At 52.8% G+C, this 139887-nt stretch overlaps 3 protein-coding genes and 1 long non-coding RNA gene across 4 annotated transcripts in view; 2 read left to right on the forward strand and 2 right to left on the reverse strand.

Moving 5' to 3' along the window:
* The first annotated feature begins 20384 nt into the window (after nucleotides 1–20384).
* On the forward strand, nucleotides 20385–97618 carry ITPR3 (inositol 1,4,5-trisphosphate receptor type 3). Its single transcript, XM_033216821.1, has 59 exons — nucleotides 20385–20537; nucleotides 20717–21812; nucleotides 40432–40502; nucleotides 55965–56086; nucleotides 58142–58228; nucleotides 58872–59030; nucleotides 59223–59321; nucleotides 59668–59751; nucleotides 62724–62870; nucleotides 63107–63202; nucleotides 63697–63747; nucleotides 63931–64073; nucleotides 65063–65162; nucleotides 65247–65407; nucleotides 66041–66182; nucleotides 67665–67826; nucleotides 68325–68497; nucleotides 69037–69156; nucleotides 69506–69688; nucleotides 70846–71097; nucleotides 71192–71336; nucleotides 71991–72132; nucleotides 72859–73058; nucleotides 74684–74813; nucleotides 75301–75358; nucleotides 76792–76957; nucleotides 77875–78039; nucleotides 78122–78196; nucleotides 78611–78736; nucleotides 79521–79643; nucleotides 79740–79940; nucleotides 80994–81245; nucleotides 81441–81566; nucleotides 81668–81793; nucleotides 83628–83748; nucleotides 84308–84498; nucleotides 85109–85257; nucleotides 85444–85552; nucleotides 85685–85775; nucleotides 85860–86029; nucleotides 86452–86626; nucleotides 86736–86920; nucleotides 87146–87346; nucleotides 87502–87612; nucleotides 88127–88222; nucleotides 88335–88436; nucleotides 89096–89182; nucleotides 89679–89789; nucleotides 89861–90053; nucleotides 90277–90402; nucleotides 90860–91032; nucleotides 91655–91819; nucleotides 92537–92729; nucleotides 93234–93338; nucleotides 93417–93544; nucleotides 94336–94501; nucleotides 95150–95310; nucleotides 96511–96672; nucleotides 97256–97618. Exons 2-59 carry the CDS (start codon nucleotides 21724–21726, stop codon nucleotides 97322–97324), a joined length of 8016 nt encoding a protein of 2671 aa, XP_033072712.1. The 5' UTR covers nucleotides 20385–20537; nucleotides 20717–21723; the 3' UTR covers nucleotides 97325–97618.
* Nucleotides 29981–32188, forward strand: LOC117087058. The gene is made up of 2 exons (XR_004438658.1): nucleotides 29981–30800; nucleotides 31122–32188. It is a non-coding gene; the product is annotated as an uncharacterized LOC117087058 (long non-coding RNA).
* A 1918-nt stretch (nucleotides 97619–99536) lies between the features above and the next one.
* LOC117087059 (ubiquinol-cytochrome-c reductase complex assembly factor 2) lies at nucleotides 99537–113577 on the reverse strand. Its single transcript, XM_033216822.1, has 4 exons — nucleotides 113380–113577; nucleotides 103335–103409; nucleotides 102430–102499; nucleotides 99537–99719 (listed from the first exon to the last, which is right to left on the reverse strand). The coding sequence occupies exons 1-4, from the start codon at nucleotides 113515–113517 to the stop codon at nucleotides 99622–99624; spliced, it is 381 nt and encodes a 126-aa protein (XP_033072713.1). The 5' UTR covers nucleotides 113518–113577; the 3' UTR covers nucleotides 99537–99621.
* A 10153-nt stretch (nucleotides 113578–123730) lies between these two features.
* IP6K3 (inositol hexakisphosphate kinase 3) overlaps nucleotides 123731–139887 on the reverse strand; it is a 23792-nt gene continuing 7635 nt past the window's right edge. The window contains exons 2-6 of the mRNA XM_033216823.1: nucleotides 136180–136559; nucleotides 130152–130365; nucleotides 128798–128973; nucleotides 127518–127693; nucleotides 123731–125255 (exon numbers count right to left, since the gene is read on the reverse strand). Coding sequence (XP_033072714.1) covers nucleotides 124788–125255; nucleotides 127518–127693; nucleotides 128798–128973; nucleotides 130152–130365; nucleotides 136180–136378 — 1233 coding nt within the window. The 5' untranslated portion in view covers nucleotides 136379–136559 and the 3' untranslated portion in view covers nucleotides 123731–124787. The remainder of the gene's footprint in view (nucleotides 125256–127517; nucleotides 127694–128797; nucleotides 128974–130151; nucleotides 130366–136179; nucleotides 136560–139887) is intronic.

The raw sequence follows: 139887 nt of genomic DNA on the forward strand, positions 1-139887 counted from the left end.
CTGGGGCTGATGGAAGGAGATGTTTTTCTGTCTACCTTTTTTTTTTCTTGAGATGGAGTCTCGCTCTGTCGCCCAGGCTGGAGTGCAGTGGCCGGATCTCAGCTCACTGCAAGCTCTGCCTCCTGGGTTCCCGCCATTCTCCCGCCTCAGCCTCCGAGTAGCTGGGACTACAGGCGCCCGCCACCTCGCCCGGCTAGTTTTTTTTTTTTTGTATTTTTAGTAGAGACGGGGTTTCACCGTGTTAGCCAGGAGGGTCTCGATCTCCTGACCTCGTGATCCGCCCGCCTCAGCCTCCCAAAGTGCTGGATTACAGGCTTGAGCCACCGTGCCCGGCCTGTTGTTGTTTTTTGAGACAAAGTCTTTCTCTGTCGCTAGGCAGGAGTGCAGTGGCACGATCTTGGCTCACTGCAACCTCTGCCTCCTGGCTTCAAGCGATTCTCCTGCCTCAGCCTCCTGAGTACCTGGGACTACAGGCATGTGCCACCACGCCCAGCTAATTTTCTTATTTTTAGTAGAGACGAGGTTTCACCGTGTTGGCCAGGATGGTCTCGATCTCTTGACCTCGTGATCCACCTGCTTCAGCCTCCCAAAGTGCTGGGATTTACAGGCGTGAGCCACTGCGCCCGGCACCCTGTCTGCCTTTTTACCGCTTGAACATTCCTTGTGACTGTGAAACCCGGTCCAAATACACACATACATGCTCGCGTGAACACATGGATAGATGACAGCTGGGAGAAAGCTGCAGCAGTGGCCCTGGATGCCCTGCCTGCATCCCTCAGCTTTCCTCTCCACCTATGAAGGCTGTTTACTGAGATCTTTGGCAACTCTCTGCCTGACGGTCGTTTTTCTGTCTGTGGGAAGATGGCTGGTCATGGCCACATGGCAGGCTGGAGGTGCCAGGAGTCAAGGCCCCAGAAGCAGACTTCCAGTAATGACCCACCAGCAGTTGATGAAAAACCCTGCTGGGCACAGTGGCATTCCGCTGTAATCCTAGTGACCCAGGAGGCTGAGGTGGGAGGATCACTTGTGCCTAGGAGTCCAAGGATGCAGTGAGCTATGATCCTGCCACTGCACTCAGGCCTGGACAACAGAGCAAGACCTTTTTTTTTTTTTTGACTTGGAGTCTCACTCTTTTTTCTTTTTTATTGAGACAGAGTTTCACTCTTGTTACCCAGGCTGGAGTGAAATGGCGCGATCCTGACTCACTGCAACCTCTGTCTCCCAGGTTTAAGCGATTCTCCTGCCTCAGCCTCCCTAGTAGCTGGGAGTACAGGCATGCGCCACCACACCCGGCTAATTTTGTATTTTTAGTAGAGACGAGTTTCTCCATGTTGGTCAGGCTAGTCTTGAACTCCTCACCTCAGGTGATCTGCCTGCTTTGGCCTCCCAAAGTGCTGGGATTACAGGTGTGAGCCATCAGGCCCAGCCAATTTTGTGTTTTTAGTAGAGACAGGGTTTCTCCATGTTGGTCAGGCTAGTCTTGAACTCCTGACCTCAGGTGATCTGCCTGCCTTGGCCTTCCAAAGTGCTGGGATTACAAGTGTGAGCCATCGCGCCCAGGCTAGAGTGCAGTGGCATTACTTGGCTCACTGCAACCTCCACCTTCCAGGTTCAAGTGATTATCCTGCATCAGCCTCCCAAGTAGCTGGGATTACAAGTGCGTGCCACCACACCCAACTGATTTTTATATTTGTTTAGTAGATACAGGGTTTCACCACGTTGGCCAGGCTGGTCTCAAACTCCTGACCTCAGGTGATCCACCTGCCTTGGCCTCCCAAAGTGCTGGGATTATAGGCATGAGCCACTGTGCCTGGCCAAAAGATCTTATCTCTAAAAAAAAGAGGCTGGGTGCAGGGTGGCTCATTGCCATAATCCCAGCACTTTGGGAGGCTGAGGCAGGAGGATTGCTTATGCCCAAGAGTTTGAGACCAGCCTGAGAAACATAATGAGATCACGTCTCTACAAAAAGTAAAAAATTATCTGGATGTGGTGGCATGCACCTATAGTCCCAGCTACTTGGGAGGCTGAGGCAGGAGGATCATTTGAGATCCAGGAGCTTGAGACTGCAATAAGCCATGATTGTGCCACTGCACTGCAGCCTGGATGACAGAGCAAGACCCTGTCTCAAAATAATTAATTAAACAAGAAATCCCCTGCTGCCAGGCAGCTCGCTTGGGTCAACTCTGAGGCATAGTCTGGCCTGGGCTCCCCGAGCTCCCCAGAGGGCTGTAACTGCCCACAGTGGTAACTGGTTCGATGACACCTCCATTGGCATCCTTCCCTCCCCTGCCTCACTTCTTCACTCCTCTGCTGGTGTTTGCCGTGGCCACCTCCATTCATGTGTGTGTCCTCTGACCTTTATCTCAGGGTCTGCATTCTGGGACCCCAAACCAAGACAGAGATACCAAGATGAGTCTTCAACAAACTTATAATCAGGTTGAGAGGTGAAATCCACAGTTAGGTTAATGAAGTACTATTAATAATAAGAGAGCATATATAATCAATTTAGCCACGATGACCTGCCTCTTTTAAGCACCGACTCTGTGCCAGGGACTGATCATTGGGCTCAATGTCTGTTATCTTGTTGAATAGTCACCAGACTCCTTGTGTCACTCCATTTGCATTGCTCTAAAGAAATACCTGAGACTGGCTAATTTATAAAGAAAAGAAATTTCATTGGCTCATGGTTCTGCAGGCTGTATAGGAAGTATGACACTAGCATCTGTTCCTGGTGAGGGCCTCAGGAAGCTTCCAATCATGGCAGAAGGCAAAGGGGAGCAGGTGTCTCACTTGGTAAGAGAGAGAGTGAGGGAGAGAAAGCAGCGGTAGGTGCCACACTTTTTTTTTTTGAGATGGAGTCTCGCTCTTGTCACCCAGACTACAGGCGCCCGCCACCACCGCCACTAATTTTTGTATTTTTAGTAGAGACAGAGTTTCACCTTGTTGGTCAGGCTGGTCTCGAACTCCTGACCTCAGGTGATCCACCACCCTCGGCCTCCCAAAGTGCTGGGATTATAGGCATGAGCCCAAACCCAGCCCAGTCATTAAATCTTAAAGCTCTGAAGTAATCTCCTTTGACTCCATGTCCCACATCCTGGGTAGCTCTGCCCTTGTAGCTTTGGAGGGTGCAGCCCCTGTGGGTGCTCTTGGTTGAAGTTGAGTGCCTGCAGCTTTTCCAGGCTCAGTATGCAAGCTGCCTGTGGCTTTGCCATTCTGAGGTCTGGAGCATGGCAGCCTCCTTCCCACAGCTCCACTAGGCAGTGCCCTGATGGGGACTTTGTGGGGATTCCAATTCCACATCTCTCCTCCCCTGTGACAGGCTGTACCCCTGTGGCAGCCTTCTGCCTGGGCACCCAGTCATTCTCATATATTCTCTGACATCTAGGGTGAAGCTGTCAAGCCTCCTTGATGCTTGCACTCTGTTCACATGCAGACTTAACACCACATGGAAGCTGCCAAGGCTGATGGCTTGCACCCTCCAGAATGGCAGCCCAAGTCATACCTGGTGCCCTTTGAGCCACAGCTGGACATGGAGCAACTGGGATGTGGGCAGCACTGTCTCAAAGCTGGGCAGGGCAGCAGGACCCTGGGCCTGGCCCAGGAAACCAGTCTTTCCTCCTAGGCTTCTGGGTCTGTGATGGGAGGGGCTGCCTCTAATGATTTCTGAAATGCCTTCAAGGCCTTTTTTCCCCATTGTCTTGGATATTAGCACTTGGCTTCCTTTTAATCTTGAAATGTTCTCTAGCAAGTGATTGCTCCACGGCCTGCTTGTATTCCTCTTCTGAAAATGCCTTTTTCATGAGCCGGGCACAGTGGCTCACACCTGTGATCCCAGAACTTTGGGAGGCTGAGGTGGGTGGATTGCCTGAGGTCAGGAGTTTGAGACCAACCTGGCCAACTTAGTGAAACCTTGTGTCTACTAAAAATACAAAAAGTTAGCCGGCTGTTGTGGTGGGCACCTGTAATCCCAGCTACTAGGGAGGCTGAAGCAGGAGAATCCCTTGAACCCAGGAGGCGGAGGTTGCCGTGAGCCGGGATCATGCTATTGCACTCCAGCCTGGGCAATAAGAGCAAAACTCCATCTCAAGAAAAGAAAAGAAAATGCATTTTTCTTTCTCTGCCACATGGTCAGGCTGCAAAGTTTTCAAACTTTCAAGCTCTGCTTCCCTTTTAAATGTAAGTTCCAACTTTAAGTCATTTATTTGCTCCCATATCTGATTATAGGTTGTTAAAAGCAGTCAGGCCACATCTTGAATGCATTATTGCTTAAAAATTTATTCCACCAGATGCCTCAGTCATCACTCTTATGTTCAAACTTCCACAAATCCCTAGAGCTTGGAGACAATGCGGCCAAGTTCTTTGCGAGGACATAACACGGGTGACCTTTGCTCCAGTTCCCAGTAAGTTCCTCATTTCCATCTGACACCTCATCAGCTTGGCATTCATTATCCATCTCACTATCAGCATTTTGGTCACAACCATTTGACCAGTTTCTAAGAAGTTCCAAACTTTCCCTCAACTTCCTGTGTTCCTCTTAGCTCTCCAAACTCTTCCAACCTCTACCCATTATCTAATTCCAAAGCCACTTTCACATCTTCACATATCCTTATAGCAATGCCCCACTCTTGGTACCAATTTTCTGTGTTGGTCCATTCTTGCATTGCTATAAAAAAAAAAAACCTAAGACCATGGAATTTATACAGAAAAGAGGTTTAATCGGCTCACAGTTCTGCAGGCTGTACAGGGAGCATGGCACCAGCATCTGCTCCTGATGAGGGTCTCAGGAAGCTTCCAATCATGGTGGAAGGCAGAGGGGAAGGAGGCACACCACATGGTGAAAGAGGAAGCAAGAGAGAGAGCAAGGAGAGAGGTGCCACATTTTCTTTTTTTTTTTTAAACAACCAGATATTGTATCCAACCCAGAGTAACAACTCACTCATTATCATGAGGAGGGCACCAGTCATTCAAGAGGGATCCACCCCCTTAACCCAAACACCTCCTACCAGGCCCCACCTCCAACATCCAACATTGAGGAGGAGGATTTCCTTCCTTCCTTCCTTCCTTCCTTCCTTCCTTCCTTCCTTTCTTTTTGAGATGGAGTCTCACTCTGTTACCCAGGCTGGAGTGCAGTGGCATGATCTCGGCTCACTGCAACCTCTGCCTCCCAGGTTCAAGTGATTCTCCTGCCTCAGCCTCCCGAGTAGCTGGGGCTACAGGAGCATGCCATCACACCTGGCTAATTTTTGCATTTTTGGTAGAGACAGGGTTTCACCATGTTGGCCAGGCTGGTCTCGAACTCCTGACCTTGTGATCCACCCGCCTCAGACTCCGAAAGTGCTGGGATTACAGGCATGAGCCACCGCACCTGGTGAGGATTACATTTCAACATGAGATTTGGAGGGGACAAATATCCAAATCATATCAGTCCTCTACAGTTGTTACTTCATAATCCCCATTTGACAGGTAAGAAAGCTGAGGTTTAGAGAAGGCTTTTGTTCAAGGTTAGGAGCTATGCTGGCCGGGTGTGGTGGCTCACACCTGTAATCCCAGCACTTTGGGAGGCCGAGGCAGGTGGATCACAAGGTCAGGAGTTCGAGACCAGCCGGCCAAGATGGTGAAACCCCATCTCTACTAAAAATACAAAAATTAGCCGGGCACAGTAGTGGGCGCCTGTAATCCCAGCTACTCAGGAGGCTGAGGCAGGAGAATCACTTGAACCTGGGAGGTGGAGGTTGCATTGAGCCAAGATCATGCCACTGCACTCCAGCCTGAGTGACAGAGCAAGACTCTGTCTCTTTTTTTTTTTTTTTTTTGAGACGGAGTCTCGCTCTGTCGCCCAGGATGGAGTGCGGTGGCGCGATCTCGGCTCACTGCAAGCTCCACCTCCCGGGTTTACGCCATTCTCCTGCCTCAGCCTCCCGAGTAGCTGGGACTACAGGCGCCTGCCATCTCGCCCGGCTAGTTTTTTGTATTTTGTAGTAGAGACGGGGTTTCACCGTGTAGACCAGGATGGTCTCGATCTCCTGACCTCGTGATCCACCCGTCTCGGCCTCCCAAAGTGCTGGGATTACAGGCTTGAGCCACCGCGCCCGGCAAGACTCTGTCTCAAAAAAAAAAAAGAGTTAGGCAGTGGCAGATTGGCCTGAAGAGCCTAGGCCCACAACAGGGGTGATCCCTATGCACTGACTGCATTGTGGAGAGCAGAAAAGAGAGAGGCTAGAGGTCCTTGGCATGGCCTTTCAGGAAGGGAGACATTTAAGCTGAGCCTTGAAGGATGGGCAGATGTTGGGAAGATGAAGAGTCCTGTGGAGGGCCTTGGGCCTCAGTTTTCTCATCTGTCAAGTAGGCCTAATAATAGTACCCCTCACATAGGGCCATTTAGGGATTAAGTGAGTTGATATAGACATAAAGAGCCTGTAGTAAGTGTTCACTAAATGGTAATTCTTATTGACTATGAATGGGAACAATGTGAGCTGTCGGGTGTGGTCCTGGTTGGAGGTCTGAACAGGTTCCAAAGGCAGCCTTCCAGTTCCCGATCCCAGCACCCAGGCCCTGAAGGGAGAGAGCTGGAAAAGCCAAAAAAAAAAAAAAAAAAAAAAAGGTTAATGAGTCTGGAGTCCCTGAACTTGGGATTTTAGTCAGGCAGGCTGCATTCCTGCATTTTCCTTTTTCAAAGAACATCACAACCTCTGTCACCCAATCTTCACATCTCCATTCCCGACAACCTGGAAGTCCTTCCTGCTGTCTAACCTCTTAGCTTCCTGCTGTGCATTTTGTCTGTGGGGCAAAGAGAAAGCTAATGAATCTCAGTGATTGGCACTGGAGCTGGCTGGAAGCAGGGCAGGTAGAGCCTGTGTGTGGTCCACAGACTGTGGTGCCAGTGAAAACTCACCCTGAGTTCAAAGGCGTGTCTGGCTCAGGTTGGAGGCAGTGGGCCAGGGGCCCCCACTGGAAGGTGGAATCAGAGAAGATCTTGGAGGCAGCTGCAGGTGGAGGCTGGAGACAGGCCTTGGTGAAGTCCCTATCCCAACTTCGAGGCTCCTCCCAGCTACTGCTGGAGAAGTGTTCAGGGCAGCGTCTGTGAGGCTGCTCTGCCTTTGTCTGGGCATAACTCCTCAATGAAAAGAGATTCTCCTCTCAGATTCCTCAGCTGTGGCCCTTCTGTAGCATGGAGTTGACGCCTACAGGCCTTGGCAACAAGTAGACCCAAGTTTAAGTCGCAGCTCCGTCACTTATTAGCTTGTGACATTCAGCAAACCCCTTCACCTCCCTGAGCTTTCCTTATGTGAAAAATGAGGATGCCTTGCTGGCTGTACAGACTTCACCAACCTGTTAAACAGCTGAGTTTCCATTCCCCATCTGGAGCATGGGAATGATCCATTAGCTGTTTGATCGGCAGCAAGACCCAACAGCTTGGTAAGCCTCAGTTTCCTCATCTGTAAAATGGGGACTAGAACGAGTTAAGACTAAGCACCAACACACCCAAGCACCATGGCGCCACCTAGGGGTGGGCTTCGGGTGTTGGCGATGGTTGGTTATTTGTTCCTCCTTTCTGAGACTTCCTCATGTGCCTTGCCCTGGGTAGTTTTCCTCTCAGCTCTCCCAGCCAACTCTGGACAAACACAGAGAGCTGCTGGTGTGCTGGGGTCACTCTTGGAGTGGCTACATTTTGAAATAGAGCGTAGAATGACAGCAGTGCCGACCACAGGAAGGAGCTGCTGATGCTCAGCTTGGCCCAATCCATGTCTATCACAGGTTTGCAGGGAGTCAGGAGCTGGGTTGCAACTGGGGGTCATGGCAACCAGGGGCACCAAGGCCCTTGGGGAGTCCTCCCCACCATGACCCTGCTTTGGCTGGGAGGGGAGAGGAGACTGCTGGCGCAATGGCTCTTCAGGGTTGGTTCACCCAGGGACCCAGGCTGAGTGGGCACAGTGCTTGGCAGGAATCCATCTCTGTCTTCTGGGAACCACCCTTTGGAGCTCAAGGAGACTGATCACAGGCCCTTCCATCCCTGGGGACCCCCTTGCAGGGACCCTGAGATTCTACACTTTGCTGCTTCCCACAACAAAGTGACAGGGATCCCAATGTTTCCTGTGAAATGAGCCCTGCACAGGGCTGGCATGCTGCAGGCACCCACTGAGGGTCTATAGGATGAATGAGTGATTGGAGATGCGCAGGAAAAAGCAGAGGACCTAGGTTGGCCTTCAGCGCCCTCCGAGTCCTTCCACGGGCTCTGCTAAGCTGCTTCTCTGTCCTGGGCTTCCTCCCTTTCCACAGGGACATGGGAAGGCTGGGATTAATGTCCCCAGTACTACCCTCAACCAAGAAGCACAGGAGTTAGTGGGTAAACAACCTGCTCCTCACCTTGGCTCTCCCGCCCCTTGGTGGGACAACCTGAAGCTGCAGGGCACAGGCCCTGAGAATGTCGCCAGAAGGCTAGAGCCCCCGTGCCAACCAGACTTGTGCTACCCAGGATCTTCTCCCAAGTAAGCCACTATTCCCAAGTCCTGGCCTCAGGGTCGGCTTTAGAGGAACACAAATGAACCCAGGGTCCCAAGCTTTGCTACTACCGGCTGTGTGACCATGAACGAATGAAATAACATCTCTGAGCCTCAATTTCCTCACTCATCTGGTGTCTCCATGATGGCTGCTCTCCACCGTGGTGAGGGTAGCAGGGTAGCGTTGCCTGGGAGGGTGGGGTGCAGTCTATGGACTGAGAGTACCTGGCTGGTTTCCTCTGGAATTGCTCTCCTGGGGTGGTGAAGCTGTCTGCATACTGTAACAATGGATGCATGACGTTGCACATTTTTCAGAAGCCATGGAACTGCACAAAATGAAAAATGAGCCCTCATGCAAACTGTGGCGTTTAGTTAATGATAATGTATCAATATGGGTTCCATAGTTGTAACACACATATCACACCAGAGCACCAGGGTAATCATAGGGGAATCTGTGAGAGGGTGAGGGGGATATATGACAACTCTGTATTATCTGCTCAATTTTTCTGTAAACCTAACACTGTTCTGCAAAAGTAAAGTCTCTTAATTAAAAAGAAAAAGAGCAATCTGTGGGCAGCCAGCGCAGGGCTTTCTTCAGAGTTGCTCTCCCAGGAGTCCCACCCACCCTGGATGAGGGTCAGAAGGGAGGAGGATGCTGGCTGGCTGGCCACGTGCACCAGCTAATCAGCAGGATGATTCGGCCACTGGACTCCTTCCCTGCCCGGGATTCCAGGAGGGTCTGGCCTGGTCACAATGTGGACTCAGGAGGTTAGAATCTTCCTGTGAACCAGGCGGATGCCCTGCCCATCCCAAGGCCCTTGGGAGGTTGGGGAGGGGAAGCAGGTGTGGAGAGAGAATGAAAGCCACCTCCCCAAGCATGACAGCCTGTCTGGTTCTGTCAGTTCCTACACTGTGACATGCCCCATCACCTCCTCAGTCTAGGGGCCCCAGGGGGCAGAAAAGTCACCCTCACCCTCCATATCCTGTCATCTTCAAGGACCGCTGTAATTTGCTCTTGAATCCCTTGAATCTGTCCACTTCTCTCCCTTCCTGTTTCCCCCAGCCCCGGCACCTGCCGCCTGGACCCTGTGGCAGCCCCTCCCAGCAGTGCTGCACTCAGACACTGGGAGTGGGCTTCAAAACCCAGCTACAAGCCAGTCCTCCCAGGCAAAAGCCCTCCATGGCTTCTCATTGCTTAAGACAAAGACCAATCCCTTCCTGTGATTCCAAGTCCTGCCTGACCTCGGCCCCATCTCTTGCTGGGGCCCCTCCTGCTCCATTACAGCTGCGCTGCTTGCTCCTTCCTGGAGCATATTCACTGTGTTCCTTCCTGCCACTGTGCCTTTGCACTTTCCATTCCTCAATGCTTGGAATGTCAGTTCAAGTGTCACTTCCTCAGGGAATCCCTCCTGCCTCTCCCTGCCTCCCCACTCATCCCCTACTGCTCTAGCCTTGCTTGGGAGAGCTCCAGTCTTACATCACCACACCCCACTCTCTCACAGCACATGGCAAAGTTCAGTATAATTTAGGTAAGTGATTCAGACCTGTACCCAAGCTTGAATTCCACAAGGGCAGGGCTGTGTCTACTTGGGGTCATTATAGTACCCCAGCATCCTGTACAGCAGTTGGCACACAGCACAGACTCAATAAATATTTGTCAAGTGGCTGAATGCAGCCCTCCACACCAGACTGCTTGCCTCGAAAGTTAGAGGCTGGGTTTGGTCAACCACAAACTGGAGAGCCCCTTCCAGAGAAAACCTGCCCAACTTTGAAGGCCAGACTCTGAGGATTTTTGCAGCGCCAGGGCCTCAGGGAGGCAGCACTACATTCAGCGCCTGGGGATGCTTCTGAGCGCCCTGGTTGTCTCGGCATTCTGGTGCCTGGCGAGGGGTTGGGGGCTGCACTCCTGCAGACCTCAGTCAGGTCTCCTCTGTTCTCAGGCTGGCCCAGCAGCTGGTGGGGCTGTGGGAGGAAGAGGCCGATTGCTCAGGCCAGGCCTGCTCTACATCTGGCCAGCAGCCTCCCCCGCTGCGCCAGGACAAGGGCCCCAGTGTCTGCTCAGCTCCTGCAAACAGCAGGCCTTTCTCTCCCTCTCCACTCTGGAGCCTCCGCTGTGACCCCTCCCTGCCCCCTCGGAAGGCACAGCCCTGGATGCATGACCTTTTCCTTCTGAATGATTCGGAAACAGAGGCTGACAAACCCGGCGCGGGAGCAGGTCCTGTAAAGTGGATGAACCCCTCTATTTCATCCTTTCCCAGCTTTGGCTGGGCAGCCAGGGCGAGGACTGGCTGGGAGGGCCTTAGTCCTGCCAAGGTGGGGTGGGGTGTGGCTAGAGGCCAGGACTAGCCCAGGTGGACTTGACGTCATGCTTTTCACCTCTATCTCTTTCAGACAAAGCCTGCTCCTTCCTGCCTGGCCCTGCCCCCGGGGAAGTTTTCCATGCTGCTCTCCTTTCCCAACAGGATCACAGGGCTGATGCTTCCCCTCCCAACCCACCTTTCTTGTTGGCAGGTGAGGTGCCAAGGCCTGGGCACATTCACAGAGACCTGCACTGCTTCTCTCCTGGTGCAGGGTCCCCCTCCAGAGTCTGGAGACAGGAGGAATGGCCAGAGGCCACCCCCTCTCCTTGGGAGCTCCTGCCAGATGCCAACCTGGGCTTCAGGATGGGATGACCTCAGAGGGCAACTCGGAACTGTAATTAGCCTCCACTGTAATCCCCGCCACTCCCAACTCAGACTCAGAACGCAGGGTGCTTGGCAGCTCAGCCCAGCCCCCCAGCTTCCTCCTCCTAGCCAGCGGGTGTAACAGGCACTCAAAAACTGATTACTAAACAGGGAAGGGGACTTGAAGTCTTGATTTGTGGAGATCTTGATAAAATCTTGCCTTATACACGTCCTGTTCTTGGTCATCCATACAAAACAAAATTCTACCGTTAGATGGTCATTCCTTTAGATCTACACGCACTTGTCTTTTTTTTTAGAATCCGCAGGTCTAGGCAAATAATGACAATTACAGATCGTATTTGTTGACTGAGCTAGGTGTTTTACAAAGCAGTTACTTATGCTAGATATTTCCATTTGCCCCTCCAGCTGCTCTGCCCACTCTTCTGCCCTGCCTGTGTGCCCCAAGAGGCTGACCTTTGTGGCCTGAATCACCCAGCTCCCTTGCCCTCTGGTTTCCCATTAAGCTGTGCCAATGGAAGGCATTGGTAAGAGACTGGAGGGTGGAGGAGAGAGAGGTGGGTGTATCTGTTCCATCAGGTCCCCACTTCCCCCCAGGCTGGCAGTGTCTGGGCCTTGCCCTCCGGAAGGCTGTATTTCCCTCCTTGGCCTTTTCAGGCCTGAGTGGTAACAGCTTCCTGCAGTTGCCTACTCCAGGGTGCTGCACTACCCTTGGTGCCCACACCTCTGCAAGTCCATGCATTCACCAACCTTTTTTTTTTTTTGAGACAGAGTCTCACTCTGTCACCCAGGCTGCAGTGCAGTGGTACGATCTTGGCTCACTGCAACCTCTGCCTCCCGGGTTCACACGATTCTTGTGCCTCAGCATCCCTAGTAGCTGGGACTACAGGCATGCGCCACCACACCTGGCTGATTTGTGTATTTTTAGTTAGAGACAGGTTTTCACTATGTTGGTCAGGCTGGTCTCGAACTCCTGACCTCAAGTGATCCACCTGCTTTGGCCTCCCAAAGTGCTGGGATCACAGGTGTGAGTCACCGTGCCAGTCCACTAACCTCTCTTTAATCACCTATTGGGGGTGTGTTGCCAACTTCCTGCCAGGACCTGGCAGATACAGGTCTACATTTTTATTTTACATAGAAGGAAATGGAGACCCAGAGAGGCTGGGAGCTTCTCTACCCAGTTAGTGGCTGGAGCTAGGACTCCAGAAATTTTGCTCCAGAACTTGTCTTTTTTTTTTTTTTTTTTTTTTTTTTGAGACGGAGTCTTGCTCTGCCGCCCAGGCTGGAGTGCAGTGGCTGGCTCTCAGCTCACTGCAAGCTCCGCCTCCCGGGTTCACGCCATTCTCCTGTCTCAACCTCCCGAGTAGCTGGGACTACAGGCGCCCGCCTCGTCGCCCGGCTAGTTTTTTTGTATTTTTTAGTAGAGACGGGGTTTCACTGTGTTAGCCAGGATGGTCTCGATCTCCTGACCTCGTGATCCGCCCGTCTCGGCCTCCCAAAGTGCTGGGATTACAGGCTTGAGCCACCGCGCCCGGCCCGAGAACTTGTCTTATCTTTCTTTCTTTTCTTTCTTTCCTTCCTTCCTTCCTTCCTTCCTTCTTCCTTCCTTCCTTCCTTTCTTTCCTTCTTTCTTTCTCCTTCCTTCCTTCTTTTCTTTCTTTTCCTTCCTTCCTTCCTTCCTCCCTCCCTTTCCTTCCCTTCTCCATCCTTCCTTCCTTCTTTCTTTCCTTCCTTCCTTCCTTCCCTTTCCTTCCCTTCTCCTTCCTTCTTTCCCTCCTTCCTTCCTTCCTTCCCTCCCTCCCTCCCTCCTTCGTTCCTTCCTTCCTTCCTTCTCTCCTCTCTCTCTCTTTCTTTCTTTCTCTTTTTTTTTTTTTTTGACGGAATCTCGCTCTGTTGCCCAGACTGGAGTGCAGTGGAGCAATCTTGGCTCACTGCAACCTCTGCCTCCTGGGTTCAAACAATTCTCTGCCTCAGCCTCCTGAGTAGATGGGATTACAGGCTCCCGCCACCACACCTGGCTAATTTTTGTATTTTTAGTAGAGATGGGGCTGTTGGCCATGGCTGGTCTTGAACTCCTGACCTTGTGATCCACCCACCTCAGCCTCCCAAAGTGCTGGGATTACAGGTGTGAGCCACCACACCCAGCCCAGGACTTGTTTTTCACTGTAACTGTGAAGTTGCCCTGGGAGATGTCACAGGTTACCTACCCTATGACCTATCCTCTCAGGGGAGAGGAGGAGGGGGCACCTAGTAATTGAGTGTCAGCCTGGGGAAGACCTGGAGTAGAGGCCCCTTGGTTTCAGGACTCCAGCACCAGCGGGCTTATTCCAAGGCCAACACCAGAAGAGGGCAGGTGGCAGGCTTTCTTCTGTGGCTGGTGGGAATCTCGGCAGCGGCTGGCTTTCATCTTTAGTTTCACCAGGCTAGGACCACATGTTGGAGTTAGCTGGCTGCATTCCTCCAGTCCCTTGCATGTGGTAGGTGGTTAGCAAATATCTGAAAGAAATAGATGTGGCATTGATGACTGGGGCATGGGGGTGGGGGTGAGGAAAACAGAACAAGTTCTGTCTCCTTTCTAGCCTTCCCAAGAAGTCGGGTGTGCCAGAGTGTCTGAATATGTGGATGAGAGTATGTGAGTGAAAGTGTTGGTGTATGAGTGTGAAAGTGTATGAGGGGGTGTGTGTGTGCGCGAGTGTAGGCTCCTGGGGCAGGAAGCCCTGTACACTGTCCCTGGCTGTGGCTAAATGGTGACTCTGGGCTGGGGTTCCTGCCCAGGGCAGCTTATGGCATGGGGAAGGAATTCTCTGGGAACCCCAGCGGGCCTGGATTGGCACCCCACCCGTGGCGGGTGACCCAGCCGGATGGCTGCTACACTGAGTCAGCCCTTCTGGCCCGGCCTCGCCCCACCCCACTTGGCCCTGCTGTCAAATCAGCACTGAGGGTCAGAGGAGCCCTTGACAACTCCCTGTTATCTGCCCCCAAGCACGAGACTATCTGTCTGCACAGCTAGCTGCCATAAAGCACAGCTAGCTGCTCTCCTATGCCTCCCTATTACAGTCAGAGAGGGCCAGTCAGAGCTTAAAGAACAGTCAGAGCCAAGGGTGGAATCTGGGAAGGTGATATGAATGCTGTTTACAATGAGGCAGACACTGAGACTTAGAGAGGTCTGATCCTTGTGCAAAGCCACACAGCAGAGCTGAGAGCAAGTCTCTAGAAGGTGGAAGGGAAAGAAGGACATTGGTGGAGGACACCTAGGTTCAGAGCTGCTTGCCCCTCCCCAGATCCCGGTCCCCTTCCTCGGCCCCAGTGTCCTCTTCTGAGTCAGGGAGAAGGTCTGGGCACTGCCCGCCTTCCTTTCCTTGCCTTCTCAGGCCCAGGGTGGATGCAGAGTGTAGGAGGAGAGTTTCCTGGGGGTGTTCTGCTGACACTTGGAACTTGGGGGTAATGCTTTGAACATTTTTATTTGTATCTATTTTTGGTTATAGGTTATGCAGCCACATAGTCTGAAATGTAAAAGTTTTAAAGGCGGGCGCGGTGGCTCACACCTGTAATCCCAGCACTTTGGGAGGCTGAAGCAGGTGGATCACCTGAGGTCAGGAGTTCGAGACCAGCCTGGCCAACATGATGAAACCTCATCTCTGCTAAAAATACAAAAAATTAGCTGGGCTTGGTGGTGCATGCCTGTAATCCCAGCTACTTGGGAGGCTGAGGTAGGAGAATTGCTTAAACCCAGCAGGCAGGGGTTGCAGTGAGCCGAAATCATGCCGTTGCACTCCAGCCTGGGCAACAAGAGTGAAATTCCGTCTCAAAAGAAAAAAAAAAAAGTTTTAAAAAGAGATAGGGTAAAAAGTGATCCTTTCACCAGTCTCTGGCCCCCAGACCTCCCACGCAGAGACCCCTAAAATCACTGGCTTCCTGGGAATCCTGATCAGATCTTCTTATTCCCTTTGGGAGGTGGGGCTAGTAGGAGCTAGGAGATACCCAGCCATTGAGGTTGGGGCCTGGGCCGGGCAGATTGGTCATGAAGGGGATGACGGTGACCTGAAGTTGGCCCCAGCTTAACAGCATTCCACTCAAGCCACTCAGAAGAGGTGCAGCCCATCAGTTCTTCCCAATTCCTTAGACCATCTCTGGAAGGTCTGTGTGCCCCACCCAGGGGACCCAGGCACGTGACACCCCAGGCCGGGGCTCCCACCGCCTCCTTGTGTATGTATCTCCTGGTATAGTGTATACACTTTCCCCACCTCTCTGTCCTTGACAGTTCAATTCCACACAGATTTATTAAGCACTTACTCTTTTCTTTTTCTTTTTTTTTTTTGAGACGGAATTTTGCTCTTGTGCCCAGGCTGGAGTGCAATGGCATGATCTTGGCTCACTGCAACCTCTGCTTCCCGGGTTCAAGTGATTCTCCTGCTTCAGCCTCCTGAGTAGCTGGGACTACAGGCACCCGTCACCACGCCCAGCTAATTTTTGTATTTTTAGTAGAGACAGGGTTTCACCATGTTGGCCAGATTGGTCTCAAACTCTTGACCTCAAGTGATCCACCCGCCTCAGCCTCCCAAAGTGCTGGGATTTCAGGCGTGAGCCACCACACCCAGCCTACTTTTTGTATTTTATTTTTATTTATTTATTTATTTATTTATTTATTTGAGACAGAGTCTTGCTCTGTCCGCCCAGGCTGGAGTGCAGTGGCTTGATCTGGGCTCACTGCAAGCTCCGCCTCCTGAGTTCATGCCATTCTCCTGCCTCAGCCTCCAGAGTAGCTGGGACTACAGGCGCCCACCACCATGCCTGGCTAATTTTTTGTATTTTTAGTAGAGATAGGGTTTCACCATGTTAGCCAGGATGGTCTCCATCTCCTGACCTCAGGTGATCCACCTGCCTCGGCCTCCCAAAGTGCTATGATTACAGGCGTGAGCCACCCCGCCAGCCAATTTTTGTATTTTTAGTAGAGACGGGGTTTCACCATGTTTGCCAGGTTGATCTTGAACTCCTGACCTCAAGTGATCCACCCACCTCGGCCTCCCAAAGTGCTGGGATTACAGGTGTGAGCCACTGCACCCTGCCAAGCAAGCACTTACTATTTTCCTGACTTGGTCTGGAGACACAAAGTGAAATGGACACAGCTTCCTTCATCTAGCTCACAGTTGGCTCAGGGAGCCCAGAAAGAACAGAATGTTTCAATCCAAGACGGCCCATGATATGTTCTCTGATAGTGGGGGAATAAAGAAATCTCATGTTAAAAAGTCTATTGGTGGGGATACGGTTCAGTGGGCACATTCCCATGTAGCTGGCAAGAGGGTAAATTAGAACATCCAAGTTGGAGAATAATTTGGCAACTCCTTGGAGGTTGACAGTGCACCTTCCCTGTAATCCAGCAATTGTACTAAATTTTTACTCTAGAGCAGGGCTTTTCAGGCTTTTTGACAGGTATCCTCAATAAGAAATATATCATGACCCACAGCACACATGCCACACAACAGACAACTTTCACCTTACTAGTTACCCTGATGATGTGTTACAAACATTGATATTTCCTAGTCAGTTTTGAGTTTTAAAAATGCTGATCTTGGCCGGGCACGGTGGCTCACGCCTGTAATCCCAGCACTTTGGGAGGGCAAGGCAGGCGTATCACGACGGCAGGAGATGGAGACCATCCTGGCTAACATGGTGAAACCCTGTCTCTACTAAAAATAAAAAAATTAGCCAGGCATGGTGGTGGGCGCCTGTAGTCCCAGCTACTCGGGAGGCTGAGGCAGGAGAATGGCGTGAACCCGGGAGGCGGAACTTGCAGTGAGCCGAGATCAAGCCACTGTGCTCCAGCCTGGGCGACAGAGCTAGACTCTGTCTAAAAAAAAAAAAAAATGCTGATCTTCACCCACTAAGTTGATTTCCTAACATATTAATGGGCCTCAATCCATAGTTTGAACAACACTGTCCTACAGACATGCATGTCTGTGCATAAGGAGACAAGAATGTTTATTGCAATGTTGCTGCAATAGCAAAACCTTGATAAGTCTTTATCTGAGACCTGTCACCAGCAAAATGGATAAAGTAATTGTGATGTGGTCAGGAAGTAGACTATCATACAGTAGTTATGTATCAAAGGATGCACACAGGGTGATAACATTTATACAAAATATAAGACCTTGCAAAGTGATATCATACATTGTTTATGGATACATTGAAATGTGATACAAACATAAAAACCTGCATGAAATGAAACCCACCCAAATCAGGTTAGCGGTTGTCTCTGGAGGGAGAGAATGTACTTGGAGAAGGGTGCATAAGGAACTTCAACAGATTTTTTTTTTTTTTTAAGACAGGATCTCACTCTGTTGCCCAGACTGGAGTGCAGTGGCATAATCATGCTCACTGCAGCCTCCTCAATCTCCCTGGCCTCAGGTGATTCTCCCACCTCAGCTTCCCAAGTAGCTGGGACTACAGGTGCACACCATCATGCCTGGCTAATTTTGTTTTTTGTTTTGTTTTTGTTTGTTTGTTTGTTTTAGAGACAGGGTTTTGCCATGTTGCCCAGGCTGGTCTTGAACTCCTGGGCAAAAGTGATCCTCCAGACTCAGCCTCCCAAAGTGCTGGGATTAGATGTGAGCCACCTTGCCTGGACACAACTGAATTTTGTTAAGTTTTAATTCTTTTTTTTTTTTTAATAGATAGAATTGTGCTCTGTCGCCGAGGCTGCAGTGCAGTGGCATGATCTCGGCTCACTGCAACCTCCACCTCCTGGGTTCAAATGATTCTCTTGCCTCAGCCTCCTGAGTAGCTGGGACTATTGGCACGTGCCACCATGCCTGGCTAATTTTTGTATTTTTGGTAGAGATGGAGTTTCACTATGTAGGCCAGGCTGGCTGTGAACTACTGACCTCAGGCGATCTGCCTGCCTTGGCTTCCCAAAGTGCTGGGATTACAGGCATGAGCCACTGTGCCTGGCCTAAGTTTTAATTCTTAAAAAAAAAAAAAAGGAACCAAATTTGGTAAAATACAAAGATTTGACAAAGCTAGAGGAAAGATACAGGGCACTCACTGTATTTTTATTTATTACTTCTGAAAGTATTTCATAATGGTACTTAAAAGATTGGTGCTCCAGTATTTTAGGGAAGAAGACTTTATTTTGACCCTGGGAAACTGAAAAGGGGAAGTGCTAGAGGGAGCCACAGGAGCCCAGGCACAGCGGTATGAGTGGATGAGGTCCTGGGGAAATGAGAAGGGACACACTGAATCCTTCCTGCCTGGGATGCTGTGCTGATGGCTCACACTTCCCTCACATGTTAGTATGGTACTTTCTCCATTTAACAGATGAGCAAACAGGCTGAGAGAATGCCTGCTAGAAAGTGGCAGGGCTGGGACTCTAATCCAGGCCTGTAAGAGTCAGAGTCCGGGTTGGGCGTGGTGGCTCACACCTGTAATCCCATTACTTCGGGAGGCCGAGATAGACGGATTACGAGGTCAGGAGATTGAGAGCATCCTGGCCAACTTGGTGAAAACCTGTCTCTACTAAAAATACAAAAAAATAGCCGGGTATGGTGGTGGGCACCAGCTATACAGGATGCCAAAGCAGGAGAATCATTTGAACCTGGGAGGCGGAGGTTGCAGTGAGCTCAGATCGCACCACTGCACTCCAACCTGGGCGACAGAATGAGACTCTGTCTCAAAAAAAAAAAAAAAAAAAAAAAAAAAAAAAAGGAAGCCAGAGCCTGCACTCTTGGCCAGTCCACAGCATGGATCCTCCTTTAGGAGCAATCCTGTTGTCTGCAGAGGGTGGGAGGACAGCAAGACTTGAGGGGCCGGTGTGCTGGGCTCGGGTCTGTAGACTATTCTGTGGGCAGTGAGGAGGCATAGGAAGGCTTCACCCAGGAAGCAGGGGAGGGAACTCACTGGAGCTGTACCATCTGTTTCTTAAACTTTGGTTTTCATTGTTGTTGTTTAACCAACAGAACCTTTCTTGAAACAAATTCTAACTCAGAACCTAGGTGTATAAAAGAGCTTACAGTGGAGCTGATTTGGAAGAAGCAGGTGACAGGGGCCCAGAGCCCTCACCTCTGAGACCTCCTGGTTGGTGGAGAGACAGAGGCTCCAAGTACTCCTAGGATGGGGAGGGGTGGGGAGAACCAAGGCCATGTGCTTTAGTCCAGAGAGACCCGAAGTGGAGTGACCTCCATTCCTGGCTGCTACACCTTGGCTGAGTTATGGAACCTCTATATGGATGTCAGGGGAGGAAGGAGGTGGATTCCTGGGTGTGGCTGTGGCACAAGTTCTGAGTGCAGCCACTGGAGGCAAGTTTTCAACTTGTCCCTCTTCATCCTCATGGTCTGGGGAGGGGAAAAAAGCAATTGGGCCCAGGCTGACAGCTTCATCAGAGCCTGGTGCCCAGCAGAGGCCTGACATAAGAAGCCTTCGATCAATGCTTATGGAATGAAGGCATATTTTTCCCTTCTAACTTTTGGGGAAGATACAGGAGGCCTGACTCCTGGGAGCAAGTGAAACTGTCCCAGGGCTGTCCCTTCTCAGTGAGGTTTCAGGGACCCATGGCTGTGGCTCAGTTGGTGTGGGGTAATAGGAGAATACCGGGCTAAAAATCAGAGGCTTGGTTGGCTTCTGCCTCCAGTTGCCAGGAATCTGCTGTGTGCCCTTGATGGGTGGTGTTCCTTCTCTGGGCTTTGGCCATCTCTTTTTGGCACAGTGGACTGGATGAGGTTTTTCAAACTGCAGTTTGCAACCCATTTGGGACATTAAAAAAAAATCAATTCAGTGGGTAACAATCAGCATTAAAGCAACAACAAGAACACAACTGAAATAGAATAGAAAATAGCGTGCATCAAAGGTCATAAGAGTAAGTATTGTTTGGTGAACTATTGTTTTGCTTATATATAGATGAAGGTGTGGACTGGTCTGCTGTAAAACTTGTTACCGTTTGCCCTGGTGAAAAAAAAAAACAAAACAAAACTGTAAAACACGGTACTTAGCGATCTTGGAGGTGTCTTTCCCTCCCACATCGTTCCTGGGGCCTTCGTAAAACAAACAAACAAACAAACAAACAAAACAAAACAACAACAACAAAAAACCACTGCCTGGGGCTCTTCTCCTCGCAGGGTCAGCAGCTGTCTCTTTGCTTTTAGCTGTCTCCACCCCTCCCCTAGCCTCTCTTCTTCCTGCTTCAGTCACCGAGTCCCCTCCTCCTTTTATCACAGGGACAAACGCCCCCCACAACTCAGGAAGTGGGGGTGGAAGGTCCGAAGGGAGCAAAAGTGATCAAATGGCGGTGGCAATGGGCACCCTATCTTAGGCGTTTAAATAAAGGACTAGGAAGCAAACACCCAAGCACCGGGGAACAGAACAGAAAGTAAGCGAGCCAGGGACGCGAATTTGAGGGCAGGACTTCGGGAGCCAGAGCCTGGGGGCGCCGCCGCAGCGGGTCAATCCAAGGGGGCCGGCACCCAGACTTGGCATCGTTAGCCTTTGGGTGTGCTATCAACTAGCGAAGGTAATTTTCATCTCTGCTTTTTTTTTTTTTTTTGAAAGGAAGACGGAAGGAGCCAAGAGAGTTTTGGAGCCAACTCCTGGAGAGGGAGCGGCTGAACTGATTCGGAAGTTGGATCTGTGTACACAGGAATGCGGAGAGAAAAAAAACAAAACCCACCCCCATTGCTTCATTTCCCCTCCAAGTCTGAGCACTTTCTATTGTGCAATGAAAAGACTTTACACGTTGAGAAAAATTAATCCCGAATTTGCTCTGCAAAGGGATGAGCGCGCCTCTGGGCGCTAGCCTGCTCTCAGCTGGGCGCGGAGACCGCGCGGTGGCCGCAGGGCGGCCGCGGCCAGGGCGCTCCAGGGCGCGTCCTCCACGAGCGGCTCGGGGGTGGCGCCCGCCGGAGAGATCTGGACTCCCCCTTCCGCGGGCGCCTGCACTGGCTCTTAGCCAGCCGAGGGCCCGGGTGCAGATAGTCCGGGAACCCCGAGGGCGGAGAACTCCCCACTATGCCTGGGCCTCACGTGGATGGCAGTTCCGCGAGCCCCCTAGACTCGGGGGCTCCCCGTTTCCGTGCAGGACGCCTTTGGGGATCAGGAGGGCTGGCGGCGCATTCGGCGTCCGGGAGGCCGGGCCCAGGACGCGCGAGGAGCGCGAGGCGCCGGGAGGCGGGCGGGTGCACATGGGTGCCGGCGGGCGGGCTGCCGGGCGGCGGGGGGGGCTGCCGGGGTGTGGCCTTCCCGCCTCCCGGGCGGGATTTGCATGTGTGTGGTGGCCCCAGACTTCCTGCTCCTTCTACGCTGCAGGTACGCGCTGGCCGGGCGGGGCGGGCGGGCGGCGGGCGCGCCAAGACGCGGGCACCTCCTCACCCGGACCCCGGGCCCCGCCGCGCAGCCTCCTGGCTCCCGTGGCCGCCAGCCCGCCCCGGCCGCACCGAGCGTCGGGCTCCGAGGTGGGGGCGCGCCCCTCGCCGCCCCCCGGACGCCTCAGTCCTCCGCACTGAGCTTGGCCACGCGCCCCTAGGCGCCCCTCACACTCCGGGCCCCGGAGGGCCGCAGCCATGAGTGAAATGTCCAGCTTTCTTCATATCGGGGACATCGTCTCCCTGTACGCCGAGGGCTCCGTCAATGGCTTCATCAGCACTTTGGGGTGAGTGAGCCTAGCTCCAGAGGGGCGCGGGCAAAGAGGGGGCACCGTGGACCCTGGTGCCAGCTGCATGCGTCCAGCCGCCACCGCCCCCTGACAGAGGGCCTGGACGTCCCCCTAGTCTCAAGGAGCGGGGAACGGCTCGCCTCCTTCTTTTAGAGAAAGGAAGTGAAGTGTTTGCTCAGGTAGGACTCGGGCGCCCTACTCGAGTTGGCAGGAGACGTCCCCCTCGGCGCAGCCTCTACCCTCCCGGTGCACTCCTTTGGAGGGGGCGGAGGGGCCGAGGCTTCCTTTGCAGGTGGTCGCGGGGGCGGGCAGGTGGGTGGCTGGAGGCTGAGTTGGGGGAGGGCAGCCGACCCGGGACGTGCCCGGCTCTGAGGGTAGGGCGAAGCTGTGGGGGGTGGGCAGGCTCAGCTTGGAGCCCGTAATCCTCTATTACCGATCCCGTGGTGCGTTTGAGGGGTCGCACCTTCTCCTCACAGCTCTCTCCCTGTTCTTCCCAGCTTCAGTAGGAGTGTCTTCTCAGCCCTCCCCTTCCAGGCTCCAAGGTCCTGGCCAGCTGCCCCTTCTCCCCGCCTCTCCCATTCAATTTCCTGCGCGGGTCATCTGGCGCCCTTGGGTCCTTGGTTCTAGCTTCTCTCCAGCACTTCACAAACATTAATTAATTCTGGCCGCCACCTCCCAGGGTCTGGGCTAGATGAACAGGGAATCAATTCATGTCCCTGGAGAGAGCCAGGCCTGTAGCAGGGATAGGGCAGCAGAGAAATTAGGTAGAGAGGAAGGGTTTATCTTCAGAGGAGCAGCTGGGTGATTCGCGGGATGGGAGCCTACAGTGGTTTCTCCAGCCAGGCCCCAGGGCAGGGTCTGCTACCTTTGTCCTGTTTTCAGTCCGGGTGCCTGGGTTAAATTGTATCATCCTCCCAACCACACATGGCTGTCCTCTAGGGTACACCCACCCTCCTCTGCTGACCCACTCAGTGGGACCAGCCAGCCGTGTGGTGCCTTCTCTCTGGTGGCCTTGGAGGACAACCTGGCACCCTCAGCTCAGGACTGACGCTGAACAGGGCCCGGCTCACCCCAAGCCTGGGAGGTGAGGGGTCACCGGTCTCTCCCAGGGTTGCTGGGAGTTTAGCTTTCATCTTGGTGTAAAGGGAATGGATTATGGGATTGGAGGGCTGGCTCTGCCAGCAGGGAGTTCTCACCTGGGATTCCAGCGTGCCCTGGTTGCCTTCTCGCAGAACCATCCAGGTCCCTCCTGGTGCCCTCCTTTTCACATGGGAATCCCTGGCTGTTTGTCCCCACTTCCACTAGATCTGACTTCTTCCCAGCTCTCTAGAGGATGGGGGTGGAGCCACATCTGGGGGAGCATCTGTGCAGGCCTCCTCCAGAGAGCAGTGACTAGGGCTAGTGACGTCAGGGCTGCCCACAGTAGGTACAGAGTAAACACCTCTGATAAAGCTGAGGGAAGGAGGAGAGGGTGTGGGGGCTGAGAGGGACATAGGGAAATATCATGGAAGTCCCCTCTTGGTGTCTGAAGAGCACCAGGGACTTTTGGGAAACGACCACCTCTGTTGCTTAGTGCCTGGCTTGGGGCTAAACACGTGATGATTTTCAAGCGTCTGTGAGTTTTTTTTTGTTTTTTTTTTTTTTTAGACAAGCTCTCACTTTGTCACCAGGCTAGAATGCAGTGATGCAATCTCGGCTTACTGCAACTTCGACCTCTGAGGTTCAAGCAATCCTCCTGCCTCAGCCCCCAAAACTAGCTGGGACTGTAGGCAATCACCACACCCGGCTAATTTTTGTATTTTTTTTGTAGAGACTGGGTTACACCATGTTGCCCAGGCTGGTCTCCAACTCCGCAGCTCAAGCAATCCGCCCACTCCAGCCTTCCAAAGTGCTGGGATTATAGGCGTGAACCACCGTGCCCTGCCTAGCACCTGTGAGATTTAACAGAATCAGGGAAGACATCTTATTGCTACTTCCCCTACCCTCATGCAGGCCTCACTCCCTCACAAAGGATTCCCTCTGTTACCTCCATAACTTCCTCCCACCTTGGCCCTTCCCTCCCCAGGAACTGCTTCTTCCAGTCTACCTTGATCCTGGGACAGATCCTGGTGACCTCTAGAAAGCCCTTCTACGCCAGGGTGCCCTCCCCCTGCAAACACCTCCAACATCTCCTGATGTTCCACCAGCGGGCGTCCACCCTCCTAGCATGACTTTCTAGCATCGGCCTGTGCAGGTCTGCATCATACTTTTCTGGGGCTTTTTCACCTTCCCACACCTGGAACTCCAGGTGCACCGCACTGCAACCTGTCCCGTGCTCTCAGTCTCTTTACCTTTGCTCTTGGGTTGTTCCCGCCCTTCAGCAAGTCTCCACCTGGGTAAATCTGTCCCACCCTCTAAGGCTTAATACAAAGTGGCCTCTTTTGAGAAATCCGGCTTCCCTTACCCCTAGGGCAGAATTAACCCTTTGTCCTCTATGCTTTTGAACTGCTTTGTCTGCTTTGTACAAACCACTCTCTGGTGTTCCTCACATTGGAGGCTTCCCTGTAGGCCCATCTAATGCTGGGCACCTTGCCAGGATTAACACCATTCATATATTTAGCAGGTCCACAAGCACTGTACTGGGTGCTGGGAACTTGGTAGTGATTAAGGGAGCTGTGCTTCCTGCTTCCTTGGAACTTAAGAGTCAAAGAAGGAATGATTTATAAGTGCTGTAAGTGATCAGTCCAGCAGCTTCAGCGTCACCAGGAAGCTTGTCAGAAATGCAGAATCTTAGACCCCGTGCCCAGTCCTACTGAATGAGAATCTGCATTGTATTAAGATCCCCGGGGACTGGTGCATTAAAGTGTGAGGGGTGTTGCTCTAAGTGATTTTCTCTCTGCCTCATCCACCTCAGAATCCTTCTGCCTCCTTTCTTAACTCTGGTCCCCTCTGCTTTTCCCGAGGCCGTTGGTGCCCATGTCTGTGAACCCGTAGGCTGATTTGACTGAATTCCGGGGCTAACCCAGTGCCCAGTGTGTAGGCCTCAGGAGGTACCCAGTAAGGGCTGGATAAAAATGAATGTGTTGAAGGCAGGGGTGGCCTTGGTGGGCGGATTGGCCAGGTCACCTGGGAGATGGGAAGGGGCCATTGGTTAGGGAGGGAGGCAGAGGCAATCTTCAGATTCTGGCCAGAGTTCTTCAGTGCAAAGTGGAGGAGGCCAATTAGAGCCTCCTGGCGAATAAGAGGTCCTGGTGAAGATTGTACATTAACTCTGGGTAAGAAGGACGGGAGGGGTCTGGGGAGTGGATCCAGGAGCGGTTGAGACTGCCGGCCGGCAAGGGAAAGCAGGCCCACGCCTGTTTTTGGCAGGAGAGCGAGGCCAATGCCACTGCTTTATCCTTCACCACAGGTGGGAGCAGCAGAGGCCAGGGCTGGAGTAGCTGATCAGGGCTAACAAAAAGTGGAGGATTTAATATGGCCTTAGGCCAGTGGCTAGGGAGAACTCGCCTTAGGTACACAGGGTGAACCCATCAGGATCTCAAGTCATCTCTTGAAGACCTCTTTTTTTTTTTTTTGAGACAGAGTTTCGCTGTTGTTGTCCAGGCTGGAGTGCAATGGGGCAATCTTGGTTCTCCGCAACCTCCGCCTCGTGAGTTCAAGCGATTCTCCTGCCTCAGCCTCCCGAGTATCTGGGATTACATGCATGTGCCACAACGCCCAGCTCATTTTGTATTTTTAGTAGAGACGGGGTTTCTCCATGTTGGTCAGGCTGGTCTCAAACTCCTGACCTCAGGTGATCCGCCCGCCTCGGCCTCCTAAAGTGTTGGGATTACAGGCGTGAGCCACTGTGCCTGGCGAAGATCTCTTTTGAGTACCTGGAGAGGTGGCCCCAGACCCACAGACAGTAAACTGGGGGAGTGCAGGTGAACTGAGTCTTGGAGCTAAGCTTTCAACATTTGTCAAAGTGCCTCTGCCCACCCATGGCTCAGCCTTGGAGCCCCATTTGGAGCTCTCAGGGCCTCTGGACCTGGATCACCCAGGGCTGGGTAATCATAGTGAGTAGGGGACGCTGCCTCTTACCCGTGGGGTTCCCTGTCTACCTGCTAGCCTGACCTACTTCCCTGGAGGTCAGGACCCAAAAAGTATGGGAGTAAATATAGAGGAAGCCCTAGGTCTCCAGGCTCAGGATCCCTAGGTCAGAAACCTCAGAGGCACAGCTCTCAGGAAGGGTGTCTGTCTCATGTTCCGTCACCAACTTTTTGGGTGGTTTCCGTTTTGTTTTGTTTGAGATAGGGTCTTTGTCACCCAGGCTGGAATGCAGTAGTGCTATCTGGGCTCACTGCAGCCTTAACCTCCTAGGCTCAAACAATCCTTCCACCTCAGCCGCCCGAGTAGCTGGGACTACAGGCATGTGCTACCACATCTGGCTAGTTCTTGTATTTTCTGTAGAGACAGGGTCTCCCTCTGCTGCCCAAGCTAATCTCAAACTTCTGGGCTCAAGTGATCCTCTCTCCTCGGCCTCCCAAAGTGCTGGGATTACAGTCATGAGCCGCCGTGCCTGGCCGTTGTTGGGTGTTTTGAACAAGGCCCTGCCTTCTCAGAGTGAGTTTCTGTCAGCCTGCATTATCCTCTAAGGGGCTCTGGGTGTAGCTGAGAATCGCCTGGGGATTAAAAAAAAAGCAATTTCAGCTCTGAGTCCCATGCCAGAACAATTGAATCACCATCTCTAGGGCTGGGGTCTGGGTGTTGGAGTTTGAAAAGGTTCTCCAGGTGGTTTTAATAAGTACCTAGGGCCTGGATCCCTGATCTTGGGGCCCTCCCAGCCTGACAGGCTGTGAGGAAGCCTGCCTGCTAGGTCTACCTGCCCCTCAGCCCAGAAGGCCCATCTCTTTGCCCTCATCAGACTTCATAATGTCATTCAACAAACGTTTATTAAGCATCTACCATGTGCTAGGCAAGGCACTGTTTTAGGCACTGGAGAATCAGTGGTAATCAAGGCACAGGTCCAGCTTGTTCCATTCTGTGCAGTGGGGCCCTTTGAGCCTTAAGTCTCGGAGACACATGTAATTCCAGGAGTGGGGGACTGCCCTTCCCTTGCTGACAGCATTCCCTGGGTGGATTTCAGACCTGCCTTGTCTTTTTTTTTTTTTTTTTTTTTTGGAGAGAGTTTTACTCTTGTTGTCCAGGCTAGAGTGCAATGGCACAATCTCAGCTTACCACAACCTCCTCCTCCCGGGTTCAAGCGATTCTCCCGCCTCAGCCTCCTGAGTAGCTGGGATTACAGGCACGTGCCACCACACTTGGCTAATTTTTTTGTATTTTTAGTAGAGATGGGGTTTCTCCATGTTGGTCAAGCTGGTCTTGAACTCCTGACCTCAGGTGATCTGCCTGCCTTGGCCTCCCAAAGTGCTGAGATTACAGGCATGAGCCACTGCGCCCAGCTTGGCTTTCATTTAATTGTGATTTCACTGGAATGAGATGTTAGACTTCTGTTCTGTACCCCAAGGCAGAGTCTTGGTCTTAGCCTAATCCATGCAACTCAGTTTTTGAAAATATATATATTTTTCAGATTAAAAAAAATATACATTCCTTGGAGAAAATGTGAAAAACTCAAAAAAATGATCTGTCATACCACTATGGCTTACATGAACATTCTCTGTGACCTTCTAGCCTTTTATATTCATAAATGAACATTTACAAACACTATCAAACTGCACGTATGGCTTTGTACCCCGTCCGTTTTTGGATATATGTAGAGTGAGCTGTATTTTCCTATGCCAACACACCATTGTTACGGCTGCACAGCCATGGTATGCTGTACCTTAATTTATTTAAGCAGCTCTAGTATTCAGCATTCAGGCTCTTTGTAAATTTTTGCTGTTAAGAACAATTTGCCCTGAACATCCTAGTGCACACATGCCTGAACACTTGTCTAGTTATAGTTATCCTCTCAGGTAATACGTTTCCAGAAATGGAGATCAAAGACAAGGTACACCTTTAACTCTTAGGCTCCCTGACTTTTTGTGTTTCTGTGGTGGTGGAGGGGTATGGGAACAGAACTCGGTGCCACAGAGGATCAGGCCCGATTCATGTCATGTGTGAGTGTTGCACTAGCATGTGGGGAGTAAGACCAGCCTCTGCCCTTAAGATTAGGTGTCAGGCACTTCCCAGGCAGTGTGAGGATGTGATGGAGAAGGGATGAAGTGCAGAGGGGGTGGCGCAGGGTTGGCTCAGCCTAGAACCAGTGCCACACGTCCACCTTGGGACTCCAGGTCCTCAGGCTGCATCCAGCTCCTTGGCCTGAATCCTGCCGGCCTGAAAGAATCCTGCTGGAGCCACTTGCTCATACTCTGCCCTGCCCTACATTCCTGACCCCACATCCCCTCCCTAGCTTGGCCCATTGGGGTGGTGGCTTGGGTTGGGGGTGGGGACACATGCTGAGTTTTAGGTGGGGCCACACCAGCTTTCTGCTTTCAGCTTGTGGGGAGGTTTCTGGGTTTGGATGACCTCTGCACACATGCCTGGGTCCCTGCATGTCCACCCCCAGCCCTGCTCTCTAGACTTCACCCCATGTGGGCCTGGGGCACCCCTCTCTAGGAGTGAGGACTGTGTGAGTGGAGGGGAGGAAACCTGGGGCTGGGAAAGGAGGAAAGCAGAACCCAGATCTCTACTAAGTTCATCACAGGCCTCTGAATGGGAGCTCTGAGCCCCTTGGGGATGTCAGGCTGGACATGCGAAAGGTGCCAGCGGCACCCGCATTTGTACCTGCAGTCACAATTCCCTGCAGTCAGGACCCCTGGCTTAGAGAGCTTGGAGTCACGCGGCAGGGGACTGAGGAGAGAAGGTTACAGGGCCTTTCAGGCTAGGGACTGTGAGAAAAATCGTGGGTGCAGAAATAAGGCTGGGCGTTCACAACACAGTGAGTTCAAGGTGTGGGCTGGGGATGGAACTGGGTGGAGCCACGTTACAGAGGGATTTCCACTTGGGGAGGCAGTCAGGAGAAACTCACTGCAGAGGCTTCAGTGAGAAAGTAAAATGATAGAGTGGTATGTTTTTTTTTGGCCAGCAGGTGGGCAGAGCCAGAAGGGGTTAACACAAATCTCAGTCCAGGAGCAGCTGCAGGTGCTTGAGGCAGACACCTGTGCATATTTGGTTAACAAATTGCTCTTCCCGTCACTCAGCCAGCCAGCCATTAGCCCTTCCTGCACAGTGCAGGAGAGCCCTCTTCTCCAGCATGAGTCTAGAAATAGATGATGGGGGTGATATAGGTAATGGGAGGGAGAATTAAGTCTGTGTCTCAAAGATGATGATGATGATGATGGCAGTGGGTAGACTTTGCAAGTCACTTACTTATGGTGGCTCTGGCCTTTACGTATGATCTCACAGCCTGAGGCATAAATATAATTCAGGAAAAGTAGCGAGAACCATTTAGAACACTCATTTGCTTACCACCTAGACTTAATCATTGTTTATAGTGGTCACATTTGATACATGTATTTTTTGCTGAAGGATTTTGTGATAAATTACATACATTGCATCTTTTTCACCTCTAAATATTTTATTATACATTCCTATGTAACTACAGTGCTGTGATCACACGAATTAATAGTTTCCTAATAGCATTCAAGACCCAATCCATAGTCAGATGTGCCCATTGTCCTCAGTGGTATGATCAGAGTTCACTGTAACCTTGAACTCCTGAGCTCAAGCTCAAGCTGAGACCACAGGCACGCACCACCACGCCCAGCTAATTCTTGTATTTTTAGTAGAGATGGAGTTTCACCATGTTGGCCAGGATGGTCTCGATTTCTTGACCTCGTGTTCCGCCTGCCTCGGCCTCCCAAAGAGCTGGGATTACAGGCATGGGATTACACTGCACCCGGCCTAGGATCCTGATTTAAAGAAACCAGTGGTCAGGCCCGGCGTGGTGGCTCACGCCTGTAATCCCAACACTTTGGGAGGCTGAGGCCGGTGGATCACCTGAGGTCAGGAGTTCAAGACCAGCCTGCCCAACATGGTGAAACCCGTCTCTATTAAAAATACAAAAATTAGCCGGGTGTGGTGGCTGGCACTGGTAATCCCAGCTACTCTGGAGGCTGAAGCAGGAGAATCACTAGAACCCAGAAGGCAGAAGCTGCAGTGAGCCGAGATCGCACCACTGTACTCCAGCCTGGCAACAGAGTGAGACTCCATCTAAAAAAAAAAAAACCACGGAGATCCTGTCAAGGTCCTCGTATTACATTTTCTTATGCCTCTTCAGTTTCCTTTAATCTAAAACAGCACCCTGCCCCCATCTCCTTTTCCACCATGAACACCAATTTTCTGGCAAGGCGGGGTTGTGGTGTAGGCTGCTTCACTTTCTGGATTGATTTGTCAGAGCTGCCTTTGTTGCTTTGTGTCCCAGAGAGCTCTGCGGAGGTTTGGAGGCAGGGCGAGCTGGCCTGAAGGTCTGCCCTGCTGAGGGTCCTACAGCCTCAGTCACTCTGTCAAGTGAGAAACACTGAGAATCCAGTTCTGGGTTATGGACAGTGGGAGACAAGCCTGGGGTTGGCAGGCCAAACATATGAGGCAAGGGCTGGCTGGCGGCCCATGGTTGCACCTTTTCTCCCTCTCTTCCCAGCTTTCCCTTTGGTCTCCTGATCCCTGTCTTTCTTCTCCTTGGCCTTACTGATATGTCCTCCCATGCACCCAGCACCGCTGTAGAGACCCCAGGACTTGTCAGAGAGCCTGCCTGACCCTGACAGCCAGAAACCCAGGCCTGTGGCAGAGGCAGGCTGGGACACTGGCCTCAACCTTCATTTCTACTGGGCCAAGTTTAGTTGTTCTTGCTATCTCCATTCTTCCTGGAGAGACTATTGGGGTTCTCTGCGTGTATGGCTTATGTCCTTTCTAGACTTTAAGCTTTCTGAAGGCTTTAGCTGTACTTGTTTTTAAATTCCATATATTCCATATACTGCCTGGTCCCTTGGTTGGCACAGGGTGGATTCTTGGTAAAGATATGTAGAGGTAGGCCGGGCGCGGTGGCTCAAGCCTGTAATCCCAGCACTTTGGGAGGCCGAGACGGGTGGATCATGAGGTCAGGAGATCGAGACCATCCTGGCTAACACAGTGAAACCCTGTCTCTACTAAAAATATAAAAAACTAGCCGGGCTAGGTGGCGGGCGCCTGTAGTCCCAGCTACTCGGGAGGCTGAGGCAGGAGAATGGCGGGAACCTGGGAGGCGGAGCTTGCAGTGAGCTGAGATCGCGCCACTGCACTCCAGCCCGGGCGACAGAGCGAGACTCCGTCTCAAAAAAAAAAAAAAAAAAAAAAAAAAGGTATGTAGAGGCAAAGGAAATGGTTGCTTTTGCAGGGATGCAGGAGTTAATTTCTTTTCTCTGATGAGCCAGGAACCCCAACCAGTGAATCCGGGTTCCTCTCTTAACATTACGCCTAGTAGGTGTGACTTTGGCTATCTGGAGAAAGGGCCTCCCCAGGCTTTCCACCCACCACCAGCCCATCCCAGTGTTCTGACAGTGCCTGCTGTTGGAGTGGCCTCCTTGGGGCTGGCCTGCATCTGTGGAGTGGTGGCCAGTTGTAGAGTCCAGCCCTACGGGGCTTAGCCAGTGTTCTCCCCGTGTGTGCGGAGACAAGAGACTGTAATAAATAAAGGAACAAGACAAAGAGATAAAGAGAAAACAGCTGGGCCGGGGGGACCACTACCATCAAGACGCGGAGACCAGTAGTGGCCCCGAATGACTGAGCTCGCTGATATTTATTGTATACAAGACAAGGTGGCAGGGTAAGGAGGGTGAATCTTCTAAGTGATTGACAAGGTGAAGCAAGTCATGAGATTACAGGATAGGAGGCCCTTTCCTTTTAGGTAGCCGAAGCATAGAGGGAAGGCAGCATACGTCAGCGTTTTCTTCTCTGCACTTATAAGAAAGATTAAAGACTTTAAGACTTTCACTATTTCTTCTGCTGCTATCTACTACGATCTTCAAAGAGGAACCAGGAGTACGGGAGGAGCATGAAAGTGGACAAGGAGTGTGACTACTGAAGCACAGCACCACAGGGAGGTGTTTAGGCCTCCGGATGACTGTGGGCAGGCCTGGATAATATCCAGCCTTCCACAAGAAGCTGGTGGAGCAGAGTGTTCCCTGACTCCTCCAAAGAAAGGAGACTCCCTTTCATGGTCTGCTAAGTAACGGGTGTCTTCCCAGACACTGGCGTTAATGCTTGACCAAGGAGCCCTCAAGCGGCCCTTATGCAGACGTGTCAGAAGGCTCACCTCTTGCCTTCTAGATCACTTCTCACAATGTCCCTTCAGCACCTGACCCTATACCCACTGGTTATTCCTAGGTTATATGAGTAATGCAACAAAGAGTAATATTAAAAGCTAAAGATTAATAATGTTTATAATAATAATTGCTAATTGTCCATGATCATCTCTATATCTAACTTGTCTTATGACTATTCTTATTCTAACTCTTTTCCTTATTATACTGAAACAGTTTGTGCCTTCAATTTCTTGCCTCGCACCGGGTAATCCTCCGCCTACAGCCAGTGTCTGGGGCTGGAAGCCAGAAGACCTGGGATCTGGAACTTGCTGTTCCTTAACTTAATGTGACCTGGGCTGATCAGTTTCTCCTCCATGCCCCAGGGACAGTTTTCTCATCCACAGCTGAATGCGGGAGGGGGGTTGTTCACGGTCCTGTGGGGATTTCCCCAGTCTGTCATTCCCCCTCCCATGGTGCTCTGATGGTGGCCAAGCTGGTAGGTGCAGGTTTTGAGTCAGGCTCCTTGACAGTCACCTGCCCCACTTCTATCTAGCTCCCTTCCTCCTCCTTATCTAATCTTTCCAGACAGCACTGACCCGCCCTGCTGCCTTTCCCATGGCGCCCACCAGGATTTCAAAGTCCACGCTGGGTGGAATGGGGTAGAATGGGATGCAGCTGTGTTCCTCTCCTACCTCAGATCAAGGTCTTGGGGTGTAGACCCTGTGGGCATTTCAGGGACTATGCACTCCTGCAACCCTAGAGCAAGCTGTCAACCAGCTCCTCTCCAGAGGGCCCAGAACAGCCCTGCCTGCCCACAGGCCTCCAGCCAGGACCCTTTCCTTATAGCCCCATCCTCTGGCTCCTTCTGCTGTTCAGACTGGTCTTGTGCCTCCCAGTGGATGGAAGGCGCACTGTAGGGACTGTCCTCTGGGCTCCTGAGCCTCTGCTGGGCTGGTCCTGAATGGAGGGGAGAAGGGGACACACAGGTGTAGACAGGGCTCCTGTCCTCCGCACTCAGCATGGTCGCAGGAGATCCCGGAGGGTGGGGACCACACCCAGCACATAGTAGGCTTGTAGTGAGGTTTGTTGAGTAGATGGAGACCTGGGTTGTGTCTGTGCCATTCTCTGACCAGCTGTGTGGCTCAGGGGTTCCATCCACTCTGGGGGCCTCACACTGGACTGTGGTAAGAACGCAATGAGATACTGGATGTAAAAACGATTGATAAACTATAGAGTCGCGCGATAGAGGGGCAGTTTTTCTGTGATCTTGGCTGGGGTACCACCGGCCTCTAGATGAGGAGCGATGTCGGTGGTGGGCGTAGGTGGGCGTGGGCAGGGAACCACCCGGGAGCCTCAGCTTGGCCTTGAGATGGCAGGAGTGGGATGGGGTGTCATCCTAGTAGAGTCTGGACAGTGAGATCGGTGGGCTGGTAGAGGGTAGAAACAGGCCTTTTCCGGGGCCTGTGGGTGGAGGGACCTTGTGGGGAGGCGTTGGGGACAGGGGTGAAGCGACACGGCCACTTCCCCTGTAGAGCGCGGGCTTTGGTTTCAGCGCCAGATGCGCACTCAGCAGGGCACCTGTGGTCCGGCTAGTTTGATAAACACAGGTGCCCGCCATAAGGAAGAGTCGGGGTGGGGCGCTAAGGCCAGCGACGTCGGTGCCAGCAGGTGGGGAGGGGTCCCCCGGGGGCCGCCCTCCGCGGGCAGACGAGCCGGGGAGAACAGGAAAGCGCGGGCGCAACTGCATATCACCTGCCCCGCCCCCGGGCGCGTCTGGCGGAGGCGCGGGGTCCTGGCAGCGGCCCACAGTCGGAGGCAGGCCGGGGCGAGGCCGCGCTGGCCCTCCCTTGGCAGCTGCGGCGCGTCGGGGGAGACGGCTGCACGTGGGGCGGCGAGTTTCGCTTCGCCGCGGGGGCGGGGGCGGGGCCGGGGCCGGACGCCCGGAGCTCGCGGGCAGGGCCAGGCTGGGGGCGGGGCCAGAGCGCCGGGGGGCGGGGCGGGCGCGGGCGCGGGGCGGGGCCAGGGCGGCCAGACCGAAGCTCTCCCGAGCCGCGCGGACTCAGAACCGCCCCCACCAGGCAGCGATGGAGAGGTCTTGGCCTCGCCCGGTGAAGCTCCCTCTCCATCCAAACTTACCTAACTTGTGTCGCGGCCCTCGGGCCTCCCTCTGGCCCCAGGTCTCCCGACAGCTCATCTGATAAAAGTTTTCTTGCTTGTCTGTTAATGACTTCACTCGACGCTCCCTCCCGTCCCCTCTCGCCCCCCTCTCGCCGGAGATCACCTTCATGAGATCCCTCAGGCCTAATAAGTATGCACAGAGACACGGGTGAGGGGCGCTTGGGGGCACGGTGGGACCCTGCAAACATCTGCCCAGGGCCAGCTTCTTTATTTACACACACCAGGTGGGGGCTGCGCTAAACACTAGCTGGAGAATAAAACAAGGAAGGCAAGGTGGCAAGGTGCCACCCTTTGGAGGTTCTTGAGGGACACAGAAAGGTGCCTAGCATTCCCAGATGATGCCTGTTTTGCTGGTCCTGGCGGACCCAGGAGAAAATGCCCAAGGTCCCATCTCCTGCTTCCCAAGTCCTCACTCCTGACCAACCCGCCCTGCTTTCCCTAGCCCTGCCCAGGGCTTGCTTCTCTGCTCCAGTCCCTTCCACAGACAATTCTCGTCTGCTCAGCTGCACATCTGGGATGTTTTCTTTCCCAGCCTTGTTTGAATTCCCCTCCGGAGTCCGTGCTCCCCTCCTGACCGGTCCCTGCCTTCTCTAAGTGGCTTTTGTTTGCACTCCTTGCTTTGTGGACTGCCAGGCCCTGGGATGGGGAGGGGCCGAGTTGGAGAAGCGGGGCTTCAGAAGCCATGTCTCAGAAGCTGTGCCAGCGTAGGCTCGGACAGATGGACATCCACCTAATGACCAGGTGGGCTTGCCCAGAGGGGTGAGGAAAAACACTTTGGCCCCCAAATTTGCGTGTCTTTCCTGCATGTGTGACCCAGACAAGGAGTTCCCAGGAGAGGCGTGGAGGGGTCAGGGATGAGGATGGGTTGTTTTCCTCAGACAGGGACCCTCTGAGGAGGGGGACTCTGCGGCCTCTTCCTCTTCCCCCCTCTACAAGGCCCTGTGTGCTGGTCAAGATGGAGGCGGTGGGGACTGCCGCCAGCCTCTCTTCAGCTGCACAACTTCGATGCTGCCCTGTGGCTCCATCACCCTTGGTCAATGCTTTCTTCCTCTCACCATCAAAATTCCCCTCCCTTCAGGGCTTTGCTAAGAGACAACCAGCAAATCTGATTCACTAATATCTCACAGGAAATTCTATGAATTATTCAAGGCTCTGAGCAGCTCCTGCTTCTCCGACACCTTCTCTGATTGGCGAAGCAGTGACTTCTCACTTCCCTGAATTCAGACAAAACCCACGACTGGTACCACCAGTTGGCTCTAATACATATTCTTTTTATTATTTATCTTCTGAGTATGTGATTTGTCTTCCCAATGAGATTTTAAACTCCCTGAGGCAGGGACCTTGTCTTTTGCTTCTTGTGTACTTTACTGCACAGCTCATAAAATGAATTAATTAACTCGGTATGCATTTTGTGTGTGCCCTCTCTGCACCAGGCAGTGGTCTGGGTGCTGAGGATATGGCAGGGAGCAAAACAGACATGTCTGTGCCCTCACAGAACTTACATTCCATGGGGTCAGGGTAAGGGATAGTAAACATAATAAGTAAACTAGCTAGCCATCCAGGTGGTGATAAAGTCTGTGGATAACAATTACATAGGGAGGGGCATACCGAGTGTGGCAGGAAGCAGTTGGCAATTTTTAATAAAAATGGGAGCGAGGGTCTCCATGGGAACAGGCTTGTTTGAACCCAGATCTGAAGGAGGTGAGGATCCTGGAGGTAGAGTGTTCTGGGCAGAGGAAAAAGCCAGTGCCCAGTCCCCTCAGGGCTTTGAGGAGCCTGGAGGGGGCTCCAGGGCTGGAGCAGAGGGGTGAGGGGAAGGGGGATGGGGAGGAGATGCAATCAGAGAGGTGAGGGGGTGAACCATGTGGGTCTTTCAGGCCATGTAAGTTATTTGGTTTTATTCTGAGATGGGTGGTTCTGGAGTGTTCTGAGTGGAGTGCTGGCCTGATTTGACTTATGTTTTAAAGGGATCCCTTGGCTGGGGGCGGTGGCTCATGCCTGAAATCCCAGCAGTTTGGGAGGCCAATGCAGGCGGATCACCTGAGGTCGGGATTTTGAGACCAGCCTGGCCAAGATGGCGAAACCCCATCTCTATGAAAAAAAAAAAAAAAAATTTGCTGGGCATGGTGGCAGGCGCCTATAATCCCAGCTACTTGGGAAGCTGAGGCAGGAGAACTGCTTGAACCTTGGAGGCAGAGGTTGCAGTGAGCCAAGATCACGCCACTGCACTCCAGCCTGGGTGACAGAGTAAGACTCCGTCTCAAAAAAATAAAAAATTAAAGAGATCCCCCTGCTTCTGTGTGGGAAATACGCTGAAGGGAGTGAAGGGGGAACCCAGGAGACCAATGAGGAGGTAGTTACTGAAATCCAGGTGAGAGCTGGGGGGAGCCTGGATAATGTGGTGGTAAAAGTGATAAGAAGAGGTCCAATTCTGTACCTGATTGTGTATTTTGAAGATGCAGCCCACAGGATTTCCTGACAGGTTAGGTGTGAGGTGTGAGTGGAAGGGAGGAGCCAAGGAAAGGTCCAAGGTTTTTGGACCAAGCAGTTGGAAGGATGGAGTTGCCATCAACTGAGATGGGGAGGACCTCTGGAGGAGCATGTTCCATTGGGAGGCCAGGAGCTCAGCTTGCATAGACTGCGTTTGCGATGCCTGTGGACATCCAAGTAGAGATGTCGACTAGGCAGTTAGATCTCCGAGGCTGGAGTTTGTGGGAGGCGAATGCGGGAGTTCTCAGTGAATGTATTGGAGGTGCTTTTAAGTTCATGAGTGTGGTCAAGATGCCCAACGATGCGAGTGCAGATGGAGAAGGGAAGAGGGCCAGAGACTAAGCAGGTGCTGGAGGCAGGGAGAGGAAAGGAGACAGACTCTCGGGATACCACCTGGATGTCCTCCAGTTCAATTCAATCCTGACACTATCTACCTGGAGTCAGTGTCAGATTCCACAGGTGGAAAACTCAGTCTCCCAAGACTAACGTCATCTCAGGCACCAGTCACAAGTCTGGGCCTCTGGTGCTTCTGACCAAACAGCCGTAAATCAGGGGTTACCACAGCCTCCTCTTTATGTTTAATAATTTGCTAGAATGGCTCACAGAACTCAGAAAGACAACCAGATGGAAGAGTTTAATATGGAGCAGGAGATACAGAGCTTCCAGGCTCTCTCCAGGGGTGACCGCCTCCCAATACCCCCTTGTGTTCACCAGCCTAGCTCTCTGAACCTGGTTTTTTGTTTGTTTGTTTGTTTTAATGGAGTTTTGCTCTGTTGCCCAGGCTGGAGTGCAGTGGCTCGATCTCAGCTCACTGCAACCTCTGCCTCCCGGGTTTAAGCAATTCTCCTGCATCAGCCTCCTGAGTAGCTGGGGTTAGAGGCGTGTGCCACCACACCCAGCTAATTTTTTTTTTTTTTTTAGACGGAGTTTTGCTCTGTTGCCCAGGCTGGAGTGTAGTGGCTTGATCTCAGCTCACTGCAACCTCTGCCTCCCAGGTTCAAGTGATTCTCTTGCCTCAGCCTCCCGAGTAGCTGGGGTTACAGGCGTGCACCACCACACCCAGCTAATTTTTATTTATTCATTTATTTATTTTTAGAAGAGACAGGGTTTCGCCATGTTGGCCAGGTTGGTCTTGAACTCCTGACCTCAGGTCATTAACCTGCCTCGGCCTCTCAAAGTGCTAGGATTACAGGTGTGAGCCACTGGTGCCTGGCTCCTTTTGGGTTTTTACAGAGGCTGCCTTACATGGGCATGTTTTCTGTTTTGTTCTGTTTTGTTTTGTTTTTGTTGAGACGGAGTCTTGCTTTTTCACCCAGGCTGAAGTGCAAGCGTGTTTTCGGGTCACTGCAACCTCTGTCTCCCGGGTTCAAGTGATTCTCCTGCCTCAGCCTCCTGTGTAGCTGGGATTATAGGCATGCGCCACCATGCCCAGCTAATTTTTGTATTTTTAGTAGAGATGGGGTTTCACCATGTTGGTCAGGCTGGTCTTGGACTCCTGACTTCATGATCCACGGCCTCGGCCTCCCAAAGTGCTGGGATTACAGGCATGAGCCACTGTGCCCGGCCACATAGGCATGATTGATTAAACCATTGGCCATTGGTGGTTAACCTAACCTTCAGCGGCTCTCTCCTTCCAGGGGGAGGTTGTGATGGGGGTGGGGCTGAAAATGGGAACCCTCAAATTACGTGGTTATTCCCCTGGCAGCCCCATCCTCAGGGGCTTTCCAAGAATCACCTCATTAACATAAAACCAGGTGTGGTTGAAAGAGGCTTGGAATGAACAAAATTCATGCCATTTCATCTTTATTGCTTCCGATCTATTTCAGGAACTAGAAACAAAAATCTCAACGTTGTAACTCTTCTTGCCCTTATCACTTAGGAAGTTACAAGAGCTTTAGGAGCTCTAGCCAGGAACTGGGATGAAGACCAAATATATATTTCTTATTGTATCATAACACTTTGCATTGTGCGAGGTGCTAATCATTCCAAAGAAAACACATAGGGGCTCCATTCTGAAGGAACTCACACATAGACACAGCAAGTCAAGAAGTGGGGAGAGACACTGCCAGGACCAGGTGCCGGAACATGAAGGAGGGAGGCCCACGGGCACTGGCCAAGGAAGGCTTTGCAGAGTAGGAGAGCAGAGCTGAGGGTGGAAGGATGGAGTTTTGCTAGGCCTGTGGCTTCAGGGTGCAATGAATATTAAGGGTGCAATGAATATTAAGGCATTGCAGGCTGCCAGGACTGCCTCTGGAGAGATGAGAGCTCCGGGGACCTTGGGATCAACTGGAGGTTTAGTACAGTTGGGGCAAGGAAATAGTGAGGCTAGCTAGGGAGTAAGTAGAGGTCAGATCACAAAAGACCTTGCCAGGCTGGGTGTGGTGGCTCACACCTGTAACCCCAGCACTTGGGAGGCTGTGGTGGGTGGATCACAAGGTCAGGAGTTTGAGACCAGCCTGGCCAAGATGGTGAAACCCTGTCTCTACTAAAAATACAAAAATTAGCCAGGCGTGGTGGTGGGTGCCTGTAATCCAAGCTACTCATTAGACTGAGGCAGGAGAATCGCTTGAACCCGGGGGGCAGAGGTTGCAGTGAGCCAAGATCACGCCACCACACTCCAGCCTGGTCGACAGAGTGAGACTGCGTCTCGAAAAAGAAAACAGAAAAGACCTTCTTAACCAACCCAGGGAGGGGAGGTACAGAAGGAGCATGGGCTTTGAAATCAGCTGTGTGAGTTTAGGCAAGTTATTTAATGTTCAGATTTGATTTTCTTCTCAGTAAAATGGCACTAAAAACAAGCCCCTTGCTGGAAAGTTGGTGAGAATTCAGAGGTAACAGGCATGGGGGTGTTGAGACAGAGTTGTCCTTTGACATGGTGGGTGAGCAGCATCACTTTATCTTAGAGGCTGGAGTGGCATTGACAAAGTTTAAATGCAGGAAGGGTGGCTGGATGGGTAGATGGGTGGATGGGTGGATGGATGGGTGCATGGGTGGATGGATGAATAGATGGATGATGGGGGACTGGGTAGATGGATGGGTGGAGGGATGAGTGGATGGGTGGATAGATGAATGAGTAAATGAATGCCCTCAGGAAATGCGAGATTAATGCCAGCATGGCTATAAGAAGGAAATTGTCCTAGAGTGAACCAAAGGGGAGACTATGAAATGAGGCCTGACAGACTGGGAAGGCGTGAGACTCATCATCCTTCCTTGGAGACCTAAAGACTCATGCCGCCAGTTTGGTGTCTCCTATGCTTCTCTCATCTGTCTGTCTCTGGTCTCTCTCTAGCTTCTGTTTCTCATCCATTTTATCTTTCTGACTCTCTTTGTCTCTCTCCCTTCCACTCCTCTATGCTGTTGTTTTTCTCCTCCTCTCCTGCCCCCTTCACCCACTGCCCGTTCCCATCAGGGCAGCATGTGACAGTCCTGACTGGCGGCAGAGTACCCCCAGGACAGCTGCAGCTCCAGTCAGGGGGTTGGGGTGGGCTGGGTGTGCTTCTGTGTTCTTCCTGGGGTTCTCCCCACCCCCAAGAGACACCTTGCCTTTCAACAGTGATGCCAGGAAAGAATGACTTGATGGTGGGGAGCTTGTTAGAGATGGAGGAATTATCTTAGGGGCTCACTGGTGCCTGGCATGCCCTGCTCTAAGGGAGGGATGCTGTGGGAGATAGTCTCTTCTCTCCTGCTGACCGAGCTGCCTTGTCCCCCAGGCTGGTGGATGACCGCTGTGTGGTGGAGCCTGCGGCCGGGGACCTGGACAACCCTCCTAAGAAGTTCCGAGGTAAGACCTCCGCTTCCTCGGCCCCCGCCCCTCCCAGGCTGCAGAGTCCTGGACCTACGACTAAATTTATTCAACTGCATTCAGCCCCAGCGGCTGGATTAGATGTGGCGCTGCCCTGCAGACCTCACTCTGCTGTCGGTGGAATCCCCCTTGGCTTGCACTGCTGCCATCTTGGCACAGACACGCCATTCCCTTCATTTTCCAGGACCACACCCCACTTCTCAGGGCCACACCCACTTCTGGCCAGGGGCCCATTCTCCCCCCCCCAAAATCCCCACAGCTGCAGGGCTTTCTTTGTCTGTGTGACTGGGTGTTTCCTAAGGGAATGGGTGGAAAAGAGAATTGTCTTAGGCTTTAGGAGACCCTGCTGACAGCCCTTCCCTGTGCCGCAGTTCCTCACCTGCATGGTAAGAGATTTGGACCCCAGAACTCTTCTGACCCTGGCTGTGTCCTCAGCCCAGTCCTGTGTGTGAGTCCTGCCCTGTAGGAGGCTCTAATAACAAAGCCCCTCGGTGGGAAGTTGGTGAGAATTCACCATGGGCAAGTGACTTTGTTCGTGGGGCCTTCTCCTGTGTGGTCAGTGGGCTCCTCGGGCCACGCAGCAGGCTGAGGACCTTTGTGGGGATTAAACAATATCCTGGCTGTCATTATGCCGAGCCAGAGTGAGGTGCTATTGTTGTGCTTACCTATGAGGGCTGAGACCGACCGACAGTCAGACAGACAGGTCCTGGGTGTGGTGGGCATGGTGGGAACAGGCAGCAACACGCTGGGCCTGCTGCCACCAAGTCTGCCCACGTGGCTGCTCCTCTGGGGAGAGCTTAGCTGGGACTGTCCTCGAGGGAGATGCTGGAGGGGGAGCGGGATTTAAGACAATCTGGCGGCATCCTAGGCTGGCTGGCTGCCGGGGGCTTGCCTATCGCTTGGAACCTACAGAGGGGCCCCCGATCTGCAATTCTGTTCCTGCTTCCATCACAGGGCTCTGAATGGGGGCTTTTGGCTGGTGGACGAGCCTCACCACCATGAGGCCCCTTTGCCCTACACCATTGGCCCCTGCTGCCTCTCCACCTCATCCTCTCCCCCTTGCCCCCTCCCACTTCCCTGCAACCACACCAGCCTCCCTGCCATTCCTCCTAGTCACCAGACACACTCCTGCCTCCACATCTTTGCTGTTCCCTCTGCTCTGAACATTCTTTCTCCAAATATCCACGCAGCCCAGATGCTCAGCGGCTTTAGGTCTCACGTCTTCAGCGAGGCCTTACCAGACCATTCAATACAAAATCATACCACTGGCCCCACCTCCCTTCCCTGCTTTCTTTTTCTCTGTAGCGTGAATCTGCCGTGCTCACTGTATTTTATTTATTTGTGTTTGCCATTTTTCTGCCCCACTAGAATGTCAGTTCCACCAGGGGAGGGATTTCTGTGTTGTTGTTGTTTGCTGTTTTACCTGCAGTGTCTGCCACATGGTGGGTCCCCGAGCACATTTGAGGAATCAGTGCATGCATGGGGCCCCTCCCCAGCGTCCTCTTGCCCTGCCCCTCACTCAGGCCTGGCTGCTCCATGTTCTGTTGTTGTGACCCACCCAGAATTCCCCCAGTGGAGCCCAGGCTCTGTGGGTTTCATGTGCTCACTTGGAGGCACAACTCTGACCTCTCCTATCCCAGTTCCCTGAAGGACGGATGGGTAGAGACAGGAGGAGGCTGCAAATGGAGGGTGGATTGCGATCTAGTAGCAGGATTTAGTCTAGTTCTTGGAAGGAACTTAGTGATAGAGAGAGACAGAGAGAGAGAGAGAGGTGAGGGTCCCATGGGTGGGCTCTGCCAGGACCGGAAGGGGAAGGTTTGTGTGTATGTCGAGGTGTGTGTGGGCAGCTGTGTGGTGTGACAGGCTGGTGACAGGGACGTGGGTGTGACCGAGGAAGACTTGCCCTAGGCTTCTAGTGGACAGAGTTTGGGGCCAATTTTTGACAACAACAAGGCCACTTAGCAGAACAAATGCTCCTTTGACTTCTTGCCCTCCTCCACCCTCATCACGCCTTCTCCCTCCCTCCTCCCCCAGGCCTCCATCTCTTCTCCATTTTCCCAAAGTCTGTGAGTGGGCTCCTCCCCCCGCCATACCTGGGTGTGGTCCCATAGCCTCGCTGGGTCCATCCAGCAAAATGATGTGGAAGAGAAAGGTTCAGACCCCATCTCCTTCCCCCCTTCTCTGCCCAAGCTCCTGGTTCCTTGGTGTCTTGGTGAGGTGGGTAGAGGCCCCTCTGGACTCCCTATGGCCCTGTTGGGACCTGAGTAGAGCTGACCTTCTGGGACAGAGCCAGGCCTCCGTACACTCTGTGGCTGGCGAGTACAAGTTGGGGCATTACAATGTGGGACGAGAGACATGGACTATAGCCTCTTCAGTTTTGACACTGGAGCCCAGAAAAGACAAAGATGGGGCTTGGCCTCAAGCCGGGAGTCCTGGCTTTCACTGTTTCCACTGGCCCTTGAGGGTGGGACCCAGCAAGGGGGTGGGGTTATGACAGGCGTTTTAGAAGTTGGCTGGTGGTCATCAGAAATGGCCTTGTCCTGAAGACTCCTAGAAGTTCTGCCCCCCAACATCTTGGGGTGAGCCTGGCCATTGCTGGGACTCCCAGCTCCCTGCCCGACTCCCTGCCAGCTCTCCTTTCACTTGCTGACCCTGGAGGCTGAGCTCGCAAAGCCCCCACCACTCCCACCTTGGGAAGGAACCCCTGCATGGCTCTTTGCTTGTGGCTTCAGCTCCAGCCACCTTCAAAGACACCCTAAGCCCCAACATGTTCAGGGAATTATTTCCAGAGCTGATGAGGCCCTGGGAGGCCCAGGCTGCTGATGCCCTGGTATGTGTGGCACCCACGCTAGGCCAGCCCTTGAACTCTGCCTGGCTGTAAGGTTTTAGGCTGTGGCTGCAGTGAGTCCCGAGCTGCTGACTGGGCTGAGCCTGGGGCACATTCCCTCTCCTAGCCCTTTTTCCTTCTCTTCCTCCTCCTGTTGGGGCAAGGGACTGGGTAGCCCCTGTCTCCAAGTCTACCTCAGGGAAGCTCAGAACCTGCACCCCCAGCCTGAGTGCCCCCAAGACAAGTGTGTGGGGGCAGGTGTCAGGGAGGAGAGTGATGAGGTGGCCGCTCTCCATTTGCATGACTGGATGCCCCCTTCCTCAGCCTACGCCTCCTCTCTACCTGTCCATGCTCCAAGCCCGATTTATTGTTACTGTGATTAAGACATATTTCAAGTCTATGGCCGGGCGCGGTGGCTCAAGCCTGTAATCCCAGCACTTTGGGAGGCCGAGGCGGGCGGATCACGAGGTCAGGAGATCGAGACCATCCTGGCTAACATGGTGAAACCCCGTCTCTACTAAAAAAAAAAAAAAATACAAAAAAAAAAAAAAAGACATATTTCAAGTCTATACAATAGTAAAGAGAAAAATAGGGCCAGGTGCGGTGGCTCACGCCTGTAATCCCAGCACTTGGGAGGCCGAGGCAGGCTGGTCACGAGGTCCAGAGTTCGAGACCAGCCCGGCTAACATGGTGAATCCCTGTCTCTACTAAGAACACAAAAATTAGCTGGGCATGGTGGTACGTGCCTGTAAGCCCAGCTACTTGGTAAACTGAGGCAGGAGAATTGCTTGAACCCAAGAAGCAGATGTTGCAGTGAGCTGAGATCGTGCCACTGCACTCCAGCCTGGGTGACAGAGCAAGACTCTGTCTCAGGGAAAAAAAAAGAAAGAGAAAAATAACACACACCCCATGCACCCACTGCTGAGCTTTGTCAAATCCTTTTTGCTACATTTATTTCAGATCTTTTTACTTTTTTTTTTTTTTTTAAGTAGAGATGGGGGTTCCACCTTGTTGTCCAGCTGGTCTTGAACACCTCACCTCAGGAATCCATCCGTCTCGGCCTTCCAAAGTGCTGGGATTACAGGCGTGAGCCACTGTGCCTGGCCCAGATCTTTTTACTTTTAAAGAATTAACACAGCTGTAGCCGAAGCCCACTACATCTTCCTCCCTTCCCCTTCCTTTCCTGCCTTCTCCAGAGGTAAACACTTGTCAGAAATTGGTGTGCATCATTCAAGGACCTGTTTTATTTGTATTTTTTACTCATGCCTAACACAAGGCTTTGACCAGGGGTCTGTTTTAATGCTTTTGCTATTAATGCATAGGGATGTAACTGTGCACAATACAGGGTTTTTGTTTTGATTTATTTATTTATTTATTTATTTTTTATTTGAGATTGAGTCTCGCTCTGTCACCCAGGCTAGAGCGCAATGGTGCGATCTTGGCTCACTGCAACCTCTTCCCCCCGAGTTCAAGTGATTCTCCCACCTCAGCCTCCCAAGTAGCTGCGATTATAGGCGCCTGCCACCATACCCAGCTAATTTTTTATTTTTAGTAGAGACAGGGTTTCACCATGTTGGCCAGGCTGGTCTTGAACACTTGACCTCAGGTGATCCACGCACCTTGGCCTCCCAAAGTATTGGGATTACAGGCGTGAACCACTGCCACCTGGCTGAGTTTTTATATTTTTTTAAATCCCATATATTAAAGGTAGTCTTCTGACAAATCCTTTTGCACTTTTAAAATTCTATACTGATTCCTGGCCGGGCACTGTGACTCACACCTATAATCTCAGCACTTTGGGAGGCCAAGGCAGGTGGATCACCTGAGGTCAGGAGTTCGAGACCTGCCTGGCCAACATCGTGAAACCCCCCCCCCCCCCGTCTCTACTGAAAATACAAAATTAGCTGGGTGTGGTGGTGGGCATCTATAATCCCAGCTACTCAGGAGGCTGAGGCAGGAGAGTTGCCTGAACCCGGGAGGCGGAGGTTGCAGTGAGCCGAGATCCCGCCACTGCACTCCAGCCTGGGTGACACAGGGAGACACTGTCTCAAAAAAACAAACAAACAAATTAAAATAAAAATAAATTCTGTACTGTTTTGAGAGTTATCGGAGTTGATACACACAGCTGTAGTTCATGTGTTTAATTGCAATGTTGCATTCCATTGGGTGATAAATGGAATCCCTTCATTTCTCCTGTTGATGGACTTTCAACTCATTTCCAGCTTTTGGCAATTGCCTGCGATGCTGCAGTGAACCTCCTTAAGTTCGTGTGCTCGGGTTCCTCTGGTGTGTTCTGAGTGGGGGGATTACTAGGTGAGAGGGATGCACCTCCATGGCATGAGAAGTGACCCTGTGGCAACTGTGCAGGCAGCTCCCTTCGCTCTGCCCACTTCCTTGCCACACTTGTTCTTGTCCCACTTAAATTTATTCCAGCCTGCTGGGTGTGAAATGGCATCTTACTGTGGTTTTAATTTGCATTTCTCTGACTACTAGTGAGGCTGAGCATCTTTTCATAAGTTTTTTGGTCACTGAAAATGTACTTTTTTGTTTGTTTGTTTGTTTCGTTTTTTGAGATGAAGTCTCACCCTGTCACCCAGGCTGGAGTACAATGGCACGATCTTGGCTCACTGCAACCTCCACCTCCCGGATTCAAGCGATTCTTCAGCCTCAGCCTCCTGAGTAGCTGGGACTACAGATACGCGCCACCACACCCAGCTAATTTTTGTATTTTTAGTAGAGACAGGGTTTCACTATATTGGTCAGGCTGGTCTCGAACTCCTGACCTTGTGATCTACCCACCTCAGTCTCCCAAAGTGTTGAGATTACAGGCATGAGCCACCATGCCCGGCCAAAAATGTACTCATTCCTTTTTTTCCTTTTTATAAAAGTAAGACAAATACATGGTCTAGGATCCCCCACTCTACCCTGGTCCCCCACTCTATCTCCTCACTCAACCTTCTTTCCCTTTCTCCAGGGACAACCAAATAAGAAAATCTAACTAGGTAATTTATTCATTCAGTTAAAACATCAAAACATGGTACAAACACACACTGAGAGTCTGCTCCCACCCTCTTCCCACTCCCCAGCCCCTCCACCACTGCCCCTTTAGGTCATCACTGTCTTTAATTTCTTATGTCTCTTCCAGTGTTCCATTCTGCAAATACAAACATATAGCCAGATTTTCCCTTTTCTTACAGGAAGATAGCATTCTGTATACACTCTTCTGTTCTTTGCTGGTTTTGCTTTATAAATCTTGCTGCAGACAGACCCTTCTGGAGATCTTCCTCTCTTCATATATAGAAGCTCAAACTTCCTTTCTTTCTCTTTCATTAATTATCTTCACTTTAGCCAGGCGTGGCAGCTCATGCCTGTAATCCCAGCAGTTTGAGACACCCAGGTAGGTGTATCGCTTGAGCCCAGGAGTTTGAGACCAGCCTGGGCAACATGGCGAAACCCCATCTGTACAAAAATACAAAAATTAGCTGGGTGCCGTGGCACACTCCTGTAGTCTCAGCTACACAGGAGGCTGAGGTGGGAGGATCGCATGAGGCCAGGAGGTCAAGTCTGCAGTGAGCCGTGATTGCACCACTGTTTTCCAATCTGAGTGACATAGTGAGATCCTGTCTCAAAAAAAAAGAAGAGGCCGGGCGCGGTGGCTCAAGCCTGTAATCCCAGCACTTTGGGAGGCCGAGACGGGCGGATCATGAGGTTAGGAGATCGAGACCATCCTGGCTAACACGGTGAAACCCCGTCTCTACTAAAAAAATACAAAAAAAAACTAGCCTGGCGAGGTGGCGGGCGCCTGTAGTCCCAGCTACTCCGGAGGCTGAGGCAGGAGAATGGCGTAAACCCGGGAGGCGGAGCTTGCAGTGAGCTGAGATCCGGCCACTGCACTCCAGCCCGGGCTAGAGCGAGACTCCGTCTTAAAAAAAAAAAAAAAAAAGATGAAAAAAATATTCATTTTAGTTGCATATCCTGGACAACTATGAGAAAATAGTCTCCTATAAATTACATAGTAATTTGTCTTAAACATTAAAAAAGTTATTTATTTATTTATTAAGACAGGATCTTGCTTTGTTGCCCAGGTCAGAGTACAGTGACACCATGGCTCACTGCAACCCTGACCTCCTGGACTCAAGCAATCCAGCCTCACCTTCCAGAGCATCTGGGACTACAGGTGCATGCCACCATGCTTGGCTAATTTATTTATTTTTTGTAGAGACAGGGTTTCACTGTGTTGACTAGGCTGGAAAATAAGCAAACTCCCGGACTCGAGCAATCTGCCCATCTTAGCCTCCCAAAGTATTGGGATTACAGGCGTGAGCCACTGTGCCTGACAAAAGTCACTTATTTTTAATTGTGGTAAGATTCACATAACAAGGAGTTTACCACCTTGACCATCGTTAAGCTACAGTTCAGCAGCATTCCGTGCATTTTCATTGCTGTGCAACCATTAGCACCATCTATCCACAGAACTTTTTTCATCTTGCAAAACTGAAACTCGATACCCATTAAACAATAACTCTCCATTTCATCCTCCCCGCAACCCCTGCAACTACCATTCTACTTTCTGTTTCTATGAATCTGATTACTCTTGGTACCTCATATAAGTGGAACCATATGGTATTTGCCCTTTTGTGACTGGATTATTTCACTTAGCATAATGTCCTCAGGGTTCATCCATGTTGCAGTATATGTCAGAATTTCTCTCTATCTTGTGGCTACGTAGCACTCCACACATAGAGTTATGTGGCTCTGCCGTAATTTGTTTCAGCAGTCCCCCTGAGGGACTCTTGGGCTGTTTCAAGTCTTTTATTATTCCTGTTGGTGCTTCAGCAAAGACCCTCTTCTGTGGTCATTTTATGTAAGCGGAGGTGCACTCCAAAAATGCAGGCCCAGCAGTGAGGTTGCTGAGGCAGAGTGTGGGAGCTCTGTGATTGCCACTTGCTCTTGCTCCCCACTGCTGTTGTACCATTTTGCACCCTCACCAGCAATGTAATAAGAGAGAGCTGGCCGGGCGCGGTGGCTCAAGCCTGTAATCCCAGCACTTTGGGAGGCCGAGACGGGCGGATCACGAGGTCAGGAGATCGAGACCATCCTGGCTAACACGGTGAAACCCCGTCTCTACTAAAAATACAAAAACTAGCCGGGCGAGGTGGCGGGCGCCTGTAGTCCCAGCTACTCGGGAGGCTGAGGCAGGAGAATGGCGTAAACCCGGGAGGCGGAGCTTGCAGTGAGCTGAGATCTGGCCACTGCACTCCAGTCCGGGCGACAGAGCGAGACTCCGCCTCAAAAAAAAAAAAAAAAAAAAAAAAAAAAAGAGAGAGCAACCTCTTTTAACTCTTTTCATGGTTTCTTCTGCTAGCTACCCCCATGTCTCCAAATGTTATGATTAATCTGCTATTTCTTTTTTCTTTTCTTTTTCTTTCTGTTTTTTTTGAGACAGGGTCTTGCTCTGTCATCCAGGCTAGAGTGCAGTGGCACAATCATGGCTTGCTGCAGCCTTGACCTCCCAGGCTCAAGCCATCCTCCCACCTCAGCCTCCTGAGCAGTTGGGATTACAGGTATGTGCCGCCACGCCTGGCTAATTTTTTAATTTTTTGTAAAGACAAGGTCTCACTGTGTTGCCCAGGCTGGTCTGAAATTCTCGGACTCAAGCTGTCCTCTTGCCTTGGTCTCCCAGAGTGTTAGGATTACAGGCATGAGCCACAGTGCCCAGCCACTACTGCTTGATTTACCAATTTTAGAGTATCTGTTGGTGCCCTTCTAAGATAGATGAGAATTTAGCTCTCATGACCTGCTCTTCCACTGCTCCCCTCATCCTCCCAACAGCATCCTGTGGCCTGTAGATTATCTAGGGTCACCTTTATAAACCTGAGAGTCTCAGGTACCCCCTTTTTTTTTTACCCTCATTCTGTCCATTCCTCCAAGCATTCTGTCCATGTCTCCCTCCCACTACTGCCATGTGTATTTTTTTTTCTTTTCTGAGACGGGGTCTGGAGTGCAGTGGCACAATCATGGCTCACTGCAGCCTGGACCTCCAGGGCTCAAGCGATCTTCCCGCCTCAAGCCTCCCAAGTAGTTGGGATCACAGGTGCGTGTCAGCAGATGGGCTAGTTTTAAAAACTTTTTGTAGAATTGGGGGATCTCACCAAGTTGCCCAGGCTGGTCTTGAACTCCTAGGCTCAAGTGATCCTCTTGCCTTGGCCTTCCAAAGTACTGGGATTACAGGTGTGAGCCACCACGCCCAGGCTGCCATGTGTATTTTTTTTTTTTTTCCAGGATGGAGTCTCTGTCGCCCATGCTAGAGTGCAGTGGCGCAATCTTGGCTCACTGCAATCCCTGCCTCCCAGGTTCAAGCAGTTCTCTGCCTCAGCCTCCTGAGTAGCTGGGATTATCGGCTTGCGCCACCACGCCTGGCTAATTTTTTTTTGTATTTTTAGTAGAGATGGGGTTTCACCATCTTGGCCAGGCTGGTCTTGAACTCCTGACCTCATGATCCACCCGCCTTGGCCTCCCAAAGTGCTGGGATTACAGGTGTCAGCCACTGTGCCCAGCCTATGCCACGTGTATTTTTATTTTTTTTTTGTTTTGTTTTGAGATGGAGTTTCGCTCTTGTTTTTTTTTTTTTTTTTTTTGAGACGGAGTCTGGCTCTGTCGCCCAGGCTGGAGTGCGGTGGCCGGATCTCAGCTCACTGCAAGCTCCGCCTCCCAGGTTCACGCCATTCTCCTGCCTCCGCCTCCCAGGTAGCTGGGACTACAGGTGCCCGCCTCGTCGCCCGGCTAGTTTTTTGTATTCTTTAGTAGAGACGGGGTTTCACCGTATTAGCCAGGATGGTCTCGATCTCCTGACCTTGTGATCCGCCCGTCTCGGCCTCCCAAAGTGCTGGGATTACAGGTTTGAGCCACCGCGCCCGGCCTAGCTCTTGTTATCTAGGCTGGAGTGCAGTGGTGCGATCTTGGCCCACCCCAACCTCTGCCTCCCGGGTTCAAGCGATTCTCCTGTCTCAGCCTCCCAAGTAGCTGGGCTTACAGATGCCTGCTACCACGGCTGGCTAATTTGTATTTTTGGTGGAGATGAGGTTTCTCCATGTTGATCAGGCTGGTCTCAAACTCCTGACCTCAGGTGATCTGCCTGCCTCTGCCTCCCAAAGTGCTGGGATTATAGGCGTGAGCCACCACGCCCGGCCTATTTTTATTTTTAAGTCATCAAGACTGAATAACCCTTCCATTCTCTTGCATAACCACAATGACATCTTGGGTGTTTTGTTTTATAGGTTGAGTCTAAACATTGAAGACAATTGGAAGCAGATACAGACATTATTTCATGCAGAGCTTGTACATTACCGTGACTGTATAACTTGCTTTGCTCTCTGTCCTTGACTTGGATCCTCTGCTCTGGTGCTTGATTGAGCCATCTGGGGTAGAAAAGGGGTGGGGGAGAGGTGCCATTAAAAATGCATATTCCTAGACCTCACACCAGACCTGCCAAGATCTGTGGAGGGCCTGGGAGTTTGTGTATTTTAAAGCTATCCCCCTCGCCGTGGAATGATGGTATGCAGTGGCAGTGGGCATTTGGAGTGGTAGGCACCTTAGTCAGTTTTGGGTGAATGTTGACTGACCTTATTTAATAAATGAATAGCCTCTTGTCTGCAGCCTCACCAGCCCTGTGCCCCTTCATCCACAGGTATGTGCCCTGGGACACAACAATCCTTACAAGGAAACCTCCCTGGACCCTCTACCTTTTCTCATGGCCTTTGAAACTGCAACTCCTGTGTGGGCCCAGTCTCTTGGCTACCTGTCCTTCTCTCTGCCCTTCAGCCCTGTGGTTTAGTGACAAAGAAGGCTCAGGCCCCTTCTGGGGTTCTGACAGGCCTGCCTTTGGGCAAGGAGCACAGTGCAGTGGAAGCATGGGATGTGTATGGCGACAGGCCCTGAGTCTACCCACTTGTTTATTCATTCACTTGGCATCTTCTGGCACGTGCATGTGAGGGCGAGGCTCCGAGGGAGGATCAATGTGAGAGAAAAAGTTGAATCTCACAAGTTCCAGGTATTAAGTTTCCAAGAAAGATACAGAGGAGTCAGGAGCAGGGAGGGCTCTTTTCTGACTTCATTGCTCTCCCGGGGATGCTTCGGGGCAGTGTTTGTCATGCAGACACAGGCTCTGACCCGCTCGCTAGTGGGCTGTGAAGTCACTTGAATGGGTTCAGCCATCACTGACAGAAATGGATAGGATAGAATTGGAATGCTTCCACCCTGTAAGGGCTGTTGGGGTTTCATTAATTCTTTCTTCAACTCTGGCTATTCTCTGGTTAAATATGTCCGGTGAGTTTTAAATTTTGGTTATTGAAGCTTTTTTTATTTCTAGAAGTTCTACTTGGTTCTTTTTTCTTCTGCTGTGTCATTTTTTTTTTTTTTTTTATCGTTTTCTGTTCTCTGCAGGGATCTTGAAGCTTTTTATTTTATTGATTGAAGCAGAGAAGACATATCTGTTTTACGGTGATGTCTGCGTCTGAAGTCTCTGCGTGTGTCTGTTTTTAGCGTCTATTTTGTGGGCTTGTTCTCCTTCGTGGTGTCTGGTTCCCAAGGATTCCTGCTTTTCTTTGAGCATATACTGGTTATTGCATTTGAAAAGTCTGGTTTGAGTCTAGGATGAAGGTACCTTCCTCCAGGAAGACCCTGCTGTTCCTTCTGCCAGACTCCTGGGGGTCTCACCAGTTCAAGTCCTCTTGAAGCCCAGCTCAAGTTTGGGGTTTCTTGAACCATCTGGGGGATTCCAACTGGTATCTTTAGCTCCTGGTAGGAGCTGTTCTACTGTGAGTTCAGCCCTTGTCTGAGACTGTATCCCTTTAGGGTCCCGATCTCCTGTTGACCCCTCACCTTCTGTGGGCCTGGGCCTCTGATACTTCCATCTGAAGAAGCTGTCAAAATAAAAGTCCATGCTGCTGGGAATCAGGAAGTCGCCTCAAGGCAAAAGTAGCTGGGTATTTCTATATCTTTTTTGTTTTCCTTTCTGTCTTCTCTTTTGGTTGGGTAATTCTTCACCATCTTGTGGATTCTTTAAGTCTTAGCATAACACACATTTTAAAAATTCCGTTGTTTTAGTTGCTTTCTGTCACCATAGATGGTCACCATGGTTCTCAGCCCTGTCGGACCTGGAGCCTGGTACCAAGACCAGGGGGCAGGGAGTCATGCCGTTTTAAGCAGTGATGATCTAAGTTTTATTTCTTGGGTGAGTCAAGGTCGGAAAAGCTTGAGACCCCTGCTCTAGGGGCTGTACCTGTCCCTTTCCGCCTTTTCTCCTGTCTGGACTAGGGGCCGAAGGGGCTGGTGGGCCATGTGGAGATCAAGTGGCTGACAGTCCCTGGGACCTGTGGGCTCAGACACAGGGCCCTGCACCTCTCAGCCCCTCCGGTCTCAGCTCAGCACCTCCCTTGCCTGGCCCCTCTTTCCTGCATGAGCTCCCTGCCCCTGCCAGGAGGGACCTGTGTCCTGTTCCCAGATGCACCATATCCTCTCCCATCTCCTGCCCTTTCCTCCAGTTGTGTGCCTCATAACCTCTTCCTCCCTCCAAGGTTAAATCAAACCCTACCTCTTTATACAGGAGGAAGTCATTTCAGGGTTGATGTATGCATCCGGCAGATGCTTGCTGAGCCCCAGGTTAGGGGCTGGGGAAACAGTAATGAGCTGTACCAGTCCCTGCTAGCCTGCCCACCCCGAGTCTGGTGAGGGTAGCAAAAAACATACAGTGGAATTCATAAATAATACAATCTATCCGTATCTATATTTTTATTTTTTATTTTTGGGGATGGAGTCTTGCTCTGTCGCCCAGGCTGGAGTGCAGTGGCATGATCAGGGCTCACTGCAGCCTTGACTTCCCGGGCTCAAGTGATTCTCCTGTCTCAGTCCCCCAAGTAGCTGGGACTGCAGGCATGTACCACCATGCCCAGCTAATTTTTTTAAATTTTAGTAGAGACAATGCCTCGCTATGTTGCCAATGCTGGTCTTGAACTCTTGGCTCAAGTGATCCTCTGGCCGTAACCTCTTGAGCAGCTGGGATTACGGATGCACACCACCATGCCTGGCTAAGTTTTTGTTTTTAAAAATTATTTTTATTTTTTCCCAGCACTTGCTGCCTGTTGATAATTTTTTATTAAAAATTTTTTTTTTTGTACAGACAGGATTTCACCATGTTGCCCAGGCCAGTCTTGAACTCCTGGCCTCAAGTGATCCTCCTGCCTCGGCTTCCCATAGTGCTGGAATTACAGGCATGAGCCACTGTGCCCAGCCCACTTGCCTTTAAATCATGAGTGTGGCAGCCACACGTGCACCCATTTGGTGTGGCCATGAGTGATGTATTTTCTGAAATAGCAGAAAACTCCTGGGAAAGTTTGAATAACACAAAGGGCAGCTTTCCCTCAGTTTATATTGGAGTTTCATTCCTGGACAATTCAGTGTTTGCTAAATCCATGCAAAACAAATTCGTGCCTCTGTGTATAGCTCTAGGCCCAGAACACTGCTCATAGATGCCCACCTATACGTGTGGGCAGGACATTTGCCATCAGGCATCACCCAGGATAATCTCTGTGGTGCAGGCGTCCGGCATCCCTGTTCTGCTCACTAAGTGCCACTGTGACAACTGGTGGTACAACCCAAATCACTCCCTACCCACTGAATTTCTGGAACATTCCCTGGTGTACCCCATTCCCCACCACTCTGTTGGGAACTGCCTACCTCTAACAAGGCAGTGAGATCCACAAAATGACGTGGGGAAGCCCTGGGAGTGCCAACCCAGCCTGAAGAAGCAGGAGGACCCCAGCTGCCTCTTGAAGGTTGACCCCAACCCATAAAGACGTACTCTCAGCCGGGCACGGTGTCTCACACCTATAATCCCAGCACTATAGGCCAAAGTGGGTGGATCACTTGAAGCCAGGAGTTCGAGACCAGCTTGGGCAATATGGCGAAACCCCGTCTCTACTAAAAATACAAAAATTAGCCAGGCATGGTGGTGCATGCCTATAATCCCAGTTACTTGGGAAGCTGAGACAGGAGAATTGCTTGAGTCTGGGAGGTGGAGGTTGCAGTGAGCCGGGATCACATCACTGCACTCCAGCCTGGGCTACAGAGTGAGACTGTGTCTCAAAAAAAAAAAAAAAAAACACACTCTTTCCAACAAACTGGGTACTCTTTTGGAAGTGATATCCACTCATGCTGGCAGTGCTGAGGGTGGCTAGGCGGGGCGGCCCTTGGTGGCTCCATCTGCTTGTGGAATTGCCATTTTTCCCTTTCCTTTCCAGGAAGTTCTGTCTTCCTTCATCTTTGGTTCACTTGGTTTCTACTCTTAATGGTCCCATGGGACTTTTGCCTGCTTATGAACTGGACGGAAAATCCAGTTTTTCTTTGATCCCTGGGACTGGATGACCAGCTTTGACCAGAGAAAAGACATAGCTTTCTTAGAGGGACCAGGAAAGGACCTGAAGAAGGGGTTTTGTTTCTGGGACCTGCCAGTGGCTCTCTCCTCTCCAGTCCCCCAGCATAACCATCTCCCTTCTGTTCCACACTGTTGGAGCATTGTGCAATCAGGGACTCACACAGCTGCAGCATGAGAGGGATCTCAGGGCCACTGAGTCCTGCTCCATGCCCAGGCTGTGGATCCCTCCTGTGATAGGGAGCTCACTGCTTCCCAGGGCAGCCCAGGCTATTGTCACGCAGGCCCAGTCACCCACACCAGCCCCTCATCAGCACCCAGAATCCTCCCTCCCCTCCTACCAAGCTTTTGAACAGGCTTTTCCAACTCCTGCCTCCTTTGGATAAGCAGAAAAGTTGGACACCCTTCCTGCAGCTTAGGCTTACGGAAATAACAGTTGTTTTATCTACTTGCCAAAATAAAAATTGTACTAGAGAACGTGTTTCTGGAATTTGGATTTGCCTTATCTTAGGTCAGATTCCTAGAAGCAGAGCCTAAGATGGGTGAATTATTGAGGAAGTTCTCAGGAGGACACAGTGAGGGAGCCTCTTCCTCTCTGTATAGGCAAGGGAAGAAGCTGAGCAAGGATGTGGTATCAGGGGCAGATGCGCCTCAGCCTGACCCCACGGGGAGCTCGGGACTGTGAGCTGCTCCTCAGACTGTCCCCTCCAGAGGCTGGGCTGTTCTGTGCCTGTGTCAGTTACTGGATAGGGGCTGCCCCTGGGGAGAGGGGTATGCCATTTCCCAGGCATCTGTGTGCAAGATGGTTTCCATTCGCCAAGGCAATTAGCAGAAGGAGGATGCAGATGTGAGCTGTTAGCTGCCAATACTCACAGAAGCTGGGCAGAGACATGGCATAAGGGTGAGGCCCCAGCAGCCTCTGGTACATCTCCCAGGGGAAGAGGGCACCCCACCAAGTGAGATGCACTGCTCTCAAACCCGCCTCTGAGCCTCCCCATTCTACTCAGCGTATTCCGGGATGCTCCAAGTTCTATGAGGTTCTTCCAACTGCTTCCTCTCTGCCTGCAGCGGGGAATGGGAATGGGGAAAGGTTGGGAGAGCAGAGCTGCAGGCTGGGGTTTTCTCCAGGGAGGGCCCTGAGCCCCAGATGAACCAGTCCCCTCACCCCCGACCTGCCCCACCACAGACTGCCTCTTCAAGGTGTGCCCCATGAACCGCTACTCGGCCCAGAAGCAGTATTGGAAGGCCAAGCAGACCAAGCAGGACAAGGAGAAGATCGCTGATGTGGTGTTGCTGCAGAAGCTGCAGGTATGTGTGTGTGTGTGCAGGCATGCATCTGTGCACATGTACCAGGAACCTGGGTACACAAAGGGCGGCGCTGCTTGTCGGAGCCAGTAGGGGCTCTGTGGCTGAGCTGAGTGGTTTCTAAAACTCGCATGGGTGTGACGGTTCACACCTGTAATTCCAGCACTTTGGGAGGCCGAGGCAGGAGGATTGCTTGAGGCCAGGAGTTTGAGAGCAGCTTGGACAACATAGCAAGACCCTATCTCTACAAAAAATTAATAAACAATAAAAATAAAAAAATAAATTCCAATATACAAGAGATTGGTGTGAATTGCTATGAAGGAGTGGATGTAGGGGGAGCAGGGTCCCTTCCCAGTGACTCACCAGTCTGTATAACTCTGTTGTGTCAGTGGGAAGAAAGTGTCCCTTCTTCCAGGCTGGCACAGCCCTATGCCAGGTTGCATGGCTCAGAGAGTGGAATGCCGACACCACAGAGCAGTGAACAACCTGTACAGCTGTCCATGGAGTTCCCAGTGGCTTGCGGAGACAGTGGCTCTGGGGAACCCAGTTTGGGAGCCCTGGATCTAGTCTTAATCTCTCCCCTTGTTTTATAGAGTTGGAGCCTGGGGCCCTTAGATGGGACTGGTCTGTCCATGATCATCCTGTGAGTTTGCAGTACAGCCAAATGGCCCCCAGGTCTCTGACTCACCCTGGCTTCCTCAGACACGTGGATTGTGCCATGATACTGGGATGTGGTGGTTGCTTATGAGCACCTTGTAGGCAGTGGCTGTTTACATCCTGGGCAGATCTCCGGGTCCCTGCCCCATTCCCCAAACCACAAAGAGAGTGGGAGGCTTGGGCTGTGGTCAAGAACTTTGCAGCCTGGGCCCTGGGCCCTGTTGCCCCACCCCTTGTCATACAAACCTTGCTTCCCTCTGTCCCCTTCCCCTAAGCCCCATGCCCAGAGGAGGTGGGTCTAGAATGGGGACATTGGGCTATGCCCTATAGCTGTGAACTGGGTTGGAGAGAGGGAGCTGCAGGTGGACTGCCTGAGCTCTGGTATTAATACCCCAGCTCTCTTCCTGGGGTGGGGGCTGCCACAGGCTTCCTTCCCGCTGCTGGCGGGTAGAGGCTGAGCTGGGGATCTAGCCTGGCGGGAGGGCATTCACCTATGCAGAGCCACATAATCAGAACCACAAGCAGTCACACAGCTACATGCTGTTGCTTTCTGGAAAGTCACGTGGTCCAGGGCAAGGCTCTCCAGCTGCCACCTTCGCCTTGGTCTCAGTAAAGGACTGAGGAAGAGGAAAGGGCAGAGACCACTGCTCTCAGAGAGTGCCAGTCTGATGGAGGGGACAGGGCTCCTACCCTCCAGGAACCCCTAATCTAGTGGAGGAGACAAGGCAGCTATCCTTAGGCAGCTTCCAGTCTAACAGGGGACAGAAGAGCCTAAAAAGCTGTCTCTAATGGGATGTAGACCAAATCCTCAAGGCCACCAGCATTGGATCCATCAGAGTGGGATGTGACCAGTCAGGGAGGGCTGCCTGGAGGCAGTGGGCTGAATGCATACAGTTTTGGGAGGGAAGGTTGCAGAGGAGTGGGGGTGGTGGTGGGAGCCAGGAAATGGCACCAAGCAGCCCCTGCCAGGGTTTGGACTGGGACAGGGGTCCCGTGTCTGGGACTTCAGGAGTCTGGTGAGATGAGGGTAGATGGTGAGACACAGCTTTAGGTTCCTGGGGGTGTAAGGGGATTGTCGGGGATGCTCAAGGTGCTGCTGGCATGCCATCTCCAGGGGAGGTGGCTGGGGAGGTGTAGGGGTTTGGCTCCCTGGGCTGTGTGTGCTGTGAGACCTCAGGCTGCCTTCCGCACTCGGAGTGCAGCACTCTGGGTGCAGCACCAAGAGCTGGGGCAGGGGTCCAAAGGGTCCTGGAGTCCGAGGTGACTGTGTGTGTGTGTGTGTGTGCGCGCGCGCGTGTGTGTGTGTGTGTGCATGTTTGCATGCATGTGTGGGGCTGGGGCATGTCTCCCTCTAGGAGCAGCTTCTGAGCCCACCCTTCACTTCCGTGTGTGTCTGCCCAGCACGCGGCCCAGATGGAGCAGAAGCAAAACGACACGGAGAACAAGAAGGTGCACGGGGATGTCGTGAAGTATGGCAGTGTGATCCAGGTGAGGCTGGCCCACCTCTCTCCCACCTGTCCCTCTCCCTGCCTAACAGGCTGGGCTGGTGCCAGGTGAGGGCTGCCAGCAGGCATTGCCCTCTGTGCATGTGTGTCCCTGGGTGAATGAGTGGCCCTGGGGCCACCTGTGTGGCTGTGCGTCTGACTTTGTGTGTGTCTGTTGCTGTGTGGCCTCAGTAGCAGTGCCATGGGTATGTTTATAGCATGGTGACCATCAGCATGGAGTCTGGAGCCATGTTGTCTGGATTCAAATCTTGGCTCTGCTATTCCTAATGGTGTAACTTGAGCAAGTTACTTAACTTTCCCTAGTGCCTTGGTTTCCCCATCTGTGAAATCAAGAAGTAATAGTGCTTCCCTGTTGGATTGTTGTAGGTTACTTGAGCTCATCTATGTAAAGTGTTTAGAACAGCTTCCTTCTTGTGATCACCAGGGTGTCCATGGGGGTGTGCCTGTTGTGTGCATGTTTGTGTGTGATTGTGGCTGTGGGTGTTGGCCTGTGTGTTTGTGACAGGTGTCTGACACTGTGTGTGCAGCCAGGGTGTGACCAAGGGTCTAGGGCATCCCCCCATATCCCCTCCCTGGTGGCCGCCCCCTGGGGCCCGGTGACCTTTCCGCACCCACCTGACCCCCAGCTCCTGCACATGAAGAGCAACAAATACCTGACGGTGAACAAGCGGCTTCCGGCCTTGCTGGAGAAGAACGCCATGCGGGTGACCCTGGATGCCACAGGCAATGAGGGTTCCTGGCTCTTCATCCAGCCCTTCTGGAAGCTGCGGAGCAATGGGGACAACGTGAGGGCAGGGCTGGGCTTGGAGGGGCCTGGTGGAACTCCAGAGGGGTTTCTGTAGGGTCTTCGGTGTGGGGACTGGATAAGGTCATGCCCATTTCTTAGAAGGGCAGACTGAGACCCGAGGGAGGCCTGGAGGTGTGGTGACAGGAGGGCCCTGCCCTTCCCACCTAACCTGTCCCGCCTGTCTGCTCAGGTGGTCGTGGGGGATAAGGTGATCCTGAATCCTGTCAACGCCGGGCAGCCTCTGCATGCCAGCAATTACGAACTCAGCGATAATGCCGGCTGCAAGGAGGTGAGGAGGTCGGGGGTCCGCCAGGCAGTGCAGAGACGTCCACACATCCCTGGTGGTGGAGACATCCTGCTCACCGCCATGATCTCTGCCTCCAGCCCCATCTGGCCCGCTGGACAAGCTGGGCCTCATGGCTCCTGCATTCGTTTCCCAACGCTGCCCTCATTCTCCACCCCACAGGCTGGTGGCCCCAAGGTAGCCGGGCTGGACTCTGGGGACCCTGGCTGGGAGAAGACACCCTGTCCTTGTGCTATAATGGTGGCTGGGCTGCTTCTTCCTTTCAGCCCTGCTCTGGGCCCTCAGTGGCTGGGATCTGCCTGGCAACACAGGTTTCGTCACCCTTCCCCAGGTCAACTCTGTGAACTGCAACACCAGCTGGAAGATCAACCTGTTTATGCAGTTCCGGGACCACCTGGAGGAGGTGTTGAAAGGGGTAAGGACTGGGAACCCCTGCCTTGCCCAGCTGGCCACCCAGCCCTCCCCACCAGGGTCCTCTTCCTGCCGTCTCTACTCACCAGACCTCAGGCCCTTACCCTCTCCCCAGCTTTGCACCCCCCAGCCTCCCTCCATCTCCATAGGGCCCCACCCACATGGCCCTACCAGGACTGCCACTTCTCTCGTCTCTGGCCACAGTCCGCTTCTCCATCCTCCCTGGGTCCTGCCTGGTCTGTTTTCTCTCTTGTTTAAGGGGGTGTCAGTGGACTGGGGGTCTCCATCCCCCCGACCCAGAGCCTTTGAGCACCATCCTCTCCTCGACTCCTGCTGCCTGGATCCATGCCAGGCCCCCTGCCCCTTGCCCTGTGCCCTCATCGGCGAGGGAGTGAGGCTGCCCTGTCTGCTGAGTTAGGGGTCACTGCCTGTCTCCTTCCTGTTCCCAAACATGCTGGTATGAGCTCTGGGAGAGAAGGGGGGCCTGGGAAATACTGCCCGAAGTGAAGACTTCGGGAGGATCCAGGACTGAGGGCAGAGGGAGCTGCCTGGGGCCACCGGAGAGACCATTCGAGAAAACCTGAACACCAGATGTGGGCGAGAGGAGAGTTCAGATGTCTCTTGGGTGGGGCTGCAGGGGATGAAACCAGCAGACGGGGTGCAGACACTCTTGAGGGAGGGCAGATTTGTAGAGTGTGAGGCTGTCTAGCTAGGGGAGCAGGCAGGAACATCCAGCTGTGAAACCTGTCAGAGGGACAGGTGACAGGCCGGAGAGCAGCCACCTAAGGAGGCTGCGTGTTCATGCACCTCCTTGCTCAGAAGCCTGCAGTGGCTCCCTTTGCCCTCCTCCCCTCGCTGAGCCGCTCTGTTAGACTCCCCTGCCCTGCTCAGGCTGCCTCAGTCCCCCACTCTCCTCATCCTTCTTACCTCCTGGGCTGCTTCCCGTCTACCCATGCCCTGCCCCAATGCCTTCTCCCTCCCTCCCTCCCTCCCTTAAGTCTGCACATCGTCCACACATTAATCAAGGTACAGCCATGCACTACCCCTCCTGGAAGCCTTCCTTAAAGTTCCAGCCCCGAATATGTGCAGCACTTAGGAAATGAAGCACCTTGGCTGGGCAGGGTGGCTCACGCCTGTAATCCCAGCACTTTGGGAGGCTGAGGCGGGTGGATCACTTGAGATCAGGAGCTCAAGACCAGTCTGGCCAACATGGAGAAAGCCCTTCTCTACTAAAAATACAAAAATTAGCCGGGCGTGGCGGTGGGCACCTGTAATCCCAGCTACCTAGGAGGCTGAGTCAGGAGAATCACTTGAGCCTGAGAGGTGGAGATTGCAGTGAGCCAGGATTGCACCACACTGCACTCCAGCCTGGGCGACAGAGCGAGCCTCCATCTCAAAAAAACAAACAAGCAAGCAAACAAACAAACAAATAAATAAAATGAAGCATCACTTGGGCCTCACTCTGTGGTCTACATAGGATTATTTCTGGGGAATCCGCCATGGCTCCATGGTTCCAAGGCAGCTCAGAAGCAAGGCTTTCTGGTGCTAAGTCCACTGCTTTTTTGCCCCTGTCCTGTGCTTCTGGGGCATAGAAGTCACTAGGTTCTGCCATAATAACTGACCAATCTGGGTATCGTCATTCATTCTTGCATTCACTGCTGCATTCACTCTGCAGGTATTCACTGAATGCTTTGTGTCTAATGTGTTTTCAGTGGAGGGAAGACAGAAAATGCCTTTAGTGATGATAGTAAGAGTGGCAGCCATGCATTGTGTGCCTGCTGGGTGGCAGGGTCTCAGCAGGAGGAAGGTGATGGAATGGTGAAGGTGTAGGCCCTGGAACTGGGCCACAGATTCATGTCCCATTTGCCATTAGTTGCATGACCCTCGGCAGGATACTTACCTTCTCTATGCCTGAGTTTCTCCACCCATAAAATGGGGCTAATGATGTATTTACCCAGAGAGTTGGTGTGAGGATCGAGTGAGAAAGCTTACAAGTGCTTGCACAGTGGCTGGCACGCAGTAAGTGTGCAGTGTGACTTCATCATGCATATAATCCTCACAATTTCTGCAAGGAGGTCATAGTATTCCCATTTTACAGAAGAGGCAGCTGAGGCTCAGACATGTTAAGGAACTTATCTGAGGTCACACAACTTTTAAGAGCAGAGACAGGCTGGGCACAGTGGCTCACGCCTGTAATCCCAGCACTTTGGGAGGCTGAGGCGGGTGAATTGCCTGAGCTCAGGAGTTCGAGACCAGCCTGGGCAACATGGTGAAACTCTCTACTAAAAATAAAAAAATTAGCCGGGCGTGGTGGCACGCACCTGTGGTCCCAGCTATACAGGAGGCTGAGGCATGAGAATCGCTTGAACCAGGAGGCGAAGGTTGCAGTGAGCTGAGATCGTGCCATGTACTCTAGCCTGGGCGACAGAATGAGACTGTCTCTGAAAAAAAAAAAAAAAGAGCAGAGACAGGATCCAAACGTGGTATCTGTGTCCAAAGCCATGGACATGCCCTCCATGCTGCCCCTATTCAACAGGGGAGCAAAAGAAATGGGCACCACCTACCAATATTTAGGCAGAAGGGACCCTGAGAGAGGGGCAGTCATGGCCCTGGGAAGATTGAGGGGGTGAGGTCCCCCTCCTTCATGGAGGGGTGACTGGAGATGGGCCGTTAGAGGTTAGGCAGGGTGTCTAGAGGTACAGATAGGGAGGGAGGCGGTCCAGGGTGGGTTTGAACATGGGAAGGCCTGGGAGAGCTCTGGATTTGGGGTCTGGGATGTGGGCTGAGGGCAGAGTGCCTGGGCTCTGGCTGTTCTCTAGAGGGGCTCAGCTTGCAGCCCCCTCTCTGTGTGCCGGCTCTGGAAGAGGGGCCCTGCCAGCAGCCACCCCTGTCTGAGGCAAGTGGGTTTGGGCCTTGGGTGGGTCCTTGAGCCTGGAGGGGCCGCAGCCATCCTGAGCCACACCCCGCTACCTGTAGGGAGACGTGGTGCGGTTGTTCCATGCGGAGCAGGAGAAGTTCCTGACCTGTGATGAGTACAAGGGCAAGCTGCAGGTGTTCCTGAGAACCACACTGCGCCAGTCGGCCACCTCGGCCACCAGCTCCAATGCTCTCTGGGAGGTGGAGGTCAGAAGAGCCCTGCTTCTGGCACCCCGGACTCAGCCCTGGATGCCACCTCTCCCTCTTCCCCACCATTCGGGAGGGTGGGATATTGACCCCTACCTCCCTCTGAGTGCCTCCAGAGTCAAAAGGCCAGGGAGGGTCCAGAACCCACCTACCCAGAGATCTCCAGGCCTCCCCGGGATCCGACTCCCCATGCCTGGCCAGTCTCTCCTTCCTGCCTCACACCTGCATGCCCCCAGGTGGTCCACCACGACCCCTGCCGTGGAGGAGCTGGGCACTGGAATGGCCTGTACCGCTTCAAGCACCTGGCCACGGGCAACTACCTGGCCGCTGAGGTGAGCGGGAGGCAAAGGGCATCGTGGGGCTCATGTTGTGTGCATGTACACGTGGGTGTGCGGGAGTGTGTGTGCACATATCTGAATATGTGGCACATGTACCTATGGACCTTGACTTCTTTGCACTCATGCATTTATCCAATATTAGCAAATAAAGGCACGACTGTAAAGAAGCCTAATAAATATCACTGTGTTCCTACTATGTGCCAGACACTATTCTAGGCACTGGGGATGCAGAGTGAGCAAAATTTCCCATCTGACTGTAGTGCACACATTTGTGTGTGTTGGGGCATTGGTGTGTATGTGTGTTCATTTGTGGTTCTATGGAGAGGGGCTATGAAGAGCTCCCCTGGAATGATATGGGCACCCCTGGGAGGGTGGAGGCTGCCTGCCCAAACCCAGGGCCCTATGTAGGTGACTGTGTTTTTCAGTGGGGTCGTGTGGGTATAGTTTGGTGTCCAGTAGCTCCCCTGCATCTTGTATCTCTTGTCCAGGAGAACCCCAGTTACAAAGGTGATGCCTCGGATCCCAAGGCAACAGGAATGGTGAGGAGCAAAGCAGGTCTCCAGTGAGGCCATGGGCCTGCCCTGGGGGTAGGCGGGGGCAGGGGAGGCCATGAAACCCTGGGAGGTGGGCTGGAGGGAGATGGCCCCTAAGATGGGATCCCAGGTGCTTCGGGGGCTTGAGAGGAGGTAGGGCTTTCTACCTGATTTGGGGTCCTCACCTAGGGCGCCCAGAGCCGTGCAGGCCGCAGGAATGCTGGGGAGAAGATCAAGTATTGCCTGGTGGCCGTGCCTCATGGCAACGACATTGCCTCTCTCTTTGAGCTGGACCCCACCACCTTGCAGAAAACCGACTCTTTCGTGCCCCGGTGGGTATGCGCCATGTGCCTGGGGCTTGGCTGGTGGTGCCCAGGCTGGGCCCTCCCATCTCTGGGACTCTCTGGATTCCTCACTCCTCTGCCCTCCTGAGGTCCTTTGGCCTCTGGGGTCTCTGCAGGTCCCATCCCTCTGGGGATCCAGCTCTGAGGTCTGTCGGCGGCTGACCACCACTGCATGCCTGCCACGTGCCCAGCGCCTGCCCCAGTTGGTCTGGGTGCTCAAGCACAGGCTGCATGGCAGTTTGTCTAGGACATAGCAGCACGGGGAACCCAAACACTGGATGGGGAGGCCAGACTCTCTGGCCTTTGAGATCCCACCAACCCTGAGATTCTAGGACAGAACATCAAGAAACTTCTCAAGTGTCAATCCAGGCTTTGTGTGTCCTAAGCTGTATGATCTTAGGCTGCTACTCACTCTGCCTCCGTCAATTTAGTGGGAACATCAAGGTTCCCTATTAACAGGGCTAATGGGAAAGTTAATTGAGTCACGACATAGGCCCACAGCCCCTTCCCTGAAACTCTTGGAGGCAGATGGATTTGGTATTCAGATTGTTTTTCATTTTAGAAAGGTAAACTTGTATTTTGCAATCATAGACATTGAGTATTTCTGTGTAATGCATGTGTTTCTATGAAATGTGTGCATCTTGAAATTCAGTGGGATAAATAGTTAAATAGCCTCATTTGTCCAAATGAATTTTGGTCCCAAGTGTAAAAACAAGTTTTGGTTTTGGAAGCGTGGACAAGGCTGCCTGTGTTAGTGCAGTGGTCAGGAAGGGGCCTGGGTGCAGGGCTAGCTCTGGCTGTTCTTCTCTGACTTCAGCTTCCTCATCTGGAGGGGGCACCAGTGGCCCCTGTCCCACAGCTGTTGAGGGTGTGGAGTAGGGTGGGAGCTGTGGCAGTGTTGGGGAGGTAGGCCGGCAGGCAGCAGGACGCACTCCGTGGTGCACTCCCCGAGTCCTTGCCCTCCCACCCACCTGCAGGAACTCATACGTCCGGCTACGGCACCTCTGCACGAACACGTGGATCCAAAGCACCAATGTGCCCATTGACATCGAGGAGGAGCGGCCCATCCGGCTCATGGTGCGGGTCCCTAGGGGTGTGGGTGGGGCTGGGGCCAGGGCGGGAGCCTGTTCCCAGGTGCCCTGCTGACCCTTGTCCCTGCAGCTGGGCACCTGCCCCACTAAGGAAGACAAGGAGGCCTTTGCCATCGTGTCGGTGCCTGTGTCCGAGATCCGAGACCTGGACTTTGCCAATGATGCCAGCTCCATGCTGGCCAGCGCCGTGGAGAAACTCAATGAGGGCTTCATCAGCCAGAATGACCGCAGGTGGGCTGCAGTGGCACAGAGGTTTTCTGAGTGATCTTGCCCTCCTAGGGCCTGCATTTCATGAAGAAAGGAGTCATGAAGCAGAAGCCAGGCAAACTGGGGAGAGAGTGGGGGACTGGCCCTTGTGGGGCCCTGGCCTGGGACCCTGGAGTTGGGTGCCTCACAGCTCAAGTACTCCCAGAACTAACCCTATGATGGAGCTGGTTACTGTGTTGAGCCTGGTCTCAAGGCCACTTAGCCCTGCTTTACTGATGATGGGGCTGAGGCTCAGAGAGGTTACGAGACTTGCCCAGGGTCACAAAGTTAGTAAGTGGCAGAGTCAGGATGCAAATGCAGCACCCTTCACACCAGACTCCCCGCCTTGTGCCCTGTACTTCCTTTCCAGGTTGGGATATTCTGAGATTCTGTGTCTTGGGGCCACTTTGAAATCCAGGCTGGGTGGGGCTGGGCGTGTTTGGAGAGTATTTCAGGGGAAAGCCGGGGAGAGGAGTTATAGACTGAGGATGGGTTTTATGCTTTGGGGGCCGCTGAGTGAACTCAGGAAGGCCATGTTTTGGGAGGGACTGGCTCCCCACGAGGGGCACCTGCTGGGTGGGCATCTCACACTCATCATCCCCGGGTACCCTCACCCAGGTTTGTCATCCAGCTGCTGGAAGACCTGGTGTTCTTTGTCAGTGATGTCCCCAACAATGGGCAGAATGTCCTGGACATCATGGTCACCAAGCCCAACCGGGAACGGCAGAAGCTGATGAGGGAGCAGAACATCCTCAAACAGGTGCGTGTGTACTCATGGGGGACGCGGAGGGGCCGGGTGCTGGGAGAGGGCTGCCTTGAATTGCAGGCTCATCCCCCACTTTAACAAAAACCAGTATATATGGGGCACGACCACGTGCCAGGCACTTCCCTAAGTACCCCACATGTGTTGACGAATTTGATCCTCACTGCCTGGAGGAGGCACCGTGATTCTTACCCTGTTTTACTGGTGAGGAAGCTGAAACACAGGCCAGAGTCGCTTGGCCCAGGGTTCACAGCTAGGAAGCGGCAGACAGGATTTGAGCTCAGGATGTCGGGTCCAGAGCTGTGCTTCAAAAAAATTTTTTTTTTTTTTTTTTTTTGAGACGGAGTCTCGCTCTGTGGCCCGGGCTGGAGTGCAGTGGCCGGATCTCAGCTCACGGCAAGCTCCGCCTCCTGGGTTCACGTCATTCTCCTGCCTCAGCCTCCCGAGTAGCTGGGACTACAGGCACTCGCCACCACCTCGCCCGGCTAGTTTTTTGTATTTTTTAGTAGAGACGGGGTTTCACCATGTTAGCCAGGATGGTCTCGATCTCCTGACCTCGTGATCCGCCCGCCTCGGCCTCCCAAAGTGCTGGGATTACAGGCTTGAGCCACCGCGCCCGGCCCAAAAAAAATGTTTAACAATTTTTTTTATTATGATAATCGTCACATATTGAGAAAATATTGGAAGAATAGTACAGGGAACAAGGTGCCTCACCATTTTGCTGCCTTGGCTTTATGTAGCTCTATTCACGCATCCATCTTTCTGTCCACACATTTCAAAATAGGCAGCATTTTACACTCAAAAGTTTCAGCAGGCATCCCTATTACAATAGGGACATTGCCTTATATAACCATAGTACATGCTCACACCTAAGAAAATTACAACAATACCAAGTCCATATCACATTTCTCTAATGTTCCCAGAATGTCTTTGTAAAGCTTGTTTTTTTTTTTTTTTTTTTTAAGTGAGGATCCAGTTAAGGTTTTTTCATTCCATTCTGTTGCTCTGTCACTTTGGTCTCTGTTTCAGAACAATTTTTCACCTCTCCACCCAGCCCCAACCTTTAAAACATTTTTGTAATTATGTAACGTTTTACTTTGACAAGGCAGGCCTGTGTCTCATCTCTTAAGCTCTGGCCACAGTGGCCCAGCCTGCCTTTTCTCTTAGCCTCAGACCCTGAGCTGCCAAGACCCTCTGCTCTTCCCCCAGGCCCCAGATCTGAGCTGGGATTAGAATCTGTATCAGGGAGGGATGGGCTGGGGTCAGCTTCGGGATTCCAACAAGGAGTAGGGAGAGCTGGGGCTGGAATTGGGGCTGAGGATGGCTGGTCTGGGGTTGCGGTCCAGGTTAGAATCAGCTCGAAGCTGATGTCTGGGCTGGCTTTTAGGGCAGAGTCAGGGCTCAGGGATGACTCCTGGGATGACTTCAGGATGCAGATGGGTATTGGGCAATCAGTCCTCACCCTCTGTGTTCCCCCAGATCTTTGGCATTCTGAAGGCCCCGTTCCGTGAGAAGGGGGGTGAAGGTCCCCTGGTGCGGCTGGAGGAGCTGTCAGACCAGAAGAACGCCCCCTATCAGCACATGTTCCGTCTGTGTTACCGCGTGCTGCGGCATTCCCAGGAGGACTACCGCAAGAACCAGGTGTGCCACTTCCCCGCTGGCCCACTTGCTGGCTATGCATTCCTTCCTCAGCAAGTGATTTCCTCAGGAGTATGTGCTATGCCGGGCACTGTTTTGGGGTCTAGGGTCCGGTAGGGCACCAGACAGCAGGGCTGAGTTCGTGAGAACGGGACCTGGCCCACTGCTCACAAGGGCCTTGCACTGGGTTAGATTCTGTGCTGAGCAAGGGTCCTGCTCTTTCATTCTGCACTGGGCCCTACAAGTTATGTAGCCAATCCTTCCACACAAATAAGGTCCCTGCCCTCGTGGAGGTTTCGCTCTGGTGGGAAACAGCCCATGAGCTAAATAACTATGTAATCTAAATCACTCTTCTGCCCAGTGATGCTTCCTCTCCCGGACCTCCACCTTTCTAGGGTATTGGGTCCCTATCTCGGGGTCTGGGGGCAGTGTTCCAGAGCAGAGCTGGGCCCTGTGGTCCGCCTGTTACTCTCTGTGACCCCCAGCCTGTCTGTCCCCCAGGAGCACATCGCCAAGCAGTTTGGGATGATGCAGTCCCAGATTGGCTATGACATCTTGGCTGAGGACACCATCACCGCCCTGCTGCACAACAATCGCAAGCTCCTGGAAAAGCACATCACCAAGACCGAGGTGGAGACCTTCGTCAGCCTTGTGCGCAAGAACCGGGAGCCCAGGTGGGCCCGAAGCCCCTCTCCGCCCGGCGCCTGCCCCTCCCTCCTCCCTTGCCTGGGTAGAAAGTCTGCTGGTTGTGAGAATACTGAACTATTCCTGCACCTGTTGGTGACTGCCACCCCCCTGAGGCCTTAGCCTCCCTAGCCTTTCTCTGGGATCCCCCCAAATGTGGCCCACTCTAGCAACAATGGGAATGACTCCTGGTACCACTAGAGGCCCCCAAGACCTTCTCCAGTGACAAAGTCAGAACCTGTATTGAACCAGTTGTTAAATATTTTGAATATCACCTTGGCCCTTGCGCCTCCTCACCCTGTCCCCCCAAACCCTCATCTAGCCTTCCCGGACACCAGGATGATGCCCTGGGGCTCTCCCTCCTTGGGGACCTGGGAGTCCATCCCACCCATCTCTAAGCCTTGAGAGGGAGCTAGTCCCAGGGTGGCGGTGCTGCCAGCTGGGGAAGGAGAAAGGGAAGGATGGGCTCCGTCCTTAGAGGGACCAGCCTCTGAGACCCTCTCCCCACCCCTGGCTGTCACCACCCCAGGTTCCTGGACTACCTCTCTGACCTGTGTGTGTCCAACCACATTGCCATCCCCGTCACCCAGGAGCTCATCTGCAAGTGTGTGCTGGACCCCAAGAACAGTGACATTCTCATCAGGACCGAGTGAGCCCTGCGTCCCCTGCCTGCACTTGGGCTTCACGTTGCTGGCGCCCAGCTGTCTTAGAGCTTAGACCCTGTCTGGATTCAGGCTGGAGCTGGCACCCTTGCTCTCTGCAGCTGTGAACTCTGTGCCTCTTATGTGTCCTGCTGTGTGCCTGGCACTGTGGGGCGGGGCGGGGAAGTGGGGAAGGGGCACAGAAAAGAATGAGCCACGGACCCTGCCCTTGACATGTATATGGTCTGCCTGGGTCCCTGTGGTGTTTGGCACTGTGCGGCCGGGTGTGCTCAGGGAGGGGTCCAGGCGTAGCGCCCTGGCCCTGGCTCCCTGTGACAGGTTGCTGGTGGTCTGCAGACTTCGGCCCGTGAAGGAGATGGCCCAATCCCACGAGTACCTGAGCATCGAGTACTCAGACGAGGAAGTGTGGCTCACATGGACTGACAAGAATAACGAGCACCATGAGAAGAGTGTGAGGCAGCTGGCCCAGGAGGCGCGGGCCGGCAACGCCCACGACGAGAACGTGCTCAGCTACTACAGGTGCCCCGCCCCAGCTCCTCCCCTCCCTCTTCCTGTGCCTTTGAGCCTTCTCAGTAGGCTGTTGGCCAATCCCTGCTGAGGATGAGCTCTGACAGCCTCAGGTGGGGCTCCTGCCTCCTCGGAAGCGTCCCTGCTGTCACTCCCCTGCCATGCAGCCTCATTCCAGGAAGTCTGAGTGAAGAGGACTGTGTGCCCCGAAGAGCACTGGGTGGCTCAGCACAGGAACCAGGCTTCAAAGAAACCCAGCCTATTTCCAAACATGTGTATTATTAAAATAACCTCACCAAATTAGCTGGCCATGGTAGCACACACCTGTAGTCCCAGCTACTCAGGAGGCTGAGGCATGGGAATCGCTTGAACCCGGGAGGTGGAAGTTGCAGTGAGCCAAGGTCACACTACTGTACTCCAGCCTGGGTTACAGAGAAAGACTGTCTCAAAAAAAAAATTTAAAAAAACCATCTCTTTAGACGCCCTTCTTAAATGCTTGCCATGTAGCAGTCCCCTTTTAAAGCACTTGTCCTGATCCCTCATTTGAGCCACATGACAACCCTTGTTGTAGCTACTATAGTTACTCCTGTTGTAAAGCTGGAGAAACAGTGGCACAGAGGGGTAAAGGAACTTGCCGGAGGTTACACAGCCATCAGCAGTGAGCCATAGCCCACACCCAGGCTGTCCGGCTCCAGAGCCCCTGGGAAGTCATGTCTGTGAGGAGGAGGCAGAGGGCCTGGTATTGCCAGGGCAGCACAGCTTCCTACGTTCCTCATTTTTGTATCCCCTCCATCAAGGTCACACCCCTTTCACCACCTACCCATCTCCCTGTCCTCTCTCTCCCATCTTGCCCTCACCCTTCCTGGCCAAGCCTGGCTTTTCTCACTTCACTGCCCTCCCCTGTCTCTCACCGTTTGCCTCATCTCTCAGACGTCCCTCTTCCCATAAAAACCTGTCCTGGCTGAGCCTTAGCCAGGAGGGGGAGAATTGCAGGTACTCGTCATCACAGACAGGTTTTCCATTCATCTTTCTAACTCAGAATTGCAACTGGTGCATCTTTAACCTAATCCCTTTGCCATTTTACTGAGTCCTCACCAAGTCCAGTGCCCAGTACCAGCAGCCCTGCGGCTGCCATCTACTATGTCCTCACCATCCTCCCTGTCCTGCAGGTACCAGCTGAAGCTCTTTGCCCGCATGTGCTTGGACCGCCAGTACTTGGCCATTGATGAGATCTCCCAGCAGCTGGGTGTGGACCTGATTTTCCTGTGCATGGCGGATGAGATGCTGCCCTTTGACCTGCGCGCCTCCTTCTGCCACCTGATGCTGCACGTGCATGTGGACCGCGACCCCCAGGAGCTGGTCACGCCGGTCAAGTTTGCCCGTCTCTGGACTGAGATCCCCACAGCCATCACCATCAAGGAGTGAGAGGGGTGGAGGCAGGGTAGGTGGGGCAGGGGCAGAGGCTGGGGTGGGTGTATCTCAGGGACCTTCATGCCTCATGGCCTCCACCCTCAGCTATGATTCCAACCTCAACGCGTCCCGAGATGACAAGAAGAACAAGTTTGCCAACACCATGGAGTTCGTGGAGGACTACCTCAACAATGTGGTCAGCGAGGCTGTGCCCTTTGCCAACGAGGAGAAGAACAAGCTCACTTTTGAGGTGGCTGGGGGAGTGCCCAGGGGCTGGGGTCCATCGGGTTCTGGTTGGCCCTACACTGGCCTCAGTCTGCACCCAGGAATCGGCTGTGGGATCCCCCCACTTCCTTCTGTGTCCCCAGCCAGTGTAGGGGTACCGTATAGAAGGCTGGGATTGGGTCCGGGCGCGGTGGCTCAAGCCTGTAATCCCAGCACTTTGGGAGGCCGAGACGGGCGGATCACGAGGTCAGGAGATCGAGACCATCCTGGCTAACATGGTGAAACCCCGTCTCTACTAAAAATACAAAAAAAAACTAGCCGGGCGTGGTGGCGGGCGCCTGTAGTCCCAGCTACTCGGGAGGCTGAGGCAGGAGAATGGCGGGAACCCGGGAGGCAGAACTTGCAGTGAGCTGAGATCCGGGCCACTGCACTCCAGCCTGGGCGACAAAGCGAGACTCCGTCTCAAAAAAAAAAAAAAAAAAAGAAGAAGGCTGGGATTCTCCGAGAGGCAGGCTGCTGTTCCAATGCCTGGGAAAGGGCAGCCTCTCCCTGCTCCGCTGTCCCTCCTGGGAACCCCGCCCTCATGATGCCCCTTTCGCCAGTCCCGGCCCGCCCTCCACGAAGCCCCGCCCCCGCGCACCAGCCCCTCCCACCTCACCTCGGCCCCGCCCCTCCGCAGGTGGTCAGCCTGGCGCACAACCTCATCTACTTCGGCTTCTACAGCTTCAGCGAGCTGCTGCGGCTCACTCGCACACTGCTGGGCATCATCGACTGTGTGCAGGGGCCCCCAGCCATGCTGCAGGCCTATGAGGACCCCGGCGGTGAGGCCTTTGCCCGACTTGGGCCACCCTGGCGGTCCTCAGCCTCCTTCTAGCACAGGAAGTTCCCTCAGATCAACACCTTCCCCAGCCCCGCATTCCCCCCACTCAGTCTGGCTCTGCCTCAAGGGGATATCTTGGGCCCAAGCCTCTCCCACCTCAGCGAGACCAGAGGGGTCCCTGCCCAGACTCCCTGGAGACCCCCGGTCTGGGGGAGTTGCCTTCCAACCCTGCTTGATCTTGAGCGGAGGTAGTGAGGGAGGAGCGAGACAGCCCTGTCATTGTGTGTGTGAGGAGGAGGGAGGCACAGCCTGTCTGAGGGGTGAGCGAGCGGCAGCCCTGCCCTCCCAGACACTCCCAGGCTGCATAAACTCATCTAAACAAAAGGTGCCTAGAGCCTGGTAATGTTTTCAGGGCTGTCCTCCCTGCAGTGTCCCCTCAGTCCCCAGGCTGTGTAGCTGCTCTTATGGTTTCCTACAGACAATTCTCAGTCATCTCCCCACACAGCTCACCTTTGCCCTGACACCTCCTTCTTTCCCCAGATTTGGCTTAAAGCTCCCCTCCTCCAGGAAGCCTTCCTGGCTTAGCCCTGTCCCTTCCTTAGCAAGGCTTTGCCTGCAGCTGACATAAACAGAATGTGCACCCTCTGCCTCCCTCATCAGACCAGGGATCCCTGCTATACACCCTCTACAACCTCCTCAGCAACCTCCTGTACTCCCCGCTCCACAGGCAAGAATGTGCGGCGGTCCATCCAGGGCGTGGGGCACATGATGTCCACCATGGTGCTGAGCCGCAAGCAGTCAGTCTTCGGTGCCCCCAGCCTGCCTGCTGGGGCCAGTGCTGCTGAGCCGCTGGACAGAAGCAAGTTTGAGGAGAATGAGGACATTGTGGTGATGGAGACCAAGCTGAAGATCCTGGAAATCCTTCAGGTGCCTGGGCCAGGACCACGTGGGAGGTGTTGGGGATAGGGGGAGGGTAATGGGGCAGGTACAGGGAGGCTGGGCAAGGCAAACCCCTTCAGATCTCAGTATTTGGTACTGAAGGCTCCATCGGGATTGGCTGTCAGGCCTAGCGGTTCCCACATTGTGGTTCTTGGGCCAGCCTCACCTGGGAGCTTGCTAGAAATGCACGTTCTCGGTTGGGCGCAGTGGCTCACGCCTGTAATCCCAGCACTTGGGGAGGCCAAGATGGGAGGATTGCTTGAGCTCAGAGTTCAAGACCTGCCTGGGTGAGACCCCATCTCTATTAAAAAAATAGTAATAATGATAAATAAATGAAAAGAAAAACAGAAATGCACATTCTCCGGCCCCACCCTAGACCTACTGAGTCAGGAACACTGGAGAGGGGCCCTGTGGGCTGTGTTGTGACAAACCCTCCAGGTGATTCTGACGTGCACTGAAGTCTAACTCACTTCTCCCATTTTACAGATGGGGAAAGTAAAAGCGGGGAGGGGACTTTCCCAGGGTCACAGGGATTTTGAAGCAGAGCTAGAGATTTAAGAACCTATTTCTTGGCAAGGTGGATGTGGTCATCCCTGTTCTGGTCTCATCTGAGACTCCCCAGCCACACCCCAGGAAGGGGCTCATCCCTAAGAAGGGATGGGGAGGCTTGCTTTTGCCTTGCTGTCACCAGAGGGCAGGAAGGGCAGTGCAGTGACCTCCATGGGGGACCTCTGGTGAGGAGTCAGAGTGGAGGGAGCTTCTGACTCATTCTGAGGGCTGGGCCTTCCATGTCTGCATCCTGGGGCTTGGCCAAAGGCACTGTGCGCCATGAGGCTGTGTGACTCACCCATGTCTGCAAACCCTGCATCCTCACGTCTGCCCCACATGCCTCCCAATAGCCGAGGGGGGGGAGAGGGGGCGGCTATTGGTCCCCACCTGGCGGGGGGTGAGGGCACCCCCCTGCCAGCTGGCTCCCAATAGCCGAGGGGGGGGAGAGGGTGCGGCTATTGGTCCCCACCTGGCGGGGGGTGAGGGCACCCCCCTGCCAGCTGGCTCCCAATAGCCGAGGGGGGGGAGAGGGGGCGGCTATTGGTCCCCACCTGGCGGGGGGTGAGGGCACTCCCCTGCCAGCTGGCTCCCAATAGCCGAGGGGGAGCATGCCTCTCCTCCTCCCTTATAGGCCTCAGTTTCCCCTCCCGTGAGTATCCAGGGTCTGTTTGGCTGAGCAGGATAGGAGGACAAGAGTCAGGTTTTGGACCTGGGAGCTTCATTCTCCTTCCTGTCAGTGTCTAACCTGGGAAAGAGGGACTGAGTGGGCCGGGTGCAGGGGTGCTCACTGCCTCATGCTGAGAGGAGGCCCCCGTCCTCCATCACTGGGGCAAGAGCTGGGGGGAGGGCACCCTGGGCCTCCTTGGGGAGAGGGGTCTTATTTTTTTTGCTGTGACATCCTGGAGCATCCCAAATGACTATGCTGAGGACCCCGCTACCCCAAGTGCTAGAGCCTTTTTGGGGGCCCCCTGCCCCCCATAAAGTAGGAAGGGCCTTCTGACCTCAGGTCAGTCCTCAGCCCATCCTCACCTCACCCCTTCCTCATTCTTTCCGCTCTTCTCCAGTTCATCCTCAATGTCCGCCTGGATTACCGCATCTCCTATCTGCTGTCTGTCTTCAAGAAGGAGTTTGTGGAGGTGTTTCCCATGCAGGACAGCGGGGCTGATGGCACAGCCCCTGCCTTCGACTCTACCAGTGAGCCCCTGCCCTGCCTTCAGGCTGAGGCTGTGCGACTTCCCCAGGGATACACAGCAGTGGGGTGGAGCCAGCTCCCAAGCCCTGCTCCTTTTTCTAGTCTGCAAAGGCCTTTTCTCTCCATTGTCTCATTTAATTGCCTCAGTGAGGGGGAAGGGCAGGCACCCTTCCCTTTGTTTTCCAAATGGGGAAACTGAGGCTCACAGAAGAGCAGGGACTTGCTCAAGGTGACAACCAATCAGAGGCTGAGCTTGACAAGGACCTGATCTCCTGACTCCCAGCCTGGATCTCTGCCCACTTTGTACTGCCCTGTGGGGAAGTAGGGGGCTGTGACGCCTCCCCTACTTGGTTCCTTCCCAGAAAGGGGCAGGCAGAGCAGCTGCTGTGCAGCCAGTGCAGGAAAGAGGGTGGTTTGAGTATCTGTCTGTGCTCCCCTCTTTCCTGGGCTGGGCCTACCACCTGCTCCCGTCTGCCCCTCTCCCCACAGCTGCCAACATGAACCTGGACCGTATCGGGGAGCAGGCGGAGGCCATGTTTGGAGTGGGGTGAGGCCAGGGTTGAGCTGCAGGGGTGTGTGGAGTTGGGAGGCTCGATACCCCCTCTTGGGCTGGTCTGGGTTCTTGGGCTGGGGGCTGGCCCTTCCCTCTGCCATTCCCTCTGCAGACCCTCACTGGGCTTTGTGCTCAGCCCCTCCCCTGCCTCCCCAGTCCCACTTATCTCGGGGGCCCTTTGGTTCCTAGTCATCCCACCATTCTTCCACCCCTACTCAGGGCAGGTGTGCCTCTCTTGTGCAGTGGACTTGAGTCGGGTAGCTGGATAGCTGGAACAACGTCCCCAGTCCCACAGGAGGGAGGAAGTGTGGGGACATGCAGCCCATCCGCCCGAAGTCCTGAGGGGCTGGAGGCGGAGGTTTACTGGGGGCTCTTAGCATCTTGGGGCCAGGCTTATGCCTGGGTCTAGCAGGGCCTATGGACTGCTTTTCAGAATGGTGATTGTAAACTCATAAAATAAAGCACATAACAAGACAAAGGGAACCAATGGCTTGGAGTGACAGTTATCAAAATATTGGAGAAAACAAATTAGCAGTGACAGTGATATATGTGCCTCTTTGCTAATACGTTAAGTAGCGAGCCGCACCGGTGGGTATAATTAGTACCATTACTTCACGGGAGCGACGAATATAAATGATATTTTGTGATTTTAACAACTCTGAGGTAGTGTGAAAACATCTGTGATATTTATTGGTGACAGACTCACAGGTGCCACAAATATTTCCTCATTGAAGCAAATGCTGTATTTTGGTTAGAGGTTGGGAAAAATAAAGATGTAACGTTTTCTCCATCTCTGTTCATGGGCCCAGCTTCTATCCATGAATCCCCCGCATGGTGGCAGTGGGATCTGTGTTAAGAGTCCTTGCTTCTGGCTGGGCGCAGTGGCTCACGCCTGTAATCCCAGCACTTAGGGAGGCCGAGGCAGGCAGATCACTTGAGGTCAGGAGTTCAAGACCAGCCTGGCCAACATGGTGAAACCCTGTCTCTACTAAAAATACGAACATTAGCCAGGTGTGTTGGCGCACAATGGTAATCCCAGCTACTCAGGAGGTTGAGGCAGGAGAATTATTTGAATCCGGGAGGTGGAGGTTGCAGTGAGCCAAGATCAGGCCACTGGCTGCATTCCATCCTGGGCGACAGAGCAAGACTGTCTCAATAAATGAATGAATAAATAAAAGAGTTCTTGCTTCAGTTGCTTAATCAAGGGAAGTCCTGAGAGATCCCAGGAGACACGGGTCACTTCCGGGATTCAGGGGAGTGGCTGTTAAACTGCTGAGAAAGTGTCAATATTTTAAACACATTTGGACTGGCCCTGCATTTGCTGAGTGGGTGGCGGGGAGTGTGCTTGTGCCAGGGCCCCTTACCGGCCATGGACAGCAGGGAGTGTGCCAGTCTCACCCATGCGCCCTGCACCCTTGTGTCCGCAGGAAGACAAGCAGCATGCTGGAGGTGGACGACGAGGGCGGCCGCATGTTCCTGCGCGTGCTCATCCACCTCACCATGCACGACTATGCGCCGCTGGTCTCGGGTGCCCTGCAGCTGCTCTTCAAGCACTTCAGCCAGCGCCAGGAGGCCATGCACACCTTCAAGCAGGTGACGGGACTACCTGGCCCTGGCCCTGAGCATGAGGCCTGCACCGGGCACTGGGGGACAGTAAACGATGATTAAGGAGCTTACAGCTCAGGGGTTAACTTGGGATGCACATTTGGGGTTTTCAGCCTTGCTGAGCTCCTAGGTGAAGACTGAGTCTCCTGACCTGGCTCAGTGCCTGCCATTTCTTATGACGTGGACAGCACTTTACAGTTTGCCAACTCTATTATGTGCATCTATGCTAAATGCTTCGAATCATGCCTAGCATGCAGACAACCCTCACTGACGTGACTGGCGTTTGCTATTGTGATGTCACGCAGTCCCAACAGCTCCCTGTGAAATATCAATACCAGTCAGTGTTGGCCTTTAAAAAATAAGTGCCTGCCATGTACCAGGCACTGAGCACTGGACTTGCATTATTGCATGGCATTCTCATAGCAGCCCTGACAGTGAGGTTACTACTCTCCCTCCCATTCCAGAGCGGGGAGAAATCCAGGCCCAGGGAGCTTTCCTCCATTGCCCACTGACCTAGAGTGAGGATGGTGGCAGTCAGACGCAGGCCTGGGTCTTCAGGGTTCAGGGCTGCCACTATGCTTTGCCCTGCCTGTTTGGGGTCTCAGTGGATGAGTGACAGACCACAGCCACTTGAGGCACTAGTCAGTGAGTAACTGAAGCCAGGTTATGTGGCAGCTCAGGGCAGACAGTGCAGGGATGCCTGTGGCCATCAGGGAAGGCTTCCTGGAGGTGGTGGGCTTATGGCGGAGCCAGAAACATTGAGTGGGAATTGGCTTGGTGGAGAGAGGCAGGTGGTGGTAGGTGATGCTGGGAGGGGAACCCTCAAGTAGGGAAGATGCTGGAGGTCTCTAAGTGGCATGGACCTGGAGCCCGTCTCACCAGCCAGGCCCATCCTCTACCTTCAGGTTCAGCTGCTGATCTCAGCGCAGGACGTGGAGAATTACAAGGTGATCAAGTCAGAGCTGGACCGGCTGCGGACCATGGTGGAGAAATCAGAGCTGTGGGTGGACAAGAAGGGCAGCGGCAAGGGCGAGGAGGTGGAGGCAGGCGCAGCCAAGGACAAGAAGGAGGTGAGCGGGGCTGCAGGGGGCCAGGGCAGATCTCCCTGTGAGGGCTGGGCCTGGCTGACCTCCATCCTCTCTGTGCTTCCAGCGGCCCACGGACGAGGAGGGCTTTCTGCACCCACCAGGGGAGAAAAGCAGTGAGAACTACCAGATTGTCAAGGGCGTGAGTGGCCAAGGGTCCTCGGGGTAGGGCTCTGTAACCCCAATGGTCCTGGGGTCTCCCGCTGGCCCGGCCTCCTGTGCCTCTCCGTCGGCAAGCCACTGGCCCTCACAATAGACATCTTCCAGCCTTTGCTGCACATTAAAAACAGCCGTGCCAAGGTCCAGATGGAATTATTTTAAAGCTGAAGGAATTTCATGAAATTCCATTTTGCAGTCATATTGTTCTATTTACTTTTACAGGTGGAATTGGGTTTTTTAGTGCTTCCCTGGCCTGTTGTGAGGGTCTGATTCAGCGCCCATGACCTCCTTCCTCCTTCCTGTCCCGGGTGCCAGCTGGAACTTGTCTGTGGTGGGCCGGGCAGAGGGCAGCCTGAGAAGTAGGGAAGGGGCTCTAGCTCACCTGCCTCCCCTGCAGATCCTGGAAAGGCTGAACAAGATGTGCGGGGTCGGGGAGCAAATGAGGAAGAAGCAGCAACGGCTGCTGAAGAACATGGATGCCCACAAGGTCATGCTGGACCTGCTGCAGATCCCCTATGACAAGGTGGCTCTGACTTCTGACCTCTGACTCCCCGGGGCGGCTTCCCCCTGAACCCCGACCTCACTCGTACGCTAGGCCCTAATGCAGGCAACCTCTCCCATCCTCACCTGGCCTCTTACACTGCCCTGTTTGTTTGCAGGCACGCCTTGACCCCTGAACCCTGTCTTAGTATCAGCTTTGACCCTCTACCCCTCATCCTAATCCCCTTTGACCTTGATTTAACTGCAGCCTCATGCTGATTCTTGACCTTGACTCCCTTTTTCCCCCCCTCTAACCTAACCCTGATAATCTCAGCTTCATCTCAACCTTTGACCCTCAGCTTCCTCACCTTGACCCATGTTGACCCTAACTGAACCCAACTTCTCTTTGACCCATGACATCAGTGCTGGCCTTGTCCTGACCCCTGGTTTTGATTCCTTATCCTGACATCTTACGCTGACCTGTCCCCAGGCCCACCCTGGCTCCTGACTCCAATCGTCGTCTCATCTCCCCTTTTGACCCTCAGCCCCTTGCCATGACTGATCTTGATCTCAGTATGTCCCAGGCCTCACCCTGACACTGACCATGACCCTGTCACCTTGCCCCAACTCCAGCCTCATCTCGGCCATTGAGCTCCCGCCCCTCACACGTTTCCATCCTGACCTGGGGTCCCCACTTTCCCTTTACCCTGGGCTCTTCATGGTCCCAGTCCCAAGCCCGACACACCCCTGCTCCTGTCAGAGCTCAGCTGGGGCCTCGCCTCCCTCCTTGGTGGGCCCAACACTCTTTCCCTGCCTCCTGTGCCCAGGGTGATGCCAAGATGATGGAGATCCTACGCTACACGCACCAGTTCCTGCAGAAGTTCTGTGCAGGGAACCCCGGCAACCAGGCCCTGCTGCACAAGCACCTGCACCTTTTCCTCACACCAGGGGTGAGGGTGCAGGGCTGGAAGCACCTGGACAAGGCGGGAGGTGGGAGGGTGAGGGCAGGGCCCAGAACTCTTTCTGACAGATGCCCCCCACTGCAGCTCCTGGAGGCAGAGACCATGCAGCACATCTTCCTGAACAACTATCAGCTCTGCTCTGAGATCAGCGAGCCCGTGTTGCAGCACTTCGTGCACCTGCTGGCCACGCACGGGCGCCATGTGCAGTACCTGGACTTCCTGCACACCGTCATCAAGGCCGAGGGCAAGTACGTCAAGAAGTGCCAGGACATGATCATGACTGAGGTGAGGACGGGGCTGAGGGGTGCTCAGGGATCTTGGGGTGGGGGCCCAGAGCAGAGGCTTGGCGGGAAGGCTGCAGAGTTAGAGAGGTCAGACGGTGGGTCACAAAAGGAACATTCAGCTGCTGACCATGGAGGGGACGCAGAGGGAGAAGTGAGGCTGCAGATGTGGTAGAACTCAGGCTGTGGACCTGATAGAACTCAAATAGGGTCCCAGCAGCATCAGACACCCAGCAGAACTCAGACAATAGGCCAGAAAGAAATCAAGCACGCATTCCTTCACTTGTCATTTATTATCATTCATTTAAAATCAGGAAGCACCCGCTACGTGCCACGGATTGTACGTGCACGGGGGACATCAGCTGAGTGCCAGCTCCTGGGGGGCACAGGCAGGGACCCCATCATTTGTGTGCATCGCCAGGGCCCTAGTGTGTGGCGCATAGTAGGTTCTCAACAGACACCTGTTGAGTGAAGGCACGAAGCATAAAGGGCTAAGTCTAAATCTGGAACAGACGTGGTCCCTGCCCCTGAGCATCTGACAGTGTAGGCGGCAGGGGGAGAAAGGAGCAAACACTGAAGGGAGATTAGGACATCATAAACAAGACACGATGTGCTGGAACTGCTGCGCAGTGTTAATTATTAATTGCTATTATTATGTTACTGTGAATAATGCAGTCGCTGGCACGAGAGGGATGTGGTGTGTGCTCAGTGAGGAGGGTTTAAATAACCGCTGTGGGAGCACAGGGGAGGGAGGGGGTGAGCAGGACAGGATTAGCGAGGGCTTCCTGGAGGAAGCTGCCTCTGAGATGACCCCCGTGGGACTTCTTTCCAGTGGGGAGAAGCGGGGACTTTCTGGGTCCTGGGGTCAATATCTCTGCTGGCAGAGGGCCTGAGACATCAGCTGGGGAACCCCCAAATCCCAGCCAGGGGAGGGTTTTCCTGATTTCCGGTGAGGGCTGTGGTCAGAGTCCCAGTTTCTCCCTGGTAAGCAAAGGAGAGGAGAGCCCAGGGCCTGCTGGACGGAGAGAGTGTGACATGTGCCCCCTCCTGCCCGCAGCTGACCAATGCAGGTGATGATGTGGTCGTGTTCTACAACGATAAGACATCGCTGGCCCACTTGCTGGACATGATGAAGGCCGCCCGCGATGGCGTGGAGGACCACAGCCCCCTCATGTACCACATTTCCCTGGTGGACCTGCTGGCTGCCTGCGCCGAGGGCAAAAACGTCTACACTGAGATCAAGTGCACCTCCCTGCTGCCGCTGGAGGACGTGGTGTCTGTGGTGACGCATGAGGACTGCATCACCGAGGTGGGGATTGGGGGACTGGGCAAGACGACTGGAGATGGGGCGAAGGGGCGGGTAAAGCCACGGGACAGGAAGAGTGGGCAAAGCCAAGCCAGGGAATTGGGCAGGAACTGGGAGGCCAGGGGACAGGAACAATGTGGCAGGGACAGCCCAGCCGGGCGGCCTGCTCGTGCCCCTGACCTCCCACCCGTTGCCCAGGTGAAAATGGCCTATGTGAACTTTGTGAACCATTGCTACGTGGACACGGAGGTGGAGATGAAGGAGATCTACACCAGCAACCACATCTGGACGCTCTTTGAGAACTTCACCCTGGACATGGCGCGGGTCTGTCCCCGTGTGGGGTGTGGGCAAAGCCCCCCAGGGGGGATGGGAGTGGAGGGGCCCCATGTGAGGACCCCCCCAGGCATCCCTCTCTCCTGCCTCAGGTCTGCAGCAAGCGTGAGAAGCGCGTGGCTGACCCCACCCTGGAGAAGTATGTGCTGAGCGTCGTGCTGGACACCATCAACGCCTTCTTCAGCTCCCCATTCTCTGAGAACAGCACTTCCCTGCAGGTGAGCTTCTCCTCTCCCGCCACCCCAGGACCGACTTGCCTAGCTTTTGTGAAAGAAAGGGGAGAAATAAGAATATATCTTCATATTTGCTTATTGTACATAAAGAAGTAGCAAAAGGATACATAAGTGTATTTTTTTTTTTTTTTTGAGACAGAGTTTCGTTTTGTGGCCCAGGCTGGAGTGCAGTGGCGCCATACGTGCTCACTATAAGCTCTGCCTCCTGGGTTCACACCATTCTTCTGCCTCAGCCTCCCGAGTAGCTGGGACTACAGGTGCCCGCCACCACGCCCGGCTAATTTTTGTATTTTTAGTAGAGATGGGGTTTCACCGTGTTAGCCAGGATGGTCTCGATCTCCTGACATCGTGATCTGCCCGCCTTAGCCTCCCAAAGTGCTGGGATTACAGGTGTCAGCCACTGCGCCCGGCCTAAGTGTATTAGTTATCTATACCGTGTTAACAAATTATCCCCAAACCTAGCAGTTTAAAACAACAAGCATATCTCAGTTTCTGTGGGCCAGAATGACAGTGGGAATGGTATCATCCAGCAGGAACTCCTAAGTCCAGTGGGTGTGGTAGATTCCAGAGTGGCAGCACTTACCAAAGAAAAGATGGACGTGCCATGCATGGGATGGCACAGCCAAAGCAGGGATCACAATAGTCTCCCTGGCAGAGATCCTTCGTGCTGACTAGTTGATCACAGTGATCTTAGAACTGAAATAGGCAGGCAGCCTTCTGAAGGCCTAAGCAGAAGGGCTCCAGGCCAGTGTACAGAAGCCTGATTTGAATCACGAAAGATTCATGGCTCCTCAGTCAGTCCCCAGATTCCCAGACTCAAGCCAGTGCTCAGCCCAGAGCCCCCTGAATGAAAGCGAGCCAGGTTCCCTTAAGGAAGGGCCCTGCTACATGACTGAGATCAAAGAAACACTGGAAGGATACAAAAGAAATCAACAAAAGGGGCTACTTAGGGGGATAGGGCTGGGGTGGGGTGGGGTAGTGTTTCTAAGACTGGGGGAAAACATGCTGAGTCCTGCCTTCCCAGGAAGGGTGGTGTATTTTGACACACATCGTTTGGGCCCTGGGATCCCTGTGGGACCATGGAACTCTGGTAATTGGGGTCAGCTTTCCCCGTCCTTGATCAGCTCCAGGGCAGCAGTGAGAGTGATGGGGGAGAGACTTCTCAAAGTGTTACCGTTTTTTTTTTTTTTTTTTTGAGATGGAGTCTTACTCTGTGTCCTGGGCTGGAGTCCAGTGGCACAGCCTTGGCTCACTGCAACCCCTGCCTCCCAGGTTCAAGCAATTCTCCAGCCTCAGCCTCCCGAGTAGCTGGGATTACAGGCGCCCGCCACCACACCCGGCTAATTTTTGTATTTTTAGTAGAGACGGGGTTTCACCATGTTGGCCAGGCTGGTCTCGAACTCCTGACCTCAAGTGATCCACCCACTTCGGCCTCCCAAAGTGCTGGGATTACAGGTGTGAGCCACTGTGCTAAGCCTCAAAGTGTTACCTTTTAAATAACCTTTTGGTTTTTGAACCATGTAAATCCATCATCTTTTTACAACATTAATTTATTTAAACATTTTTTGAAAGAGTCAGCAACATGGCTATGAGCCCACAGCCTTGGGGAGTTACAGGGCTGCCGTGTACAGCTGGGCAGGTCGTGCACTGCTGAAGGGAATGCAAGTACCTTTTTCCAACCAGCACAAAGGCATATGGTGGCTAGTGAAGGCTCCGTCTCTCCACCCATGCCCATTCTGATTGGGCCCTGGTTCCTGGACCTTGGGTTGCCCAGGGTGCAGGGCTGGGCTGCAGCAGCGGGCTCTGTGACTTCTTGCAGACACACCAGACGATTGTGGTGCAGCTGCTGCAGTCCACTACACGGCTCCTCGAGTGTCCGTGGCTACAGCAGCAGCATAAGGGCTCTGTGGAGGCCTGCATCCGGACCCTCGCCATGGTGGGTGAGTGTGCCGGGGCACTGACCAGCTCCAAACCACTCCTCCCGCCGCTCGCAGTGGGGACGCCTGCCCTCCTAATAAACACTTTATCCCTAAGCTCGCCCATCTCCTGCTCCCAAGTGGTTCTCAGTAAGTCCTTCTTGGTGTCTGCCTGGCATCCTGGCAATTGAGAGAAGCTGTTTTCTCCTCTGGGTCAGTTCCCCAGAGATGGATGCTGGCCGACATTCTCCAGCTAGAGTTTTTTATGGGTATTTGCAGATGGGCTCAGGCAGGAGGGAGGCCTGTGGATTGTTAGGGACAGCTGGGGAAGAGGAGAGGACAGGTGAGAGAAAGGAGGGGGAAGTCAGGGTAGAGCTAGGGGGTAATCAAAGAGGCAGAAACTTTCCTCTTACCCAACAAGGGGAAGAAAGCCTCTCAGTCCCTCAAGCGTAGGCCAGGGTGGGAGGTCTCTGTCCCCGAGGCCCTCAGTCTAGTTCACTCTGTCTCCTGGTGTGGCAGCCCTGAGCCTGGCCTCTGGCTGGTTGAACTGCCCCTGCACCAGCACCCCTCCCTTCCCACCCAGCCAAGGGCCGGGCCATCTCGCTGCCCATGGACCTGGACGCCCACATCAGCTCGATGCTCAGCAGTGGAGCCAGCTGTGCAGCTGCCGCCCAGCGGAACACCTCCAGCTACAAGGCAACCACGCGGGCCTTCCCCCGCGTCACCCCCACCGCCAACCAGTGGGACTACAAGAACATCATTGAGAAGCTGCAGGTGGGTGTGGGGCTGCCTGGCATCTGCCACAGGAGCTGCTTGGTTGACTCAGCAGCTCCCCTACTTTGGAGGGGCAAATTCTCGGGGAGTGTTTCTTCCTGTCCTGCTCACACTTCCAGGAAGGGGCTGGTTGGCTTCTCCCACTCTGGGGCTGCTAAGGGCCAGCCCTGCAGCAGGGGACTGGGGAGCCTCCTTCCAGAGGAAGGCTGGAGAACCCAGAGGCCTGCCTGTGGGGTTGGAGCTCGGGACCACCCCTGGCTCCTGCAGCACCCTCCTGTCTACGCAGCACATTTCTGTGCGCCGTCTCATTGGCCTGTAGAGGGGGTGTGGTGGGTTCTTTTCCCCACATGGCGGGAGACTGAGGCTCAGAGAGGGTAAGGGGTTTACCTAAGGTCACACAGAGCTGGGAGAGAAGCCAGGCCTTGCAGCTCCCAGCCAGGGCTCTGAGCAGACAGACATCATGCTGTGTTCAGGGTGTCTCTGTGGGTGTGGGCCCCTCAGACAGAGGCAGGGCAATCTGTGGAGCCGTTTGGCGTTTGGGTCAGGGGAATGGCAGTCATACCCAGGTCATTTCTTGCGTCTGGCAATGACCCTGCCCTGCCCACCCCAGGACATCATCACAGCCCTGGAGGAGCGGCTGAAGCCCCTGGTGCAGGCTGAGCTGTCCGTGCTGGTGGACGTCCTGCACTGGCCTGAGCTGCTCTTCCTGGAGGGCAGTGAGGCCTACCAGCGCTGTGAGAGTGGAGGCTTCCTGTGCAAGTGAGCGAGACCCTGGGCGTGGGGGCAGCAGGGGTGCAGCAGCCGGGGGCAGGGAAGGGCCCGGTGGGGACTAGACAGGCTCACGGGGTCAGAGGGCCTGGAGGTGTTCCTGCCTGGGATGGGGCGGGAAAGTAGCTGGAGCGAGGCAGCGTGGGCTGCCCTGAGCTGCCTCCTTGACTGGCTCAGGCTGATCCAGCACACCAAGGACCTCATGGAGTCGGAGGAGAAGTTGTGTATCAAGGTGCTGCGGACCCTGCAGCAGATGCTGCTCAAGAAAACCAAGTATGGGGACCGGGTGAGTGCCCTGGTAGGGCAAGTGCTGGGTGGGCCAGTCAGGAGAGCCTAGGGGCTCAGGGTCAAGCCCATCGGGCCAGTGGTCAATGATGCACTGTACCCACAATGGGGTCTCACTCTCATCCTCCCCCAGGGCAACCAGCTGCGCAAGATGCTGCTGCAAAACTATCTCCAGAACCGGAAGTCCACCTCGCGGGGGGACCTTCCCGACCCCATGGGCACTGGTCAGTATCGCCTTCCCCTGCCCCTGGGCCCTCCCTTCCACTCTCCTGTCCCACCAGCTCTCCCTCAACTGAGTCCCCCCCCAGGCCTGGACCCAGACTGGTCAGCAATCGCAGCCACCCAGTGCCGGCTGGACAAGGAGGGGGCCACCAAGTTGGTATGCGACCTCATCACCAGCACCAAGAATGAGAAGATCTTCCAGGAGAGCATTGGCCTGGCCATCCGCCTGCTGGATGGTGGCAACACAGAGATCCAGGTGTGGGGGGCCTGGGGCCTGGACATGCTTTCCTTTGCCTCCCTCCCTTTTTTGGAGGAGGTGGGCCTTGAGTTGGGCACTGAAGGCCAAGGAGGGTGTGAAAGAGGAGGGCAGGAGGCCTGAGCAGAGGCTGAGCGGTGAGAAGAGTGGGCATGATGGGGGCAGGATGATGAGGAGATGGGCTCAGGCCTGGCTGGGGCAGAGGGATATGTGGGGGTGGTGAAGGGACCACGTGACACAGGAATAGATATGGGGCATGGAGCCGCCCATGGGTGGCCATGGATGCTAGCCGCCAGCACCCAGGCCTTCAGTCAGGCCCCTGCGGCCCCAGTGGTCCCAGCAGTGTGGTGTGCCTGCTCCACGCCCTGAGTAGGAGCAGGGTCCAGTGCTGAGGCTGCTCCCTGGCCACTGTCCACCTCCAGAAATCCTTCCACAACCTGATGATGAGTGACAAGAAGTCAGAGCGCTTCTTCAAGGTGCTGCACGACCGCATGAAGCGGGCCCAGCAGGAGACCAAGTCCACTGTGGCAGTCAACATGAATGACCTGGGCAGCCAGCCACATGAGGACCGTGAGCCAGTCGACCCCACCACCAAAGGTCAGGGATGTGAGGCAGAGGCACAGCATGACGGGGCTCCCAGGATAAGATGTGCAGGGTGGGGGCCTAGGGGGTGGGCAGCTCCAGCCTCACCAGGTCTCGCCCACAGGCCGCGTGGCCTCCTTCTCGATACCTGGCTCCTCATCCCGCTACTCGCTGGGCCCCAGCCTGCGCCGGGGGCACGAGGTGAGCGAACGTGTGCAGAGCAACGAGATGGGCACGTCCGTGCTCATCATGCAGCCCATCCTGCGCTTTCTGCAGCTGCTGTGCGAGAACCACAACCGGGACCTGCAGGTGAGTGCCTTGCCACACACCTGCCCCTCCCACCACCAGCCAGCCGGCATGCAGACCAGGCACTGGGGCCGGTGTCCCTCTATGGCATGTGTGCCCTGGCCTGGGCACTGCTGCTTTGTGGCCAGTGGTTCCCCTACCCCTGCAGCACACAAGATCATGCTCCCCAGGCCAGCCTCCCACTCCGTGCTGCAGCTGTGCTGTGCCCAACCCATCTGTGCCCCGCAGAACTTCCTGCGCTGTCAGAACAACAAAACCAACTACAACTTGGTGTGCGAGACGCTGCAGTTCCTGGACATCATGTGCGGCAGCACCACGGGCGGCCTGGGGCTGCTGGGGCTCTACATCAATGAGGACAACGTGGGCCTCGTCATCCAGACCTTGGAGACCCTCACTGAGTACTGCCAGGGCCCCTGCCATGAGAACCAGGTTAGCTGGCCTGGTGGCACAAGCGGCAGCCAGGGTGGCAGTGTGGACATGTGGGTAGCTGCAGCCAGCTGGGGCAGGGAGAGAGGCTGAGTTCTCTGGAGCTGCCACAATGCTGACAGGGCTTGGGCCCTGTGTCCCCCACTGCCTCCTGCCAGACCTGCATTGTGACTCACGAGTCCAATGGCATAGACATCATCACCGCACTGATCCTCAATGACATCAGCCCCCTGTGCAAGTACCGCATGGATCTGGTGCTGCAGCTCAAGGTGGGGCCCAGTGGCAGGTGTGTGAGTGCTGGGTGTGCATGTGATGTGCGTGTACGTATGTGTGACTTGCGTGTTAAGTGTGCATAGTGGTGTGTAATATGTGGGTGTTAGATTGTGTGATGGGGCATCATTTGGATGCACAAGTGTGTGGTGTGTGCAGGGTGTGTGTAATATTCGCATGTTTATACATGAGTGCACGTGTGAGCAAGCATGCTGAAACACACGCTCCCTCTGGATACAGATATGTCCTGGTTTAGCTGAGGACTTGCTATGTGTGTGTCTGCTGTCTGGGTAGCTCAGTGTTTGCCACAGTGGGGGTGAAGGCAAGCCTATGGGTGGGCTGGCTGTGCAGGATGCTTCTCATTAAGCCTAGGGGAGGGAGGATGGGAAGGTCATGGCACCTGACCTTTTGTGGGATGGGAGAGTTGTTATGGAGAGGAACAAGGGAGACGTTGTCAGGGGCATGGTGGGGACCCTGAGACTGTGGCTTGCCTCCCTCCACCCCTCCACCCAGGACAATGCCTCCAAACTGCTCCTGGCTCTGATGGAGAGCCGGCATGACAGTGAAAATGCCGAGCGCATCCTCATCAGCCTGCGGCCCCAGGAGCTGGTGAGGCTGGGCAGGCGGGCAGGACTGGGTGGAGCAGGTGGGATGGAGATGAGGGCCAGGCTGGCCCTACCGCCCTAGGAAGAGAGCACTGGAACAGGCACTGCCCCTCCAGGTGGATGTCATCAAGAAGGCCTACCTGCAGGAAGAAGAGCGTGAGAACTCGGAGGTGAGCCCACGTGAAGTGGGCCACAACATCTACATCCTGGCGCTGCAGGTACCAGTTCCACCAGTGGCCTCCTGGGTGCCCGACAGCCATCACTCCCCCGGCCACCATGCCCCCCAGCCACCATGTCCCCCAGATACCATCACCCCCCAGTCGCCTTTGTCACCCCCCAGCCACCATGTCCCCCAGACACCATGCCCCCCAGATGCCATCACCCCCTAGTCGCCATCATCACCCCCAGCCACCATGTCCCCCAGACACCATGCCCCCCAGATGCCATCATCCCCAATCACCATTGTCACCCCCCAGCCACCATGTCCCCCAGACACCATGCCCCCCGATGCCATCACCCCCCAATCACCATTGTCACCCCCCAGCCACCATGTCCCCCAGACACCATGCCCCCCGATGCCATCACCCCCAGTCACCATTGTCACTCCCCAGCCACCATGCCCCCCAGCTGCCATCACCCCCAGTCACCATCGTCGCCCCCCAGCCACCATGCCCCCGCCAGCTGCCATCACCCCCCAGTTGCCATCGTCACCCCCCAGCCACCATGCCCCCCAGCTGCCATCACCCCCAGTCGCTATTGTCACCCCCCAGCCACCATGCTCCCCCAGCTGCCATCACCCCCCAGTCACCATCATCGTCCCCAGCCACCATGTTGCCCAGCCACCATGCCCTGGTGACTGTGCTGCCTTTTCCTTCAGCTCTCCAGGCACAATAAACAGCTGCAGCACCTGCTGAAGCCGGTGAAGCGCATTCAAGAGGAGGAGGCCGAGGGCATCTCTTCCATGGTGGGTGCTGGCCCCGAGACTGGGGTGGGGGCAGGGCCTGGAGCCCAGGGAGGGGCCTCGACCCAAGGGCGTGGCCTGGAACAGAGTGAGGCCCTAGAATATGAGCCAGGCTAGAATTTGGGGGTACAGCTCAGGAGGCTGATCGGGACTGGCAGCCAGGGGTGAAACTCAGACTGAGAAATGGAAGCAAGGCTCAGGTGGGTCTGGGGTGGGTCTGGAAGCTTTAAGCAGGACCCGGGCTGCACTTGGGCAGGACTGAGGAAGGCCCTGGCTATCCTCTGGGATTCCCTGGTAATGGCTCTCCCGCTCCCCTCCCTTTGGCACCAGATTCTCGAGGCTACGTCCTAGTTGGGCTGGGCTTGGCCTGGTCTGGCTTGGCGGGAACACTCGCTGAAGTGTAGTTCAGAGCTGGGCGAAGGCCTGGGAGGCTAGGGGCTGAGTGCCAGGCCTGGATGGGCAGGCTGGGGTCTGACCTCCGCGCCCTCCCCATCTCCAGCTCAGCCTCAACAACAAGCAGCTGTCACAGATGCTCAAGTCCTCAGTGCCAGCACAGGAGGAGGAGGAAGACCCCCTGGCCTACTACGAGAACCACACGTCCCAGATCGAGGTGGGCCTGTGGGCAGCAGGGGTGGGCATGGGGGCCTGGGCTGGGTGTGACCATGTGCTGTGCGTGCTCAGATTGTGCGGCAGGACCGCAGCATGGAGCAGATCGTGTTCCCAGTGCCTGGCATCTGCCAGTTCCTGACGGAGGAGACCAAGCACCGGCTCTTCACCACTACCGAGCAGGACGAGCAGGGCAGCAAAGTGAGCGACTTCTTTGACCAGTCCTCCTTCCTGCACAACGAGATGGAGTGGCAGCGCAAGCTCCGCAGTGAGACCCGCGGGCGGGAGGGTGGGGCGGTCTGGAGCTGCTCACTGACACCCTGTTATAATGGCCTCCCTTGCCTGCCTGTGGGTGCCCTGCGCCCACCCCCACCTCACCCCAAGGAAGCGCTCTTCCATGTGTGGCTTCCTTCTGAGCGGGTCCCCGCATGCAAGGGACAGAGGGTGCTCACCAGGGCCCTCCAGCAGCTCGCCGTTGCCCTCCTCCTCAGGCATGCCGCTGATCTACTGGTTCTCCCGCCGCATGACCCTGTGGGGCAGCATCTCCTTCAACCTGGCCGTGTTTATCAACATCATCATTGCCTTCTTCTACCCCTACATGGAGGGCGCGTCCACAGGTGAGAACACAGGGCTGGCCGGCAGGTTCCCCTGGCCCTGCCATGCCTCCTCCCTGGGGTGGGGCAGAGCCTTGAGGCCACCTGGCCTCTGAGGGGACCAGATGCAGAGTGTGCAAAAGCACCCCCTTGCGCCATCCTGTGGGCTCTCACTACATCATGGAGACACAGGTGCGGTCCAAGGGGACGGTCAGGGTCTTTGACCTCATGGGAGATGGCGCATGCGTGCACGTGCACATGCACAGATGTGTCAGTCAGAAACAAGACCTGGTAGCCGCAGCTGGACAGGGCCTCCCGCTTAGGCCTAAGGGGCAGGTGTAATGGAGGAGACTAAAACCAGGCACCAGGAACTTAACCAGGAAGGCTGCCAGGAGAAGGTGGCTTTTCGGCACCTGTTGGACCTGCTCTGGGGCTGTGGTGGGCTTGAGGGAGCCCTGCTCACCCTGCCCCTGGCCCCTAGGCGTGCTGGACTCCCCTCTCATCTCACTGCTGTTCTGGATCCTCATCTGCTTCTCCATTGCGGCCCTGTTCACCAAGCGCTACAGCATTCGCCCCCTCATCGTGGCGCTCATCCTACGCTCCATCTACTATCTGGGCATCGGGCCCACACTCAACATCCTGGGTGCCCTCAATGTGAGTGCCAGAGGGGGAGCCCCCATTCCCAAACAAGCTCATGCTCACTGCATTCAGACGGCAGGCTGGCCTACTGCTTCCAAAAGCCACTGCTCCGTCCCATCCCCCCCTCTCTGTTGGGCTCCCAAGTTCCTTATAGACCGATGGCAGGGACTGTTCTGTGCCTTCTTCCTCTCCCTCAACATCTGAGGGCAGCTGGCACCCAGAGACAGAAATTCAAGAGTCCCTTTGGAACAACAGGGTCAGGGTGGCTGTGCACACTGCTGGTTGTGCACTGCCCAGGGGCACTGCTACGCGGCAGATGTGAAGATTCATATATAATGACAATCTCCTGACAGATGGAAATAAAGTGTTTTGAGCAAGGAATACCTTTGCCTGATAGACTCAGTCAGTGGTCTTCTCTGTCCCCATCCTCCTTTGCCTATACCTCACTGTGTTCCTGGAACTGAGGACCCAAGGGGCTGCTTCTGTATTCTGAGTCCCAGGCGCCCAGATGTATTTCTGGAAGCAATTTCGTTAATGCCGTGCCTCCCAGGCTCTGAGCTGGGCACTGGGGAGGCATGTGTGCAGATTCAGACTAGGTGGTAGGGCGCTGACCCTCATGCCTTGCACTCACCCCCAGCTGACCAACAAGATCGTGTTTGTGGTGAGCTTCGTGGGCAACCGTGGCACCTTCATCCGGGGCTATAAGGCCATGGTCATGGACATGGAATTCCTCTACCACGTGGGCTACATCCTGACCAGTGTCCTGGGCCTCTTTGCTCATGAGCTGTTCTACAGCATCCTGGTGAGGCCTTCTGGGTGGGCTGGGGCTGGATGGGGGCATGAGGTGGTTGAGGCTTCCCATGAGTTGTTGGCAGTTCCCCGTCACCAGTCTCTCTGTCCAGCGCTTTGCTCCTGGGCTGGGAGCAGTGAGATTTCAGTCTTCCTCTGCCTTACCCAAGCCTGGCCCTCAAGGCCCTGATCCACTCCTGGTAGTCATCTGACCCCTTTCTCCTGTACAGTGGTGGTTCAAGCCTGGACTCTGGAGCTGGACCAGGGGTTTGCATCTCAGCTGGGCTACTACTAGCTGTGTAACTGGGCAAGTTTCTTAACTGCCCCATGCCTCAGTTTCCTCACCTGTAAAATGGTGATTACAACAGCCCCTGCCTTCTAAAATAATTGTGAGATGAAATGAGCTAATGCATGGAAAGCACTTACACTGTTTCCTGGCATGTAGCAAGGGCATTGTAAGAGCTGGCTGGTATTCAGCCACCCATTTCACCCCTCGTGTCTTCCCCTGGGCCACTCCCTTTCTGTGACCTTAGAATTCCAGGTTCTTTGAGAAGCTCCCCTGACAGACCCACCCAGCTTGGTTACTCCTGACTAAGTGCAGAGACCTCCCTGGAGGAGCCTTGGGAAACTCTGGAGCCCGGGCAGCCCTCAGGGTTCCAGTGGCATCCTTAGCGAGATTGGCCGGCCCAGCCCCTCAAGGCGCCATCCCTATCTCAACCCCATCCTGCAGCTCTTTGACCTCATCTACCGCGAGGAGACCCTGTTCAACGTCATCAAGAGTGTGACCCGCAATGGCCGCTCCATCCTGCTGACAGCCCTGCTGGCCCTCATCCTGGTCTACCTCTTCTCCATCGTCGGCTTCCTCTTCCTCAAGGATGACTTCATCCTTGAGGTCGACCGACTGCCCAACAACCACTCCACAGGTCTTGGAGGCTTCCTCTCCTGGGCAGGTTGTGGGGAATGAGGTTGGGTCTCACAAGTGTCTGGCATCAGGACCAGGACCTGCAGCGCTTACCTCACCAGGCTCCCATCTGCTTCTCCTCTTGGCTTCTGGGGACGTCTAGCTCACACCAGTCTGCCTCCAGTCTTTTCTGGAACACACAGAGTGGGTGGGAGAGCCTTGGGTCTCTGGCCCCTAAGGAACCCCTTGCTTGAGAGCTGGAGCTCCTTGCACTGTCATTCATGTTAAACCCAGTATTTGCAGAAGCTACCCGTGTGCCAGGCCTAGGGGTACAGAGACCCCTCCCTGCCCTTAGTGTGCAACCCAGTGGGGGGCAGAGGCGTGATGACCTTTCACTGTGGCCGGACAGTGGAGGGCTGGCCGGATCAGGGAAGGTTTCCTGGAGGATGTGATGCTGGGGACAGAGCCAGGGGATGATAAGGTCAGGCACTGGACCTCCTGGTGACCTCATTCATGTCCCCTCCAGCCAGCCCCCTGGGGATGCCACATGGAGCTGCTGCATTTGTGGACGCCTGCAGTGGGGACAAGATGGACTGTGTCTCGGGGCTCTCGGTGCCCGAGGTCCTGGAAGGTGAGGGTGGTGTGTGTGTGGCAGTCTGGGTGGGGAGGGGGAGCTGACAGCCTGGGCCTGAGCACACTCTGCTTGCAGAGGATGGGGAACTGGACAGCACAGAGCGGGCCTGTGACACTCTGCTGATGTGCATCGTCACTGTCATGAACCATGGGCTACGCAACGGTGGTGGTGTAGGCGACATTCTCCGCAAGCCCTCCAAAGATGTGAGCACTCCTTCCTGCCCACTCCCAAACCTGCGGGGCCCAAGCCACTGTCCCGATCAGCAACTGTGGAGAGTCCTTGGCCTCGCATCAGATATTCAGGGTTGAACCCCCTCCTCCGAACTTGTATCCCCTTTTCTCTGCTTTCCACACCTGGCCAATTCCATGACATTACTGCTCAGCTGCCCCCTCACCCTCTCATTCCATAAGGAAAGACTTTGGCAACCAAACTTTGCCCCAGGGCTAGGGACGGTGACCACTGGCTTTCCTAGCCCACAGCAGGCGGGCAGAGGGCGGAGCTGATTAGCTTCATCAGGAGGCCTCATGATTTGGCTTGGGCAGCCACGTTCCTGAATGTCAGTCCTTCTGCTGTTGCTGAGAAGGAGTGAGAGGCCGCCTCCCTGACCAGACAGGGTTTCTGGAATGTGTGTGGCCAGGCGTCCTGAGGGTGGGCAGAGGTGTTCAGAGCTGCCTCTTTCCCTAATCAGTGTTAGGGGCAGAGACACGCCAAGACTCGTAGTCCTACCTCCCCGCACCTGACTCCTTCTGCAGGCCTTCACCCCGGCGTGTCCTGAGTCCACGCTTTCCTAACCCAAACTCAGGGCTTTTGCTTGCAATTCTTGCTCTGGAGCCAGGCTGGGTCCACTGCCATCTGACAGCCCCCAAGCCAGAGGCCCTCATTTCCTTCTGCTGGGGTCCCCAGTATCACAGCCCTGGCCCCCACCTGAGTCCTGTCTTGCCCGGGTGAATATGGGAACCACTGGGTCCAGCCTCCCTGCCTCACCCCCCCGCAGGAGTCTCTCTTCCCAGCGCGAGTGGTCTATGACCTCCTGTTCTTCTTCATCGTCATCATCATCGTGCTGAACCTCATCTTTGGGGTAATCATCGACACCTTCGCTGACCTGCGTAGTGAGAAGCAGAAGAAGGAAGAGATTCTCAAGACGACATGCTTCATCTGTGGTGAGGGTTGCTTCCTGCTCTGTGGAGGCCGCAGCGGGGCTGGGACATCATCTGATGCCAGCGGCAGTGGCGGTTTGGCCCTTCCTGCCCTGGGGAATCCTGCCCTGGGGCTGATGATTTGATGCATTTGCTTATCCCAGAACTGGGGGGAACATGACCCTCCCTGAACTTGGAGTCAGAAGGGAGCGAGACAGGGCCATCCCTGTAAACCCCTGGGGTTTCTAGGCGAGGACATGAGCCCAGGCAGTGCCTGGAGCTTCTAGTCTCAGTCCAGTGCTTTTCCCACCCCTGAAACGAAGTGCTAGTCCCCTCACCAGCCACCTCGGGCTCAGGCAGGTGTCACCTGTATGGCCTGTAGGACCTCACTCATTCAGCCATTCATGCTTCCCGAGTTCGGGGAATTCTGGCGTTTACTCCTAGAGTCCTCGGTTGCCGCTGCAGGAAGGCTGCAGCTGCGGCAGGGCAGGATCTCCACTAAGTGGCTGCTGCTTCAAATAGAAGTGACCCAAATAGCCCAGAGCGAGCTGTTGGAAGCGCTCATCCCGAGAATAAATGCCTCCCCGCCCCCAAGCTGGGTCCCCTCCAGCAGGTGGCCCTGCAGTGGCTCTTGATGGCTGATGGTTTCATTCCCGCCCTCTGCACCTTCAGGTCTGGAGAGGGACAAGTTTGATAACAAGACTGTGTCATTTGAGGAACACATCAAGCTGGAGCACAACATGTGGAACTACTTGTACTTCATTGTCCTGGTCCGCGTGAAGAACAAGACCGACTACACAGGCCCCGAGAGCTACGTGGCCCAGATGATCAAGGTGTGAGCAGGGGCTGCGCCGGGCCTGTGGGCCCAAACCAGCCAGCCATTCTAGAGTCAACATCACTGTGCACCAGAGGCCTCATGGCTTTAGCTTCTGAGTACCCTGGGCTCTGGAGAGGAGTGGCCACATCTGTCTGTCAGCCCTGGGAGGCCAGGGGAGGGGCTCGGACAGCTGCAGACACTTGCTGAAAGGTCAGCAGGGCGAGGAGCAGCAGCTGGAAGCAGCTCTGGGCTGCACGGGAGCCCTGCCAGCGGCCCGCTGCTGCGGAGGGGCCTCCTCCCACTTCTGGGTGTCAGGAAAAATCCCACAGCAAACCCATCAGCCCCGAAGAACGCGTGTGGTATCCCTGGGCCTGTGGTGCAGTGATGCTGAGGAGGGGTGGAGTCGGGGAGATCCTGCCTGTGGCCAGTGATCTGTGGGCCACTCTCAGGGAGTGTTTTCTTAGCTTGGCGGGAAGGCAGGCTGCTTCCTAAAAAGTCTGAACTAGATGGTCTTGGGCTGAAGGGGAGCCTGGAAAAACTTTAAATATCATCTGTCCAATGTCTGTAATAATGGAGTGAAGACAATGAATCATAAAGAAGGAATTCTTTGTCGTTTTAAGTCTGTATTTCAAGCTGATCTTTGTGTACAGGCTTATCTGCTGGTCTGAGAATTCACAGCTTAGAACAAGGAAGCCGAGAACTGCTTGGTGCCCTTCCCTCCCCACTCCTCTGTCCTGGGAAACGTGGCTTTGCCTCCCAGACACGTGTCAGATGCCAGCTTTCCTCAGCGGAGCCTCCCGCTCCCTTCGTTTGCCATCTGTCTGACTTGTGTCTTCCCGGGGCGTGGGGCGTGCTTGTCAGGCAGGCGGGCGGGAGGAAGGAAGGAAGGAGATCCAGGGTCTGTCTGGGTGCAGAGGCCTTCCTTCACCCCTCAGGGGGTGTGATGAGGGTAAACAGATGGTGCTGATACCAGCGAAGGACTCAAACTCAGCTGCCGACGCTGTCTAACGGAAGTCAGCCTGTCTCAGTGGCAGAGGGTTGACTGCCAGCTCACTCTGGCCCCAGGGAGGACCAGGTCAATTCAGATTTTCCCATGACACATCCCTGAAGAGTAATTTTGTCAAGGGTGTGGCAGAAGCCTCCCCCCACATTACTCTAAATGAGGCCTTTCTGGGCTGGGCCCACGCCTGCTCACCCCACTGGTGATGTTTTTCAGAACAAGAACCTGGACTGGTTCCCCCGGATGCGGGCCATGTCCCTTGTCAGCAACGAGGGCGAGGGGGAGCAGAACGAGATTCGGATTCTCCAGGACAAGCTCAACTCCACCATGAAGCTGGTATCCCACCTCACTGCCCAGCTCAACGAGCTCAAGGAGCAGGTATGCACCCTGCCTGATCCCAGGCCCACCCTGGGCTCTATCCCTGGGCAGCCCCTGCCTGCCTGCATCCTTCCTGCCCCACCCTCTTCCCCACTGACTTCTGGCCCTGGATGGGCCCACTCTCCCCTACATGGCAAGTCAGACTGGGGTTGACAACCCCTGCCTTGGGCCGCTAAAGACAAAGCCAAGTGGAAACTTAGTACAGGGTGGTGGGGCCCTCTGTCTCTCATCCCCTTCCTCTTGCAGCTGCCAGGTAGGTCCTTTGAGGGGATTCCCGAGTTTAAGGCCCTCTTGCCTAGACATCCTCCTCTGCATCTGGCAGTGCCTGCATGAAGATGAGGCAGCCTGTTAGTGGGCTGGTTTCTCAGCTGCATCACATCCGGGGTTTGTGACACGCTAATTGAGAACAAGGGTTTGGTGCTGACATCGACATCCTTAAAGCACCCCGAGGGGCCCTGGCCCGCCAGTGCTGAATAGCAGCTGGGCCCAGAGAGGAAGACGGGCGCCAAGCCCTGCCACAGCACCCATGGAAAGAAGGTGCCAGGAGGCCTGACCGGGCCTGTTGGCATCTGCTTAACCCTAGATGACAGAGCAGCGGAAACGCAGGCAACGCCTAGGCTTTGTGGATGTCCAGAACTGCATGAGCCGCTGAGAAGAGCCACTGAAGGCCCCAACAGGGGATGCTCATCACTGGAGACTGCGATTGTGAAGAACACTGCCCCCTCCCCCAGGCTGGGTGGCCCAGCCAGCTGGCCAGCCTCCACTCCCACTCTGCCAGACACCCCGACACCGACCCAGGCTTTCAACAGCATGGAGGGGGAGCCTCAGAGCTGACAGACCTGCTTAGAGCCCTTAAAAACAAAAGACTTGAAAGTTCACTGGGACTCAGTTTACCTTAATGCCTTAGCAGAAGACAAATCCTACCTAGAGACCTTTGTCCCTTAAAGCAATAACTGACAACTCTTTGTAGTCCTCATGGGTAGTTAAAAGTGGGGTCACCCCTTTATCTCCAAGCACTACATTTTGGCTGCTGCCGGCCTCTGGGGGAGGTGGCAGTAATGCTGTTACTAGTGATTTTAGGGCTTTGTTATTTAACTTATTCCAAGGGTGCTGTGCTCAGCCCTGCCCATGGCTGTACAGCTCCCTCCGTGCCTCAGATCTGCTGTAGCCAGTGCAGACCTCACTGTCGTGTCCATGCCACCCTGGCATGGCTGTAGGTGGCCTGATGACTCCATGATGGACGATCTTGCTCCTGGGACCTGCCTCTTTCCAGGCTTCCTGGGGAAGTTGTGCGCCCAGGCAAACAAGGGCTGCGCGGCGTTCGCATGGCTGTTTCATGACCGCTTGTTTTTCTCCTTTTGGTGTAATGTTTTACAAATCCTTTGGCCTGAGAACTAATATGTTAATTGCCTTAAATAAATTAATAGAAGTCTAGTCCGTTAAAAAGGGATGTTTCCTGCACTCCCTCGGGGGCTGTGGGGATTAACCGGACACACTGGCAGAAGACAGGAACAAGAGCCCCTCCCCGCTGGCCTGGCCTCTCCTCAGGCTCTCGGGAGATGCACTGAGTGACATCTTCGCAGGGGTCCTCCCCTGAGATTTCCCTACCCAGAGCTGCATTTTGGTGTAACTATTTTCTTTTTTTTTTTTTTTTTTTTTGAGACGGAGTCTTGCTCTGTCGCCCGGGCTGGAGTGCAGTGGCCGGATCTTAGCTCACTGCAAGCTCCGCCTCCCGGGTTTACGCCATTCTCCTGCCTCAGCCTCCGGAGTAGCTGGGACTACAGGCGCCCACCACCTCGCCCGCTAGTTTTTTGTATTTTTAGTAGAGACGGGGTTTCACCATGTTAGCCAGGATGGTCTCGATCTCCTGACCTCGTGATCCGCCCGTCTCAGCCTCCCAAAGTGCTGGGATTACAGGCTTGAGCCACCGCGCCCGGCAGTGTAACTATTTTCTACTGCACTCCTGTCGATTTTATTTTATGCATTTCAGAACATCCTGAGGAGCCTAGACACAGATGAGGTTGAGAACCCATTTCTACTTTGTACCCACCAGGGGCGCTGTGGGCCCAGCCTGGTCCCTCACAGTTCCAGACAGAAGAATGCTGAACTAGGAAAGTGAATGTGTCTATCATTTCTACTTTGTACCCACCAGGGGCGCTGTGGGCCCAGCCTGGTCCCTCACAGTTCCAGACAGAAGAATGCTGAACTAGGAAAGTGAATGTGTCTATCAGGGAGAGCCAAAGTTCCGTGGAATAATGAGGTGACCCTGTGCATGTCCTCAGCCAACACGGCCTCTGACTTGTGGCCACCTACAGAACCTGCCCACAATGCTGAAGCCAACTGCAGCTGAGGCCCCGCCTGGCCAAGGCCTGTCTATAGCTTCCCTGTCCCTTAAGCCAACTGGGCAACGTGGGTTTTTGCAAGGTCAGGGACAGAGGCCTGAGGTTCGTCCTTCTCTGAGTCAGTGGGGATGAGGGCCAAGCAGGCTTTTTGCCTCTCTGGGCCTCACACTTCCCTGATGCTTTCTGTTTGCAACAGGATGCCCTTTTCAGTATTTACTGCTATTTTTGGCTTCTTCCCAGGAGCTCCTACAACAAAACAGAGCCTGAGTATCTTGCCAGGAGGCACCAGACCCCTGTCAGAGGGGCGGGGGCTCCTGTGGTCCTGCAGGAAGCACCTTGTGCCGAGGCCCCATTACCTTCCCTTGTCAGGCCCAGAGGGAAACCCGCATTTCCTCTCCCCAGATTTCCCTCCCCTGAGCAGCAGTCACAGCAGACAGCCCAATCGCCATCCCTTCTGAGGCTAAAACTTTCTTTAGAGCCTGCCTTTCTGGGAAGGCTAGAGGAGATTCCCAAACCGTAAGGTCACGGGAAAACTGGGGCAGTTTTATTGACGATGGCAATGTACACGACTCCACACCTAGATATGTGGGTGAGGTGAGGCCTGAGCTCAGGCCTTATGATCCTCCTCAGGACCCCTGGAGGAAAACTTCTCCTGCAGTTTCTTCCACATGCTTTTATCCATTCCCTTAAACTCTTCCAAGCTGTCTGCAAAAGGGAAAGACAAAAAGAGAGAGAGAAGTCTAAAACTTGATGACATAGATTGGACCCATGGGGCTTTCCCGACACAAGCATGCCTTGCTTTTCACACAGTGTGTTCCTGAAAAAGGGAAGTGTAGACCCAGCTTCTGAAGAGCAGATTAAACAGGGTAACAGAAGTGACCACTCGCGGTGACTGAGCACTGTGTGCCAGGCTATGTGCCCAGCATGCTCTCAGTGGTTTCCTGCCCTCTCCTCACCCTCGGCATCAAAGTGGGGTGTGCTGCTCGTTGCCCTGCTCCATATGAGGGCAAAGAAATGGCCCTGCGCTGTCTGCTGTGCAACCCACAGGCCCAGATGGTCCATCGCAAAATCTGGCCTGCTCCACACAGCCCTGTCTCGTTTTCAGGTGTGGAAACTGAGGCAGGAGGCGGTGAAGTAACTTGCTCAGTTTGCACAGCTGGGAAGTGGAGCAGGGATTTGAATCCTGGCGTGCAGGCCCAGCACATGCTGTGGAGTTAAGCAGGCACTGGGAGGGGGATGGACTTAGGCCTGAATCCCAGCCCATTGTCTCCCACTGTGGGTCCCCTCAAGCACATTACTCAACCCTCTATAGTTTGGGTTCCTCATCTGTAAAATGAAGATAAAAACATACATCTGCAGACAACTTGGGGAGAGATGAAAAAGAAAGAAAAAAAAAAACATGTACCTCAAAAGTTGTAAGGATTAAAGAAAATCATGAAAGTAACTTGCTTGGCACACAGCCTGCACTCAATGAAAAGGCAGCCATCTCCACCACAATGCGGGTGGGAGGGGCTCTTGTTTAAGAAAATAAACGTCCCCACACCCAGGAACCAAAGCAGGGTTTCTTGGCCTTGGCACTACCAACAATTTGGGCCAGATAATTTTTCATTGTGGGCTGGCCTGTGCATCACCGAAGGCTGTTTCGAAGCATCCCGGCCTCTACCTACTAATGCCAGTAGCACCGCTGCCCCCACCACCAGTTGTGACAACTAAAAATGTCTCCAGAGATTGCCACATGTCCCCTGGGGGGCAAAATCACCCCCAGTACGGAACCATTTTTCTGAAGTCTCTAGGGCTAATGTTCCATGAAATCTAATTTTATGTATATGTTAAATTTTAGATATTCTTATAATATTGTTTTGCTTGCCCGGCCTGAATTTTCATGTTAACAAAACTACTGGAGAAAAAAGAGTATCTTTTCTGACCAAAAAAGGTGACAGAAAAATGCCCCTGCTCTGGTGCTTTTCCAAAAGTCCACGTTTCCAGTATCCAGGTGGACACTGAGGGACACTGTCCATCTCCAAGCCCTGAGGCCTCCCTTAGGCGCTTTCCATGACACCAGTCCTGGGGTGGACACACACGTGACCCAGAACACAGCACATTTCAGACTCGCCAGGCCCTCAAAGCCTCTCACTACAAAGTGCTGCAGGTCTTTTCTTGTCCTGTCAGAGGAAACATTTGGTAAGCTTACGCCACACAATTTGCAACAAAAATACGAGGCTTGCTGTGAAAACAAATTCTCAGCAAATTTCCTGGAACTAAACTCGCAGCCAGAACAAGCTGCAGCGCAGACCAATGGTGGGACTAGCTCCTAGCCTTCGTTGCTGCCTGTTTTCCACTTGCAGAGGCTGCCCCGAGGTGAACAACATACAGGGCAGAGGCAGGGCCCCTGGAACTTATTTCCACCCTCACTTCAAGTTCAAACTTTGCTCAAACTTTGTGAGGGCCCAGGGCCCTCACAATAATGTGCATAAATGCTGCTAATTAGACGGACCCAGGGATAGAAGAGTAAATTTACACATTAAAAAAATTGCCAATAAAGTGATTTTGCCTGGCCAAAATATCTTCACCCCTTTCCCAGAGAGTACTGGAATAAAAACAGGGTTAGAGTTGACATGTAATAGCAGGTGACACCACCAGGTTTTAATCTCAGAAGATGGTTTTCTAGAAGCCCAAATCCTCAAAACTAAGTTGCTGAAGGCTGCCAGAAGAAGAGGAAAGACATATTTCTAGAATACCAGAAGGAAATGTGTCAGGGCCATGCCCTTCCAGAAAAGGTTAACCTATTTTTGTATATAATATACTTGGCAACAAAAATAGTAATTTTCCAGTACCTGCCTACTTCAGCCATGGCTCTCTGGCCCCCCTCCTTAGGGACAATGGAGATAGGGAACTAAGGAAAGGACAGGCTTGGCAGGATGTTTCCTTTCTTGTTAATCAGAGTCTACCAATGACTCTAAAACATACCTAAACTCATATCTAACCCACAGACCACGTCCCCTGGGTCAGATAACTCTTAGGCGGATATCCCCAAACACATTTATTGAATGGCTTTTTGTTTTAATTAAAACTTTCATTGTTTATAAAGCCCCCTTAGGACCATAAAAATAAAATTATTTTCCTTCCATCCTGATTTCAACTACTTCCATTTGGCAAATATGTATTCCCCTGTTCCCTGCTGCCCGGCCTTGAATTTAAAAGCACTAAAGATAGATTTTCTTTTTTAAATAACGCCTTTGACCTTCTCCACAGTATATGGTCAAAATGCATGAGCCCTGTAGCTTCAGAATTTCCTCTGGGCGGTTCTACAAGACTTTCCATCAGGCAAAGCTGTCTTCTTAGACAATTCCCCTTGGCCACTCAAACTCAGAGTCATTTGCAAACCAATGAGAAAAGGCAGCTGTGCTTTCATTACCTGTGGACAGGATCAGCTTGTACTCTTCCAACGACAGGCCACTGAAGCTGGTGTCTCTGGGGCGAGGGTACTGCTCACCGGGGCAGAGAGGAAGTGAAGGGAGGGGAACGATCAGTACACAAGCCCTGCTCTCTGACTGCATTTCATCTGGGCCCTGGGCAACCAGAGGCCAGGCCTAGCAAGAAGAGCAGCGCCACCTTGAGGTTAAGACTTGGCCTTACAAGAACCAGTCCAGTCTCCAGGAGGCAGCTCCAACTTTAATGGACCCATGGAGTCCTCCCTGGAAAACGCAGGTATGGGTGGGGCCCCTGATTTGCTTTTCTAACCAGCTCCCAGGTGATGCCCATGCTGCTGCTCATGGATCACATGTTAGTAGGGAGGATTTAGAAAAAATCCATCTTCCACATAAGCATATGGCCACATGTTTGTGGAGTTACTGAACACATTTTTCAAGTACGGGAAAAACTACTCTAAATGGAATTTGACAGTAATCATGTTGGTGCCCAGCTCCGGAAAGGACAGCACTTTCCCAATCATCCCACCTTTATCACCAGAGTGTGGGGAGGTGTCAGTTCCATCAGAGTGAATGGGAAAATAGGTATAAATCCAACGGCTGTCAGACACTCCCAGGAGCACACACTGGCATATCAAATACATGGCTTCTATTCATAATTGGTTTTCTTTGTTTCTTCCCTTTTCCCTGTATTCACAATTTTATACAGCTTTTATTTAAGTGGCGTAAAGGCCTCTACCAGGCACCTCTGTTGGCTTGGTTGAAATTACTGGTTTCATTTGAAAGCAGCAAAGCCAATTCTTTACAAAACATTACATAGTCAGATTTTCACTCATTCTTATTAGTTGTCCTGTCAGAAAGCTGGGGATATAAAAGACTGTGGCCCACTCACCTTGTGTTTGTAGTAGTTTGAATGGAGTCGCGCTAAGCTCTCGTACATCTGATCACAGGCCTCAGGCTCTGCAACCTGAAAAGCAAAGAACCCCCAAGGAGGTAAGCAAAGGAGTCCTGCCTCCCACAGTGTCTGTACCTTGAGGAAAGACCATACTTAATAAGGCATTCACAGGAAGCAGGCCTGCAGCTAGCATTGGCTTCTCCACTCTGCGGGAAGCAAACCTGGACTATAGTTCTGCTATTAGAAACTACTTTTTGGAGGCATAGCTCTGCCTCATCAACTCCCCAACCTGCAGAAAAATCAGATTAATCAGTAAACAAGCATTTGTTGAGCATCTGTGACTTGTGAGCCACGACACCAGCTGCAGTGGGAGATGCCACAATAGAAATGTAAGGTTGGAAAGGCATGCCTAACAAAGGGGGTGCTGGGCAGAGTGGGCTACAGGGACTCAGTGGGGGAGTCCCCACACGCTCAAGTGGTCAGTGCATGATGGAAGTGAGACGACGCTAGCTTCTGAAAGAAGCACAGGGGTCAGCAAGCAGAAGGGAGAAGGGCAGGCCTTCCTGGGGGAGGAGACGCTGTCAGCAAGGAAGAGGACGCAGGAATCCTCTGGGATGCTTCAGGCCAGACCAGTAGATTCCTTTTTTTTCTCTTTTCTTTTTTTGAGACAGAGTCTTACTCTATTGCCCAGGCTAGAGTGCAGCGGCACAATCTTGGCTCACTGCAACCTCCGCCTCCTGGGTTCAAGCAATTCTCCAGCCTCAGCCTCCCGAGTAGCTGGGATTAAAGGCATGTGCCACCACACCCAGCTAATTTTTGTATTTTTTAGTAGAGACAGGGTTTCACCATGTTGGCCAGGCTGGTTTCGAACTCCTGACCTCAAGTGATCCGCCTGCCTCAGCCTCCCAGTGCTGGGGTTACAGGCGTGAGCCACCATGCCCAGCCTCAGACCAACAGAATCTTTTAGCAAAGGCAAAAAAAAAAAAAACCCAAAAAAATCACCTGAGTTTTCATCTGTGATAAGTGGGGAGCTGCTGAAACTCTACAAGGGAAGAAACATGAAGGTGGCAACATTTAAGATAAAATGGGCAAACTGAGGAGAACCAAGATAGGACCACAGTTAGGTCCTGCTAGAAAGGAGATGGCCCAGAACCCTGAGGCGTTGCCATAGAAAGGAGGATATAAGTAAATTATCTGGTGCCAGAGACAACGATGCCCCTGATGGGCATTCTCTGGAAGACGCAGCATACAGAGGAGGCGTGGTCAGGAAGACAGGCAGCATACAGAGGAGGCGTGGTCAGGAAGACAGGCAGCATACAGAGGAGGCGTGGTCAGGAAGACAGGCAGCACACAGAGGAGGCGTGGTCAGGAAGACAGGCAGCACACAGAGGAGGCGTGGTCTCTTCCCTCTTACTTCTTTGAACTTTCCCTTTATTCTGTCCTTGCTATTACTTATGTATAATTCTTTAAATTTTTCTGCCAAGAATTTTGAAAAGCTCCCCAGAACAAAACTTTCTCTTTTACATTTTTTTCCCCAAAAATTCAAATGATGGATTTTTTCCTAACTTAAATCCTTCCTTGGAGAAGGCAGAGCATAAATAAATCAGTAGTAAAGGAGTTTAATAGGCAGCTCCACTGCTGCCTCTCTGTGCATGTCAAATGAGGTCCCTACTTTACAGCAAACAAAAAAGACAATCCATCATTTAGTTCTACCTGACCCATTCCTGAGTTCAGGCTACTCATCATGAGAACAGCTAGATACATCAGAAGAGGAAGGATTATGGCCTGAAGAGGTGGCCAGTGTTTGCTGAATAATAATCAAAGTCATTATCTGAGTGGACAGAATGAATGGAAAAGGATGAGGCTGGTGCCTCCCTGCTGCCAGTCAGCTCTTCCAGGGAAAGTCCCACTAGAATGGAATTCTGCACACATCTGGATGAACACATCTGGAACATTTCTTCAGCAGGGCATGCATAGCCAAAAGCTAATGCTGGAGTGCAGTGGCGCGATCTCGGCTCACTGCAACCTCTGCCTCCCAGGTTCAAGTGATTCTCCTGCCTCAGCCTCCCAAGTAGCTAGGGTTACAAGCACCCACCACTACACCCAGTTAATAAAGGTGCCAGTTTATCTTTCTCTGTTATCTGTACATACATATCTTTCTTCTGATCCACTTGAAAGTAGGAGCATAATGCCCCTTCACCCCATAATATTTCAGTGTGCATTTCCTAAGAACAAGAACATTCTCTTATATAACCACAGTTCAATGATCAAATTCAGGCCACTTAACATCGATACAACACTATTATTTAATGCACAGTCCATATTCCAATTCTGTCAATTGTCTCAATAATAATCTAAGGAAAAACAGGATGTCCTGCTGCATTTAACAGTCATGTATCTTTTAGTCTCTTTTAATCCGGGACAGTTCCTCGGCCTTCGTCTTTCATGCATTGAACATTTTTGAAGCATACTGGCCAACTTAACCTTTCTTTTAAAAGAAAATATAATAATAGCCCCTACTTCCCAGGGTGGTGTGAGGATAAATGAGGTAATGCTTGGGCTGCTCTGAATTCCAGGCCTGGAACACCGATAAATATGAGTGACTAGTTTTTCTTACAGTTATTAGTAGTAAAGAGTTGCAGTAAACACAGGCCCCTGTCTCACAAAGTAACAGGGGAAAGGACAGAACAGTTTAGGACCACCCTGGTGAGAGTGGAACGAAGGGGCATGTATGAGGTGCTATGGGCCTGCAGGGCCAGGCAGGAAGTGCTGGAGAACGAGCAGCTGATGATGGGTGCATGTACCACCAAGGGAGTGGGGGCGCTCCAGGCACAGGACCAGGTGGAGCCCGTGCCCAGGGAATGGGTCAGCATGTTATCAGTGGATCAGCATGGTGTGCACCGCAGACGGTGGCGCTGGAAACGGAAGTGAGGACTGATGAGAAACTGCTGAGGCTTCACTCCTGACTGACGCTGGTGGCTCTCAGCGGTCACTGAGCACTCCATGGTCTGCCGAGAGAGCAGCTGTTTGCTGCACCCGGTCTTCACCTGATGGCCGCTTATCTGGACCTTCCCATCCTGCCACCATCCCCACCACTTTCCCAACTAAGCTCTTAGGAAAGGAGTCCACATGCTGATTTGCCTTCCTCCCATAGCCTCTGCCTCTCTCCTGGGCTCCTAACATTGCTTCCTGATAAACCTGCATTCCAACCAGATCCGCACCCTCAAACACCTTGTCAACTCAAGTTCCCTTCCTGCTCCAACTTCTCTAACAGTGAGAAGTCACCAGTAGGCTGCTCAGCAACCTTTATCATACCCTCAAGCATGTGTGGTATAAGGTGCTGTCCTTCCTTGCCACCTAGTCCCATCTCTGATGGGCAGCAGCATAGACAGGAGGGGCACGGGGGGCGGGTCACCCTTGCAGAGTGCTGCTCCTGTAAGAGCAAAGTGCACAAAGTCTAAGTGCAAAAAGCAAAGTGACCCTCAGGTACTCTCACTTTTTAAGCTTCCTCTGTGTGAAAGAGACAGTCTCCTAGAGAGTTCCCAGAATTCCTGGACTCAATTGTAATCCGAGAAAGAAAACCAAACACCTGAGTCCTAAAACAGACTTGCCATCCAGTTTCCTGTCTGAGGTCAGAAGGTGTCTGAGGCTGTAAAAGTAGCTCACTGGAGGTGACAGGAGTTTGAGATATACCCATTTCTAGCAAGTTCTTACTGCCTGAGGAGTGATGAGGCCTTGATCAATGCTGGGTTCCTAGCCACAGATAACTCAAACTCAGCAATTAAAAAAGTCATCCTTAAAAGGATGTCAGTGGAGACATCTGTCAAATTCCAGAAGCCTCACCATGTTCCTATAGCTTACATTTTATTCACAGACTCCAGCACTAACATTCCTGAGTTCTGAAATGCAGTTTTTCTGATGAAATGGACTGTGCATTTTTAGAAATATTCTTAATACAAGCTTTAAATTACCTGATTTTGCATTCACACCTAATGAGATCATGGACTAAAAGTTTTAGGACTAATAGCAGTGCTGGGTTTGAAAAAGGCAGCAGTGGGGACATTATGAAAAATTCAACACTGTTCCCCAAATGTGAATAAAATAGATGTTCATCTGACGAGTGTCCTTTATAGCTCTATTTTCGCATTTCTCCTGCTCAGTCGTCAGTAAATTTCTCTTTACCATATTAAACTTTTATACATACAAATCTACATTGGTGCCGCAGGCAGTGATTTCGATTTTCCAAATTGAATTTTCGGTGGTGACAGCAATTGGTACAGCGGCCCCTAGTCTAGTCACACAAAGGGATGCATAAGCACTTTTGGGAAAGGGTGTTGCAAATTGCTTTGCTAATTAAGGTAGAGCTGGATTGAGTCCAAGAGGATCTATAAAAAAAGGCTTTCAAGACTTGGTAATGAACTTCTGAAATGAGTTCATTCTGTTATGGGAGCCTATTCCCTTCAATTGAGTTGAAAATGTGTTTCTTGAGCATCTACTATAGAGAGAGTGCCCCACTAGGGGACTGTGAGGGGCCATAAAGAAGAAGACCCAGGCCGGCTGTGGAGAAGCTGGCAGGCACACTGCAGAGACAAGATACACATGAATTAGAAACCAACCCTGCCCGGGGCAGCATGCGAGAGCCAGAGCTGTGAAGCACGGGCCGCTGCAGGAGACCCGAGGTGGGAGCTGGGCACCAGGCTGTGCTGACGGGGAGGTATGGCAAGGAAGGGCTAAGTTTCACTGCAGCGACAGTGCACAGAGTGAGGAGTGGCGACCTGGGCATGAGTGACACAGGGACCAGAAATGACTGGGAGGATGAAGCATGAAGAGGCACAAGACAAGGGTGTTTTAGGCAGGCAGAGCTTTTAAGGGGAACCCAGGGAGGGCTCCAAGAGCCTGGGAAGCCACCAAATGCTTGACAAACTCTGTGTTTGGGTTTTTGGGGATTGTAGGGGTACGGTGATCCACAGTGCACTTAAGTCTCAAAGGACCAAAATCGCTTGTACCATGGACAGTTTGGGAGACCATGAGAAGACACCCTTGCTGAGCCTGGGGCTCCTGTTAGGGTGGTGAGAGGCAAGGCTGGAAACACAGGCTGGGACCACGGATCAGAGGCGTTGCAGGTCTCACAAAATTGCCTGCTACCTGTCCAGGAGGCAAGAGGCAGACCCCAGAGATCTTTGAATAAAGTAGGGACCTACCAAAAGTGGCTAAGAATTTATCCCTTCAGGAGGAGGACTGCAGCTTTACATATGCAGACATAAACGCCACCCCTTGGTGTGAATACTACCCTAGCTCACACCGGCGCCATTCAGAATTGGAAGAGAAAAAAAGATGGAGATGTTTGCATTCCGTCTTAGAGATGCTTCTCCTTACAACTCCAGGTTTTAGATGGGCTCAATATGTAACTAAAAATAGGATAATCTGTTCTTAGGACACTCTTCAAAAACCTGACTTCAGGAGGCTCACAAGTGGGGGTGAACAACGTTGAGATGGCTTCACCGTGGCCAACATATGCCAGGTGGCTTGGGAGCTAGCTCCCTGCCATGCTGAGGAATGCCAAGGACCAGGCCTCAACTGGATGATTGACAAAACAGAATCATAAAAAAACCTTTGAATTATCCTCTGAGAAGGTGGAAATATCATTTACATTATTAGAAACTCAAGAAAAAGTTTAACTTCTTTCAAACTGGGCCAATATTATTATACTTAAACTTGGATACAATACAATTAGAACTCCCTGGTGGGGGAGCACCTTTCTGGGCAGCAGCTCTTCCAGGCCGCCCCTTAGAGTTGCAACTCATGCTACATAAGTGGGTGCTGGTGTGCAGTCCGGGATCTTTTAGGAAGCACCTAATGAACTCATTAGAAAGATCTGCTCCTTTCCCTGTTGTTAAGTCAACAATTACAGTTGTTGTGCCACCTTCCCCCACGTTGCAATTTTTTTATTAATCTCTCAGCGCTGTAGGAAACACGTGTTCTTAGACAAACTGTATTCAAAAGGGGCAAAGCCCATAAACACTGACTTTTTAAAACTACACAATAGGATATGGGGTGTAAGAGGAGTTACGTGTGTTCCTGCTCCCACCACCACCTCCCTGCTTGGTGGGTTTAGGACTCCCCAGAGGGCAATTTGAGGTGGAATAAATGGAGGCAGTAGTTTTTGTACTCTGGTTTTGAGTATGAATTATTAATTTGCCCTTTAGTTAACCCAGCTTTTCTCTGCTTGGTGTCCCACCCAGGACCATCTTTCTTCCCATCTGGACTGGTAGTGGCTGGGGCAAAGAATAGATGGGTAAACACAGGGAGTTCCATTTGCTGCTCAAACTATCTATGGCCCAAAAAGGTTTGAACAGGCAGCCAGGGGAAGGAAGTGGTGTGATGTTCATGGAAAAAGAGGTTGTTCTAACAATAACTTGGAACAGCAGCTGAGGAAAGGCCAGGCACCCAGGAGACAATGCACACTAGGGCCAGGAAGGCTGGGTATGTTTCTCACTTGGCTTGTCTCTTATGGCTAGAGAACCCCCAGAGTGTTGTCTTGTTTTTCTGATTCGTTTCCTCATCTGTAAAATGGGAACAGTAATGGCTACCACTCAGCTGCACTAAGGATTAAATGAGATCATGCCGGCAAAGGTGTGCTGTGCACCTTTCTGGGTGATCATTAGGACGAAGGAAGCCAAGAGGCTGAGAGGAGGACTGACTGCCTCTCTCCTCTACAGGAATGGAAAGACGGCCTGAACAGAGCTACTTTCCCCTCCAGTCCTGTCTTCTGGCAACCAGCATAACCAAGGAGGAGCTCCATACTAGTCAGTCAACTGGATCTAATCCCCACCTCCTGCTGCCAGTTTAATGAACAGCCTACCAGAATCACCTTCTTTCTCAAGGTCTTTATAAATGATCTGGGGGTGTCAGTAGGAGTGACTCACAGTAGTGTTTTCAATTCCAGCAAGGAATTGTGCCCTTCAAAAATTACCACAAAGATTTACTAAGCCCAGGTGCATTCTCAGGTGACATTAGGATGAGGTACCGCAACAGTGGTCCTGAGTAATGCTCCTGCTGCCATCGTGATGCACTGGTTCACTCTACCAGGAATGCATTCATCAGCTGCTACAGAATCCGCAACAGAGCCATGACTTCCATCTGCAGCTGGGACTCAAACCTGTGTGGGCCTTTGACTGCTCAGGAACAATTTCCCTAGGTGATAACAACTCCAAAAGAGAAAACTCTTTCCTCCTTTGCTGGCTCCTCTTACACTAACAATCAAGAAAGTGAATGTAATGCTCTCTCACCTCCCCAAAGATGGAGCCTCTGACTGCCCAAACTGTAAGCTCCTCGGTGGTGAGGGCCAGGTTATGGCCTTCTTCCATAGATCCCGCAATTTCCCAAACATGGTAAGCTCTCAAATCAGTTCTCCCCACTCAGAACACACAAATATTCCTTTCTCATTCTTCACAACTTCTCTTTGTCTAGTTCTGCTACATCTGAAACTATATTCAGACAATTGTCTCATGAGCCACAACCAATTATTTACTTATCCATTCAGACATTTACTGAGTGTTTTTTATGGGCCAAGAACTATGCTAGACACTGGTAGGGGAGAGGGGGAAAGATAAAAATGGCATCATCTCTATTTTCAGGGAGCTCATACTAAAAATATGCAGGGAGTACAGCTTTAGGAAGTTCACGGGGTTTGTAGAATTGGGACTAGATAAGATTCTTGCCTTAAAGATCTTTACACTTTGGGCCAGTGAAGACCACCATGAACAATGGGAGGGCCCTGGGTATCGTATAACCTGGGCCAGACACTCCCCAGGCTGTCAGCCAATCAGCAGTCCAGTCACAATGATGCCACTGGGCGTGCTCCTGCTCCTTTAGGTGGGCGGGCTTGGCTCTGTTTTGGGCTAAGCTGCAAAAAAAAAAAAAAAAAAAAGACCATGTTCCTTCTTTGACAGGTCTTGGCCAAGTTTCACAAGTCATTTCTTCAGACTGTGTGTGTATGTATCTCATTTCATTTCTGGTCTCTTGCCCGAGCCCCAAGCTCAAATACAGCACGCCTACTTGACATTGCCACTAGGAAATCAGTGTACTTGGCATCTCAGGTTTAACCTGCTTAACACCGAACTCAAGATATTCTTCCTACACTTCACCTATTCCTGCCTCAGTAAATGGCACCATCTTAGACCTACATGCTCAGGCCAGAAAAAATCTAGGTGCTATCTTTGGTTCCTCTCTTTTCCTTTATCCCACATCCCACATATCAGCAAGTCCTGCTGACTCAACCTGCGCATAACCTGAATCCAGCCACTCCCATCTTCTGTGCTGCCATCCTCATCCAAGCCCCCAATCATCGCTTGCTTATAGTACCATAATCGGCTTCTCTCCAGCCTCCTTTTTTGTTATTGCCCCCTATAGCCCACTCACCACATAGAACCAGAATAGTCTTTAAAAAAGTAAATTAGGGCACATCAGTCCCCTCACTAAACATCCCCAGTGTCTTCTCACTTGCCTTACAATGAGGTCTAACAGCTAATCAGAGCAGATAATATCCTGCTGTGCCTGGCTCCTGACCTCCACCTTAGCAAACTCCACCTTACACACTACCCTGCAGCCATTCTGGCTTTCTTTCGGTCCTCCAACATGTCAATCTGCCTCCTGCCTCTGGGCATGTGCAGTGTCTGGAATGTCCTTCCCACCAAGTGTACATGGCTGGCTCATCCTCTTGCCTTAGGTCTCACCTATGTGTCATCTCCTCAGAAAGACCCGACTAATATTACCCTTTTATCATGCTACCCTATTTTGTGCTGATCACAGTACTTATCTGTCTTACGTAGACCTACTTGTTTATTGTGTCCTGAACTACAATGTAAAACTTCATGCGGGCAGGACTTCACCTGTTTAACACTGCTGTTTCCCTAGCACCGCTCCAGGCATATGGTAGGTGCTCAATAAATACGAGCTAATATGAACGAATGAATCGCAGAGCTGCAGCGCCAACCTGGAGGACAGCAAGAATGTAGGCCTACTACTCACACACAGCTACGAGCTGAGGACCCAAACCTGCTGCACAGGCTTACAGGGGCTCAGGAAGAACGCAAACGCTTAGCGGGGACCTGTAGAGTGAACTGGGGATTAGCTCAGTCAATACATAACACTGCGGCCGGGCGCGGTGGCTCAAGCCTGTAATCCCAGTACTTTGGGAGGCCGAGACGGGCGGATCACGAGGTCAGGAGATCGAGACCATCCTGGCTAACACAGTGAAACCCCGTCTCTACTAAAAAATACAAAAATCTAGCCGGGTGAGGTGGCGGGCACCTGTAGTCCCAGCTACTCGGGAGGCTGAGGCAGGAGAATGGCGTAAACCCGGGGGGCGGAGCTTGCAGTGAGCTGAGATCCGGCCACTGCACTCCAGCCTGGGCGACAGAGCAAGACTCCGTCTCAAAAAAAAAAAAAAAAAAAAAAAAATAACACTGCGAGATAATGAGATAACGTTACCGTGACATGGGAGCAAAAAGCTGAGGCTGTCACCAGTTGCCACTGGTGTTGTGATCTCAACTGTCTGCACCTTAAATCACCAAGAGAGCTTTTAAAACAATGAGGTCAAGATCCCACCCCTAGAGATTCTGTATCTTAAGTTTTTGTTTGTTTTTTGATTTGCAGAGACGGAGTCCCACTATGTCGCCCAGGCTGACCTTCTGGGCTCAAGCGATCCTCCCGCCTCCGCCTCTCAGAGTGCTGGGATTATAAGTGTGAACCACCGCGCCCGGACCATTTGGAATTTTAAAAAAGCTTCCTCGGCAATTCCCGGCCCATTTGGAATTTTAAAAAAGCTTCCTCGGTAATTCCAAGGTGCAGCCGGGGGAGAGCGCTGAGTAGAAAGGGCGTCGCTCTCAGTAGCTCCCTGGGGAGAAACGGGGGTCCGCGCTCACGTGCGGCCTGGAAAGAGGACGCGCGCATGCGCAGATCCCGCTGCTAGCGCGCTAGTTGGCCCCGCCCCTGCCTCATCTTTTCCTCCCCTCGTCCCAGCCGCCTCCCCGCCGGTCACCTGGGTATTCTCTCCCTCCCGAAAGGCCTGTGCTACCCGCTGTCGCAGGTAAGCGCCCAAGTCCCGGCCCCGTTTGGTCTCGTCCACTGGCCATTCCTCACAGAGCTTAAGAAAACGCCGGTACCGGCTGGCCGCCATTTTGGGCCCCGTGCGTTCCCGCCTTAGGGGGAGGAGTCGGCGCCAATGGATGGTGCTTGCGCACTAAGTGTCGCCGCCTTAGGAGTGGGGCGGGAGGCCGAAGTGGGCATGCGCGACTTTGCAGGCGCCCGGTTACTCTCCGGGTAGGGGCGCTGCTCGCCTTTCTCTGCAAAGCGAGCTAATTCAGTCGCCGTCCTCCTGGAACCGGCCCAGCTCCCAGAGGCAAGGCGGACGTGGAGTACCTCAGGGACAGCTTTGCTTCTCTTTTTCAATGACTGCACAAGCTTGAGACTAAAAAACCCTCCTCCGAGGCCTCTGCTGTTTTGCATAAACCAATACATTTGCATGTAAATACAGGTTACTGGATGAAGATGTGTTTCAACGTTGTTCGTGTGTGCCCCTGTACCTGTCACTATCCCTTGGTACTCTGCCGCAGTTCCTTCTTTAGTGCTTCCTAGTTCTTGTTCCTCTCTGCCCAGTCCCTGCTAGTATCCCTTCTGTTCCCCGCTTCCTACCCCTCATAAGCCAGACATTTTTCTCTGGGAGGCCCAAGTTTTCTAGAATGAGCAGTGCGAACTGGGTTGATTCAGAAAAACTTTTTTTTTTTTAAACAATTTATTATTTTGTATTGTGGTAAAATACACATAACAAAATTTACTATCGTAACCATTTTGTTTTAGACAAGGTCTTGCTATGTGGCCCATGCTGGTCCCAAACTCCTGGGCTCAAGTGGTCCTCCCACCTTGGCCTCCCAAAGTGCTGGGATTACAGGTGTGAGCCACCACACCTGGCCTTAACCTTTTTTTTTTGAGATGGAGTCTTGCTCTGTCACCCAAGCTGGAGTGCAGTGAATGGCGCAACCTCTGCCTCCCAGGTTCAAGTGATTCTCCTGTCTCAGCCTCCGGAGTAACTGGGATTATAGGCGTCCGCCACCATGCCCGGCTATGTTTTGTATTTTTAGTGGGGACGGCGTTTTGCCATGTTGGCCAGACTGGTCTGGAACTCCCGACCTCAGGTGATCCGCCTGCCTTGGCCTCCGAAAGTGCTGGGATTACAGGAGTGAGCCACGGTGCCCGGCCACCATTTTTAAGTGTACAGTTCATAGATATGAAATAGCACTGAATAATGTTGTGCAGCCATCACACCATCTCCCTAACTCTTGTAAAACTGAAACTCTATACTCATTGAACAGTAAATCCCCATTCCCTCCTCTCTCCCCAGCCCCTGGCAACGACCATTCTATTTTGTCTGTATGATTTTGACTACTCTAGGTACCTCATGTAAGTGGAATCCTGCAATATTTTTGCGACTGGCTTATTTTGCTTAGCATAATATCTTCACCTCAAGGTTCATTCATTTTGTAGTATATGTCAGAATTTCCTTCCTTTTTAAGGCTGAGTAATATTCCGTTGCATGTATGTGCTACATTTTGTTTATGCATACATTGATAGACACTTAGGTTGCCTCCATGTTTTAGCTCTTGTGAATAATGCTGCTATGAACATGGATGTACAGACATCTCAAGACTTGGCTTTCAACTCTTTTGGTATATACTCAGAAGTGGAATTGCTGGATCATATGGTAATTCTATTTTAAGTTTTTTGAGGAACTGCCATACTGTCTTCCACAGCAGCTGCACCATTTTACACTCCCACCACAAGGGTTCCAATTTCTCCACATCCTTACCAACATTTGTTATTTTCTGGTTTTTTGGTAGTAACCATCGTATTGGGTGAGGGCTGTATCTCAAGGTAGCTTTGACTTGTGTTTCTCTAATGATTAGTGATATTGAGTATCTTTTTATGTGCTTATCAGCCATTTGTATATCTTCAGAGAAATATCTATTCAAGTCCTTTACCTGTTTTTAATTGGGTTTTTGTTGTTGTTGTTGTTATTGAGTTTTAGGAGTTCTTTGTATATTCCAGATATTAATTCCTTGACAGCTATGTGATTTCAAAATATTTTCTCCCATTAAAATGTGTTTGTTTTACCAAGTCTTCTCTTATATATCTCTAGCTATGTCACCATGTGAACTGATTTTTGTTCTCAAAAGACTGTCCCACCATCTGCATTTTTCATAAGGAAGCCTCAGTGTATCTCTACTGTACTGTATTTAGCCAAGACCATCCAATGTGTACAAAACTTTGCTTCCTCCAAACCTTTTCCTTCTTGCCCTACCTACATTTTAAAGGTAAATCTAGGAGAGTCCTGCCTTCAAGAAGTTGACAGCCAAGTCTGGGAATGTGTACATAACCAGGACACAAAGTTACAGATGACAGGAGCTTTAACTGAAGTGTTAGACAATGCTAGAGAGTTTGGAGAAACACAGGTCTGCTGCTATTCAGGGGAGAGTGGGAGAAGATCGGGGATGGCTCCAAGAACAGCCAGAGGCAGGCCTGGGGTGGCAATGGGAAAGAGAGGGAGGAGTTTAATTTGAGGAAAGATCAGTGGGTGATTTTAACTGGAATGGCTTTCACTCTTCCGAAGATGTTAAGAGTAAACCGTTGAAGGAAAACCTCTGGGGACCAGAATGTGTGATGCCCGCCTGAGGTAAGGAGAGTTCAGGGGGAGTGGAAAATGAGGTGCCCAAGGGCACCTCCTCCAGAAAGCTCCCTTGATTAACCCCACCAGGTTCCCAGCCCAACAGTCCCTCCCTGCTCCATCCTCACCTCGTAGCCACATAGTTTTGATGACAGCCCTGAGGTATAAAGGACAAGAATCGTATCTATTATCGAAGTCCAGGCACCTAGGCTATGCTGGCTGCCCCGAAGTGCTCTCATAGCTGTGACTTTGAAGAGCACCTGGCTGGCCCACATCTGTCCTGGAAGGCAGGGCCAAGGCCCCTCTGTCTTAGGCAACCAAAAAGTAACATTAGGTGGCCGCGAATGGTTTTCATGCCGCTTGAAGTGCAAGGACAATGAGAGGTTGAGAAGAACGCTGGGCTCCAGAGGAAGCGCAAACAGATACTTCCTCTTAAAGTGCTCCCTTCCCCTGTACCCTAGCTTCTTCTCGCTCAGGCTGTGGTTGTCCCTGGTTCTGACTGCCCTGCCCACCTCTTTTCCTCCATATGGAGGCTTGTTTGGCATGGTGGCTAAGTAGTAGGGTTTTGGAGTCTGACAGACCTGGTTGGAATGTAGGCTTGCTCATTCATTCATTCATTCATTCATTCACTGATCTATAGCCCTAATCACTCTATCAGTATAATTTTCTGGGGCCCAGTGCAAAATGAAAATGTAAAGCCCTTTGTTAAAAAATTGTTAAGGCTAGGCATGGTGGCTTGCGCCTATAATCACAGCTACTTGGAGGCAGGAGGATCACTTGAGCCCAGGAATTCGAGACCAGCCTGGGCCACATAGCGAGACCCCCCCATCTCTCCAAAAAATTTAAAATATTAGCCGGATGTGGTGGTGCACACCTGTAGTCTTAGCTGTGTAGGAGGATGGCTTGACTGCTTTGAACCCAGGAGTCAGATGCTGTAGTGAGCTGTGATTACACCACTGCACTCTAGCCTGGGTGGCAGAGTGAGACCTTGTCTCTAAAAAAAATTGTTAAGAATTTCAAGACAGTAACAGCAGAGCATTAAAGCAAATGTAGCCCCTTCTGAGTGCGGGGCCCTGGGCGAGTGTGCAGGCCACACACCCATAAAGCTGGCCCTGAGTTCCTGTCATGTGGTGGACAAGACAAGTGAGGGCCCTGCCCCTATGGGGACAGACAGCAACCAAGCAAACATAATAATAGTAGTGCTCTTATAGCTCATTTGCTGAATGAACAAGATAATTTCAGATGTAATAAGTGCCAAGGAGAGATCAAGGCAGGGTACTGGGTCCACAATGATTGGATCAGGGGAGGGATCAGTGGTCTGGAGGCCATCCCTGAGCAACTTGTGAGTCACCTGAGGGGGCAGCCACGGGAAGATGGGCAAGAGAGGCTTCCAGGCACAGGGCAGCAAAGGCAAAGGTCTTCAGAGCAGCCAAACTCAGGTGGGTTATTTAATTACTGTAAGCCTCAGTTTCTTCATCTTAAAATGAGAACTATGGTGATAAATTAATACTATTTACTATGTGCCAGCACAATTTTTTTTAATTTTAATTTTTTATTTTATTTGTTCTTTTTTAGAGACAGGGTCTCAGTCTGTCACCCAGGCTGGAGTGTAGGAGCACAATCATAGCTCACTGTGGCCTCAAACTCCTGGGCTCAAGTGATCTTCCTGCTTCAGCCTCAGCCTCCTGAGTAGCTGGGACTACAGTTGGGCACCATGATGTCCAGTTAATTGTTTTATTTTTTGTGGAGATGGGGTCTCGCTATGTTGCCCAGGCTGATCTCAAATCCTGGATTCGAGTGATCCTCTGGCTTTGGCCTCCCAAAGTGTTGGGATTATAGGCATGAGCCGCTGTGCTCAGCCCAGGCACAATTCTAAATGCCTTACAGGTATGTACTCATTTAGTCCTCACAATGGCTCTCAGATTTATGTACCACTATTATCCTGCCATTTTTTACAAAAACTGAGGAAACTGAGGCACAGAGAGGATAAGGTCACCAGCTGGTAAGTTGCAGAACCAGGACTTGAGCCCAGGCTGGGTGACTCAGAGCCGTGCTCTTGGCCACTCCCCCAGGCACCTCTTCACGCCCCCTTGCAGCGTTATCATCGTAAACCATGTGCATGGTGTGTTTATATACCTGGTGTAGCCTTGGCCAGTTCTAGCACAAAGTAAGCCAACACATTGCAGTGGCTATCATTGATCATTTTCTAGGCCCCCTTTTCCTTTCCCTGTGCCCGTGGGTGGTTTCAGCCAGTCTGGACTCACCAGCTTGTCAATCACCCAGCGCCATTCCCAGCACATTAATGGGCACTGCCTGGAATGCAGCTCAGTGGTGCCAGCACCTTGGGGAGTTGATGACCATTTTAACACCCACCTGCTGGCTGTCACTCATTCCACACTGAATGCAGCCCCCTTGGCTCATTGAAAACCCCCACCAGGGCCTCACCTCCCAAGTCATCTGGAATGGGTATTTGGGCTTTATGGAGCCCTGATTGCTCTTTGTAGAAACTAGGCACCATCGGGGGAGGAGGGAGGAGGGAGGGAGCACTGCTGCAGTTTTTCAAGTTATAATGATCCCAGTAATCGAGACATGGAATTGCGCATTTAAATCGTTTGCAAGTAAAAAATATCGTTTTGTAATGCTGGTGTTAATAATGTAAACATTAAAAAGGAATTAAATACTTAGCTTGATTGTGGAGCACGACTGCCTGATTTTTCTTCTTTCACCTTATTCAACTGGAGGAAATGATTGGCTGCAGTACCCAGATATGTTACCCAAAAAGTGGGTCTGGACTTGCATCAGAATAGTGAGTCATTTCATGCCCTCTGTTAAAGGTAGCTGGAAGGGTCACTCTGGTAATAGACTGCTGCCTTATTCTGGAGGTGAGCTTTTTTTAAAGACATGTAAGTGTTTGAGGTGTGCTGGGATAGGCTCAGTGGGGACCTGAAGTACAGCTGAATATATCCAAAGCCCCTCAGTTCTGCTGAGATGCCTGTCATTTGCCCCAGGGATCTGCTGCCTCTCTGCATCTGTTCTGTAGTAGATGTCACCTGAGAGCAGCCTTCTGGAGCCTCATCTAAAGTAGCAGCCTCTTCTCTCTTGTTTGCTTTTGCCTCAAAGCACTGGTCACTGTTTGACAGCAGGGCCTGGTACCCAGTCATCTGTAAATATTTGTTGAGTAAAAGAATCTGAAGAGAATGAATGACCTGAGAATATAAGCTCAGGTGATCTGGTCCCCCTGTCCCCGGCCTCAGCCATTCCCCTTTAAGTTGCCCATCTTTGAGGGCTGGGGGAGAAAGGCTAAGGGAAATTGGGAGCAGGTAGATTTCCACATTTTGCTCTGGGATTTTTTTTTTTTAGAGTCTTGCACTTTTGCCCAGGCTGGAGTGCAGTGGCGCGATCTCAGTTCACTGCAATCTCTGTCTCCTGGGTTCAAGCGATTCTCCTGCCTCAGCCTTCTGAGTAACTGGGAATACAGATGTGCATCAGCATGCCGGCCAGTTTTTTTATTTTTAGCAGAGACGGGGTTTCACCGTGTTATCTAGGCTGGTCTTGAACTCCTGACCACAAGTGATCCACCCCCTCAGCCTCCTAAAGTGCTGGGATTACAGATGTGAGCCACTGCGCCTGTCTACTCTGGGATTGACTCTCAAACTTTCTGTCCCATTTCAGGGCAGTTTAGTAATGAAAGGGAGAAGTTCTGAGAGATGCATAATAAAAATGACCCGAGCCTGGCTGCAAGTCAGTCTGCCTGGCTGGTGCTCAACTCAGTGTTGTCCCAGGCTGCTTTTCCCCCTCCCTGCCTTCCTCCCCTCTAAATCTTGGCACCCACACTTTCATTTTGGTTCTTTTCCTCATCTTCTGTTTTATGCTTTTGGTCACAGAGGATGCAGATTTAAATCAAAAGTCAGGAGTTTAGATCATTTTGAAGAGCTGCTGATGAGTGGTCTTGCCTTGCCATTTGTTTTATTAGACTGCGTCCTGCCCTTTCCTGCGTAGTCTAAAAGCTCCTTGCAGCTGGGAAGAGTGATGGGGCTGCCAGGGTGCTGCCCAGAGGCCCAGGGCTTCCTGATGACATTGCATTATGGAAAAGCTGTAATAACATTCCACTGTTTAGCCTCCTCTTTAATCACACAGGGGACACTGGAGGGATGGGATGGGGGTGGGTATCTCCTGGGTTGCCCGTGCTCCACAGAGATGGAAAGGATCCATGTTTGCTCTTCCACATCTCCTATCTGGAGGACCAAGTTAGAGTTCCCATGGGACAGAAGAGGAAACTGAGGTAGGGGAGATGCTTGTGAAATCTTCCAGCACTTGGAGCACACTAACTGTATGAGGACATGGGCAGAGGAAGGATCTAGATCAGAACCTGCAGCCCTGGCACTGCCAGGCCCCTGCCATCCCCTTACGCTCTCCACTTGCTCTGTATGTCTCTGTTGCTCTCTCCTTAGGTCAGGTATCAACTTGACTTGAGGTTTATGGAGAAACAGGTTCTCATCAAACCTATTTCCTCTTTTTAGGCACACAGTTAATTATACGACATATCAGACCCCCTGGCATCTGGGTAGGGCCACATGGCTAGTTCTTGCCCATGGGATAGAATGTGCCTTCTCCCTGCTGTCTGACTTTTACCCATCAACAGCAGCCTTGTAGACTGTGTTTGAAGAGGGTGGTGTCACATGATGGAAAGAGTCTGGGTTCCTGAATGACTGTGTGGAGCAGGGGGTTCTCTGCTGACCACATTGGATTGTAATGTTTTGCTACTGATACTTGGGAATTGTTTGTTATAGCAGTTAGCCTAACTCCAACTAATACCTGTGTATTACTAATTCAATTAGTAATTGAATTAGTATTAGTTATTCAATTAGTAATTACTAATACCTGTGTACCTCGATTCAAAAAAGAAGAGGGCTCTTCCCTTACCCAGTTGGGTCAGGGAAGCCAGCCAACAGGCTCTTACAATCTTCCAGACAAGAGGGAGCCATAGAGGTAGAAGTTTCGGAGGTCCTTTTTAGTTTTCATGTTCTGGGGCTTCTCCATTTCCATCTTAATCTCTCAGTGCCCAAGTATATCACCCCCTTGTGGCCACCCCAAACCGTTACTTGCCATTCCCTGGCAGAATGCTTGATTCCCCTTTCTCATGCTTGTTGATCCTTTTCCTGGAACACCTGCCCCTCTTCATCACCTTTCAGACTTGACTCCCTTTCAAGTTGCAGCTCAAACACCACCTCCGCAATCACCCCGTGAGGCAGTGAGCCCTTGCTGCCGCTCCTCTCCGGGTAGCACTGCACAGCTGAGCAGATGGTCCTCATCCCCTCTTGAAGCGCCCGTGATATTTTCATAAGGAGGTCTGACTCCTCTGTTAAATTATGAGGTTCTTAGCAATAACGACATGATCCTCACACTTCCTTGTTTCCTATGTAGGCCTTAACACTGTGTTGTTTGTACTGGGCACTCAAGAAGGAAGAGAGGGAGTCAGGGAGGGAGGGAGGGAGTCAGGGATGGAGGGAGGGAGGACTGATTAATGAAATCACAAACAAATGAATGAGCTACTTAGTCAGATTTTCAAGGGCTTAGCACTGTGTTATATGTACCAGACACTCAGTAAATACTTGGTGAGAAGGAAGGAGGGAGGGAGGGAAGGAAGGAAGGAAAGAAGGACAGAGTAATGACATCACAAACGAACGATCTACTTGACTAGATTTTCAAGTGTTTCTGCCATCTGGGCTCATTCCATTTCTCTTCTACTACTTCCAACCACAAAACCCCCATTCCAAATGGGTTGTTCTGTCCACAGACTCATGGGCATGCTGGACTTTTCCTTTCCCCCACTCTCCACCCGCCGTCCCCTCACCCATCCCCCAGCCCTTCTCCACTCCTGTCACCCTTCAGGATTCAGATGGAGCTCCACCTCCTTCAACAGTGTTAGTGGGCCGGGCGCGGTGGCTCAAGCCTGTAATTCCAGCACTTTGGGAGGCCGAGACGGGCGGATCACGAGGTCAGGAGATCGAGACCATCCTGGCTAACCCGGTGAAACCCCGTCTCTACTAAAAATACAAAAAAACTAGCCGGGCGTGGTGGCGGGCGCCTGTAGTCCCAGCTACTCGGGAGGCTGAGGCAGGAGAACAGCGTAAACCCGGGAGGCGGAGCTTGCAGTGAGCTGAGATCCGGCCACTGCACTCCAGCCTGGGCAACAGAGCGAGACTCCGTCTCAAAAAAAAAAAAAAAAAACAGTGTTAGTGATGCCCCTGCTCTGAGCGAACATCTTCAACTGTAAATGATAGGGTTGATCGTCTGCCCCACACAGGTGATTCTCTGTCTCACTGGGTCCTGTCTTGCATGGTTTGTGTCAGTTCATGTGTGTTATTCTTGCCTCCCTAACTAGAATACAGGCTCCTCAAGAGCTGCATCTTCCCCGGCGTGAGCCAGGAGATGAGCAAGGAATAGCTGCTCAGTGTACTCTTGCTGACTGCCAGATTATTTAGAGCTTCCTCACTCTTTTTGCCATTTCAAGTAAACACAGATTGGAGACCAAAAACATACACACCACATCATCTCTTCTTTCCATGCCTTTCTCTTCTCCTGCTTCCCAGATTGGAGCAACTGGGTGGGCTCATTCAGTCTCTAAATTCAGTGAATTTCTGAATCTGCAGAGTCACATGCAAATTTTCAGATCACAGCAACCCCTCGGAGTCTGTTAGTCCGGTAAGAATGCACTAAAACCAGTAGACAACTTTGTTCCCCCCACTTTTTTTTTTAAACAACAAATTACTTTTTTTAGAGACATATTTAGGAGGAGATGGGAACATGCGCTGGGCCTCAAATGATTTGGAGGAGGAAGAAGACCTCATATATGAGGGGTGCCATGGGGTAAAGGAATAGCTGAGAGAGGGGGCATCACCTGGGCAGGAACTGCAGCCCCAGCCACAGGGAATAGTTGTGACACAGCTAATGACCTGGGTGGGCCAGTCCCCAAAGACTTGGATTCCAGCCGATCATCTCTGTGCCATCCTCAGGCAAGTCCCCTCACACCCAGAGCTGAGAAATGTGGAGAAATGAGAAACGAAGCAGGGGGCTTTGGACTTGGTTGATGTGGTTCCGGATTCTCAAGCAAGGAACTGGCCTGGAAAAGGCAGTATTTAGGGCTCTGTTTTGTCATTAGCAAATATTTAGTTTTAGGCTGACTCCCTTTTGTTACCCAATATGCTCTGACTCAACTCTCCCACCTTGGGCACACAGCATGCAAATAAATCACATCATTGCCTTGGCCAAACATACTTTGGGAAGTTACCCTGCTTAGAAACCCATAGAGTATATTCTAAAATTAAACAAAAGTTTTTTTTTTTTTTTTATTATCCAGTCCATTCTTTCTTTTTATTAGTGTGGATTTTGGAGTGTGAATAGTAATTATCCATGAGAATAAAAAATTACTTAATTGTGCCTTGTATGAGATTCAAATAAAAGGACCACTTACTTCTCAGGTCTGGTGCCTGCCTTGCAGATACATGCAAATATTTTATTAGCCACTATTTCCACCCGAGTTCCCTGAAGGATTGTAGGAAATCAGTGAACTGTTCTTGTGGTATAAGCTAGTCGCTCATAAATTGGAACTATCATACAGTGTGATCAGAATAAACAAATGGAAAGGGTAATAAGGCACACCAATAATCACTGGTGACCTCAGCAATTTTATTAACAAATTTATTTCCCTAATTGGGTAACATATCTCAGTGCTTGACTCAAGGGCATTGTAATAGGTTTCCGTACTGCAGAAGAAGGAATTAATTAGAACTGTTTGTTCTTATTCCATATTTACACTTGTCCACCAGTCTTGTAAACATTGCCCCTGGTTTCCTCAGTCCTCCAGATTCTTCTGACTCCCCAACCCACCCCCAAAATAAATAAGTAGAAAGCAGAGAGTAGAGCTGGGCATCAGTGGTCCCTTCTTATGTGTGTTCACCCCCACTGCAAGCCGCGTCTCATGGTCAGAATGTGGCAGAATGGGGAACTCCAAAGTCTGTTAAGAGATTCCTCATTTTAAGAGATTTTGGGGAAAAAAAAAAGGAAAAAAAGTCTGTAAAGGGACCCTCCTTTCCACAGGCAAAAATGGAGAATCTGGGGCCTTGCTTTGCCAGAGCTCATGCCTGGGCTTGGCTCTGTCCACTTGGAAGCTGGGTGCAGAGCAGGTAAGATGGGCAGTTCTGTTCCGCTTCATCCTGTCTCACCTAAAACTCTGCTTAGGAAGATAAGATGCATTCATGAGCTCTGCCTGCCCTTGCAGCATGCAGCCCATACAAAGAGAAAAACCATGAACTCATGAACTCACTCTTGAAGGCTGCTTCAAGTCAAGTTTTCTGCCTCACAGCTGGCACGGACTGCAGCATGGCAACGAGTAAACATTTTTAGATGCAAATATTCCAGAATTTCACAGCAATGCTGGCCTCTAACTTGGGCTGCCCCCTCCAGTGTACTCCAGAAGGTGCCACTTTATCCTGGCTGTCCGTTCTCCGATGAGCAGCATTAGAGCATGATGCCAGGGGATGTGGAATCACCTCCGGAGCTGATTTGTTCAGCAGCTGTTAACGTAGTCTGCCATATATAGAGATGGTTTTTGACGGTAGATAGGACTATTATGAAGATATCTAAGGGGTGTCTGGACTACCCTAGCAATCAACAGGTCCCTTTTTGAGATCTATAGCCCAGAAAAATCCAGATAAGCCGAGGAAGTTTCATTCTCCCTCTTGGATATCCTGCAGGATCCTAATGAGGTTTTCCAGGCCAAAAATATAGCCAGGGTCTGGTCCATCGTAGGTGGTGTGCTCATTCCAGGAGCCCTTGTACGTGGTATGAGCAAAGTCAATCATGCGGACGTCAACCTTGGTGAGACCACCGGGAGAGCTGCCATGGGCTGCCTGGGGAACCTCCTGAGGATGTGGGCTGCCTGGGGCTCTTTCTGGCGGTTCCTGCCCATCATAGATGATGAGGAGAGAGCTGGAGTAGAAGCGGTATGAACTCTGGCTCCTAATGACGGAGAGGAGGGCCCGGAGCTGCTGCAGGATGGGCTCCAGGAGCTCCCTCCGGAGGTGGCTTCCATTATGTAGGAACTGATAGAGGGCTTGTCTGAACCCCTCCACTGAGAGTTTTCTTCCGTAGTACTTGTCTTTGCAGAGAAAGTACTTCTTATCTGTTTGGTAAACCTTATATTAAAAAGAAGAAAGAAAATGTGAAGACTGGAAATTTAAACAAATTGCATCTGGTATGGTTGCAGCATCACAAGCTAGGATAACATATGAACAGATTTTTAGGAGATGTAGGGCAAGAGTGACTGAAATGAGCAGAAGATGATCTTCCGTCAAGTGCCAGGGTAGCTTTTACATTTTAAAATGCTTTCTATGCAAGTCTTTAGTAGTAATGCAAGGTCTAAAGATCCTTCACCCTACAGAGGTGACCCTCCACCCACGAGGAAAACGTTTGGATCTTCTTTCTTGTGAATTTCCAATGTCAACCTCCAAATTGTGATTTAAGCCCTGGCTTCTGGCCCTCTTCAATTCAAATATTAGCAAACCCAAGCTAGAAAGCTTTAATAGGAATCTGAAATCACAGCCAATGGCCTTGGAAAGCCAACTAGATTAAAATTTCCCCAACAAAGTTTATAAAGTCCTTTCTCTGCAGATTCCAAGGCAACAGTAATGCCTCTTGAGGTAGAGTGGGGTGAATTGTTTGAAGATAAAAAGATAGGCTAGGTCAGGTGTGGACAGTTTCCAGGTAGCCAGTGCAGTTGAGGGGAGCCTGGTAGAGGAGGGAGGTTCATGGCAGCTCTATGGGGCTGGTGGCTCCTCTCCTTGGCACCATCTCTCCTCCCCTCCCCTGTTGTGTCTTGGCCACCAGAAGGGAGCAGATGGAAGAGAGATGCTGATGGGGGACAGTGGCAGCCACCCCCGTTTCATTCAGATGGCACAGGCAGCAGCCAAGGTTGAACCAAGGCCAGCAGTGGGCATGGCCAGAGGGGGGGTTGGCACCCCTCTGCCTGGCACACCTAGAAGGGGCAGCCTGTGCCTGGCCAAGACAGTTTCTCACGTCATTCCTGCCCTCAGATTACATGATATGTTTATAGAAAACCAGTGTTGAAAAAAATCAGAAAGATATGATAGACTTGGTGTTGCCTTTGGAGGGCTGTAGATTGGATGCTAAATTAGCCGTCATAAATACATGACAGGCATCACTTTCTAAATAAATCAGATCAATTTCAGATGATTTGAGGTCCAGAGAGAGATTCCATTTACACCACAAATCATCACACTCCATTCTCTTGAGGACTGCATTCCCGGCTTTCCAAAGGACATCTGTGCAACAAATTTATAGACTCAACTTCCAGCTTCAAGGGGTGGCAGTTTCAATTAAGGAAAGCTATAACGTTTACCGTCAAATCGGTGTCTGGTTTTGCTTTGAGTAGACAGACTATAAGAGGGAACGAGTAGAGGAAGTTTATTTTCTCCTGTTCTCCCGCAGCCCCTGCCATAACCCACATCAGAGCCCAAAAAAGAAGGCGTGGAGTCTGAGTTACAGAAAATAACCATTCCTTTGCAGGGTTAGCAGGTTATGACCTTCCCACTTTATTAACCAGAACTGGTAGCAAAAAGCAGCAGAAAAGGTGGATTAAGAAGGGGAAATGGCTAATAGAAATTCAAAGAGGTGACTGCCATACAGCATCTAAAAATGAGAGAATTCAGCTTCATCATTCAAGAGAAGGAGGACTCAGGAAGCCATGGGTTGCACCAAGAAGCCCTTTCTCTTAGTTCTTCCCCCAGCCCAGCCTCACACACTGCCATCAAAGGTCTGCTTGCACCATGAGCAGGAGCCACATGGCCACTGTGGAAAGTTTCAGCTGCCAAAGATTGTGAGACCAAGTTCAAATGTGATGGTTTTTGACATCACTATTCTGAAGGGTACTCTTGAAAAGATCCAGTGTGGGCTGAAGTGGTGGCTCATGCCTGTAATCCCAGCACTTTGGGAGGCAGAGGCAGGCAGATCACGAGGTCAGGAGATCGAGACCATCCTGGCTAACATGGTGAAACCCCATCTCTACTAAAATTACAAAAAATTAGCCGGGCGAGGTGGCGGGCACCTGTAGTCCCAGCCACTTGGGAGGCTGAGGCAGGAGAATGGCGTGAACCCAGGAGGCGTAGGTTGCAGTGAGCCGGATCCCACCACTGCACTCCAGCCTGGGTGACAGAGCAAGACTCTGTCTCAAAAAAAAGAAAAAGAAAAAGAAATGATCAAGTGTGTCATAGACCAGGGTATGCATTTCTTCATTGGAAGACTGGCTCCTGGCCTCCTCTGTGGCTCCTCCAAAGTGAAGGGCTCTGCAGCGGGCAGTGGCATCTGGATAGGAGACATCCCTACCCTACCGTGGACGTGCCGGGATGTTCCCCTACAGCGGCGGGCCCCATGCAACCTACCTGCATGCCACAGATGCGCACACCCAGGCAGGCTGAGGTGCTCTGCGCACACTTCCTCATGTGGCGGGCCTTCTTCTCCTCGGACGCGTCATCGCCATGCTGCCGGGTCCCCATCTTCAGATCCAGGATGCAGGGATGCGTGTACTGTGACACTACATTTTCCAGCAACAAGAACCCTAGTCACACTACGTTAAGGAAGACTCTGAGGACTTCAGAGCTACTGTTCCGCCACAGGCCGTTTGCATGCCTCAGAAGCTGCCTGGAAATTCCCTATTCTGGGCGCCATTCTTCACTCCTATTGCCTTCCTTACCGACAAGCTCATCCTTGCTATTAAGAATTCAAAGTATTAGCTTTGCAGGCTGCTTTAATAAGTCCATTTATTTAGGGGGAGTTTATGAGTATGTGAGCTTTCTTTCCTTTTCCATTTTGCTCTGAGGTTGAAATTTAAATGCAAGCGTGAAATCCCTGGCAGGCCATGCCCAATTTACATTTTACGGCAGAAAATCATAAGGCTAAAACCTCCAGTCCTGCTGAATGGACCAATACCTTTTGGGAGAAGTGGGTTGATGTTAGCTTTGGAGATGAGTTGCAGGAATATTAATTTCAGTGGAGTAATTATCCTGCAAAAGCTTCTTAGGGATTATGATTGCAGATGTGTCTTGGTAAATACTATGAAACCAGCCACCCATTTGCAGGAAGGAGCACAGCAGTGGTGACGAAGGGGCATTTCAAACCTAAATTTTCTTCCTGAAAAAGTAGGGGAGGGGCACTTCCCATAGTCCACCCCATGGACACTCCCCTAAGGGAGGAGCCACACTTCCCTCTCACTGTGTGGGCCCCATGGGAAGACACCTGCAGGTAGAATTTGGAGGGATGGAAGGGAGTTTGGGGCTGGGGACTCATCCAGCTCTCTGAGCCCCCTGCTGCCCCCACCCAACATGGCATTCATCATTCCTGTCTGACCACAGACACTCGCATCCTAACCCATCTTTACTGCCAAGTGGCCAAGACACAGCCAGGGACCCCCAAGGGCACTGCACTCAGTGTAATTCCATCTGCCTTCCCCATACTGTCTAGTTGTTCTTTTGGAGGCACCTGATTTCTTCTAGGACCTGGGTTTGAGGGCTTGTGCCTTCCGGCTCTCCCTCACGTCTGTCTCTCCCTGCCCACCCTGCGCTGGCCCCGTGTTTGTGTGCGTTTCCTCTGCTCACCTCTGCCCCTCTGTGTCTCTCTATCCCCCCGCCCTTGGGACTACACGTGAGGGGGATGGCAAGGATACGATGCCGCTTGTTCTCTGGGTACTCGGAGCACAGGCGGGTCAGGTGGGCCTGGTGGCAGTGCAGGCCCCATGGGTTGAAGCTCTTCCTCTCAACCTGGTTCCCATTAGTGTCTTCCGCCAGCGAGGAGGCTGGAGCATTGAGGTGGGTCTCGGACCTCAGGAGAGCCTTGGCCGGGCTGCGGCGGAGGGGAGCACAGGACAGTCAGAGCAGAGGTCTGGGGAAGAGCGCTGCTGCCTGTGGCTGACTGGGCTCTCTGAGACAGGCTCTGACAGGGTGGTCCCAGCTGCTCTCCAGGGTGGCCCTCATCAGGCTGGGGCAACTTCCCTGCCCAACTCGGGTCCTGGGACCAGATTTCACCACACTGTAGCCCTCAAGTGGCTTCTCCAAAACCTGGAGAACTTACTAGAACATGTTGCCCCCTCAGAGGACTGAGGTGATTTGAACTCACTTGCAAGTGATCTGGATTATTAATGGTCTTACTATTGAGGTGACACACTAAGGGGCAGTGGCCCTAACCGGAATCACAAGCCTGGGGTTGGACTCTGATAATCCAGCAGGCAGGCCATCACCTCCCTGAGACCTCAGAAGGGCACAGGAGTGGGGTGGGGGCTGCGGGGAGTGCGGACTGTGGCAGGTCCTTTCCTCCTGCCCTCTGGGCATCTTGGCTGGCCATCTGTGAAATGGAGATAATGGCCTGCTTCCTGACTCCAAGCCCAGAGGCTTAATGAGATCTGTGGCACTCCTTGGGAAGGGAGGCATTTTCATTGTATTAGCTCCCTTTTGTTTCCTATAAATGTTTTAAAAAGCCCCGGGGAGCCTTTTCACCTGAGAAAGGTCAGCTGACATTGTCAAAGGTTTTGGTAGGGACCTCAGGCACCTGAGCCTCCTGCATCTCCGGGGACCCTCTGAGCATGACATTGACCTCCCTTCTGGCCCCTTCCAACTGCTAGGGAAAGAGATGATTTCTGAGAGCAATTAGCCACACTTTTCCTCTACATACACTATTCTAGGGTTTCTATTCTGTACATTTCCTCCCCAGAGACACTTCATAGTCTCAGTGAAACAGGTATTTAATTAAACAAATATGTACCGGATACCTACTCAGTGGAGAACTCTGCCTGTGCATCAACTTCTGAGATAAAATGCATCATAATCCTCCCTTCTAGGAGTGGCATAAAGAAAATCCATTCCTTTCTTTGGTCACATTGGTTATTCTAGACAGAGCATTCATCTGAATTTCTCATTTTCTCAGCACCAGCCCTAATGGGGAGTGGTTGGCCTTGGGCACAGGTGGGAGCAGTGCCGGTCCCTGCCGAGGGACAGGGTTTCTGTCATCCTGCCCAGTGGCCTCACCTCTCCTTGGGTGAGCGTGCCAGCTGGGCGTGCGGCCACTGGGCAAGGGCGCAGGCGCTGCCACTGCTGCTGGTGGTCTGCTGGAGCGTCTGCCAGATGGCCATTGCCGCCGACTCTGTGGAGACCTTGAAGGGCTCCCGGCTCTCCTTCACTGGGTTGGCAACCAAGCTGAGATGGCCTGTGCTGTCTTTCCTGAGGTGCACTGTGATGGTGCCTGCAAACACACAGGGAAGGGGAGGGGAGGAGCCAGGTGAGAGGGCCACCATGCGGATATGCAGGAGCGATGACAGGTTGGGAATTTAGCTTAATGGTCCAGGTCCACCTCCCCCGTTCCCCAGCTCCTCTCTCAAGGAAGAGCTCTGGAACTGGCCTGGTTTTGCCTGAACCGATGCTGTCCCAGAATGAGCCCCAGAGCTTGGAGAAAATAGCCTTGGGCTGATCTTGACACATCCTCTGCTTTATCGCACCTCCCTGCCCCTTTGCGCTTTAAACAAAGTCAACTCCGCACATTTTGTCCTCGCATTCCAGTTCCTCTGTGCACAGTTGCACCTCCTAGGCATGCCACAGCCAAGCCAGCTCTGCCCGACCTGGGGGCCTTGGAGCTGGTCCTCTGTGAAGGGGCCTCCCACCTCAGAGTGCCAGTGAGGGAAGTTGGGCCCATCCCATCCCTCCTCCATGCCCTCTGCCTCCTGATGACCCTTCCTCTCCCTCCCATGTATCTTTATCGGACCTGCTTCTTCCAGGAAGCCTTCCTCTCACAGCCTTCCAGGGCCCCGGGCTCCCCGTCGCCCCTTCACTCGCCCTCCCCCCGTCTGTCTGCCCTTGAGCTGATGGCTGGCCATTTCCTCTGGTTAGATGCATCTGCATGTGAAGATTATTGGTGGAACATGGTTCTTTGATGAAACAAGCCTTGTGAGGTTTCCCCAACTGTGTTACATCCTACCACTGGCGTTGGTCATTGAGGCACAAAAAAACACTGGTTGTGAAAGTGAAGAGTGTCTGAAATACCTTTACCCTACACGCTAAGGGGCATCCTCCTGGGCATTGGCCAGGCTTGGGTAATTAGCTGTGGCAGGCACATTAGCAGCCCTGCAGCCACCCTTTAGTGTCCTCCCTCTGGTGGTGACAGAGCCCAGGCCTTCCTCCGTGGAGTTTGGCTTCCAGTGGTGCCTGGCCTTGCCAGAGTCTTGGTAGTAGCACAGGAGATGGCCACCCTTGTGGTTTTGGGAGAAGCAGAGGTGACAATACATGTCCTCTCTCCTGCAGCTGATGCGCTCATCCTCTCTGCGCCTGCCCTCACCAGCACACTCTGCACCCCCTCTGTCCTGCTATATGCTGAAGGAATGACCTGATGGAGTATACCAGTGGCTCCCTTGTCCTCCAGTTTCTCAGTGGATTTGCCAGTGGGGGGCACTGGCGGGAGATGGGAGGGTGGGAGGAGAAAGGTTGAGCGTTTATTCCACTGGTTCCCACCCCTCTTCACTGTGTTCATAACCTGCTGTGTTCCTCTGTGGCCCTCCTGGCCTGGGGTGGTGACAGCTTTCCAGTGTTGCTGGTCTCTGGGTCCCCCCAGTCCCTGGTGGTTCCCCTGAATCCTGCATATATTTCTGCAAACAGTTCTTTTTTTTTTTTTTTTGAGACGGAGTCTTGCTCTATCACCCATGCTAGAGTGCGGTGGCGTGATCTCAGCTCACTGCAACCTCCGCCTCCTGGGTTCACGCCATTCTCCTGCCTCAGCCTCCCGAGTAGCTGGGATTACAGGCACCAGCCACCACGCCTGGCTAATTTTTGTATTTTTAGTGGAGATGGGGTTTCACCATCTTGGCCAGGCTGGCCTCAAACTCCTGACTTTGTGATCCACCCGCCCTGACCTCCCAAAGTGCTGGGATTACAGATGTGAGCCACTGCACCCTGCCAAACGGTTCCTTTTTAAGGTTTTCTTCATTTAACCTCCTTTGAGTATGCCTTTTGTTTTCTGCTGGGCCCTGACCAAGAGAGGGTAGGCTGCATGTTTGTATGTCCTCCAAGGTATTTCTTTCTCCCCCCAGCCACGTGGTCACCTTTTCAGAGTAAGTGGCAATTTCTGCTGAGCCAGCCGTGAAGGCGGCTGATCTCCCAGTTTGCATCGCTGCCGGGCCCTCCTGGACTGGTCAGCGTGGACACTCATTTTCAGGGCTGCTCTATAATTCAGCAAGTCGCTCTCCAGAGCTGCCTGTGCCTAGCTCAGCGGTCTCCCTGGGCCAGTCCTGTCATCTCAGATTCCCAGTGCCCTAATTTTGCAGCCTGAGAGTGACATTCAGTCGTCTCCATCTCCTAAAAGGTGCTGCCTTTCCTCACGCCATCCCAGGCTCCCGTGTCCTGTGAAGTCGTCATGATGATAACCATAATGCTGTCCCTGAACCTGGCATTTTACCATTCACCTGCCACTAGCGTTCACCCCTAGGCCAAGCCCACTGTCGCTGTCCTGCTCATGAGACAGGGGCTGATGGCAGGTTGAGGAAGGAATCACAGATCGTCATAGCCATCCTGTCTTCCACCTGCTGGGTGGCCTGTTACTGCTTTTCCCTTGCTACCGCTAAGTCACAGTACGCCTGTAAGAGTGTTGACAGTGGGCGCCAAGGCTCAGAGAAATGGGATAACCTGCCCAAGGGCACACGGTCGGTGTGGGATGGAGCTCTGGGAGGGCCATGCCAGATGTGGGGATGGAGGAAGGGACAGGCTGTTCCGGAGGGTCTGGTGTTGTCACGCTATGTTTACCCTGAGTTTGCATTAGGGACACTCCTGCTGTGTCCCCCGTCATGTTTGTTCTGGTCATTCTGTTCCATAGGAGAGAACAGAGAGGCTGTGATTCCTCCCTGAGGGGAGGGTCATCAGCACTGAGAGCTGAGAGCCCAGGCCAAACCAATGCCTGTCCCGAGCCCATCCTTCCAGTTGTGAGAAGCGGGGAGAGCTGCCAGCCTCGTGCAGGTCTTGGGGAGCCCTGAGGCCTCCCAGCTGCCTGGGGAGCCTGGTGTGCTGGTCCTGTGCAGAGCTCTTTTGGGTCTTGGAAAATTCACGCTGCCCTCCAGCACTCCCCAGGCCTTGCCACATGTGAGGCTATGGTGACAGGACTGCCAGAAACCATAGTCTTGGGAGCCCCAGGCCCAGGAGGCCTTCCTGGAGGGACAGGAAGCGTGACCTTCACCCGCTTCTCCAGGCTCCAGCCCTTGTCTGATCTCATCAGTTCTGAGTGTCTGAGTAAATGGAGGAGAGCAGAGGTGCAAATAACCCAAAACCAATAAAATCCAAAAGTCATTTCCATTTCTCATATTGTCAGAGTTACACAGCCAGGCTCTGCATCTCTGCCTCTCTGTCTTTCTGCGTGCCTCTGACGGGCTGTGTCTGTCTCCAGCTCTTGTCTGTCTTTCCCTCTCACACCCCTCTGTGGCTCAGTGCAGCCCTTCCCTCTGAAGTTGGGGACCCCAAGCAGATAACCCCCTTACAAACAGTCTCCAGTTGCCTGCCCTGGGCAGGAGGGCCTGCCCAGCCCTCCCCATGCATCTCGACCCGAGACCATGCCAGCTGGACAGACGAGAGAGCTTACTGCCACAACTGGCATGCCCAGAGCATCTCAGCAATTTTGGTTTGGCCTAGTAGCTTCCTGAGCCTCCGTGAATATTCTATCGTGTATTTATTTTTAAGTTTATGAGAGCATTTACTTGCTGCCGTCTGTAATATGAATCGGGTCAACCGGGTCAAGTGTTAACCAACTGGACCTACGAGTACATCCTCATTGCCCAGTGCTGACTGGCAGCCTGGGAGGAGAGGGGTGCAGCCCCAGGGCACCGTCACACCTGCAGAGCCCAGCAAAGGTCCCGGGCGAGCTCTGACCCAAGAGACTGCCCTCTGGAGTGGCGTCCCTGCCCATCGTCTTCCCTGATGCCATCATGGTGCAGGGCGGTGAGAAGAGAGAACACGCACTCTGTGGCATGTGGTGGCCACTTCAGAAATGGCCCTTCTCAGTGAGGGCTGTTCCTATAGCGGAGAAAAGGGAGACCCTTGTGGCAGCCTTGTGGGGATTCAGGTGCCCCTGACCTGAGGCCCTCGCTGAATGACCCTGGGCAAGTCAGTCCCCCTCCTTCCTTGGGCTAGATGACCCCGAGCACTGACACCCGAGTTCACCCCTTTAGTAACAGTGTAACTGAGTGGAGCAGGCCAATGTGGCCAAGAGCCCACAGTCAGGAGCCAGACCTCAGGGCAGAGGAGGGGATGAGGACGACCTCCTGAAGGCCAGGCCAACCTCTCTGCCTCTCCCATTTAGCCTGCGGCTGCCCGGCATCCATCTCAGCCCCAGAGCTGTGTGGAGCAAGAGTGAAATGGTGCTGGCAGGAGGCCACCCTACACACGATCCTGCCACCCCTCTGCTGGGCTAAGTTTAGTTGTGAAGGAACAGACATTAATTCCAGTGTGTGCTCTGACAAGATGGGAAGGGACCCCACAACCAGCCAGGCAACACCAGCCTGCGGGCTGGGAAGACCCCAGGGAGAGGGAGGCCCACACAGGCGGCCCATGGGCCATCTTCCCCTGTCTCTCCGTGTGTGACGCTGATCGGTCTTGTCTTAGACTCTCAGGAGTGGCAGGCCGGCCTGAAGTCTAGGCATGTGTGAAACAGTGCTTGGAAGCAATGCTCAAGGCTCCAGGCCCTGGTCCCCCTACCGGCATTAGGTCTGGACCATGCTAATTAAGAATTCCTGGCTGGGCGCAGTGGCTCACACCTGTGATCCCAACACTTTGGAAGGCTGAGGTGGGTGGATCACCTGAGGTTGGGAGTTCGAGACCAACCTGACCACCATGGAGAAACCCCATAAATTAGCTGGGCATGGTGGCGGGTGCCTGTAATCCCAGCTACTCCGAAGGCTGAGGCAAGAGAATTGCTTGAACCTGGGAGGCGGAGGTTGCAGTGAGCTGAGATCGCGCCATTGCACTCCAGCCTGGGCAACAAGACCAAAACTGTTTCAAAAAAAAAAAAGAGAGAATTCCTGACCCTCACCCCAAGACCCAGGGATTCTGATTCACATGTCTGGCATGGGGCGTGGGGACCTGTGTACCTTTGTGCACATACACACTGGATTCTGGTGAAGTTGGTTTCCCAGGCCAGATTGCACTTGAGAAACACCGGGCCCCATCCTTCCCAGTTATCTTGGTCATTGAAATGCAAATGTGTTTTTGGCTGACTTATTTGGATATTATTGTCACCTTCACCATCAACACTTTGACGAGGGCAGCAGCTTCCAGTCATGGGGTCTACAGTCCTCTAAAGAGGTTATTTCTCTGAGCAGTCACCTCACTGCTGGGGCCGACTACATGGCAGAGTGTGGCTGAGCCCTGTCAGCTTCACTTTCAGAAGGCTGAGTGTGGACAAATCACCCTGTCCTGGGGATCCTGACCCCTGCCTGGAGGCAGCACCCTCCCCACCCACTTTCTTTCCCCAGAACCCACCTTGTGCTCATGCAGAAGTTTCCCAGCGACACACAAGCAGCAACCCGTATCCCTGGCTTTGCCTCTTCCTGGGTGAGGGTGGCAGTTCTGGCTTCCCAAGCAAGCCACATCCCAGCATCCCCAAGCCCTGTCCCAGGCCTGAGGGTCCTGTCATCCTCCTTGGCTTTCAAGGGGAGGTTAAGGAGGCCCCACTTTGCCCTGTGTTTACAGCCAGCATCAGATGGCTGGCTATGGCACCCGGAAGGCACAGACCAGAATGCCCTCTTGGAGACCGGGTGGGACCAGGGTGTTGTTTTATTTTCTCCATCCCTTGAAGCCTGGTGGCTTGAGCTAATTTATAAGGAAGCCAAATGGCATTACACTCTAGACCTGGAGGCTTGAAGAGTTCAGAGAAACTAGGACAGCGAAGGCCAGCCTTGCTGGGAGAGGGGCGCGTCTCCATGGCAACCCTTATACACACCCACGGCACAGGAGGATGCAGTGGGTGCATTGGATGAGCCGGCCCCCATGTGGCGGCACCCAGACGTGGCCTGGCTGCCCAGGCACTCACCTTTGTACTGTGGGGTGAACCGCTTCATGGCCAGCGGCAGGGATTCATAGAACCTCTGCTCCCGGGAGATGAGGGGCTTGCACACCGTATGCTCGTCGTACTTCATCACGCTCATGTGTCCCCCAACCTGGTGTAGGAAGGGCTCCAGCTGCACGCCTGCCCTCATGTCCCCGGCATCTGCGCTGTTTTGCACAACCATGGTGACACACGGTGGTGGTGGTGGTGGGGTCGCTGCACAGTTTGCTAGAGGAAGGTGTGAAGTAGACCGGGCAGCTCCCAACAGCACACAGGCTGTCAGCGGTCCTCAACTTTCTCCTTCTTGGCCTTTATTGCTGTCATAGCATAGTTGTCCTCCTGTCTGTGGGTTCTCAGCGGGGCCTCTGGAAAGCAGGGGAGGAAGGTGGAAGTTAGATGAGGGAGGTGGTGGCTGGGGCAGGGCAGTGCTTAGAAGAGCCCACACAGCCTTGACCCCAGAACAGGTTCCTCACTGGTACCTTAAACAAGTCTGTGAATATCCATCAATTACTTCTGGAATAATCTGTCATGAGAAACCAGTTACAGTGGTTGCCTCCATGGAGCAGGGATGAGAAGGAGACTTTATTTATTTATTTAAGATGAGGTCTTGCTCTGTCGCCCAGGCTGGAATGCAGTGGCGTGATCTTGGCTCACTGCAGCCTTGACCTCCTGGACTCTGCAGCCTTGACCTCCTGGGCTCAAGTGATCCTCCCTCCTCAGCCTCCAAGTAGCTAGGACTACAGGTGTGTGCCAGCATGCCCAACTAATTTTATACTTTTTGTAGAAATGGAGTCTCACCATGTTTCCCAGGCTGGTCTCAAACTGCTGAGCTCAAGTGATCCACCCACTTTGGCCTCCCAAGTGCTAGGATTATGGGCATGAGCCACTGTGCCCAGCCAGAGACTTTAAATAATGTTTTGTACTTTTTGAATTTAAATATTAAAACATTAAAAAAATTCAGGCAACACACTAAGCTTTGAGGGTGCAGAGACGGTATCTTAACTTCACCTGTCATGTTGCCTGCCTTCATCTGGGAACACTCATCCCAGGCCCAACAAGAAGCAAGCTGAGCCACTGCTACTGGGGCTCTCACTGTCTTGCAGGGGATTATGGGTACAGGAGTGCTTGCTTGCTCGCTTGCTTTATTTATTTATTTATTTATTTAGAGACAGAATCTCATTCTGTCGCCCAGGCTGGAGTGCAGTGGTGTGATCTTGGCTCACTGCAACTTTTGCCTCCCGGGTTCAAGCGATTCTCCTGCCTCAGCCTCCCGAGCAGCTGGGATTACAGGCGCCCACCACCACATCCGGCTAATTTTTGTATTTTTTAGTAGAGACAGGGTTTCACCATGTTGGCCAGGCTGGTCTCGAACTCCTGACCTCAGGTGATCCGCCCTCCTCGGCCTTCCAAAGTGCTGGGATCACAGGCGTGAGCCATCGCACCTGGCCAGGAGTGCTTTATTTTTGTACAGCATGGGTGTGCATCATTGATTTACATCATGGCACCGTGACATAATTGCTGTGGGACCTCGGACAAGTTACTGAACCTTTCTGGGCCTCAGTTTCTCCTTCTCGCTCTGTAGAACAGGATAATAATGATACCCACCTCATGGAGTTAGGGACATAGTTGAGATAAGGCCCGTGGAAAGGACAGCCCAGTACCCAGAGCAAAGCATTCAATAAATGTGATCATTATTTCTAGCATTATTGCCATGCTGGTCCTATTTTCCTCACAGCTCTGGGTTGTAGGACAGGCAGGCCACTTTGCAAATGAGGACAGTGAGGCCTACAGTACCATGTGCAGGGTTGCGGCTGGCCAGGAGAGTGGGAAGTAAAGCCGGGGCCTGCTCTTCTCTAGGCCTGGCCCCCTCCTCCCCCTCCCGCTCCTCTTACCCTCCCTGAGGGTGGGCCTATGGGTCTCAGGCAAAAGCTGGCACTCTGGGTTGGAAACACAGCCCCTAAAGATGTCCTGACTTTGTCTCAGGAGAGTGCCAAGGAGACACTGCAAGGGGAAGCTTTTCCAGCCCTCTTCGTCCTGTCCTGAGAGCACATTCCCACAGCGGTGCCCGTCACCACCAAGTTATTAATACTCTCTCCCTCTGCTGGACTCCTGGTCATGGATGCCACCAGGCTGGGCAGTGCTGGGCAAGATTAACCCTCTAATTGACCTTCAGTCCAGGCCACAGGCACAGCCGGCTGGATTCATGCACAGCAGTGCCCATCAATTTGTCCAGGCCTCTGGCTCAGAGAGGCTCCTGCCAGCTACCTGGACCTCTACCTCACTCCGGCATGGAAAACCTCAACACAGCCTGGTCATTCCCTAACACTGGGCCTCTTCCACACTGGCTACTGCCCTGCAGGCCAAAAGTGCCCCCATAGGAGGGAGAAGGAGTGTGGCTTCAGGCTGCTACATAGGATGAGGGTGAGGCTTCTGTGACTGGCTGCGTGGCTGGAGTGACTGGGTGAACTGGGGCTGCTGGGGTGGGAGGATGGAGGCCTGATGGTGAGGGGGCTGGGCCTGAGACTCCAGCCTAGGCATTCTTCAGCTCTGCTCTAGTGTGGCACAGAGGTGAGCCCCATTGGGAAGCTGTTTCAGGACCTGAGAAAAGAAGCTGGTGACAGGTATCTGGACACAGAGGAAAATGGACCCACAAAAAAGCTGATAACTTCAGTTTGCTAACCCTTCGGTTATGGGACAGGATATGCCAGTTGCTTGTAAACCCAATCCTACTTGCAAATTTGGAGAAGGCAAGAAGGAGTAGAGCAGAGAAGCTGAGGCAGCCTGATGCCTCCCCTCTTGCTGGGCTTGCTGGCATGTTGGCCTTTGCCAGCTGACCTGTCCCCAGGCAGAGGTACTTCTGGTGACCACAGGGACAGCTAGTCTGTAAAGTTCATTTATAGCCACTCCTGGAAGGAGCAAGGCTCCCGCCCTGCACACTTGTATCCCCAGGGCTGGCCCCTCACTAGCCAGGCCTGGCCTCAGCGGATACCAGCCCAGCTCCACAGCCTCATCCCAGCCAAATCACACCTGGGCCTCCTGCTGCTGCACTGGGAAGTCCACGCCCCTCATCTTTCCCCGGCTCACCTCCCCAAAGAGCTCTAAGGACATGGACATCACCGTGGCAAGCTGTGGCAAGGAAATAATGGCAATCAATGTTTACTAGCATATGACGCTTGCTGTGGCCATGTTCTAGTGCTTTGTATAGAGTAACCCATTTAAGCCTTACAACCCATGGTAACCCTGTGAGGCAATTCATGTTACCAGCCCCGTTTTATCCATGAGAAAACGGAGGCACAGAGAGGTTAAGTAGCTTCCCTATCTGCACCTGGCTGGTATGGGAAGAGCAGGGATTTGAAGCCAGCCATGGTAGCCCCAGAGTGTGCTCCCTGGCCACACTGCAGGGGGCTGAGGGTTGTTGTTTATAGACTTCAAACTTCAGGAAATTGAGCCACAAGAAGGCCGGGACTTGGCCAAAGTCACCTATAAGTCACTGGTGGTGCTGGGACAGGTTTTCCTGTCTCCCAGGCCTGGTGTACCCCCCTTGGTCTGTCCCCCATCCCACTTGATGACATTCAGTTCATGTGCTAGGAGTAGGTGGGCTGGAGAGGGGAGCACATCTCTCTCCCACCTCTGCAGAAACCACCACAAGGGATCAGGCGGGAGGCCCACCTAGAGCAGGGGTTGGTGTCGACC

The sequence above is a fragment of the Trachypithecus francoisi genome, unplaced genomic scaffold (genome assembly GCF_009764315.1).
Source record: "Trachypithecus francoisi isolate TF-2019V2 unplaced genomic scaffold, Tfra_2.0 Lachesis_group10, whole genome shotgun sequence".
In the NCBI taxonomy this organism is placed as follows: domain Eukaryota; kingdom Metazoa; phylum Chordata; class Mammalia; order Primates; family Cercopithecidae; genus Trachypithecus; species Trachypithecus francoisi.

Excerpts from the sequence above, each read along its gene's own strand:
- LOC117087059 (XM_033216822.1), bottom strand. The coding sequence starts at position 113,517 with ATGGCGGCCAGCCGGTACCGGCGTTTTCTTAAGCTCTGTGAGGAATGG. Across the intron at positions 103,410-113,379 it reads GGGAGGGAGAGAATACCCAG|GTTGCAGAGCCTGAGGCCTG; the intron begins GTGACCGGCGGG and ends TTTGCTTTTCAG. Across the intron at positions 102,500-103,334 it reads CAAACTACTACAAACACAAG|TACCCTCGCCCCAGAGACAC; the intron begins GTGAGTGGGCCA and ends CCCGGTGAGCAG.
- ITPR3 (XM_033216821.1), top strand. The coding sequence starts at position 21,724 with ATGAGTGAAATGTCCAGCTTTCTTCATATCGGGGACATCGTCTCCCTG. Across the intron at positions 56,087-58,141 it reads TGTTGCTGCAGAAGCTGCAG|CACGCGGCCCAGATGGAGCA; the intron begins GTATGTGTGTGT and ends GTGTCTGCCCAG. Across the intron at positions 68,498-69,036 it reads CGCAAGAACCGGGAGCCCAG|GTTCCTGGACTACCTCTCTG; the intron begins GTGGGCCCGAAG and ends TCACCACCCCAG.